Consider the following 141,386-nt stretch of genomic DNA (forward strand, 5'->3'; position numbering starts at 1 on the left):
TGGCTCTCGTCGCTGAAGGATCCTACAGGAAGGCTTGGCCGCTGGGCGTTACGACTACAGGAATACACCTTTGACGTGCTCTACAAATCTGGCCGGATGCATCAAGATGTTGACTGTTTATCCCGCTACCCTGTCGATCCTCCCGACTCCACCGAACGTGATACCGGTGACTTCGTCATGGCTATTGCAGATCTGGCCAACATACGCGCTGAACAGCAAAGTGACGACACGTTACGATCTATAATTCACCGCCTCAATTCTCGTCAGCCCGACCCATCGCTTCGTCTGTTTGAGCTTCACGACGATATTCTTTACCGTCGTAGTACCACTCCCGACGGCCCAGAGCTTCTGCTTGTTCTCCCCAAGCATCTTCGTGCTACTGTTCTCCAGGAACTCCACGATGCTCCGACCGCTGGCCATCTTGGCGTCTCCCGCACATACGATCGCGTGCGGCGCCGGTTTTTCTGGCCTGGCCTGTACCGATCTGTTCGACGCTACGTTGCTGCGTGTGACCCTTGTCAGCGACGTAAACGGCCCTCAGGGTTGCCTGCAGGCCTTCTGCATCCAATTCACATACCCCAGGAGCCATTCTACCGCGTCGGTCTCGATCTCCTCGGCCCATTTCCTTCGTCTGCTTCAGGGAACAAGTGGATCGCAGTTGCCACCGACTACGCTACGCGTTTTGCCATCACGCGAGCTTTGCCGACTAGTTGCGCCACTGACGTCGCCGATTTCCTCCTTCATGACGTCATCCTTCGTCATGGTGCTCCTCGGCAACTGCTCACAGACCGAGGCCGCTACTTCTTGTCGAAAGTTGTCGATGACCTCCTTCGTTCCTGTTCTGTGGAGCACAAGCTCACTACTGCGTACCACCCGCAGACCAACGGGCTCACCGAAAGGCTGAACCGCACCTTAACCGATATGCTGTCGATGTACGTGTCTGACGATCATCGGGACTGGGACAGCGCTTTGCCATACGTCACGTTCGCGTACAACTCCTCCCGTCACGACACCGCCGGTTTTTCGCCGTTTTACCTCCTGTATGGCCACCACCTTGCATTGCCTTTTGACACGCTCCTACCTGCTGTTCTACAACATACCACGGAGTATGCCCGCGATGCTGCCGCGCGAGCCCATCTGGCACGTCAGATAGCTCATGAGCGACTATCGGGCTCACAATTATGCCAAAAGGACCGCTACGACCGCAGCCACCGGCACCTCTGCTTTTCTCCGGGATCTCTTGTGCTTCTCTGGACTCCTTCTCGTCGCGTCGGTCTCACCGAAAAGCTTTTATCGCGTTACACCGGACCTTACAAGGTTTTACGGCAACTTAGTGACGTGACTTATGAAATCACCCCACTGAACAGTTCTTCCCCATCTACCCTGCCATCTCGTGACGTCGTGCACGTATCCCGACTGAAACCGTACTTTTCCGTCACCTCCTCGTGTAATTAGTCTGCGCCGAGACGGCGCTCAGCTCGCCGGGGCGGTTAGATGTTACGGGCCGCCTCCTTGCATTAAGGAAGAAGACGACGATCTCCGAAAACCGCTGCGCGTGTTCAGCCATCTTGGCCATCTCTGCCAACAATCCCTGTAAATAAATACTATCCCTTTTTCGTCTATTTGACGCCCCGTCACAATATCTTCGGTGCGCCCTCGTTTGTGAGAGCGATCAGGGAGTCGGGGGAATGACGAAAGAGCCATAAAGGTAACAATGATTTCGGTAACTATGCCAGCCGCCCACCACCGAGCCCAACAAGGGGACGCTACGAGACCTGAAGGAGACGCAGACGCCAGCTGTACATAGCTACTATAACCTAATATAATAGACCCAAGACTGGATAAACTACACCAGGTTAACCCTTGCTGCCGGGAAAATTGGAAGTAAAACGAAGTGAAGAGAAGACAGGAGAGATGGAAAGTGAGAGAGAAAGACGAAGGTTGGAGGGAGAGAGAGACAGGAAAAGGCAACTACCGATTTCCCCCGGGTGGGTCAGTCCGGGGGTGCCGTCTATGTGAAGCAGAGGCCAAAGAGGTGTGTTGCCTCCGCCGGGGGGCCTTAAAGGTCCACACATCCGGCATTAGCTCAACCTCCAGGATGGCCAGACATGCTGAAGAGTGTCGCGACCTTGCCCGGACCTTTACTACTAATGAACAAGAGCGCCAGAAGAGCATTCGCGTCCAGTAAACATCCTTATAGTATAAACGGTTGTCTGAGTACACCACAAAGCCAATGAAGCCTGTCTTTTGGGTGATACCTGTCATTAGTTTACGAGCTGCAGACTCCCTAAGTGACCAAAAGTAGGCCTTCAGTTCTTTGACATACGCAGTCAAATTTGACAAATTTTTGAATTTTTCGAGCTCTGCAGTCACTAAGAGCATCTGCTACTGATTGACTAAACGTTTGAGCCAACAATGAGACTCTCATAAGCTGGTTTTTCCAATTAATATGTGCGTGTCTAAGTTTGTTTGCCAAATGTAGGCCCTCTGTGTACTGGATTTCATGCAGCTTGTCGGAGCTAACACGAGAAAGATCCAGCCCTGACAGCGTTGAGTTTTCGAACTGATATTTTTATTCTCGCTCTGCACCTGCCGCGCGTTCGAATGCCAACTTCGTCTTCCTTGACGGGCGCCGCATGCTGAGGCGCTACAGGGCTCCCCCCTGTAGAGCGTGAGCCATAGGAGTCGCCCAGTGAACGTGCTTGGATGTGGGAGTCCAGACTTGAGATGGAAGCTCCGCGGACGCGAGAGCGGCAATGTATGCAGGTTTTAGTCGATCGGCAGCCACGACGTCTTCACGGCCGTTGATGTCCAGCGTGAACGTTTTAGGTGTACGATGGAGGACGCGAAATGGGCCATCATAGGCCGGTGTGAGTGGTGGCCGTATTTGGTCACGCCGAACGAAAACGTGACTGCAGTCATGCAGATCCTGGCTGACGAAGACAGATTGGGGGTGTCGGTCGGCAGGAATTACAGGAGCAAGGTCGTGAAACGTGGTGCGCAGCTCTCGAATGTACGTAGCGGCATCATGAGTGGAAGGGGGCGACGACGGCTCAAAGAATTCACCTGGAAGACGCAGAGACACGCCATAGACTAGTTCAGCTGACGAGCAGCCGAGATCCGTCTTCAATGCTGATCGGATGCCCAGAAGTACGAAGGGGAGGTGATCAAGCCAACGTTCTCTTGGCTGGTGAGCAGTGAGGGCAGCTTTCAGTTGTCGATGAAGCCGTTCGACCATGCCATTGGCTGAAGGATGGTAGGCAGTCGTGTGGATGTGTCGAATGCCCAAGATATTGGCAAGTGCGGTGAAAAGGGCCGATTGAAATTGACGACCGCGATCAGTGGTGACGACAGAAGGGCATCCAAAGCGTGATACCCAGCCGTTTGTGAAAGCCTTGGCCACTGTCGGTGCTGTAATGTCGGAAACGGGAAACGCTTCCGGCCATCTGGTGAAGCGATCCACACATGTCAGTTGGTAACAGGCCCCTTGTGATGGTGGAAGAGGGCCGACGATGTCGAGATGGACGTGGGAAAACTTTGCGTCGGGAGGCCGAAAGGGGGATGGTGCAGTGACCGTGTGACGGTGAATTTTAACACGCTGGCACTGAAGGCAGGTTCGCGCCCAGCGTCGGACGTCAGCATTGATACTTGGCCAAAGGAAACGAGATGTGACTAGCGTCTGGGTCGCACGAATACCCGGATGGCTCATGTTGTGCAATTGATCAAAAATTGCACGACGAAACGCTTTAGGCACGAAGGGCCGAGGAACACCAGTAGACGTTTCGCACGTTATTAATGAGGTAGAAAATGGAAGTAGGCACTCCGTGAAAGATAGAGACGTGGATGAAGAGCGAAGACTATGCAGCTCAGGATCGTTGCTCTGGGCAGCTGCTAGCTCTTCCATGTCTAGTGGTGGCTGGGTCGACAAGGCATCGATGCGTGAGAGTGCATCAGCGGTGGCATTTTCCGACCCGTGTACGTGTCTGAGATCCACGGTGAATTCGGAGATAAAGCATAGTTGACGGATCTCCCTTGCAGTGTAATTGCTGTGATTGCGATGGAAGGCAAACGTCAGGGGCTTGTGGTCTGTAACGACGTAAAAGTCCCGGCCCTCCAGTAAATGGCGGAAATGCTTGATGGCGAGGTACACAGCAAGGAGTTCTCGGGCAAATGTACTGTATTTTACTTCCGGTGGTTTGAGTTTTTGCGAGAAGAATCCAAGGGGCTGCCAACCTGATGCGTGCTGCTCGAGAACAGCGCCAACTGCTACACTCGATGCATCGGTAATGAGACGAATTGGGGCATCAGGAACGGGATGTATGAGCATGGTGGCGTCTGCCAGAGCCTTTTTGGCAGTGGCGAAGGCAGATGCGGCGTCGTCGGTCCATTCCAGTGGCGCAGCCGGGTCTTTTTTTATAGCTAATAGGTCGGTTAAGGGCTTTAGGAAAGTGGTACACTTAGGAAGAAAGCGGCGATGGAAGTTTAGTAGGCCCAGGAATTCTCGGAGTCGTTTCATTGATGTCGGGGGTGGAAAGTCTTGGATAGCCTTCACTTTGCTGGCGAGCGGTTGTATACCCTGTGGAGTGACAAGGTGGCCTAAGAACTCGATTGTAGCGACGCCGAAGACGCACTTATTGGGATTTATGACGAGGCCGTAATCATCCAGACGGTGAAACAGGGTGCGCAGGTGGTATTCATGCTCAGGGCCCGATGAGCTTGCTACCAGGAGGTCATCAAGGTAGGCAAATACGAAATCGAGACCTCGCGTGACCTCGTTGATAGTGCGCTGAAAAGTCTGTGCTGCGTTGCGCAGTCCAAAAGGCATCCTTACATATTCGAACAAGCCAAATGGGGTGATGATGGCCGTCTTCGGAATGTCAGCGGGTTCTACAGGAATCTGATGGTAAGCCTTCACTAAGTCAATCTTAGAGAAGATCGTGCACCCAGCCAAATTTGATGTGAAATCCTGTATGTGAGGAAGTAGGTAGCGGTCTGGTAAGGTGTGGGCATTGAGAGCGCGGTAATCCCCACATGGTCTCCAGTCGCCAGGATCTTTCTTCGGGACCATGTGGAGTGGCGATGCCCAGTTGCTGGAGGAAGGCCGCACAATGCCAAGTTCAAGCATGTGCTCAAACTCACGGCGGGCGATGGTGAGGCGTTCTCCAGAAAGTCGACGAGGCCGTGTAAAAACGGGAGGTCCAGTGGTCACAATGTGGTGAGTGACGGAATGCTTCACCGGTGACTCTCTGGTGTGCGGCTTCGTGAGGTTGGGGAAGTCAGCGAGAATTTTTGCATACGGCGAAGCAGGTGTGAGAGCTCGAAGGCTCGTTGACGAGGAAGTGCAGGGTATACCGTTGATGGATAGGCGCGTGTTGAGATCGATGAGGCGATGAGCATGCATGTCCACAGCAAGGTTGAAAAAACTGAGGAAGTCAGCTCCAAGAACAGCTTGCGAGACGTCAGCGAGGATGAAAATCCAGCGGAACGTACGGCGTAGTCCAAAGTCAAGTGTAAGAGAGCGTTGGCCGTATGTGGTAATGGCGGAGTTGTTGATCGCTTGGAGTGGGCAGGTCTGTTCGTTGCGACGGCGATCTGCACAGGAGGCCGGTATGACGCTAACCTGGGCTCCTGTGTCGACGAGGAAGCAAGCGCCAGTGATCTTATCGGAAACATAGAAAAGGCGGCATGATGTTCTACCAGGACCACTCGCCGCCGTCAGTGGCCGGTCGTCGCATTTCCCGACCAGGAGCACGGGCGAGTGCACTTGCGTGCAGAGGCCCCAAATCGGCGGTGGTACCAGCACATGGTCGAGGACGAGTCGTCCCGTGGCGCGTCGGTTGTCTGAAGTCCCGGAGAGCGTGGAGACGTCGAGAAGCGACTGTGGAACTGGAACCTGGATGCCGATCGGCGATGCGCAGGTACGCAGTCATCGAGACGTCTGACAATGGCGTCCAAACGGTTGTCGATGCTCGCGAGCGCGGGGTCTGCAGCGGTGGCCGGTGGCGACGTGGTCATGGCGTTGAGGCTATGTGCCCGCGAGTAGTCTGCCACTCGATCAGCCATTTCAGCGAGCGTGTCTACTGGGACATCTCCTGTAGCGACGAGGACCGGGACCATGCTCTGCGGTAAGCGCTGAAGGAACAACTCACGCAAAAGCTTCTCCTCTTGAGGGGCGGAGGTCCCGCCAATGAGCTGGCGCATGTGTCGCAGGAGCTGGGATGGGCGACGGTCACCGAGCTCTGTGGCCGTGATGAGCTGTTGGAGTCTGCTGTGTTCAGACTCGGACTTGCGGGAAATGATAGCTTCCTTCAACGTGTCGTAGGGATGGCTCGGGTGCGGCGAAGCTAAAATATCTGTGAAGTCTTCGGCTACGTCCGGAGGTAAGGAGGACACCAGATGCCAGTACCTGGTCTGTTGGCTGGTGATTTGCCGTAGACGGAAGTACGCCTCGACCTGCAGTAACCATGTGCAGGGGATGTTTGGCCAAAATGGTGGCAGGTTGACGTGTTGGATCGCAGCCACCGCAGCACTGTTAGGTCTGGCGTCTTCTTGGGCGTCAGGACCGGTAGGCTGGGCGGAAGAGCCGGCGGGATCCATGCGGGATGGTTGGGGTTGCGTGTTCATTATCGGGTCACCATTAACTGTCGGAGCTAACACGAGAAAGATCCAGCCCTGACAGCGTTGAGTTTTCGAACTGATATTTTTATTCTCGCTCTGCACCTGCCGCGCGTTCGAATGCCAACTTCGTCTTCCTTGACGGGCGCCGCATGCTGAGGCGCTACAAGCTCATCAATGCGTTTGCACAATATGAACTGTTTGTTCATATCGACAATAGCCTTTTTATCACACAGGGTGTGCCGCAGTAGCTTCAATATGTGATAGGGATCCAACATGGCAAAGATAGGTTTTTTTGTCACTAGATGCGGAAAAGAAGCATTCAGCTCAGTCAGGTCCATCTTGCAGCCAAGGCTGCGCAGCAAAGACAAATTCGCTGCAGCGCCATCGCAGGTCAAACTCACAATGTGTGCACCATTTTTCGTGAGCGAAGCTAGCAGCTTGCAGCACCAAATTGCGCCTCTGCTCACCACGAAGACCATCCACTAGAAATTAGCCAAGCGGCAGCTTCCATCTGCCATCCATTCACTGGCAATAAGCAATAAAAAAAAGTTGTCACAGTTTCACCTGAAAGGCGAAGCATCAATTGCGATAGCAAATTTGTAGAGAGATATACGGAGTAATGATAGTAGCTTTATCAGCTGTATAAACTTGGACATGCAGCAGCACCGGCAACACGCAGAACTGTTGTCGACGCCATCGGCGTTTTACCCGCGTTCGCACAAAATGCGTGCGGCGTTGGTGACTGTTGCCGGAGCCTCTGATATAAATAGGCACTTGGTGCCGCAGCTAAACGTCCCCTCCCTTCCCTCCCCCTCCCCCCCCCACGGCCTTTCGTGCGTCAGAAGAAGGTGCGTTTGCCCTACATATATGGTGATTGTAAAGGAGGAAAGAGACGCCTACTTCTGCAGCCCTTAAGGAAGCACGGCACAGAACGCGCGTTTGTTCTCCGCCGTGCGTTCATTCCCCGTGAAAGCGCGCGTCCCTCGCGCCCTTTCACTCGCACATACAGCGTTCGGCGGCGCGCGGCGATGATTTCATCTCCATTGACGTCATACGGAACCTCACGGCGACGGCGACGGCAGAAATCTGCTTTGGAGTGTCCATATAATTGCTATCGCAATAAAACAAATGCATATTTGGCAAGTGGAAAGCTGTCATCCTTGACATGAATGCCCATGTCACCTTATCCATGAAACTTTTCTCCATCCCACTCCCCATGTCCCCGAAAGGCCATCTCATCCACAACTACATTGCATAATGTGGAGTGGCCGTTTTGTTAATTTTGCTTTACTTCCATAGTCAATGCACTCAGTGCCTCTTTTGAAAAGCCAGCAGTTCCATCAATGAATCGATACCATTTTCGCAGTCTTTGGATGCGGGAGGCATGTGTTGACAACACTCGTACATATCGGTATGCTCTAGGGGAATAAAAATACAGTCAGTGTAAATGCCCCGAGCTCTGGCCAGTAAGCGGGGGACACTGCTGCACCAGACTTACGTGGCAGTTGACGCATGAGCAAGTCTTTTTCTTGCCCCACCAAGACTCTGAACATGGCGACATCCTCATTTCCTAGAATGCGATTGTCAGATAAATCTTCTATGACATCTTGGAGATGAGCAACCTTTTGCAAAAACCGGTGACGGGATTGTTGCAGAGTCTTGATCTTCGTCATGGTCGCAGTTTGTAATTGTGAGTAACGCCGTACTTCATGCCTCGGAAAGGCCTTTTCAGGCGTCTCTTCTGCTGGCTGTGGCTGCAAAATGTCGCACGCACAAAAAACAGGTGCATGAGCAACCAACATGACACAAATCACACACGCAGATCAAAGTAATTAATTGTTGTGGCATACATTCTTGTGGAAGCTATGAAGAATATAATGTTAAATTTTAGGTCATTACCTTGCTCACGAGGGTTTCCGTTTTCACTTTTGTGAACTTAAAAACTGTGAGGGCATAAAACTGCCATTAACACGAGCTTGTTTGTGCCAATTAACTTTGTTGGTGTATTTATTTGCAAAATACTGCAGGCCCATCTGGGCCCAGGCAGGAAAGGTAAAAGTACAAAACAACGAACACAGAAGAGGCCAATGTAGCATAGTTCAACGCGAGATGTTTTACAATAGCCTTTTAGTTAGAGTGGGCAAAATATACTGAGCTCATATTCCTACACAAAAGACCAGTTTTGTCTGCCTGTATGAGGGCTCATCGTGACCGATCGAACAAATAAAGAGCACAGAAAATTGTGGAAAACCTGTTTGTCTTCTCGTTTATTGTGTCATTTAAATGGAAAAGAGAAATTGAAAACGGATAATTGGCCGCCAATTGGTGTTTAATGCAAACCCTGAGGAAACTCATACCGCTGCGGGCGAAATGAATGTTTCAGCTTTTAATTACATGGTTGCCATGATCATAAATGTTAGCGTCCAAGTGCAGTCACTGAGTGACATTTATTATGCTTCAGCTATTAAACAGTTGTCATGAAAATAAATGCTACTTCACTTGCAGTTACCTAAGGAAACAGGTATGTAAAAATTCTAGTGGTCGAGTATTACCCTCACCATAGTATGCCTTGCTGTTTGAGGTGTCGCTGGGTTGTGCGTAGGCAGCACTGCCGAACCTTAACCCTTGACCGTCTTGGAGGGCCTCAGACTGGCAGGCTGGACAAAATACACCAAGTGCAATGATAAGGGACTGCTTACTGCAACATAGCTTGAAATTGCTGACCGTGCAAACGAAATACCAGATGCACGGTTGAAGCTAAAACCCGACTAATAGCGACACCATTGGCATCTGCAGGGGGTGCGGTATGAACAACCCCGAAAATAATCACGTATATTCTCCCAAATGCACACTCTGTGGAGGGCGTCACATCACGGCAGACAAGGCCTGCAAGCAACGCTACCAGATGCCCTACGTGGTCCGACAACGTCGTAGAAGACGACTACAAAACAAGCAAACAGTCCGGCTGACGAATTCGCTGGCTCCCCTGAAGTCAGCGCTAAGCGGAGGTTCCACGTCACGGAGTCGTTCACGTGACCGCGTCTGCACCTGCGGCGGATCACGCGGGCGCTCGGTGGAGCGCTCGACTTCTCGGAGACGCCCGGATTCGCAGACCAGATCCGGCTCCAGAGGGTGGTCTCGCTCTCGCGTCCGGACGCACACCAGCAGCAGCAGCAGCAGCAGCGGCAGTCCGAGGTCCAGCCGGGCCGACCGAGTCAGGAACTCACCGCCGCCCACACCGATGTAGGTAATGGGGGGTACATCTCCAGAGCATAATAGAGTCACACAAGTAGAAAAGAAAAATACATTACTAAAGCAGGCTCTTGACCAGCTCCGGTCTGAAGTAGCCGCACTGAAAAAAGACGATCGGAAGGCGGCAGAGGAGTGTACCAGTCAATCTGCGCAGCCACCTACCCCTGTGGTCGAGGATCCTATAGAAGTTCAAGTAGCAGAACCGGTGATTCCAATAGAAGTTCCAGTAGCAGAACCGGTGGTTAATGGTCAAACCAAAAAGAGAGCACTATCTTTGGCGGGCGGACAGCCGAAAAGCGTCCTCTCCAGCCGATTTGACAAATTCGAAAATGCAACCAACAGTCATTTAGACAAGCTTGACGCTGTATTAGACGAAGTTGCAGAAGCAATACATACCCTAGTGGCTAGGTGCGACAAGCTAGATACGGCAGTCTCGAACTTGTGCATGATGCAAGGACACCAGACAGGTGCTAACACTAACATACAACATGGCGGTACACCAAAATAACATGGACATATGGCAAAGGAACTGTAGACGCTTCCAACCAAAAAAGAATGTCCTCCAACAGTTCATTCGATCCACAGTAAAAAAGCCACACCTCATTCTACTACAGGAAACCCTCATAAACACGGTGTCGATACCCGGCTACACAACACACACATGTCAGGAGGTAGGAAAACGAGGCATCAGTGCCTTGGTAGCCAATCAGTTCACTTTTATCGTACACATTATTGGCTGTAACTCCAACAAGGTCGAACATTTGCTCATTCAAATTATTCCTGGGAGGTACCTCAAAGAGAGCATCTTCATCCTCAACATATACAGCTCGCCCAGTGATCATAAACAGAGATTTATCAACATCATCAATAAGGCAGTGAGCCGGGCCAAGGCGTGTCCGTTACTGGTGGCAGGCGACTGCAACGCCCCGCACCAAGCGTGGGCTATCCCCAGTCCCGTCTGAAAGGGGTAGACTTGTGGCAGATCACAACCAACCACAACTTCCTCCTTCTGACAGATCCGGTGTTCCCCACCAGAACCCCACAAGTGTAAGTGCTACACTACTCCCGACCTGTGCTTCGTCAGGGGCTTCAAATCGACCTCCTGAACCAATCTCAACGAGAATCTAGGAAGTGATCATAACATTCTGGTCCCAACCCTAGAGGTTGGATCCAAACCTCTACGAGAATTTGTGTTTACTGACTGGGAAGGCTTTAGAAAAATCCGGCAACCGGGCTCCCAGCTAGAGCAACACAGCACGATAGTTAACCTGGATCAATGCACCGAACAGATCAGGGCAGATATTAAAGCGGCGACTAGGAAGATACAGACAGACCTCGAAGTCGACAGGGTGGATAGTCGGCTGGCACACCTACTCGAAGCAAAAACATCGATAATCAACAGGTGGAAAATGCAAAGGCTCAATCGGCGGCTTAGAAAAAAGATCGCAGACCTTAACGGAGCCATTGAGAAGCACTGTCGATTACTATGTCAACAGCAGTGGGATGAAATATGCAATTCGGTTGACGGACAATGAGAGTTGGCGCCAAGTGGAATCTCGTCAAGCACCTGCTTGACGCAACCAATGCTAGATCCAACCAAAGTACTGGAGAGAATCGTACATGAGACCACTCGCCAAGAAAACGTGTTGAAAGCCCTGGATAACCTCGCGTATCGGTGTCTCCCACTGGGCTTGGCCAACCCGGACGACTACCCAACGTATAGGGGTGGTTCGTGCCCCGAGTTGGACGCCCCCTTCAATGTCTACGAGGTCAGGCAGGCCCTACACTGCCTCAATGCCAGGTCCGCACCAGGGCCCGATCAAATCACCAATAATGCTCTTAGAAACCTTGACGACGACTCCATAGCGTGGCTTATCGAAGAAATCAACAAGGCCTGGCAGACAGGTGAAGTCCCACGAGGTTGGAAAGAGGCTCTGGTAATCCTCATTCCGAAGCCCGGCAAAGCTCCAAACCTGTCCAACCTCAGACCGATTTCCCTTACATCCTGCGTAGGAAAGGTAGCGGAACACGTAATTCACAATCGCATTACTAAGCACGTCGAACGGAGCGGTCTCCTGCCCTACAACATGGTGGGCTTCAGCCCAGGCCTCTCGAAACAAGATGCAATGAACCTAATCAAGACTCAAATCACAGACCAAGATACGAGAGACGTGCGGCCGGGGCATTCTCGGGCTTGTCCTAGAGAAGGCCTTCGACAACATATCACACCGACATATTCTGTAATCCATCTCGGATCTTAACTTAGGACAAGCCTTTCACGGTTACGTAAGATCATTCCCGGAGAACCGCAAAGCCACGTTAAAGCTTGGAGACCACAAATCCGAAGGGTATTCACTCGGACCCAAAGGCACGCCTCAGGGGGCAGTGCTATCGCCCTTGTTGTTCAACCTAGACCTCAGGCAACTGTCGGTATTCCTGTCGGGAATCAAAAGAGTTCACCACATGATCTACGCCGATGGCATCACCATCTGATGCACCGGCAGCAGCGAAGGGGAAGTGAAACCGAGCCAACAAGAAGCAGACGACCCTACTGAAACCTCCTTCGATGGCAAAGGCCTACGATGCTCGACAACCAAGTCTGAGCTACTTCTATTGACCCTTTTCGCGGCGATCCCGTGGGCGCTGCCATATTTGATCACGTGGTGACGCGTCCATTGCTTGCCTCAACTGCCTCCGTTGCCTCCTTGTTTACAATGGAAGTGTATGACGCCGGCGCGGCTTAGAAAACCTCTGTTTTCGGAGATATCGTAGACGGTGACTAGGTGGACGACACAAAGCTTTGATCACAGCTTCAGAGAACATGCAAAAGCGCTTTCGGAGCCGATTAAGCTGTGTCCAAACGGCGCAAGCAGCGTATATGGTGCTTGTTCTAAATGCGGGGCTAAATATCTATTCCAAGCTATCCAAACATTCCGCTCATGAATTCAGTCAGGATTAGTGTGTTTTGCTCTTTGTTCTTTATTCGGTAAGTATTTTGAAGGAGCGCATGCTTGTCAGTTTCTGACTCAGTGAAGTTCCTCGGTGCGCTGCCACTATCTGATTATTTTCTGCCTAATCGCTCGCGGGTGTGCTCAGTTCCGCTAGATTTGTTCTTGCTGCGCACAAGGCTTGAAATGTAGCTGTTTTGTACAATGTAATACCTTGTAGCAAATATATATTACAGCTAGTAACTCGCTTAGTCTTGCGGACCATCACAAGACATTCAGTTTCGACCATTCGTGCGCCATCGGTGTAGTCCCTCATTTATTGTGCGCATACAGTGGGCATATATTCAAGTGTGCGCCCATTCACTTATTTTTGATACGTCGGCGATAGAGTGGGCGTAAGTTTTCCTGCCATTTGGGACAGATGTGTATAGATAACGTGCGCGAAACTTACTATGATAGGAAGCAGCGCTACTCCCTTTGTCATTGTTTAACGAGTGGTACTCACTCTTGCCGACCTTCTGGGGATGAAGCCCTTTCTTTGAAGGTTAGCGATACAAGGCTGGCGGATGAGCAAATTTCTGTATCCTCGAGGAAAGCCGTACACCACGAAGTGCCGGTAACACGTTCGGGCAGTTGCAGCAGCGGTCCGCGAACTTGGCCACACAGATTCATTCTATTCCTTAACATGCCAGCCACTATTTTTTCAGCCAACTACTGCACACGTCTTCCATCCACATGATTCAACCTAGCATGATTGGAGCACAGTGTGTTAGCGAAAACTCAATTGCATTTCCGATAGCTGATCGCACAGAAGCAAGGTAGAAGCAGTTATGGTTTCGTATTCGTGTGCGGTCTCTGAGGAGGTATGGCGCGCCGCCATGAGCGCCATCTCGTTTCTCTAAAACAAACTGCTCCGCGAAAAGGGTCAATACAGACCGGTCCGCAAATATCCTAAACCCAGGGGTTGCAAGTAGAGATGGGTCGCTCAGGAGCGAGCCGGATCTTGTGAGCGGCTCTTTTTAAAGAGCGAGTGAACGGTCGTTCAGTAAAAAGGAGCGGCGGTTCTTTTGGAGAAAGGGAGCCGGTTCTCTCGCGTTAAGAGAGCCGTGCCGATGGGATCCGTCAGAGTCGGGTATCCTGCTGGGTGCGACTTCCGCGCCATCTATTAGCGGTACGAGAAAGCAACTGCCCTCCCGCTCTTCCTCGCAAGAGTCGCCTTCACCCCCTCGCCTTCGGCTGAAGGACGAAAGAACCGCCGCTCACTTACTGAACCACCCCTCCCTCGCTCTTCAAAAGAGCGGATCAAAAGATCCGGCTCGCTCCTGAGTGCCCAGAAGCCAGCCGCTCTTTTCGCCACGGCTCCCTCGCTCTGCAAAATATCCTCAGGAGCGAGCCGCTCTTTTCGCCTCGGCTCCCTCGCTCTTCAAAAGACCCGGCTCGCTCATGAGCGGGCCGCTCTTTTGAAGACCGAGGGAGCCGTGGTTCAGTAAGTCAGCGACGATTCTTTCAGAGTGAGGAAGCCGGTTCTCTCTCCTTGAATGAGCCGTGCCGAACCGTTCAGAGCTGGGTCTTCTGCTGGGTTTCGATGTTTTATTGCGACAGCAATTATATGGACACTTCAACCGGATTTCTGCCGTCGGCGTCGCCGTAGCCGTCGTCGTCGCCGTCGCCGTGAGGTTCCGTATAGATAAAATCTTCGCCGCGCGCCGTATGCCCCAGCGGAAGCGTGCAGCGACGCGCGCTATCACGGAGAGCGAGCGCACTCAATCCCCCACGCGCAAGCAAGGAAGCGGAAAGCCAGCGCCGGAGGGAGCAGGGGGGGGGGGGGGGGGGGGGGCACTTCTCTGCCAACAACCGCGCTCGTCGCTCGTCCGCACAGTCTCTTATCTCTCCCACGCGCAAGCATGGAAGCGGGAAGCCAGCGCCGGAGGGAGCGGGAGGGGGGGGGGGGGGGAGGCGCACTTCTACGCTGCCAACAACCGCGGTCGTCGTTCGTTCGACCGCACCGTCTCTTATCTCCACACGGCTCTGACCTTTATGCGCCCTCAGTTCCCGTTGAAGCGATAGACCGCACGTACCTGCGCGGGCGAAGGTACGTTGCGCTGCCAGCGTTTTGACAGTCGTTGGCTGCAGTCATTCAGTGTGATCTATTCATGTTTGTTTGTGCGCGCTCACACCACGCTTGTTCATTCAGTTAGTAATAGTCGGGCCACATTTTCCAACGCACGCTACACATGCAATGCTGCCCAGATCGGCAGTGCAGCACTACAGGTGTGTCCCTTCGCACGCGCTGCCCTCGGGAAGCGCTTCTCATCAACACCACCGTTTCACACGCGCCTTCTCGTGGTCATCGAGTCTCTCTTCATGTCGGTCTACTTACGCCGCAGCACACCTGCTTACTTAATCAGCTCATGTTTACTACAATTCATATTGCTACCAAGGCCGCTCACCTTACTTCGTATGACATTGCTGTGTTGCTATCGCATTCATTGCTTCGCCCTTAGAGCGAAACTGTGACACTTTTTCGATTCCTGACCGACGAATGGTGGCCAGTGTGGGCCGACTCGCGCTACTGGTACTCGCTCGCAGTGTGTGGTGTGCACAGCAGTCGCCTTGGTTTTTTTGTGCGTCGTATGGTGTGGCACCCGATGCCACCGAGGGGAGAAGAAGTCTTAATTGGCAAAGGATGGTACCGTTCGTTGCCTGCTGCTGTTCGAACGATGTCGCACGACTCTCACCGATCGCACATCGTGCGCTGGTCCAATAACACTTCGAAGATGGTCTTCCGTGTCTTTAAAGGGCCCCTAAACCACCTCAGATAATTTTTGAACATTTCAAGTAAACGCGCATCGCGTTCAGAATGCCGTCAAGATCAGCGATGCCAAACGCTGCAGCGCTACGCGCTGCGGGAGCGCCACACACAAAAAAAAAAAAAAAAAAAAAAAAAAGCAATGGCGTTCTCCTCCCCTCGCCTTTCCGGTATCCCAAGCAGTCGTCACGATGTCAGCAGGGGGAATCTGGCGATGTCAACTGCGGGAACGATGTCCGTTGCTTGAACAAGAACCTACGACATCCAGTTAGGTTAGCTAGCAGGTACGCGCGCTTTCTGCTCTTCCTAGTCGTATTGCTCGTTTGTGCACCCTTGCGAATCGGTAATTACAGCCCGCAACGCAAGTGCCAAATCGCTCGCGTTCCAACACAGTCGTGCTTAGCGGTCTGATTAGCTGCGCGAGCAGTGTGTGACAGTGTTGGCCTTTCCAGACGTGCGCGCAACACAGGAGAAGCTCCGAGTCCACGTTACCGGCACGGTGACTCATCGCACGATGTTTGCCATTCGCGGGCCGCCGTTCGACAGCGGTTCTTGCTTGCGAACGGCGAGATTTTCTTGGCGTATACGTAGAGAGGATGAGACCGGGACTCATTTGTGCGGCAGATTCACCGCCGCTGATCGCTCGACGGCGCCGATATCGTCGCTAGGCCTTTTCTGGTTCCCTTCAAAGCTAAAACGGACGGCGCTTTAAAATAATAATAATAATAATAATAATAATAATAATAATAATAATAATAATAATAATAATAATATCTTTATTTATTTCCAACAGATTGGGGGAGACAGGGAAGAAAAGCTGCAAGTGCAGCTTGAAGAAACACCCTGCCCCCTACGGTCACAAGACATGGGCACGCGGAGCTGCCGCGTGTTTTTGACAATATAAAAATACACAATTTCCAAGAATGCATGAGAAGTACTAAGTGAAAAGTGAGTAATTGCGCGTAGATCAGTTACGCAACGTTTCACACATCACAGAAGAAATATATATATATATATATATATATATATATATATATATATATATATATATATATACATGTATATAATGTAAATGTATACAAGAAGCTGTACACTGAACTAATCTCCCTCCACTCCCCAAATAGCTGACCGTATAAACATGAATGTTAGTCCTGCTGATTAAGTCGAGAAAATTCGGATGGAGTAAGTGCACATATATCAATTCCAGATTTGTTGTAAGCATTTAAAAGCCTTGGTAAGTTGTTTTTTAGCATTTGTGAGCTGTAATTAGTTCTGAAACCGTGCACTGTCCAGGGTTCTGTGTTTCTTGTGAAACGTGAGGGGACGCGTTCTTCTAAACAAGATAACTTAACAAGGGATAGATCATTTTTCCTGTTCATGTGATAAAACTTCTGCAAAAGTCGACGCCTATAAGTTTCGTGCACTGTGACAATTTTAAACTTGTCAAATAAGTGTTTGGTGTGTGCATCGTACCGAACATTTGCGAGGACGCGTACTATCCTTTTCTGTAATAAAAATAATTTGTTTAAATTCGTATCAACTGTAGTGCTCCATACGAGGTGACAATAATTGATATGAGAAGCGAATAAGGCGTTATATAAGAGTACTTTAACTGATGTAGGAAAAAGGTATCGGTTTCGGCTTATTATACCTATTATCTGACTCAGTTTTTGCGTTACAAAGTTTACATGGTCATTCCATAGTAGTGATGAAGAAAAATGGACGCCTAGGATTTTGATGCTTTCTACAACTTCAATCTGAGCATTATTATACGCAATTCCATGTAGTAAAGGGGAGGTGCTTCCTTTGGGACGGAAAATTATAGCTTTAGTTTTGGTTCAATTGACACATAAACAGTTTTGCTTTGACCATGTGCTAAATGAAATACCGACGTTCACAAGCCGCAATATTTTCTTATCGTTGTTATCGCTTTTCGCAATACTTGTACACAAAGAAGAAAAATACGCTGATATTAGCGGCGCCGTCGGCTGCGATGCGAGCACTGCCGAGCCCGTCGTCTCCCGGCTGCAGCTGATGTTTTCGTTGCCGGTGGCGGAGGCGCGCAGGTTCGCGGTCGCCGATTGGGCGCCGGCGAACTGCCGTCTACTTTGGACACCTCTCGCGCGGCAGACGTTCTACGGCACTGGCGGACGGTTCGCCGTCGGTATATGTGCCGCTAGCGTGGACGTGACCGGAAGTATGCAGTGTTGTGAGGAGCGCGTTGGCGATGACGTATGTCACGTGACCTTTCGAGAAGCACTCGGCGAGGAGGGGAGACCAGCCAATGAGGAGAGTAGCGAAGGAAAGAGCGAAACGAGCGAGGGCCGTTTTTCGATCATCAAGCGCGTGTAACTCCGCTATTACGGCACCATTTCGAAAAATTCTCGCGGCTACGTGTTCGTTGTAGACTCGTGCACAACTGCAACACCACAACTAAATTTCGACCTCTGGGTGGTTTAGGGGCCCTTTAACGACAAGAGGTGAACGTACAGTTTACGTCCTGGTCTTCATTTGTGCTAATTAGGGTAGTCATGAAAATATCGCCCATGACGTCCACTTCAGTGCATTTTCTTAGCGTGTATCATTAGCACGTCAATAAAACGAGGCCAATGATCTGTTGTGTTGTCATAGAACTTCATTTTTTTTTTTTGTCCTGGTGTATCATGGCATGATCGCCAGTATCGCGCGTGCACTAAAGAGAGAAAAAAAAAACGAAAGGTATGTCCGGCAGTTTTGTGGATCTTTCGTATCATTTTTTCTTGTACTTATTTTTTACTTACTATTTTTATATTATTATTATAATATAAAGTTATATATTATATATTATATTATTTTTTTCTTACATTATTTTGTACTCCAAAATCATTGGTAGTTCCTCAAGAAGCTTCTAAGCAACATACACTTCGTCATATTCACGTAGAATAATTCGTCTTTCTCGACAGCTGAGTGCATAATAACTGGGACAACCTGTATATGTTGTTGCCGCTCCAAGCTCTCTCGAACCACGGCAATATTATCGGCGTCGCGTACATGTGATTCCACGAAATGTTATATGAGATCACAATAGGACAGTTTGCATCCAACGCGAGAGAAAGGTTTACCATTGCCATGAAGCTACCCGGATGGTGATCTCAGAAGTGGCGAATTGTTGGCTTGACGCAGTACAAGAGGCAACTGCTGCTGCGCAGGAGAAACAGAGTCTTGGCGGCTACTGGCGTCGCCCGATGCTGGTGTGATAAGGAACGCTTCTACTGGCGTTGCAAGCTTCTCACTTTGATGGTGCACGAAATGAGGCCAAAGGATGACACTACCCCAAGTCGTACGCGACAGAAGCTTTAAAAGGTTCATTGTCTTCAGGCATTTTGCCCTCAGATACTTAATATGAGGAATAAATGTAAGCTTGGAATCTAAAATAATGCCTAGAAACTTATGCTCGCTGCTCACAGAGAGCGCATCTCCTTTGATTTCTATACTGGGGACAGGCGTTATGCCTCTCTTGTTGGTAAAGAGTACGCAAGTGCTCTTCTGGGCGTTTACTTTAAAACCGTTCTCATCTGCCCATTTGGACAATCTGTTTATTCCCAGCTGCACTTGTCGTTCGCAGATGGCAATATTGCATGACTTGAAGGCTATCTGCACATCGTCGACATAAACAGAATAAAACATAGTGACTGTGTGCAGGCAACTCATTTTTACAATAAATAGTGTGCAACTAAGCACGCCCCCTTGTGGCACACCGGTCTCTTGGGTGAATGACTTTTAAAAAACGTTACCCACTCTTACGCGGAATGTGCGATTAGATAGGTGACTATCGATTGTGTTTAACATGTTGCCACGGACACCCATCGCAGAGAGATCTCGGAGAATGCCGTAGCGCCATGTCGTGTCGTAAGCTTTTTCTAGGTCGAGGAACACTGAAAGACAGAACTGCTTATGTATAAAAGCGTCTCTAATATAAGACTCAATGCGCACAAGGTGGTCTGTTGTGGACATACCTTCCCTGAAACCACATTGGAAGGGGTCTAGTAATTTGTTATTTTCAAGGAAACAGATTAAGCGCCTGTTGATCATTTTTTCAAATAGTTTGCACAGACAGCTTGTTAGCGCTATTGGCCTGTAGCTGCTGGCTAGGGACGGGTCTTTGCCTTGTTTAAGCACGGGGATGACTATGGCCTCCTTCCACGAGGGCGGGTTATACCCAGCCGACCACTAGGCATTGAAAAGAGACAAGAGTGTTTTCAGCGCTTGAGGATGCATGTGCTTAATCATTTCATACATGACACGACCGCCGCCTGGCGCCGAGTTGTTGCAGCAAGTAAGAGAAGCTTTAAGTTCAACTAGGCTGAATGGGCAGTTGTAATCTTCATTTTGTGAACATTTTCGATCAAGGGGCTTTCGCTCTGCGTGTTCTATGAACCTGAGAAATGTTTGTACGTAATGGCACGGACTGGATACATGTTCAAAGTGTTCGCCCAGACAACCTGCCTGGTCTTCCAGGCTCTCACCAAGGGTACTGACTAAGGGTAATGGGTGTACCTCCCGACCTTTTATTTTATTAACCCGATTCCACACTTTTGTCTCATCTGTGTAAGAATTTATACCGGAGATGTACTTCTCCCAACTCTCTCTTTTAGCACGTCGGCGTGTCCTTCTACCCTATGATTTTATTTGCTTAAAACTAATCAAGTTTTCGGCAGTTGGAGAGTCGCGAAGTCGTCCCCAAGCTTTGTTTTGATTTTTCCGTGCTTGTTTACATTCTTCATTCCACCACGGGATGCGACGTTTATTCGTAAGTCCGTTAGTTTGACGGATGCATTTCGTGGCAGCGTCAATTATAAAGCCTGTTATATACGCCACAGCGTCTTCTATATTAAAGGAGGCAATATCGTCCGTGCTTAAATATGTAAGTTTTGGAAACGTTCCCAGTTAGCTGTCTCCACCTTCCATCGGGGAATGTGTGCCGAGCATCCATCTTGTTTAGTTAAGTTTAATATAATTGTGAAGTGGTCGCTCCCAAAAGGGTTCTTGATAACGGACCACTCCAGGTACGGCATTAGTGTACTCGACGTGATACTTAAATCTATGGAGGAGTATGTATTATGCGCCACGCTGTAGTACGTTGGCTCTTTCTTATTGAGTATACATGCTCCTGAGGAAAAGAGAAAGTTTTCGATTAGGCGACCTCTCGCATCGCAACGAGAGTCTCCCCACAGTGTGTTGTGTGCGTTCAAATCTCCGACAACTATGTATGGAGCCGGAAGTTCATCTATGTAGTTTTGAAATTCGGTTTTATTAAGGTGATAACTGGGAGGGATGTATATAGAGCTGATAGTGTCTAGCTTGTCAAACAGCACCCCTTGGACAGCAACTGCCTCTAGGGGCGTATGAAGTTTTATTTCCCGGCAGGCAACACCTCTGTCTACTATGATAGCTACACCACCGGATGACACGACAGTGTCCTCGCGGTCTTTGCGAAAAATAGCACATTGTCTAAGGAAATTTGTTTGTGTATGTTTGTGGTGTGTAAGAATTCTTGAACACACATCACCCTGGGACTAAACATGCGGAGGAGTTCTTTAACGTCGTCAAGATTTTGAAGGAGACCTCTGACGTTCCAATGAATTATTTGAGTGCCCGTATTAAAAAGAGTTTTGTGCTGTGTGTTTAAGAAAAGAAAGTTAGCTTACAGAACTCTTTAGAGGCCCTGTAATGCGGGGTTTCTCTTTTTTGGAGCGGTCGAGAGATTCTCGCCGCTCCTTAGGCGCTGGCTGCGCCATCTGGCTAGAAGATGTGTCCATCGGCTCTTGCGGCGCGCTGGACACCCGCTCTTGAGAGCGGTTTGTTCGCGTTGAAGGCCTCGTCTCAAGAGACGAGACCCTTGAGGCCACCAGCCCGGAGGTCGATGGCCCCTTCTTCTGAGATGGCGGAGCAGCACTAGCTGCAGCCGCCGAGGGCGGATGGCGTCACGGCTGGCTCACTACGCGTGTGCCAGACAGCCGCCGAAAGCCGTTGTGGCGCAGCCCCCTGACGCACCACTTCGGCAAAGCTGGTTTTTGGCAGGTAGGATACCTGCCGACGTGCCTCTTTGAACGAAATGTTTTGTTTCACTTTAATTGTGACAATTTCCTTTTCCTTTTTCCAGGATGGGCAGGACCGCGAGTATGCGGCGTGTTGCCCATCACAGTTTACACAGTGGAGAGAGTTTTCACAAGATTCAGAAGTGTGTTCGTGTGCACTGCATTTCGCACAAGTTTGCCGACCTCGGCAGTTCTGTGAGCTGTGCCCAAATCGCTGGCACTTAAAACATCTCAGAGGATTTGGCTCGTATGGCCTTACACGAAGTTTGATGTACCCGGCCTCGATGGAGTCGGGCAGAACACTTGAATTGAAAGTGAGTATCAGGTGCTTAGTCTGGATTTCTTTTCCGTCACGCCTCATTTTAATTCGCTTAACGTTGATAACATTCTGTTCACTGAAGCCCTCCAAGAGTTCAGCTTCAGTCAGTTCCAACAAATCGTCGTCTGAGACAACGCCGCGGGTGGTGTTCATGGTGCGGTGTGGGGTTACAGTTACTTGGATGTCCCCAAAGGACACTAGATTAGGCAGCTTGTCATATTGTTTCTGATCATGGAGCTCCAAGAGGAGATCACCACTGGCCATCCTCGATGCCTTATAACCTGGCCCAAGAGCCTCAGTTAGGGATTTAGAGACTAGAAATGGAGAGATTGTTCGTACTTGTTTTCCTGCTTTTTCGGAGTGAATTACATGGAATCGTGGGAAGTTTTGTCTTTGTTGTCCAAAGAACTGGAACACGTCTTCGGTGCGCCCTCGTTTCAGACGGCGATCAGGGAGTGATGGGAAGGAACTAGCCATAAGGATATATGGATTTTTCGGCAGCAACGCCAGCCACCCACCACGGAGCCCAACAAGGGGACGCTGCAGGGCCTGTAAACACAGGTCCTGCAGACGCCAGCCGTACGTCACCACTATAGCCGAATATGAAATAACCTAGGTTGGCTACTCACACAGGGTTAACCCTCGCTGCCAAAAAGATCGGAAGTAATATAGAAGAGAGTAGAAGACAGGAAAGATGAAAAGGCGAGAGAAAGACGAAGATTGGAGAGAGAGACAGGAAAAGGCAACTACCGATTTCCCCCGGGTGGGTCAGTCCGGGGGTGCCGTCTACGTGAAGCCGAGGCCAAAGGGGTGTGTTGCCTCCGCCGAGGGGCCTTAAAGGTCCAAACACTCAGCGTTGGCTCAACCCCCAGTATCCCCTTTTCCCCGGACACGGCTAAGCCGCGCACGGTTAGACGCGGGAGGGTCCAACTCTCGTGTGCTCGGGTACGTGGTGGCGCAGCTCACCAAACGCCTGCTGACGCAGGCGCCCCTGCGGGGACACTAATTACGCTATCCCTCTTAGTAAAGTACCGTATAACGTCCGGCACATATGCGGTATATTTTCGTTCCCGCGCAAAGTACTGCATATAAACGGACTTTCAAGCGAGATTAAGCGTGACAATAGCGGCGGCGCAGGCTAGGCCCGCTATATGCGGCCCCGAGCGGTCGCAACGTTTATATGCAGCCTGTCGCTATTCTTTGGCGCGAAAAACGGAAGGTGCCCTGAAGTCTCTCGAAGCGGAGGAGGAGGTATTCAGCATTAAACGCATTCTCTCCCTGTTCGGCCCTTCCCTCTTCTCGTCTCTCACCCAGCCGCGAAACGAACGCCGCCAACGGTTTCTTTGTTTCTTTCGCTCGCCTGCTCCGTTTGCGTGAACTATTCTGTTTGCTTTCGAGAGTCTCGCGCGCTTTTTGGCGGACTTCACTCTCGCAGCCGAGGATACGTGGGATGCTTTCGCAAGATGTACACTTCGACTGATGTAAAGGGTGTTTTGAGAGGACAGTGCCGTTATGAGAACTCATGCGAGTGCGACGGCTACACGAGATCGCTCACGGACGCGGACAGCCGGGCGCGCCGTATCAAGCGGCATGGTGCGCATACTGCGGACCACGTCCCGTGAACCACGTCCGACTAGGTAAGTTGGTTTCGATCAATTGTCCTGAAACAGGATGATTACATGCTTCATTTATTGCGTTGTGCTATTTTAGGGGCGAAGCTCCTTAGGGCGTGGGTCTGTCCTTCCTCCGATGTAGTATGTAGCCACCTGTAGTTTTATGAAGTGTTCACTAGATGGCGTTCCGCTTCCACTTCCGGTTCCACTTTGCACGCGTTCGGTGCGAACGCGGGCAAAACGCCGACGGCGTCGACAACAGTTCTGCACGTTACTGGTGCTGCTGCATGTCCAAGTTTATACAGCTGATAAAACTACCTTGAGTCGACCCCATGGCTGCTTCGCACACTACTCAGGGTTCTCCTACGGGAAGATGGCGCAATTTTCTCTCTCGTTCCCGACGCGCGCTCTCTTTATCTCTCGTCCGTAGCTGTGGTTTACCCGAATGATCCCCCGGTGCTTCGCCCACTCATCATCATTCACTTCGTGGATATGCTGTGTGTTTTTTTTTTTTTTTTTTTTTGAACTGAGCACCATACGTAACGAACCTCACATAATATGTGGCTCTTGTGAACGGCTGCTGAGAAGAAACTTTAACTCGGGGGCTCTACCTAAATACATGGGAATGGAGAAATGGTTTTTTTCGTCAGCCACTGAAGCAAATTTATGAGGTTTCTGCATTGAAAGGGGAAAAAAAGCCTAGTGGCTGTCACGCTGTTTTTTTTTTTTTTTTGGCGGGCGAATTCTTTTATACCAATTATTGAAGGTCGAGTATTGTTAGAAAACGAAATCGTCTAGCTCACAGCATTGTAACTCAGCAATGACAAGAAATATCACAATTCTGTAAGTTTAATCTAATAGTACACCGAAAGCGGAGAACATTGATGTATCATACATGCCTCTCAGTTGCACCACTAATGAGTGAGAAGGACTTTTCTAAAACCTTCCTAAACATTCTAATTCATTCACGTAAAATATCAATAATCAATCTTGTCTGCTTTAGATGCTCTATATAACAGAAGCAGTTAACAGAATCATTTCTGCTTTTGGTGCAGTTTCGAAATTGTGAATCTCAGGCTCTTTCTTCTTCCTTTCTTTTTTCTTTTTAGCTTACGGAAATTTGGCAATTTTTGTGAAAAAAATCCTAGCCCTAAATGAACATAGTGCTTCCGACAGTCATTAGATAACTTGATCCCTTAAATGCAATGAGTTCCATTTAAATTGATCTAGGAGTTGGTCGTCTCCTACGAGCCTTTCTGCTTTTTACATGCATTTGAATAGGCGGCATCGGAGTTGGTCCCGAGCCACGGTCTCGCAAGGTGCTTCGAGACGTCAGACGCAGGTCATTTCAAACAGTTTCGTTCTTCGTAGCCTATTACGAAAGAGAAAAAAAGAAAAAAAAATCACTTTTAGCAAATGGACTATTAAAAAAAGTTTTTCGACATCACGCCAGGTGACAATTACATAAAAATCAGCATCTGCATATCATGAAACCAACACTTTTGTCGAGACCAAACTTAAAAGGTGATAAATTTGACATTCACCTAAAGCAACAGTTTATGTAATAGAAATACCGTAATACAAATAGAATCCCCTTTTGAAGAGTAACTTTTTTTTCTTTTTATGAGAGAGGGCTTTGGCGCAGTGAAAAATACTAGGTAAAAGCAATAAATGGATGATGACACCACCTTCAGACACCTGCATTAATGGCACGAAAAGGTCTGAAAAGTTTCCAACATCAGCCATTAGCAACACCATTTATTGCACACATCTGTCCACACAAAGTAAGACATATGTGCCTGCTAAAGTGGAATGCTGATGTTCAGTGCAATTTGTATTCACTCAGTGGCAGCTTAGACATTAAATTCCGTTGTTAAAACTCCAGAGCAGGTTGAAAAACTAGAGCTGTGGTCGACAGCCTTACATTTTTCCCTCTTCATGTATCATTTTCAGAGTATCGTTTGCTTCCTTGGTGCTATAAACAATTTTTTATTGTAGCCTTATGTATTTGATACCTATGCAGGGCCGAGTCAACCATCAACATCCGCAGCAACACTGACAGCTCAAGGAGAAGCACCTGTAAACCTCGCTTCTTGTAAGCAAGAAACCTATCAGGATATCAGCGTTTTGCTGGATCTTACAAACTATGACTCATAAGATGAATAGCATAAGTTATAGATGCCGGTTTTTGTGTACATTGATATAGTGGGCTGCGCCAAACAATTTAGCTTTACCCACATACTGGTACAAACGGCCAAACTGAAGCAATTACCTAAAACTAGGGTTGCTTGAAAGGTGTTATTTCCGAATCGAATAAGCATATTGACACGTACACATGTTTATCTTTCACTGGTGGCCGCTTTCAACATTGGCTGACAAATGTTAAACGTTATCGCTCGGCGCAGGACGCGCCTGCATTGGAAGCTTCTCGGACGTTATCGATGCTTCTATCCGTCGTCTGTGGTCACCGACGCCCATGTAATCTGATTGTATGAGCGACGCGAATTGTCTAGAACTTTCTGGAAGACACGCGGGAATCAGGGATTAATCTGGAACCTTCGATGACTCAGGTATAAAAGCCGACGCGTTTCGCCGCTGATCAGATTTTCGACGATCGCCGACTGTGTTCGCCGCTATCGTTGTGCTTTGAGTGTACCTTGCTTTTGTGGGCACAGGTTCTCCCAATAAACAACCAGTTTCGTCGTACACAGTTTTACGACTGTTTTCTTCAGCGTCACTACTACGTGACATCTGGTGGAGGTGCTAGTGCGTTCATGCAGCGAACGCCCCCGCAAAGCCGCGATCCAAGCCCGAAACCGGAGGACAACGCCAACGTCACCAAGGACCAGCGAGCTAGCCGTAGGCAGCAAGGACTTCTGCCGGAGTACGGACTTCTTCCCGAGAAGACCACAGCGATCAAGGCCAAGTCAACGACCCCAATGGCAGCCCCAGCGTCCCCCATCCTGCTGCAACAACCTCGGGAGCCCCCGACCTTCCGTGGATCATCGGCTGAAGACCCTGAAACCTGGCTGGAGACATACGAGCGGATCGCGACGTTCAACAAATGGAGCGACGACGACAAGCTACGCCATGTCTATTTTTCGTTGGATGACGCTGCTCGGACCTGGTTTGAGAACAGAGAGACCACCCTGGTTACGTGGGACCTTTTTCGTGAAAACTTCGTGAGGACCTTCACGAGTGTCGTACGAAAGGAGAGGGCAGAGGTTCTCTTAGAAACCAGGGTGCAATTGCCGAACGAGAACATCGCGATCTTCACGGAGGAGATGTCTCGCCTCTTCCGCCACGCCGACCCCGACATGTCTGAAGAAAAGAAAGTTCGGTTCTTGATGCGGGGTGTCAAAGAGCAACTATTCACCGGATTGATGCGCAACCCGCCCAAGACTGTCGCCGAATTTCTTTCCGAGGCCACAACGATCGAGAAGACGCTTGAAATGCGCGCCAGGCAATACAACCGCCGTGCCCTGACCAACTACGCCGATGCTCAAGCTCTAGGCGCCGACGACCTGCGCGAGACCATCAGAGCAGTCGTTCGCGAGGAGCTGCAGAAGCTCTTACCCAGGTCGCAGCCTCAAGTGGCATCTATCGCCGCCGTCGTCAAAGAAGAAGTTCAGCGCTCACTTGGAGTTCCTGATGTGCAGCCGCAATCGCCGCAACCCCAGCCGGAAGCGCTGACTTACGCCGCCGTTGCCCGTCGTCAAGGCCCTCCTTCACGCTCGCACCAGGGCCAAGTAACGCCGCAGTTCCGTCGCCCACCGCCGCCGCCGCAGCTAGCACGCCCGCCCGTCACCCAGCGCAGCTACCCGAGAAAGACGGACATTTGGCGCGCCCCCGACCACCGCCCGCTCTGCTATCACTGCGGGGAAGCTGGTCATGTCTACCGCCGATGCCCATACCGCGAGATGGGCCTACGAGGGTTCGCCGTCAACGCGCCGCGTCCACAGCTTGGCGAGCGGCCACGTGACATCGCCGACTACCTCGCCGGAGCCCAGTGGCAACCACGACGACCCTCACGCTCGCCGTCACCAGGACGTTACCTGTCGCCGCAGCGCCGACCATACACTGGCCCAGCCCGGGGCCGGTCCGTGAGCCCCTATCCGGGAAACTAAAGGCAGCAACCGATGGAGGTGCGGTTGCTGTACGACGCAATGCCGAAGATCCTCCGACGCCGCCGACGACGACGATTCTCGATTCATCACGACGAGATATCAGCACGCCGCCTAGCAACAGCCTTGACAACACTTCGCCGCCGAAAGAAGACCTTCCGACGCGACGTAGCAGCAGCAGAGCAAGCCGACGCAGCCGTGATCCGACGCCACGAATTAACCGCAACGCCAGACGCCGGTCTACCGATCTAGACGTGCTCATCGATGGCCATAACGTCACCGCTCTCGTCGACACTGGAGCCGACTATTCCGTCTTCAGTGGCCCGTTCGCCGCCAAGTTGAAGAAGGTGAAAACAGCCTGGCAAGGACCCGATATCCGAACAGCGGGCTGCCACCTAATAACGCCGACTGGAATCTGCACAGCGCGAGTCACGGTAAACAACCGCACTTACCCGGCGAGCTTCGTAATCCTGCAGCACTGCTCCAGGGATGTCATCCTAGGCATGGACTTCCTAAATCAACACGGTGCAGTCATCGACTTAAGGTCCAAGTCGATAACGCTTTCAACGTACAACGCGATACCACCGCATACAAGCATAACTTACCATGCCTTGAATGTGCTTGAAGAACAAGTCACCGTTCCGCCTCGCTGCAGCGTAATGATTTCCGTCGGCACCGAAGTGCCTGCAGACATGGAGGGCGTCATTGAGGGCGATCATCACTTACTGCTCGACCGTGAAATTTGCGTCGCTAGAGGCATAGCTGAGCTACGTGCAGGGAAAGCAACGGTGATGCTCACGAACTTCAGCCCCGAATACAAGCACATTAACAAAGGCACCACGGTCGCCTACATCGACGAAATAGTACAAGCCAGCAGTGCTTTCGCCTTCACGGATTCCAGTGCACCCGCAACGACGACTATAATACCTGAACCAACTTTCGACGTCAATCAGAACCTTCCCAGGCATAAGAAAGAACGACTAAAAGCTCTGCTCCTGCAATACAAGGATTGCTTCTCGTCGTCGTCAAAAGTTCGACAAACCCCTGTCGCCAAGCACCGCATCATAACCGACGAAAATTCCCGCCCATTGCGTCAGAGCCCGTACCGAGTTTCGGCGCGCGAACGCGAGGCCATAAGACGACAAGTCGACGAAATGCTACGCGACGACATCATCCAGCCGTCCAAGAGTCCGTGGGCGTCCCCCGTGGTGTTAGTGAAGAAGAAGGATGGAACCCTACGTTTCTGCGTCGATTATCGTCGCCTCAACAAGGTCACGAAGAAGGACGTATACCCCCTCCCACGGATTGACGACGCCTTGGATCGACTGTACAATGCAAAGTATTTTTCGTCGATGGACCTCAAAACCGGCTACTGGCAAATCGAAGTCGACGAGAGGGATCGGGAGAAGACGGCCTTTATTACACCAGACGGACTGTTTGAGTTCAAGGTCATGCCGTTTGGTCTTTGCTCGGCACCTGCGACTTTCCAACGCGTCATGGATACAGTACTGGCAGGCTTGAAGTGGCAGACTTGCCTCGTCTATTTGGACGACGTCGTTGTGTTTGCCTCAAGCTTCGAAGAACACCTGCGGCGCCTTGAAACAGTTCTTCAAGCAATCAAAACCTCCGGACTCACGTTAAAGCCAGAAAAGTGCCGCTTCGCGTATGAGGAGCTCTTGTTTTTGGGCCACGTCATCAACAAGTCTGGAGTGCGCCCCGACCCTCAGAAAACTGCGGCCATCTCCAACTTTCCTCTGCCCGCTGACAAGAAGGCAGTGCGTAGATTTCTTGGACTGTGCGCCTATTACAGGCGCTTCGTCAAGGATTTTTCACGGATCTCAGAGCCACTGACGTATCTCACGAAGGCCGACGTCGAGTTCAAGTGGGAGACGCCGCAAATCGAAGCATTTGAAGAACTGAAGCGACGCCTGCAATCGCCGCCCATTCTTGCGCATTTCGACGAAAACGCCGATACCGAAGTCCACACCGACGCAAGCAGCGTAGGACTCGGCGCCGTGCTTGTGCAGAGGACTGATGGACTAGAAAGGGTTGTAAGTTACGCTAGCCGGTCGCTATCGAAGGCGGAAGCAAATTATTCCACAACAGAAAAGGAGTGCCTCGCCATCATCTGGGCTACATCAAAGTTTCGTCCCTACCTCTATGGCAGGCCCTTTAAAGTTGTGAGCGACCACCACGCCTTGTGTTGGCTAGCTAACTTGAAGGATCCTTCAGGTCGCCTCGCACGATGGAGTCTGGGACTTCAAGAATTCGACATCACCGTCGTTTACAAGTCCGGGCGAAAGCACTCTGACGCCGACTGCTTGTCTCGCGCCCCCGTCGAACCGCCGCCACAGGACGACCAGGATGACGACACTTTCTTGGGACCAATCAGTGCCGACGAATTCGCCGAACAACAGCGAGCCGACCCGGAACTAAGGAGCCTTGTAGACTACCTGGAAGGCAAGACCGTCATTGTGCCGAAGGTGTTCAGGCGAGGATTGGCGTCGTTTTTCTTGCAAAACGACATTCTCCTAAAGAAGAACTTCTCGCCTCTCCGAGCCAACTACCTCCTCGTGGTACCCTCAGCATTGCGTCCAGAGGTTCTGCAAGCTCTCCATGACGACCCAACGGCTGGACATCTCGGTTTTTCACGCACTCTCGCGAGGATACAAGAAAAATACTACTGGCCTCGCCTCTCTGCCGACGTCGCCCATTACGTAAGGACATGCCGAGACTGTCAGCGACGCAAAACACCGCCGACAAGGCCAGCCGGACTTCTACAGCCAATCGAGCCACCTCGCCGACCGTTCCAGCAGATCGGGATGGACTTACTGGGGCCTTTTCCGACGTCGACGTCCGGAAATAAATGGATCGTCGTCGCTACGGACTACCTCACCCGCTACGCCGAAACAAAAGCCTTGCCCAAAGGCAGTGCCGCCGAGGTAGCCCGATTCTTCGTTGAGAACATCCTCCTGCGTCACGGTGCCCCAGAAGTCCTCATCACCGACAGAGGCACGGCCTTTACGGCAGAACTAACTCAAGCCATCCTGCGGTACAGCCAGACAAGCCATCGCCGCACCACCGCCTACCACCCGCAGACGAATGGCCTCACCGAGCGCCTAAATAAGACCATCGCCGACATGCTGGCAATGTACGTCGACGTCGAACACAAGACGTGGGATGCCATCCTTCCGTACGTGACCTTCGCATACAACACGGCCGTGCAAGAAACGACGCACATGGCGCCGTTCAACCTGGTCTACGGAAGGAACCCGGCAACGACGCTTGACGCCATGCTACCAGACGTCGCTGACGAAGAAAATCTCGACGTTGCCACTTATTTGCAGCGTGCCGAAGAAGGTCGACAGCTCGCCCGACTGCGCATCAAGAACCAGCAGAGGACCGACAGCCGACACTACAACCTTCGACGACGCTACGTCGAGTACCAGCCCGGTGACCGTGTTTGGGTCTGGACTCCGATACGCCGACGAGGACTTAGCGAGAAGCTGTTACGTCGCTATTTCGGACCATATAAGATCACCCGACGTATTGGCGCACTGGACTATGAGGTCGTGCCAGACGGCATTTCGCAATCACAGCGGCGCCGGGCACGACCTGAAGTCATCCACGTGGTGCGTCTTAAGCCTTTCTACGCCCGCTGACAAACTTAGGTACTTTGTTATTTTGCTATTGTTTTTTGTTATTTTGTTTATTACGCATGGTTTTGTTTTCGCTTTCGTGTTTGTAGCATCGGGACGATGCTTTTTAAGGGGAGGGTATTGACACGTACACATGTTTATCTTTCACTGGTGGCCGCTTTCAACATTGGCTGACAAATGTTAAACGTTATCGCTCGGCGCAGGACGCGCCTGCATTGGAAGCTTCTCGGACGTTATCGATGCTTCTATCCGTCGTCTGTGGTCACCGACGCCCATGTAATCTGATTGTATGAGCGACGCGAATTGTCTAGAACTTTCTGGAAGACACGCGGGAATCAGGGATTAATCTGGAACCTTCGATGACTCAGGTATAAAAGCCGACGCGTTTCGCCGCTGATCAGATTTTCGACGATCGCCGACTGTGTTCGCCGCTATCGTTGTGCTTTGAGTGTACCTTGCTTTTGTGGGCACAGGTTCTCCCAATAAACAACCAGTTTCGTCGTACACAGTTTTACGACTGTTTTCTTCAGCGTCACTACTACGTGACAATATTCAACAAAAATGACCCCTAAATTTTGTACAAAATGTTTTCTCATTTCTGAAGCAACATCAATGTTTGTGTATTTGCTGATACATGGGTGTACTGCCGTTCAGAATTAGCTGTTCGAATAAGGGAGGAGCTTGTAAATAATACCTCCTCTGAATTATCTGGGCAACCTGACAGTGATTGTAATGAAATAATGGAACAGTATAATAGCTACATACATTGTGTTCACTGAATAAGAAAGTGTGATACTACAGTTGTGCAATAGTGTGCAAACATTGTTAGACTAGTCAAATAACAAATTGGAACAACTTCATATATGGGCTGCTTCAAAGCAAGCCAGTCTTGTGAATGACTCAAGTTTGTTGAGCATTGAGCAGAATTTGTGTGTTTCATACGTCTGCTCAGGAACTGTATAGCAACTGTAGCTATCCTGCAGTAGCTTCACTTAGAACAGCTGTCACATCCATCATTCTCTCGCTCTTGAGGCTCCAATAAGCGTTTCACTTATACGGGGTGTTTTTTATTGTTAGAAGAATTTTTAAAGATCACCCATGACATGTAGCACACTTCTACTTCTTGAGCTAGATTACTGCGTTCTAGGTAGACATATTTCGTATAACGATGTTTTGCTAATATACATTAAAATTAATTACTTTATGGCACATATTGCAATTTTCTAATTGTAGTCTCTGACACTGAAACTCTTATCCACTTGGAAGAAATCCTGAGGATCACCAGCTAAGAGAGATATGTACTCCTAAAGTTTGCTACAAAACTTACTAGTGTTCTTGTAATTTTTCAGCTTCAGTGCACAAAAATGCAATTTGTTGAAAGTATTAGGGCAGTGTTAATGCATTTTTACTGAAAACTTTGACAGCTCTCAAAAGTGGCGCTAGTTTTAAAATTCATTCCAAGGGGATGCGTCTTGTGAAACCACTGGCTTCAGTTTGTATATTGCAATATGTGTGCTAATTAAATTAAAGAGTTAGGAAGGCTATTAGTGTAATTTTGTTAATTTGTCACTTATATATTTTGATTTTCTTAAAGCACTGTCTGCCCTGTTCAGATGAATGAGTGGGCTGCATGCCGCAGGTGGTTTTAATTATGTGAACGTCGAAGAAAACACCCAGTGTATTTGAAAGAAATATTATGCAAATGCTAATTGTGATTTCTCAAAACAAATACGAATCGAGTAGCAGGGACTATTGAATTCATGTTCGAAGTTTCGAATATTTGGACATTTCTAACTCAAACAAATGGAACGGCTTTTGTGCATACAGGTTCCAGTGTACAAAGTCTGTGCAACATTGACGAGGAGAATGAGCCAAGTTTGGCCACTACCCAGCGTGCAGAGAGACCAGGAGGTATGCCTTAAAAGATTATATTTAAAATTTTATTGAATTTATAAAACAAAATTGCATATTAATGTGAAAAGCTCATAGAACCCCATTCCAAACGAGATAATCATATTTCATCTTGCTTTCATACAACAGTTGAAGGTGTAACTTAAAATAAACCTTGCAATTTTAATCGTGGGGCAATTTATGCACTTAAGTTCTAAGGCTACTGCTGTGACTCTGGAAAGCTTTCCGCAATGTTATTCATTAAAGGAATTAGTACTTCATGCTGATGAAACAGTCCTTGCCAATTCGATGAAAGTGATTTGATGTGCCTGCCTGTATACTGACTTACTTTCACTGCTTAAAATTTATTGCTTACATTCATTTGTGAAAGATAAGTATAGCATAAACTTAGAGTGAGAGCAGTTGTGCATTGTATAAAGGATGTTAAATCAATACTTAGCATAGTAAAAAAACATTATTTAGTAAAGTGTCCTTTGTGCCCCTACACCTACCAAATGCAGGGAGAGATGGAACTGGAAACGTCGCCTTGTCACAGCAAGCGAGTGCATCGGATACAAGTACATCTGAGACACAAGTGGAAAAGGAACTGCGTTCTCTGACTGGGCAGCATATATAGTGTGGCTTCTTTTGTACTGCATTCAGCACATTTGCTAGCCACACAAAAACCTACCGAGGTGTAAATGAGATGTTTGTTTGCTCAGTGTGCAACTCTCACTTTGCTTACCTGACACACTACCAGCAGCATCATAAGGTGTGCCGAAAAAAGTGGACAGATCAAAGCAATCTGAGGCAAGAAAGTTGCAGTAATGAGGAAGAAGGTAATGTTCAGCTAACATCTGAAGATACTAGTGAAACTGGTAAGGGAGCTATAGTGTCTAAAATGCTGACAAGCCTGTACAGACGCCTTGAAGGCCATCACAGGTGCCCTAAGACGGTCATTGATGATGTAGTTCAGGAGGTGGACGACATGTTTAGTGCAGTTGGAGTTCCTGTCCACATTGATCACATCAAAAATGACCGTCTTCGGAAGAAAATCTACCAGAATGCGAGAATTTTTGTGCCCCCTATTGAAGTCGTGCTGACTGGAGGGGCAAAAGCCTGTCATAAAACTTCTTGACCTTCTACAAATCCTGCTCAAACATCCAGACATTGTTCCCCATGTAAGAAAAATGCAGCGGACGCAAGATGACTGTGTAATTCATGATTTCAGCGATGGGGCAAGGTTTAGTTCACATCCAGTGTTCCAAAAGCAAAAAGAAAATATTATCTTGCTCAGTCTGTACTATTGTGATGTTGAACTAACAAACCCAATTGGCATGAAGAGAGGTAAAAAGGGGAAACTCAGCATGTTTTATGTGACTCTCTTGAACCTTCCACCTAAAAAACGGTCCAAGTTAAGCAACATTTTCTTGCTTGGCACTGGCCTTACAGCAAGTTTAAGACAACATAGTGAACGGCTAAAGTTCTTCGATGATTTTTTGCATGCATTGAATTTGCTTGCAAGTGAAGGCATCGTGTTTGAAACAGACAAAGGCCCTGAAAGGTTCTTTGGCGCACTCATGGCAGTAACAGGGGATGCTTTGGCGACTAACTCTTTGGCAGGATTCAAGCAGTCATTTAGCCCTGCTGTTCTCCGTTGCTGTCTCACTTGCCGTGTGCCTACGGCAGAGTACGCACAGTACGCAAACCACAGCCAGTGCACTCTTCGAACAGAAGGCAGCGTCACGGCACAAATGAAGGAACTCAGTGTGAAAACCCTGCATGAAAACAAAAGTTATGTAAAGAATCTGGGATCAACAGTGAATCAGTGTTGGCATCAGTTCCTTTTTTCTCCTTGACAAAAGACGTATTATATGATCCGATGCATGTTCTGCTGGAAGGTGTTGTGCCAAAAGAAATAGCTCTTTTCCTTCGTATTGCTATCAAGGAGAAGAAATGGCTCACAAGGAAACAAATGAACAAAGCCATCTCAAATTTTCAGTTTCACCATGCAGTCTCCAGCAGCGACAGGCCACGCCTGATTGAACGAGATTTGAATCTTGTTTCTTCTACAAGCGCTTCTCTTGTTTTTATTCTCCATTTTCCACTAATTGTTGAGGAATTTATTCCAGAAGATTCGATGCACATGAAATGTCTTATTTAAGTTGCACAGATTACACAAATAATTTTGTCACCCGTTTTGACTGCAGAGGCTGTTGGAGATTTAGAGGAGCTAATTTCTAGCCACCATAAAATGTTCGTTGAGTGCTATGGAAATGAAGCAGTCTTTCCTAAAATGCACATGTTAATCCACATTGTTGAGCAAATAAAGATGCATGGGCCAGCACGTCATCACTGGACAATGTGGATGGAGGCAAAAAATGCCTTGCCAAAGTCTAAACAAATTTTCAATTTCAAAAATGTACAACTTTTCGTGAGTGATTTTCTTCAAGCTAATACATCTTATGCCCTTTGGAATGATGATGGCACACCCAAAATAGGATACGCAGATACCAGAATGCCACCTGTATATGGTACTCCTTTTGTGCTTAGCCAAAGCTTTTGTGATGCAGGATTGGCTCCTTGTGATGTGGGGCGGCGTTGACTCTTGCTTGGGCTCTGTCTGCTTCTTGTGGTACAGTGAGCCCAAGGGCCGTTGTAAGCTGCATTATTGCGGTAACATTAGATGGTGTCGGGTCACTAAGCCACTACTAAAGTGTTTTGGTAGTCCTTTAGGTATAGATTGAAGTGCCTCTTGACTGCCTGTACAGTGCCACAGTGTAGGGGATGCATTTAGGCATTCCTTGTATTCCGTCCATATTGTGCAGGCCTCTTTTCCGGCTTGTAGAGCAGGTTTTTGTGTGGGCAGACAGTACATTTGAGCTTGGCATGTGTGCATGCAACAGTGTCGTGTGTTGTCGAGCATGTTGGAAATGGAAGAATTGTTTCGTGTTCATGCCATTCCTCTATTTTTAGGTGTTGCATGTATGAGGCTATTTGTTTTAATTCTGTATGAGTGAGTACATCTGTTCACTAGTGTGGATCGAAGTCCCTGAATGTTTACATGGGATAGAGCATGTGCATTTTCATTGCCCCCAACGTTACAGTGGCTAGGTACCCTTTGAATGGTGATATCAATGTAGCATTTCATGTAGCAATTTGTTGTTTATCAATGTAGCATTTCATGGATTTAGTTGGGCAGGCTTCCTGTGAGGAAAGCTTGGCATACTGCTTGAGTGTCCCTGCTAATTATAATGTTTTACACGTGTTGTGGTGCTGTTATTGCCACTATTGCAGCTGTTGTTTGGGTAGGCAAACATGTGTGCAGGCCTTGGGTATATGCATTGGTCGCTATGTTGTATGTCACCGTGCAGCTTATTGCAGCGTTTGTACCCGGAGATGGCGTGTGTGTATTACGCTGTTCTGTTCAGGCAATCATGTTGTGCATGTGTTTGTCTTCCTCCTAGGCAGGTTTGTGGGTCCATGTTTCAAGGCATTGACATTATGCAAATGTCGGGCGTTTGTCACATTGAAGGTAGAAGTGTTATTTGAGCCATGTTGTCTTGAGGATGTATGTCCAAGATCTCTAAGCATCCTTTGACCTTGCTGATATCATTTGAATCTAGTTGTTTGGGGTTCTCTGTAGACCAACAATGAGCATAGCAACATAGCTTATAGATGTGTGGTTTCAAACTTGTGGCAAAGCAAGGAAGTAAAAGGCCTGGTGACAGACACTGAAGCCAGAGAATGCTAGGGAAAATAACTTCTTTTTTTTCATTTTAAGGGGGACAAGTACTAGCGAAAGAAAAGGAATGTGGAACGCAATGCTGCTGGTGGAAATACAACATACTTTGTCCAAATTGTCATGTCCAAATTTACAATGTGATGCTATCTCATTTTCCCTGCAGCAGCCAGCAGTCGCCATAGCTGAATTGTAGAGCATCCCATTGAAAATCCACTTCCTGATATGCCACTAGGCGCATTGCAAGGACTATTTATATTGTCTTACAAATGGCCAGTAATGGTTTAACTGTCCAAATTGTCATGCTGTGTCATCCCAGTAACACATATTCACGAATACAATACGGATAGCTTGTGAATTGTAGTAGTGACGGTCACTGATTTGATATTCATTATTTTTCTTTTTGTTGGAATTCAGTCAGAGCGTTGCATTCTATGTTCTGTATGTCTACTGCTCTTTTCTTTATTCTGATTTTGAAGTTTATACCAAGTGTTTTATGTGATCGAAATGTATTGTTTGCTTGTTGGTTCATTATAGCAGCAAATGGAGCTTGAAAAGAGGCAGGAAAGGAGAGTGGTATGATCACGAGGTGCCCTTTGATCATCGCAGTTTCCTTTCTTGTCTCACTTCTTCTCCGATACCATTTGCTGCTGTTTTATGTGACTACTGTGTTACTGACCAGCTGTACTGTCTGTATTACATATTCAAATAGCTTATTACGTGGCACAATAAAATATGTACAGAAAGCTACTTAGAATTAATGCTCCTTTATTTGGTTTGGATTGTAATCGTGATGCTGTGGTTCCATATTCCTTATAGAAGCCACTTGCAAGTGTCCAGTGGTCACAAGAAAACAAGCTGCCTGTGTTTTCTTGTGTTGTTGAACCACTTCTTCATGGAATGGACATTACTGAGAGTATTCATCGTCGTCTTTCGAAACAACTTCGTCATGAGTTGATTCATTTTCTTGAGTAAGTACAAGTGTTACATCTGTATAAATACAGAACAGGGCACTCACATGAGCATCACAAATTTTTATAAATTAAACAGCTTCCCAGTTCATGAGAAGACATGTGTAAACCGTGTCTTGCACAAGTTGCATCAAACATGCTCAATCATATCCTGTTTTCAGTGGAGGTTCTATGAGTTTCTGTTCTGAAAATTTAAGTCGGTGTTGAGTTAATTGCTACAGCTTTTACTGAAATTTCATTTCCTATTGATATTGTCACGACTAAAGAAGACAATGAAGTAAGGGACACGAGCACAAGCATGTCCCTGCACGTTATTTCTCGTCAATGGATCTAAGAAGCGGCTATTGGCAAATAGAAGTAGACGAGAGAGACCGCGAGAAAACAGCATTCGTGACACTTGATGGTCTCTATGAATTTAGGGTACTTCCCTTCGGCTTATGCTCCGCGCCGGCAACATTTCAGCGGCTAATGGACACCGTTCTATCAGGACTCAAGTGGTAAACATGCTTAGTATATCTGGACGATGTGATTGTATTCTCTGCGACATTTGACGAGCACTTGAAGCAACTTTGTGCTGTTTTTCAAGCCATACGGTCCGCTGGTCTCACGCTTAAGGCGGAAAAATGCCATTTTGGCTTCGAAGAGCTTCTTTTTCTAGGCCACGTTGTCAGTAATGAGGGAATACGACCTGATCCAGAAAAGATAACAGCCATTGAACATTTTCCTGTGCCGTCCGACAAAAAAGGCAGTGAGACGATTTCTAGGGTTATGCGCATATTACCGGCATTTTATTCAGAACTTTGCACGCATTACATCGCCGCTGACACGCCTCACCAGAGAAGACATAGCATTCGTATGGGATGAAGATCAGCAGAAAGCATTCGACAAGCTACGGCAATGCCTTCAAAACCCACCGGTCCTGGGACACTTTGACGAAGATGCCCCGACAGCGGTTCACACCGATGCCAGCAGTATCGGCTTAGGAGCTGTACTTGTACAGTGGCAAGACGGCGCTGAAAAAGTGATAGCCTATGCAAGTAGAAGCCTTTCCCGCACAGAAGAAAATTATTCAACTACAGAAAAAGAGTGCCTTGCGGTTGTTTAGGCGGTGATCAAATTTCGCCCATATTTGTACGGCCGCTCATTTGATGTTGTCAGTTACCACCACTCACTCTGTTGGTTGACGAACTTAAAAGACCCATCAGGACCATTGGCGCGTTGGAGCCTTAAACTTCAAGAATTCGACATGGCTATTGTGTACAAGTCGGGAATGCGGCATACGGACACGGACTGCCTTTCTCGCGCCCCATTCGAACCTGCAAGTGCAGACGATGACGACGCTACAGCATTTGTTGCAGTTGTCAACACGGCTACGCTCGCAGAGCAGCAACGCGAAGACCCAGAATTGGAGCCCATTATTAGCGTCCTAGAGGGTCGCACTTCTACTCTGCCAAAACGTTTTAGAAGAGGACTTTCATCATTTTGCTTACGCAATGACGTCCTCTATAAAGTGAACTTTTCTGCAAACGGAAGCCCTTACTTGCTCGTGTCCCTCACTTCGTTGTCTTCTTTAGTCGTGACAATATTGTACTCGCCAAATATCAGTCTGGGAAATGTAGACCAGGCAGGACCTGTAAATTGCTTTTTTGTGTGTGGTTTTCAGTAAAAACAACCTTATTCAAGATGAGAACACTGCAATTAGGCGATGGAAGTACTATGCACTAGAGGAGACCTTAGCAGCAACTTACCCAAATATGCTTTGGGAAAAAGGCAAAGCAAGCAAGGAAGGACGAATCAAATCACCTAAGGTAATTTAGTTTCTTCTTTACAATGCACATTTAACAAAATAACTAAAACAAATGGCCTGCTGTCACTGTTTCGCTCATAACTTAGGATACTGTGTGACTACATTAGGTAACTAGACCAATGTGACATTCTCAGTATTTTATCAATGTGATATTTTCAGTACTTTTCTTAAAATAATTACTCAAGCTAACATTGTCCTGTTAATAATGAATGTTCTTGGGTTTTTTTCAAAACAAGAATTTGCCATAACCTAGGTTATCATGGTTAGTGACTAACACCTCTTTGGCTTCTCCCTGGCATTGGGAGGTGATATTTGCATTCACATTACTGCTCTCGTGATTCACACTCCAGCTTATATGTAGCGCAAACATGTGACATATTAAAAGGGTACCTCAGTGTACTATGATAAAGCCACTACTGCCCAGTTCAGTCAAGAGACCTTGTGCCACACTTTAGCATGCCATCTGGATAGCCGGCACGCTTGAAGCTAGCCACCTGTGTCTGATTACTGCATTAAGCTCTGTGGGCACATGATCTGTCCAGTGCTGCGCGTAGGCATGATTTTAGTATGCCCCTCTTTACTAACTTCGAGGGTGCTAAATTGAATCCTATCACCGCAGAGTGTAGTGAAAGGTTTCTTGACAGAACTTAAGGGTCTGAAAATTTTTTTCAATTGAACACTTTTTTTAGTTATGTCAATGCCTAACACAAACTACATCAGTTTATTGACATGCTGTTCTGTTATTGCCTTAATTCTGCCTCATTACTGACGACTGACGAGTTGTGCTCGGTCTGTGCTCTTAATTGTGATGCCATCGTGGGCATTCCATAATCGTCATTCCACGTCATCCGATTCCCTTTATGCTATCGTCGCCATGCCTTCCGACACAGTGGACCAAGTGGTCTAATAGCCAGAGTGGCAGTTTGGGCATGTTGGTAATCCATAAGAACGCTTAAAAAGCATGAACTGGAAACGGACGAAAAGGGCGCATATATGCATACAGGCGTGGTGTGTGTATTTGTCCTTTTTTGTCCGTGTCCAGTTCACATTATTTAAATGGTTCTTATGGTATACATGCATAATGGAGCACCCGTTTACATGAGCATCACAAATTTTTATAAATTAAAAAGCTTCCTAGTTCATGAGAAGTGCGGGAACTAAGTGTGGCCACAGCTTGGGCCACTAACTTTGTGCTCGTGGTTGTGATGCTGTCATGGTGGTTGCATCATTGTCATTCCAGCTTCATCGTGCGACTGTCGTTGCGTAATCCTAGAGTCGTACTTTCGTTATGCTGTCATCATGCCGTTGTCATTGAATCACTGTTGGCCGACAGTTGTCACGCTGTTGCAGTCATCCCATTGTCCTCATACCTTTGTTAAGCAGTTGTCGTCATGCTTTTGTTGTCATACCGTCCTAGTGATGACAGTGTGGTCGAACCATTATCATTGCTCTAACTTCATTCAACTCTCGTCGTGCTGATCATGCCCTTGTCATTTTTTAAATTATTTTTTTAGTTACAAATACTGCTGTCTATATTTCAAACATGCAGGAGTGGGTACAAGGTTTTAGTACAAACAAAAGAACAAACACTAAAATTATACAAACAGATTAACAGGTAATATGGTCAATATGCTCAATAAACTGCAAAAGGCAATGTACGTAGCGAACCATTGAAGTTGTTCCAAATTTCAACTGTGAGCGGAAAAAAGGAAGTTTGAAACAGTCTATATGTGTCCTGAAAGGAACGATGTTTACTGCGTGACTATGTCGGGTTGCACATGCGCTAGGTCCTAGGAGATTTAAAAGAGAAGGGTGCCTGAATGCCGGATGATGTGTGAATGATCTTGTGAAGCAAGTGATATAAAGGTTATAAACAGGAATAACGTACCTCAGAAAGGCTGGCCAACGTTTCGATAGGAGGACCTATCTTCGTCAAAGGCGGCCTCGTCATCCTCCGCAGGTTAGTTTTAAAGGGTTAGTAGAGTGACGTCACGTCGCTGTCGATGGCGGTGGCGGCTGGCTGTAAAGGGAGAGACTGAAAAGAAAATGACCGCTGTCGTTTGACTGTCTATAGGTGTGGTTTCTAAGACGAGGGGACAAAAGCGGGAAAGCGGCACAAAAAAATGACTAGGAGGGTGTTGGGGGAGCGAGAGGTTAGAGAGCGTTCAGAGGTGTTGTAGGCGGTGTGCGCTGGGTCTTTGAACAGCTGGTCAGCCAGTCAGTATGCGAGTAACAACAGGACGAGTTGAAAGAATGACTTAATAGCGTAGCAGCAATGCGTCCGGTAATTTTGGAGGTGTTAAGATGGCGACACGGAGCCTGGAGGGGAGGGGGGTGTAGTTGGAAGGCAGCAGCTCGATCTTTCAAGGGATGTTGGCCTCAGTATTTCATCGTAGGCGTCATCACAGCGGTATACAGAAGTGGCGGGAACGTGTATGGTCGAGGCGCCGAAAAAGGTATCCTGGCGTCTAGGACTTTGAAGTGTGTCGGTGTGGATCTTTAAAAGAAAGGCAAATGGGGGGGGGGGGGGAACTAATAGGAGGGTGACAGCAAAAAAAATTATTTGAAAACAGTGAGTGGGCAGGTGTACATGGGAAAAGCGCTCGTATGGTTGATGTATGCGTAAAAACGTGAAAGAGAATAATAAATTGTTTGGTAGGGGATAGGCAGGGATGAACTGGAAATGGAGGAATAGGTGAGGTTGAGAATCGAGAATAGCTGGAGGCCTAACGTGTTTTGTGCCTCCATTAATAATAATTTCAGGTGCAAGTTACAGCTTTTAGCGATTGTGTTGCCACATTCCAAATTGATCCCCATCGGGTGCAGGCATTTAAACTTGTGTATGAGGTAGGATTCTGTATATTTCCTCTTGCGAGGTGAACAGAAAATTTTTTAGTAGTATATAGAGCCTTGCTTCATCGAATATATGGCCATGTTCATTGAAGTGGCTGGCTACTGCCATCATCATAATGTCAAAATTGTCTCATTTAATCATGCTGCTGTCATACTGACTTCATCATACTGCCTTCATCATTCTATCAACATCATTCCTTCGTGTTCATTTTATTGCTGTCACAGCATTCTCCTCATATATTTGTCACCTTGGCAAGCGAATGCCATACCAAAGTTAGTTGTTAATTGAGAACAGTGTATGCGCAAGCAACAAGTCTCAGAAAGACTACAACAGGCTATAGATATAGGTGTCTTCAGCAATACGGTGGGTCGCTATATGCTTGAATGCTAATTAAGTGCAAAACCATTGACAGTCATCATGAGATTGGTTCTGCGCAAATTTCTTGCTCTCATTGACTTCAACTATAACATTGGGTATCTGCTGGTAGCTGCCTGGAAGGTACTAGTGTTGCTGTGCATGTTCTATGTACAGCCACCTTCAGACTTGATATGAACATAGGAGACTCATCTCTAACAGTTCAACTTGAAGAAATGCTGTTTTTAAGAAGCAAGCATCAAGTGTTTCGGAAAAAATCTGCATTAAGCAATGGCATTCAAGGCAGTCTGTCCAGAAATCGCTAGCACCTACCGCAGTAGAATCAAAAACGCGCTTATGGCTTGTTCGGAATGAGTATGATGGTGGTTGTGCATTTATGTACGTCGTCTCGTAATATGCAAAATTTGCTGACGGTAGATGTCTAGTCTAACTGGTGCCAATAACCTACAACAGAGGTTTATTTGTATGCATGACAGTCAAATCACAAATGCTCTTGTTCTTTACATTTCATTTACTATTATTTCAGAGTGTGTTTGTATCAAGACTTGCGGAAGCGAGGCGGCATAGGTGGCTACGACAGGCAAGGCAAAAGGCCGCAAACAACGAATCAGTTGAGGCTTCAGTTAATGTGGTCATTGTGCAAGATGTTTATCCTGAATCTGCAGTAAAAGAGCTGGCAGTAAGTTATGTAGCAATATTTTATACGGTTTCAACAGCTAATTCTGGGAAGACTGAAGAACACACACAGCAGGGAAAGGGCAAGATTAGCCACAAATACCTGAAGGTATTCCATGAATATTTACACTCACAGTGGCATACACTGAACACTTAGGTCAGGGAGTTATGCCTTCTCTTGGCAGTTGTCTAAGCATCACCTATATTCTACATGAGATGTTCTACTCATTATCATATTCAGTGTGTACTGACCTGTAATTATTTGTTGAAAGTAACCATTTCAACAACAATGCTGAGCCTGGTAAAGTTTATTGAATTAAGTGATTCTAATTGATATTTAAAACTAGTGAAACCATCAGCTAGTATTAAAAGTGTCCAGTGCTTTTTTTTGTTTTTGCTAGGTGTCATTTTGTCTGCAAATACTGGTGAAAATACCGCGGCAGTGAAATGCAGAGCAGCTTAACACTTCTGCCAGAATCGGGCACATGTTGAAGTGAAGAGCTCCGTATTGTGTCTTGTGATACAGGCAGCTTCGTAAATCCCTTGGGTTTAACACTTGTCAATTTTTGAATAGTCATTCATCGAAAAAAAAATGACTGAAGTTAAAATGTATTTGCTTTTCTTTCTTTTTATTTTAGTCCATAGAAAACGTCCTTGGTCGAAGCGGTCCTTTTGACACTGAAAGGATTGCAGTTCTCCACAGTACATTGAGTCGGCATAAAATTGACCCTCCGCTTAGTCTACCACGCTACTTCCTCAACGAGGATATTGCAAGTATAAAAAATTCAGACAACCCACTTCACATTGAATGTTGTTAATGTGATTAGCACTGCAACAATGTAGCGACACATTGTATTGCCACATTATTTGCTTCTGTGTAGCCTACTCCTTTGATTTGATTTTCTATTACCAATATCCTCACTTATCTGTAGATCAACGCTCCTCGCAGAATGCACACTCGTCCCATTCTGTTCACTTCACCGTAGCCAACTTTTTCAATTTTCTGTTGCTGGCATTTTCTTCACATCTTGCCACTTGTTTTGCTACTCTATCAGTCGCACACAAAGATTTTGGAGGATTGGCCAAGAATGTTTACATACCTAGTGTCACATGCCCAGTTGCACATGTAAATGGCTAAAGTTGTCTATCCAGGCACATAGTCAGTGTCATGTGCTCTGTTGCATCTATGCAGTGGCCCTGTCGTCTATTTTTGCACATACCCAGTAATATATGCCCAGTTGGACATATGTAGTTTGCAAAGTTGTCTATACCAAAATTGTCTATTCAGTGGCCCAAGTCAGCATTAAAGGGGTTCGATTTGGACAACATACCGAAAAGTGTGCAAAGTGCCCAGACACTGCTAATTGTATTAATAAAGTTATGTGTGTACTTTGTAGACCCTAATGCTGAACTGCCTTTTTCAGCTTACTGTGGAGGCTCAGCTGAGATTCAAGAGGACAATTGATGAAGTCATGGATATCCTCTGCAAAGTCAGGGAAATTATAAGTGAAATGTGTAACCACCAGATGGATTATATCGACATTGATAACTACCTGCGTGGCAATCATGCCAAATCTTCACTCATAACTTCAGTAAGTCACCTAGTGCTAAAAACGTGGCACACCATTTTGTGCTCACTTTCAGTTTTCAGAAAAAAGAACTATCTTGTGTCCCATCTGTTAGCCCTCTAACAGCTCTCATGTTATAGGATGAAGTGCTCTGAAGGAATTGTGAGAACAGTTGTGCATGTGACTTGCATTTTAATAACGACAGCTAAAGCTCATAACAATCCTTTATGCGAAATTTTATTGGCAGAAAGGCAGAGAGGTCGGCCTGAGTGAAGGGCTGAAGGGCTCCTAGTCTGCTACTCCATACTGGGGAAGGCGTTGAGGAAACAACAGAGATAGAATATTGATGAAGCAGCACATTTAAAACACGCAAGTGCATGCACATGAAAATGGACATACACAGGCACTGGACTGCAACTACTGCTTTAATGCTCAAAGGCCCGTCTTTTTGTAGTGTTGCTTGAGAAATGTAAGCGCTCTGACAGCAGTGAGCCGTGAACAAGACCCAGAACAACAAATAGACAAAGATGACATTATTTAGATTCCTACTCTACATATAACCAAAGTCGAAGGCAGCAGCGCGCATTTTCATCCATAAATGAGGTACCGTCCTCCTTTCTTTTTTTTCCCCAGCATTTTGCAGATGTCCATGAGTCACCAGGACCAACGATTGTTTGGAGCACATCGACAAAGGCCATTTTTTGTGCTGAAGATGAATTGGTCTCCTTGAAGGATAATTGCATGCTCGAGAAGGCCCTTTTACTTTGCTTGACAGTGTACTACGTAGAAGATATCACTTACCCATCTGCCTTTTCCCAAACTTTGGGACTTGTACAAAGTGTGTTGTGCAAAGCAGAAAGCTTTCCTCGTTGCTGGGCTAATAGTAAGCTGCTAAAGATCCTCGACAAACTGAAGAGCATTCTCTAAGTTCTTCATGCAGCTTTCTTTCATGTTTTTACCTTTTAATATGCAAATTTTCTCATTGCTGGGCTAGCATAAGCTTCTCAGGATTTTCTGGTTCTGTTCATGTTCATGCAAATTTTTTTCAATGTTTTTTCACTATAGAATACCTGAGAAGGTACACAAGCAATGTAACCTGCGATATATCACTGCAACATTTAATTTTATTTATAGCTCATTGTGAACTTTTTCAATGACATAGAATTCCAATAATGCACAATACATTGTTTCATTTCTCATGCAGTGCTTACGAACAATTTTATTATTAGGGCAATATTATCTAGCACTTTTTTTTATGCTCAGTTGATGTGCTTTTGTGAAAACATTGTGCAATCTTATTAGCCAATTCAGCAAGAAAAGGGGCTTTCTCAAACTCTAGGCCTACTGAAACTGTCCTGTTGAGGTAGATATACTAAAACTTGTTATTATTTCTGTTATTTCTTTCTTATTATTTATTTCTCCCCTCATCCCATCATGCTACTTCAATATACCTTCACTGAAACATAGGGTAACTGATTATCAATTTAAACGAGTCACCTATTAGTGATAAAATGTAGTAGGCAAGCCATGTAGTCTGTGATATCAAACTAACAATTTATTTCACTGTGTATTCTTGTCTTGTAATTTAGCACCAAAACAGACAAAGGTACAAAGAACATTGCGAGCTCTTCGTTCTTGTCTTTCTTTAGCGCTAAATTTTTCACATCAATGAAAACCAACTTGCTCACTTTACTCTCGTTATTATTCTAGTCAGTGCCATGTTGTTATATTTGTCACGCTGCGCTTAAGGAAAGTGTTACGATTAAAGTTGGCATATAGCTAGCTCCTGTCCTTTATGCTTAGCTGATGCATCTTCAAGCAAATTTGTCACACACTCCACAAAAAAAAGTGGTGTCCTCAATGTGTACGCCTACTGAAGCACATGCTAGTTCATTATTGATTCATTCTAGTCACCTGAGAAGGCTTCAAATTCCTAAGGCATAGCAAAGCAGCAATCTGTTTTCAGTTTTTGTATTACCTGCTTAATTGTTTTTGTTTTTTAACTTTGTTATAGGACTCACCTATGCATTCATAAATTTTTTAAAGGTGTGAACGCTGGGTGTTTTCATGCTTGATTGAAAATAAACTACTTTTAATTCTAAAGGTGCTGTGTGTGTATTTTTAAAGGTGTGTACATGGGTGTTTTCATGTATGATTGAAAATAAATATTTAATTTTAAAAGTAAGTGCTGTGTGTGTTAGCTAGTGTGCAGGCTCGCTACACAAACAGAGGTAACTCACGCAGTCTGGGAAATGTCCAGTTCAATTAGGAAAAACGTTTATAGCTCTTACAACGTGTAGCAGTCACGTATGCATGTACACATGGCTTATGAGAACTCAAGATGCGCTGGCAACTTTAGAGGCATCTCCAAAAAATGTCCACACTTTTGCACTGATAAAATTGAGCATGCAATAAGCCCTCCCTCCATTCTTGATTTGATTAGCCCCCTTCCCCTGTGCCTTTTTGATGCCACCCTTAAAATGTATTGCATAGAACGGGCTGTTCTTGCTAATCATTTTTTAATGTTATCTTAATTCAAGTGCCTTTTAATAAAGTGTGTCCCAATTGAACATTGTTTAAGAATTTTGTTAAATTATCTATTTCAATATAATTGTTGCACTAATGTTTCCATGGGTCCCTTACAGCTGAGAGACAGTCTGGTTCGCTGAATTGTGGGACAAACCTGATATGGTTGGTGCACAGACATTGTGAATGGTTGCAGGAGTTCAACAAATTGAACATTGAGGGATCTTGAGGTATCAATGAAAATATGTCGGCAATGAAAATATTGAAGGAATTACCTTCACTTATGCATATCTACCTCATTACAAAGCATTGCCTAATATTGGACTGCACAATTGGTTTGTCATATTTTCTTCAGGATACACTGTTTACCTGGCATTATCCTAATTTAAATTGCACATTAAGTATATTTATTTATTTTATTTGAACATACTGCTAGCCTCACATTTGAGACTGTTGCAGGAAAGGGGCAACATTGTGGTGCTTTACTACTTACAGCGACTAACTAATCAAAGTGTGCTTGTCACTGTGACTCTGAAGCCACTAGACAACTGGCTCTAATATTTGAATACCTTATCATAATATCAACTGCTGTTTCCACATTCATGCATTGTAATGCAGTGCTAAAAGGCATACAGTGTGTTTTGGTGAAAATGGATGACATGAACTAGCGCATAAAATTTTTTGTCATATCGGACAATAATGGGAGGGAACTATAGAGTGTTAGATTATATCATGAAGAAAATCATTACATCAGCTTATATTTATGTCCACTGCAGGACGAAGGCCTCTCCCTGCGATCTCCAATTACCCCTGTCTTGCGCTAGCGTATTCCAACTTGCGCCTGCAAATTTCCTAACTTCATCAGCCCACCTAGTTTTCTGCCATCCTCGACTGCACTTCTCTTGGTATCCATTCTGTAACTCTAATGGTCCACCGGTTATCCATCCTACGCATTACATGGCCTGCCCAGCTCCACTTTTTCCGCTTAATGTCAACTAAAATATCGGCTATCCCTGTTTGTTTTCTGATCCACACCGCTCTCTTCCTGTCTCTTAACATTAGGCCTAACATTTTTCGTTTAATTGCTCTTTGTGTGGTCCATAACTTGTTCTCGAGCTTCTTTGTTAACCTCTAAGTTTCTGCCCCATATGTTAGCACCGGTAGAATGCAATGATTCTATACTTTTCTTTTCAACGACAGTGGTAATCTCCCAGTCAGGATTTGGTAATGCCTGCGCTATGCACTCCAGCCCAATTTTATTCTATAAATTTCTTATGATCACGGTCCCCTGTGAGTAATTGACCTAGATAAACCTACTCTTTTGCAGACTCTAGAAGCTGACTGGTGATCATGAATTCTTGTTCCCTTGCCAGGCTATTGAACATTATCTTTGTCTTCTGCATATTAATATTCAACCCAATTCTTACACTTTCTCGGTTAAGGACCTCAATCATTTGTTGTAATTCGTCCCCATTATTACTGAATAGTTCAATGTCTTCTGCAAATCGAAGGCTGCTGAGATATGCGCCATTGTTCGTCACTCCTAAGACTTCCCAGTCTAAGAGCTTGAATACTTCTAAGCATGTAATGAATAGCAATGGAGAGATTGTGTCTCCTTGCCTTTCTTGATAGGTAACTTTCTACTTTTCTTGTGGAGAACCAAGGTAGCTCTGGAATCCTTGTAGATTTTTGCGAAGATATTGATGTATGCCTCCTGTACTCCTTAATTACGCAATGCCTCTATGAATGCTGGTACCTCTACTGAATCAACAGCCTTTTCAGAATCTGATAGCCCATATAGAGAGGTTGATTGTACTTCACACATTTCTCGATTACCTTATTGATGACATGGATATGACCCAGAGTAAAATATCCCTTCCTGAAGCCAGCCTGTTCTCTTGGTTGGCTGAAGTCAGGTGTTGCCCTGATTCTATTGGAAATAACCTTGGTGAATATTTTACGGAGTACTGAAAGCAAGCTGATGGGTCTATAATTCTTCAATTCTTTAACATCTCCCTTCTCATGAATTAGTATAATGTTGGCGTTCTTTCATTATACTAATCCATGCAAATAGCTCCACGCAAATGGATTAAACTGTTTGCTTAGGGAAGTAAACAGGTGACTTATCAGGAGGTAGTAAGACTAGTAATAAGCCGAATGGTTAAAAATGTTGTCAAATTCATGAAATTGTGCATGCAGGTTGGTGAGACTGAAATTCATAGCACATTTAGTGATCACTGATAGGGAAACTAAAAATTTTAACCGAATACTTTGATATGTAAGCGCTGTGTCAAAATGGTAAATGCGTTACAATGAGGCACTGATGCACATGACACTGTTTATACAGAAGTTTTTGACTATTGAAAAATGTCAAATCAGTGACTGTTCCTCACTACACTATATATAATGCCAATCACTTATTCCTTTACCTGAATATCAAAGAAGTTTTGATAGAAGTTCATGACATTCAGTAGATCTCATAAAACAGCAGCTCTGAAAGTCACTCCAGAAAAAACTATTGCAGAGAAGCTCTGAGGGGTGCATTAGGTACATAGCTAAAGTGCATAGGTATCTTTCTCACGCATAATCTCTCGTGGACTAGTTACATCACTTTGATATCAGCTAACGCTTCCAGGTCATTAGGATTTCTACGTCGAAACTTAAGAGCTGCACCTTCCTCACTACGAAAACTAGCTTATTTAACTCTAGTCCGACTGCAAATTGAGTACGCCTCTTCCATATGGAATACACATAAAAAATATCTCGTCGACCTCCTGGAAGGCATCCAGAATAGATCGAGCTGTTTTATTACAAGCAACTACAGCAATCTGTCAAGTGTAACCAAAATAAAGCTCGAGCTCTCTTTGCAACCACTATCCACTCGCCATGACATCGCTCTGCTATTATTGTTTCATACATTCATTCACGCGGCTGGTCTGTCATTACCAAACCTGGAAAAAGCATCCTCAACGTCACCAACAGCTACATAATACCTTTAGTTACACCCGAGTTTATGGCAATACATACGCATTCAGTTTTTCAGCTTTGCCTCGTGCGATACGTTTATGGAACGCTCTCCCAGATGACATTGCCTCCCACTCAAAGCACAGTGTATTTCGTGATCTTAAATTCGAGCATTTTTTTGACGCTTCAGCCGTATAGCACATTTTTGCTTTCTTGTTTCGCCTGAATTCTTCTGCGTGCTTATTAAACATTTCAAGTGATCGTTTGGATTATGTAGACGTGCACATAGTGGCACTAATGCCATGTGATGTGATCACCGTAATATCACATTTTGCTTCCTGTGTTTTTTCGGCTATTTCTGTTTATTTGTGCTGCCTGCGTTTTTCCGGCTATTGCTGTTTATTTTTGTTATAATATTTCTGATATATTTACGCTGTTCGGATATTTCTCTTGTTTTACTAATGCCTTTTTTATGCTTATAGTATGACTATGTACATCCCCCCTTATCCAATGCCTTCTTGAAGGCCTGTAAGGTACTGTAAATAAATAATTTTAGATGAGTTGGTGAATTTGTTTACTGGACCACGTATGTGGGTTTAACCTAAAGTACCAGCACATTGAATTACGTTTTCTTGAGTGGCAAAGCTTAAGAAAAGCTGAAAATACAAATCCTTGCAAACGAAAAACTACAGAACTCTTCATGCTTAGTTATGAATGAGGTTAATGTTGATAGCTGACCTGTCTCTTTGTGATGAAGAAGAATCGGAATGTTTTCGAGGTTTTAGTGTTCTTGCGAATGTATTTAAGGCAGTGTTTTGAGGAAAAATGGCTATTAAAAGTGCTGCATTCAGGGAATAGAAAGATTCTGAGGGCATGATCATGAAAGTACATGGGTACGTCCAAGTACTACTCTGGCATGTATTTTGCAGAGAACATGTCAATGCAAGTGCAGTTTCTCGTAAGTGCAGTGCTTTAGTTCTTACAATGTGCCTAGTTACATGTTCTCTCCTAATTCCTTCTCTTTCAGAGAACGCAGAAGCACATTGCATTGCAGTGATTATAAGTGCTGTATCACTATTTTGCTGAATCTGTGGTAAGCAGCATAACAGGTTCCTATGCTATTTAGTCACTTAAAAAAACTTGCACTAAATACTGTCATGGGTATTCGAGGAAATGGCACAAAACGAGACGAGTAATAGCGGTAGAAAATGAAACGGCTAAGTGTCAGTCTTCTACCATTAGTCAAGTGAAGGGCACAAAACAAATAGCAGAAGACCAAAGAAACAACAAGAGGCCTAAAGTGGTCCCTCATGTACATAATTAGGGTGACCTACAATCTGAAAAAGATAGCAAGTCGGCACGGTGTCAACAGTGAACTCGGTGCCTGCATGTGCCTTCACATCAATGTGAGGGAGGTTGCCCATGAGGCAATAGAAATGCTTTTTTATGAATTATAGCAAGAAGGTGACAAACATGTGACACATCTATATTATTGAATGTGTGCGATATTCAGTATCTCAGGGAATGCTTTTATGTGATGAATGTCTTGAGCTTGCACTTGCACTGGCGGGGGAAGAGAACGTTGTATACTAGTCTTGCACTGACTCCACATAAGTTGTTAGTGGCACCTGTCCCGTCCTGACTATGTGTTGTCCCGTTTCATGCCATTTTCACGAAAATGAATGTGTACCAACTAGGTCAACAAGATGCTTTAGACCTGGCACTCCTTTAGTAGCCAATATTAGGCATATGTTTATACAACCCTGTTCACTGGTACTTGCATTCGACGGATATTTAACTCCTTTAGACATATGCAGAAATACTATATACTGAGAGTGATCATGATGAGTGGGCGAGTCGAGATAATGCCTGACCAAGCATCAGCCAGCAGCCATGCCTATTCAGAAGGGCAGGCAAAGAGAGATTCACTGTAAAATTACCATGGAGCAATGAGCTAGCAACCAAAGGAGCCAATGAAGATAAGTTTTTTTTTTGTACAGGAGCACTATTTATTGACAAGCAAGCCCAAGCAAAGAGCAACAAATGAGAAATATATAGAATGGCTAGTGCCATTATTGCAAGCTGCTAAGAAGTCAGTTGATGCAGAAGACATATAAAGGTGCCTGGGCACATCCATCTCAGAAATGAACATTATTTTACAGGTATTAGGCAGAGTGTTAGAACTGGCAAGGGTTCTTTTCCCAAGAGAGCACCAATCACCTGCAATACCTGTAATGCTAAGGACGCTGCAATGCAGCTGGTACTTCACCAGTAGTCACATATATAGGCTGTCCCAGCTAACATTAGCCAAGCTATTTAAAAAAATTATTAAAAAACTAAGATGCAAAATACGATTTTAAGATCTTTGGTGTTCGGTTGTCAGACCTCTGATGACCACACCCCTTAGGTTTTATCATTGTATCTTGCACCATGTTATTAAATGTTTTACTGTCATTAAACAGCTTGGCTAATGTTAGCTGGTACACACAATATAAAGCTATGTATATTGGAATCTAAGTGGTGTCTGCTGTGACACATTGTAGTTAAAACTTCATGAACATGTATTCTAAGTGAGTGAGTGAGTGAATGAGTGAGTGAGTGAGTGAAACAACTTTGTTCGGTCCACAATAGACGCGAGTAAACTCGACGTCACTTGGTTAGGCCCACTCAGGGACCATCAGGTCAAACCTGACGGCCCTCTCCTCTGGACTGCCAGGATTTGAGAGGTCTGATCCTGGGCCTTAATAAGCTTCATCATTTCCTCTTGGGTGAAAAGGGGACCGCCAGAGGCGCAGCCCCACAGGACATGCTCAAAGTTCGCATAACCACCACACAGGGGGCAGTCCGGCCTTGGGAACCGTTGGGGTACATTGTGTGCAGTGCCGCAGGGCTCGAGTAAGTGCTTGTTTGTAGAAGTCTGAGAGTGACTGCCTGGGCCCTGTACTGCGAGGAGCGCGGCAGAGGCAGGAGTCTTTTTGATAGATAATTATGTTTGCAGATCTTGTTGTACGAGTAGAGAGGCTCGGGTTTCCCAGGAGAGGACGCATTACCCGGCGCACGGTAAGTCAAAACTCGTGCAGCCGAGTGTGCCTCCTCGTTGGGGTTGAGCGAGGCACCCTCAATGTTTCCAAGCTGCGCAGGGAACCAGGCCAATGAGTGATGTTTGAGGTCTTTAGCGTTTTGGATATGTAGGGCCTGGGGAGCCACCATTCCCATCTGAAAGGTCCTGATGGCGGTCTTGGAGTCTGAATAAATCGTGTCATGTACACCGTCCGTCAATGCAAGGGCAATGGCAACCTGTTCTGCAACGCTGGAACTATAAGTGCGGATGGTAGCGCAGCTGATGGTTTTGGAATCACAGTCGATGACCACTAAGGAGAAGGCTTCTTCTTGAGCGTACGAAGCAGCGTCTACGAAGCATGTTCAATCCTTATCCAAGTGGGCACTGGCGAGCAGAGCTTTACCCCTGGCTCATCTTCGTCCTTCGTTGTAGGTCGGATGCATATTGCGTGGTATCCAGTGTATATAAATCTTGGATCGTACGTCGTTAGGCAGCTTCACAACGTCGGGACCGACGACCGTGGGGTTACGTCCTAGCATGCCAAGTATGACATGCCAAGTATGATTTTATCCTTGTAAGCCTGGAGATTCTTTGCAAGTGCAAAATAACACTGATGTGGCCAAGCAAAGATGAGTGAGCACTTCATAAATTGGTGTATTGACTGAGATCAACAAATTGATTTGTTCCTTTCTTATTTTAAGTTTGCTAATTTGTCATAGCCCACTCAACCATGTACAAAGAACTTGTCATCGCACATCCAGCTTTACTGCAAGTTGCATAAGAGTTTGTCATTTATTGTGAAAACTTGCAAATCAATTAACCTCATGATATCAGGCAGACTCATCTATGCAGTGACTAAACATGGACAGGTGTAGAACAAAATACCGTACATATATTGTACACAGCTGTGCAGTATACTGTCGCTGTGATGAAAATTGGAGCCTCAGAATGACTGGGCGCAGGTTAGAGAGATTTTGAAGGAACGAAAGAAAAGCGTAGTTTCCATCAGGGCCCCAAATCAAAGCTCACTTTTTGTTACGGAGCCTTATGTATGTGGATCACAATCGTAGTTCATTCCATTTCAGCTTTTGCTACTTCCTACCTTTCTATGGTCACAAAGTGTCGCTAAGCAGAAAATGTTCTCGGCCAAATGTGAGCAAATTCATATGCGCCCTTTCCACACCGGTCACACTTCGTCATTTGTCACAACCAAGGAGAACTTCAGTTGCACAAATAAACAACGGTCGTAGCGAACCAGTCCGACACAAGAACGAACTTCCACCCACCGTTCTTGATCTACAGCTGGGGACTCCGCGGCCTCGCCCGTCTGCGCGCCAGCCTCGAGCCCCGGGAAGTACTCTTTCCGCGAATGCTCCGTTTTTTCGCCTTTGACCTGCGTTTTTTCGTCTCAATAATATCTTCTACCTCTTGGGGTCAACACCCGCCCGAGTGAAACCTGGCGCATCACCCCGTTGGCTCTGTCCGGCCACTCTGCGCGGCGAGTGATATCGAACGAATAAAATCGGTTATTGTTTCTCGGCGTTTTTTGCGAGTCGAATTCACGAATCAGTTGCGAACTAGATTCTTCATGAACTCTGTACCATGGCAGCGCTCAGCTATATTACACGCACGTTCAGTACATCAAACGCGTAAGCTGAGCGGAGCACAAATATATATGTTGCAAGCAATCAAACGATATGCGCTACATTGCATTGTTTGCATGAGATTCCTTGAGAGGGCAGGCATTGGAAGACATTCATCATAACAGGGCACAGCAAGCGCGCATTACAAACATTGGAATGCTGCCAGCGTACCTGAATCGACGTGATCGATGTTTGCGAGTCTGTGGAAGACGTAAGAACTTCGCAGAGTGGAAGTGCTAGGATTTGCCAGCTTTACCGATCATCGAGATCTACATGTATTTTGCCAACCATTATCAAAAAGAGTTCGTTGCCGGCTGGTTGCTTATCAGCACGCGATTGGTTATTGCTATGTAATACCGGCACTTGGAAATGCACTCGGGGACGTGTCGTTCACCTGCACGCGTGTTGCGCATCAGGGGACGCAAACCGCCGTATGAAAGCACGCCAAAGAAATAGAAAAGGACTCCCAAGGGCGTGGCGCTTGAGTTGCCTGTCGGCATACGCAAAATCTAAAACTTACGTACTTGGGACTGCTTTTCTTATAAATCCCCCACGAATGCGGCAGCTGAAAACGCGATCCTTTCTATATATTTGTATATAAGATCAGCAACGGGTGCGAGCAGCTGGCGATACATATTTGCTTCCTGCCGAAACAGCAGCGATTTATAGTACACTCTAGACCGAGCTGTAACCGAGTCCAACGTTACTAGACAAAGTCTAACAACGCTGACCGAGCCAAACATAATCTGGACACGAGCGGGCGGCGCTATCGAGCGCGTTGTGGGGAGAGTATTAGCACCTCTCTTGCTCATTCTTGCACCGTGAATCGGAGATACAGGAGAGAGAGAAGCGGCGTTGATCAAAGGATGGCGTAAATCCACTTCCATTGCAGCGCCCCCACAGTATTTTTCGTCGTCGGGTGCCTCATTGCAAAGCATGCGCCGCCCCCAGCCGCTCGTCCCACTCAACCGTACGTACTCTAGTTTACGCCTCCGCCTATCCGTCAGAACGGCTAGCTTGCCTGTGGTTACGGGAATACCGGACTCGCTGGGCGCTGCGACAGAACTCTTGCAACGCAAGCTGCATGCTTGGATGACTTTCGCTGGGGATCGACGACCAGGCAGCTAGCGTAGTGGTTGGAGAGCCTTCGCGCGCTAGCTCCCAGAAGACCGGAAGTAAACGACAACACGTCAGATCATAACGTAAAGTCAGCGAAGGCGGAGCTTAACCCCGATCACTCGGCGACCGAGTTGAGGAGAAATAGTTGTCGCAGTTTCACCTGAAAGGCGAAACATCAATTGCGATAGCAAATTTGTAGAGAGCTATACGAGTAATGATAGTAGCTTCATCAGCTGTATAAACTTGGACATGCAGCAGCACCGGCAACACGCAGAACTGTTGTCGACGCTGTCGGCGTTTTGCCCGCGTTCACACAAAATGCGTGAGGCGTTGGTGACTGTTGCCGGAGCCTCACTTGGTGCCGCAGCTAAACGTCGCCTCCCTTCCCTCCCCCTCCCCACGGCCTTTCGCGCATTGGAAGAAGGCCCGTTTGCTCTACATATATAGTGATTGTAAAGGAGGAAAGAGACGCCTACTCCCTTAAGGGAGCACGGCGCAGAACGCGCGTTTGTTCTCCGCCATGCATTCACTCCCCGTGAAAGCGCGCGTCCCTCGCGCCCTTTAACTCGCACATACAGCGTTCGGCGCGCGGCGACGATTTCATCTCCATTGACGTCACATGGAACCTCACGGTGACGCCAGAAATCTGCTTTGGAGTGTCCATATAATTGCTATTGTAATAAAAGCATGGCTAGGGACGAGGGTAACTTGTAATCTTCCGTTGCTCTCTTAATATGAGATGCTTCCATTAAATTGTGACGCAAATGGTGTACAGTAGCTGTACCCTACGCGTCTACAAAATTTGTCCAATATGCTTCAGGGACCCTTTAAACATATCTAAGAAAATGCTACCATTTGTTGCTCAAAAGACTTTTCAAAAAAGGTGTTCATGCATTACAAGATGTTAATCAGGTGGCAGTTAGAAAATGCATTCGTATCACCAATTCTGTAAATTGATATCAACCTATCTTTTGCAGTTTGTGAGAAAAAATTGGTGTGGTTTAGCTTTGGTTAACCTTGGTTGATAGCGAAAGCTTCACTGCCCTGGCTAGGTCCATTGTCGAGCTGTGGCCGAGGTGTGGTTTCGCAATGATATACAGATATGTTTGCAATGAATACAGAGTTTATTCATCATTTTTTTTTATCCTATGAAGACACTTTGCTAATTAGTAAAGTAGTGAGACTTGATTGCAACTCGCAGCTGGGCCAAACGCTACTCGGGCAACGGCGGCAATGTCTCCTTTCAGGGCTCCATAAGACCTAAATATAGTCCGACGTAGCGTGAACGCGGGCACACACGTTATGTCACGTTGGCGAGAACAACAGTGGCTATAGTTTGACCGATGGTTCGACGTACTGGCGCCGCCAATGTAATCAGACGCGCGGCCAATGCGCTCCGACGCGCCCAGCATCTGATGATGCTCGCCCGTGTACCGATAACGTCGGACTATAAACGCGCCTTGATGCTCTCTTGTGGTTTGACCTCTAGCTCTCAAGGTGAAAACTGTTGAGTCGCCGATGGCTGCCCGAGGTAGCGTAATGAAGTTTCGCTTCAAAATGTGTCATGAAAACTTTTTTAGTGGTAGGCATTAAATTTTGATATGTTTGCTGATTCATCATCAATCATCATACCCAACTGTTCTTTTTTATTTCATTGGTCATACAGTGCTGATATTCTCCTATGCATTAGTGTTATATTGATATGCATTCGCTATAGCTAATACCAAGTAGACGACTGCCCATGCTGATAGAAATGTCGCCAAACATACAGCAAGTGCAGCCCAATTGCACCGTGCCTTATTTGGGCCAAACACTTAACTCACAAGAATGCTAAGGTAAGATACTTTGATAGTTATATAATAATAATAATGCAACATCCTTATAACCTTATAATAGGCTGTAAAGAATGTTCCACATCTGCTGCCAGGTCAGGATGGCTAACTTCCCTAAAATGCTAACCAATTCATTTTCCAAAAGCATCGACTGGCAAAGCACTTCGAAAATAACTTGGAAGATATAGCCCCACATGCAAGAATTATCTTTTCACTTCCCTTTTGATCAACATTTCATTTAAACATATTTATTTTCCTCTATGCTTCTTCCAAACTCATAGTCGGTTTCCTGTCACTCGTAACTTGAAATAGGCAGCAGAGTATTTCGAGAACAGCAATACATTTCATTGAGACATCTAATCATCAGATTTTATCCTGACTGAGCATGTTATTTCACTCATTGAGTCTTTTGAAGGAATATCTGACGTACGAACATTTATTTGTTGTACCTTCGCATGAAGGAACATCACATGCGTCTACTGTTACTTAATGATTTATTATACCATCCCTATGTAATGCCCTACAGGCCTTTAGGGTACTTGAATAAAAAAAAAACATGAACACATATCACTGTAATGCAATGCAATCATATCACTACATTTGTTCCTGCAACTTCCTAGATTAGGCAGGAACATCCTGTGAAGTCGGTTCAACATCTAAGAGCATATGGTAACACCAGAGCTAACAGTGCAACACAACACTAGGCAGCATGCGACACATGTACAATACAATACAATTTTATTTCCATCAAAAAGATGAAGAAGGCTGCGGCTAAAAATGTCCTTAAGGGCTTGACCGAAGCCCACAGCCCCCTTAGTACAATGCAATCAGCGAGAGCAGCTTGCAGAAGACACTGCTAACTGTCGAAACACATATTAATGAGATCGCCAGCCAAAAAAGTATGCGACAAAAATGCATTGATTAACACAAAAACTTATGTGCATCAAAAGTAAAAGTAAAGTAGTGATTTGTTACTACTCAAATGGAAATTATTTGTATCTACATGTGCGGCCAAATATGCCCGAATCAACGAGTTTGATTCCCTTAAATAATGAGTACTGCCTGCCGGGACCAAAGAACGAGTTCGAATTATCCAATTATCTGAATTAACAATGGTCAAATTAACGAGAGCTGAAATATAGGTAGCCCATCTACCTGTGAAATAGGTTAGAAGTCACAACTGCAGCAGTGGCTCAGTGGGTAGAAGGCCCGGCTCTGTTAATAGAGGTGCGTGGTTCGATACTTCCCCACCGGACACCCACTGGTGTTAAAATGAAGCACAAGCACTCCCCCCTTCCCCCCTCCTCCAGCCAGCAGTCCGGCTTTTCAGGGGTGTGTTCCTCCGTAGACGTTCGTAAACCGCTGTGCTCGCGGCGCAAGAACCGAGACAAATCTCAAAAAGGAGCCTGGCAGTCCCATGCTGCCAACCCGAGATGAGAACACACATAAATAACCTAGCGCCAGGTCGTTGTATGTACCTACCCATTAGAAAGACCAGTGGGTTTCCACCTACACCGAGATTCACACACAGGACCTAACACACACAAGGGAAATGCTCTAGCCTTTCACTACCACTGCTGTGCTATAGATTCCTAAATCAGGCTAGTTCAACATGGCTGCTGACCTACTCTACAGCGCCAGGGTGCTTTTTCTGTTTATGTTCACTCAAGTAATCAGCATGGTGCAGAGTAGTGGTTATTCACCTGTATGAATGTGCAGGTGCCGCGTCATGGTACTCTTCCGCGAAAATCTCCGTGTGCATGAAGAGCACTGAAATGGCTTCTCACCTGTGTGGGTGCGCAGGTGTTCGTTCAAATAGCTTTTAACTGAGAAACTCCGAGGACACGAAGGGCACAGAAATGGCTTCTCACCTGTGTGGATGCGCAGGTGCCTCTTAAAATCGCCACTATTACTAAATTTCCGAGGGCAGGAGGGACAGTGAAATGGCTTTTTGCCAGTGTGAATTTTCAGGTGTTTGTTCAAATTGGTTTTACGTGAGAAACTCCGAAGGCACGAAGGGCACTGAAATGGTGTCTCGCCTGTGTGGATGCGCAGGTGTCGTTTCAGGGAGGGTCTTTGTGAGAAGCTCTGAGGGCACAAATGGCATTTAAATGGGCGCTCACCCGTGTGAATGCGCAGGTGTTGGTCCAAAGTGTTCTTTTGTGAGAAGCTCTGAGAGCAGAAATGGCATTTAAATGGACGCTCACCCATGTGGATGCGCAGGTGCGTGTTCAAATTGGACTTCTGTGAGAAGCTCTGCGGGCACAAATGGCATTTAAATGGGCGCTCACCCGTGTGGACGCGCAGGTGCTTGTTCAAAGCGTTTTTTTGTGAGAAGCCCTGAGAGCAGAAATGGCATTTAAATGGACGCTCACCCGTGTGGATGCACAGGTGCTTGTTAAAACAGTTTTTTCGTGCGAAGCTCTGAGGGCAGAAATGACATTTAAATGGATGCTCGCCACTATGAACCCCGGTGTGTTTTTCAAGCTCTCGCAGATTATCAGATTCATAGTCACAGAGTTGACTGCTGTAGAGGCGCCCCTGACATGATTTGTCACCCTTGGTTGTTGATGGAGAAACAGAAGGCCTTGATGCTGCACAAATAAAACAAAAGTGGAAGTTATTACAAAATGGCGAAAAACAACACTGATATTGTGGCTAATGAGAAGTTTTCATTTTTATTATTTGAAAGTTATTTTTTTTATTTGAAGTCTTCAAGGTTATTTCAAAATAATAGAACATAGCATGGCTGGTGGACCTTATTGATTTGCTTAAAAAATTTGTATTCCTATACTTAAAGACCCAGCTTGTAAAATCCACCTATATTTTCACCATAAAATATTTTTCTGAATGTTGAAAAATTACAAAGTGAGAAAATGTGGAGTGTTTGAAGATTCTCACTGTTTTCTACAACCCATGAAAAACCGAGTGAAAAAGCTTTGGCCCAGGATGCTATCTGATCTTCAATAAGCACAAGAGGGTTAGTGGCCATATTTGAGACATGCAATACGTCAGTTATGATTCACTGGCACTACAGAAAATTTCTCTCTCTTTCAAGCACACAAATTTCTTTTGTATTAAATCGTGAATCTTAATACAGGAATTACGAGAATAGGTTATAGAAAGCATATTGAACACAGGAAAAAAAAACTAACTACTTGTAATAAAGTTCCCACGAGGTGGTCACTGTTGCTGACTACCATGCCAGAAGGGTTTATGCATAGAACATGCAGGGTGTTTCACTTAACTTGGGCAAACTTTAAAAATATGAAAATACCACATAGCTGGACAGAACCAAGGTAATTTTGTTAGCCGTCGCTTGGAGATACTCAAATTATTTTTTGCATTCCGCCTAATTAGATAATTAGTCTTAATGAAATATTTAATTAACTTCTCAATTATAATGAGATGAAAAGTGTCAATGAGAAAATTGTAGAGAGACATGAGAAACTCCCGATACAGCTCTGTTTTGCTCAATACGTGCTGCATAAAAGTGTTTTTCCGAACATGAAAGAAGCCCGCAAATACACGCAACCGCGCAACTGGCTGCTCGAGGCATTTTGCATATATTGACAAACTTCTGTCACGCTCGGAAAAACACTTTTATGTAGTACGTATTCAGCAACAGCAAGTTGCATCGGGAGTTCCTCATGTCGCTCTACAATTCTCTCATTGACACTTTTCATATAATTATAAAATTGAGAAGTTGCTTGTGCTTGTTTTCTTGCTGCACGTAAAGATTCATTTCAAAGACAATCTGAATCCACTCAGGCGTCCACAAAAGGCTAAAAATGCCAAATGGTGTAACACTGTTGATGTTTTCACAAGTTCCAAGTCGTGAAGAGCCAGCCAGAAAATTGCTTGTTCTTGACTGACATCATGCATTCTTCGTCCAAGAAAACCACTCGCAGACCGAGGCTTTAGTCACAGTGTCGTCCTTAAAGGCTTAACAAAGTATGACATCTTCAACTGCACTTTTGGTCAAAGGAAAACAATTAGACATGCACTCTGCAACTATTAATTAACGGTGAAAATAAACGCCTCCTTCTGCCAAGAGCAATGCGAATTAAGGGTGTATAAGTTTAAGCCAACACAACCTAAACAGGAGTATGCATAACAAGAAGGGCAACTGCAGACTATGTTAGATTCCTGTCACTTTTCTGTTGACAGCCTCATACGTAGTCTTTTTCATAAGTGGCCTCATACGTGGCATAGTTGCCGAGCACTTGGAACTTTTTATATATGCTATGCTTTGTGCAAAATAGAAAAAGCATTAAGCAAGATAATGGGAAAAAGGAAAGCAACGCCCTTGCCTCACGCTCTTACACTTTGCGGGGCCCGTCCAATATGTTTAGCAAGCCTTAGCACCAACGTGGTCTGAACCAAGTTCTTTTTGGACTTGTAACTTTGTTGCATCTTCACATGAAGGAATACCACATGAAGATGGACCCTGGAGTGCACTGCAATCTCATTAGAACTAATGACTTTGCATGCCTCCAATATAGCCGGTTAGATCTCAACATCTTGTTAAATCAAGATAGATAGCCTATAATGTGTCTATAACAGTTAAGTTCAGTGATAATATATGGGCTTTATTAGTGCTAGGGCGAGGGATAGCCAAGAGCACCATGAAATGGTATAAAGCAGTCCATGAAGCGGTAAATGACAAATGGTAAATGTAACAAGGCTGTATAGAGGCCTAACAACATTCGCGGTAATGGGTATAAAATACATAGGTATTAAAATAATGACAGTGACTAGTGATGAGGGCTGTGACCATAAAAGGTATTCTACAAGTGGTGTCATACAATAAATGTGTCACTGCCACAAGCACAACCGCCTCACTGAAACCCTTGAGTGCAGGCGCCCAAAAGCAAGTGCCTTTCAACACCACCATAGCAGGGCACCCTCTAGAGAGAGGGCATGCTACGAAGCTCTTGAGCTGATAAGGTAAAACACAAGGTCATTTAAAAATTATGGACTGCTTTCATCTCGAAGAACAGTTCTGAGCCAAGAAGCAGTGTGGGATGAAGGTGGATATGTTGTTGGTTTGCCAAAGGAAAGTGCTTTCTCCGTTCACGTTCTCCTTCTAGACACTCCCGCAAGACATGGAGGACAGTCAGCCTCTTGCCAAATCGACCACAGTTGGGAGGTTCAGCACAAGTTAAAAGATAACAATAGGTACCATATGTGTGCCCTATCCACAGTCGACAAAAGAGCACATCACATCGTTGTGATTTTGAGAGTGGCGGCCCTAAGTAGGGCCTGATTATGTGTAGCTTATTAAGTGTTGCCAATAGCTCCTTTTTTTAGGTAGGAATGGCTTCAGGTCTGTGGCAGGAACTGCTATGGACAGAATGCTAGCTTTCATTGCTATGGCTTTAACCATTTTTTTCATCTACTAGCACATTTCCCTCGATGCCTCTCTGCCCAGGCACCCAGCAACATTTTGGTTTGATATATTGTCACGTACGAGTTTGTACTGCTGTGGACAAAATGACATTGGTTGGGGAAGAAGAGGCTGAAGTGTCTCGGAACTCAGTAGACGGTGTCACCCTGGCCACAGAGCTACAACCCTCTGTATATATTGTAAATACATATATTTTCTTCCCGTAACATTTTGGTGGAGGTGCGGGGTAATCTCGCCACAAGCCGGCCCTGGATCTTCGCGGCGGGCGTCACATCGGTTCCGCTGTTATGGCTACTGACGCTGCCTCCGACGCTGACGCTGCCTCCGCCACTCAGACACCGGCGGAAGTGGTACTGTTGCGAATGGTGATGGTCCGAGCGGCCACGAAGGTTCCATGTATGATGCCGTGCCAGGTGCCAAGAGGAGGAGTTATCCAGGGAGATTAGAAAACTGTTTTATATACACTGTACATGGTATTTTACAAGAAGGGCTCCAGAATATTGAAGCCGTCTACGTGCTAACATCTTTGCATGTAGTAGCGTTTACATCTCCGAGCGTTCAACATGGTCGAGCGTGCTCTACATCGTCAAGCGTGCTCTACATGATCAAGCCTCAAGCGTCTCTCACAACACTCAAGTCCCCTGTTTTATCCCTTTCTCGTTTCCCTCTTTCACTCGACGAGGGAATACACTGTAGTTCTTTTAGCCAATCAGCATCTTGGATCAGGTGGCCATATCCCGCACGTGATGTGTCGTTGTTTCCCGCCGGGCTCCGCCTCCAATCTTGCTAGGTCGCCCCCGAACACAGGCAGCGGTTGACACCTTGGGAACCGAACGTTGATGTCGTTCCCCCGGGATTGCCAGACACTGGCCCCTTTCAAGATTCGCCTCTCCATAGCGGTCAGTTCGCGGAATCAGGGAGGGCGGTGGCTGTCTCGAAAGGGCGCCAGTTTGGCGCGTCGCAATCGACGCCGGACCTCGTCGTGGTTCGGGCGGCGCTGGTAATTCACGGAACCGCACCAAAGGGCGACGCTGCCGTTTAGCGACGCATGAGGTAGCCTGGAGACCAACTGCTAATCCCTCAGTCCCAGGTGACAATTCTCGGCCGCGAGAAAGGGCGCCAGGTTGGCGCGTCTGAGTCGGCGCAGGCCTCCTTTTTCCCGAGGGACCGCCAGACACAACAGCACCCCCGCCGCCAGATGATGCATCGGGAGGTCGAGTTGTTCCATGCAGCTCGGCCGGTTTGATGCCTGCTTCGCTCAAAGCCATGGGGCCGCTGCTTCCAGGAATGATGATCTTCCCGCCAAAGGCCTCTTCATAGGTGGGCTCTGACTGGGCTGCAGAAATGACAAGCTCCAAGCTCCAAGGAGCGACCTTTGTCAGCCACACACAATGCTGCAAGCGCCACTGAAAGCCACTCTCATCGCCAGACTTTACCAATTCCAAAAATCCGACTGCCCCCTATCTAAAGAAAACCCTGAAACACAAGGTGCTCGTTGATCCGGACAAGTACCAAAAAACTTCCGATGATGTGTCTTCGCAAATAGACACCGACTGGGTTTATGTAATGAAGCTAAGTAATTATGAATTAGAGCTTCCACAGATCAGGAACGCAAAGGGAGAACTGACCTTCAGTAATTCATAGTTCGTAACACTTAGCACAACAAAGCTACATAATCATTACATAATGCCGTAAATTCTAAATCGGCAAATAGGGAAACCATCTATCCCGTGCCCAAAGTGGCTCACAAGGCCTAACTTATTCTGCATTTTCCCCTGCGCACTTCGAAATTGTGCTGCTTTAATGCTATAAGCTCCATCTGAGCAGGTGGCCGTATTCATGTGAGATACCCTTTTGCAATATTTTGAAGAGAAAATAACTCTATCGCTAATGGCGATCGGCGCAACCTGTTCCTAACGCGCGGTCCTCTCCACGTGCGTGCGGGAACAATCATCCGACGTTTTCCAAAGTCAGCCGAAGTATACTGCCTAACAAAAATTTTTTAAAGCTCAATGTCGTTCAAAAGAAATGTCCTCCAAGAAATTAAAATTAATAAACGCAACTTAAAAAACGTTCCTCGAAAGAAAATCAAAACCAAAACACGACGCGTCATTAACTCGCGTAAAAGCTCAGGTCATCAACTTGCCCAACCTGGGCATGACCTTCTAAACTATTGCAACCCTGACACTAATAGCTGACACCAAGTGTACAGCTGTGGTCGCGTAAACACTCCCCTTTAAATCGTGGGTCTAACCCGAGCCGGAAAGGTTAACAACATAACAAAAAAATCCATATTCTGCATGCCTGTCAAATGTTCAAGGCTCAGCTAATCACCCGCAGACGGAATACAAAAGAAGAAAAAATTCTACCTGTCTTCCCTGTTTCCTTATTCTTGGGCCCAAACGCACCCCTTTCTTTCAGACGCACTCGAGGGGGTCGCGCATTCCGGGGATTTCGCAAGGTGCCGTCGCGAAGAAGGCAAAAGCCACTAATTTGCATGACACACCTTGTAGCTGCGACTTTCGAACAGCCGCTTCCAAGTACTGGGAGGGGGATGCATTGACAGACCCGCGCGCGCACTGTCCCATTATCTGCTAGGCAGTCGCCTTTCATTTCCCCCGCGAGTGATCGGCCACGGTGGCAGCATACCGGACGCTTCCTTCTGTCCCTCTGCCTACTATGCGTTGTACGAGATGCGGTTAGGCGACGTTCACCACGCCTGAATCTTCGCGAAACTCTCCTTTTCGCGACGTGCGTCACGCCGGTCCCTGACCGTAGCAAACGCCTAAGCTTGGGGTTAACCCTCCGTTGCTTTTTCGCCGTCTCTGGCTGGATCGTGACCTTAGCGCATCTACTAATGTCGCCTTGGCGCTTCGCAAGTTTGACTCTAAGCGCCTCCACCGCGTTCGCCTTTCGTATCCTGCGTTTACGCCTTTTATGTCTGGCATGCTTCGTTGGTCCTGCGGCATCGGCACACGCACTTGAAATTTCCTTGCCCTCGCGGGTTTCACAGTGCGTCTGCCTTTGTAATAGAACATGACCAGATTTGACCATTGAGCAAGCTAGCTCGTCATGAAGTCTACCTTCAGCTGGCCAAGCTCTATCACTGCCGTCGACAGCATGCCGAACTCCTTGCTGGCCTTCGAAGTCGGCCTCTGTTTCCAGAACAGCCTCGCCAAATGGCGAAACAGCTGTTTCTTCGCGCTTGTCACTGTGTCCGTTAACTACGGGCTCAACAACCCCCTCAGCGCTCTCTAAACTAGCACTATCAAGACTAGCTTTGTTACTGTCGTCTTGGCCTTCGCAGTCGGCCACAAATTCTGGGGCGGGAAAACCACCGCTCACTTCGGTGACCGAATTCACCTCGCTTCCGGCTACTAACACGTTTAACTCGTCACTGCTTGCAGCTGCCTCTGGAATCGTATCTTGGTCCTTTGACCGCTGCTCCTTAGGGGACACGCCTAGCAGTCTCTGAGTCTCCTCATGTGCTTTTGCCCTGAAAGCTCCCTTACTGGAGAAGGAACTCTCCCTGCTCCTCCTTAGAGAAAAACTCTCCTGGTTCCTCTTTGGAGAAAACACTCGCCTTTCCTTTGGCGACTTTTCTGACCTATTCGACAATAAATAGGGCAACCTATCTGGCAGGCTGGCTGAAATTGCCGCCGCCGTACACACTTGGCCTAAAGGGCCTTCCGTTTCTGGTGCGGGAAATCCGCCGCTCTCTTCGCTTTGTGTGTGTGCCACTTGCATCACACCTTTTCGAAAGCTTTCTACACTAGTCCTCTCAGTGCTAAGGTTACCCTCAACAGGCTCGGCTTTTTCATTGTCTTTTGGGCCTTCGAAGTCGGCCTGCCATGCTACACCAAAGCGCCTGAACAAAGCCCTCTTAGCCCTGTCATAGTCGCGCGCTTTCTCCTCGGATAAGCAATGCAAGAAACACGCAGCGACACTAAACGGCAGCAGTGCTCCTAATCGCTCGGCCCACGAGTCCCGGCTGACACCCTCTTCCTCACACACTCGCTCAAAACGGGCGAGGAAATTAACTATGTCCTCGTCTGTCCTGAAAGTGTGGAGCTGGCGTCGTGCTGTCTGCCATCTAAGCATCTGGCATTCCCGTTCAAGCTTTTGCATCCGAAGAGCGTGTTGTCGCGCTTCCTCCTGCATGCGCTTCTCTGTTTCTTCGCGCTCGCGCCTCTCGCACTCAGCTTTTTGCTTCCTTTCCTCAATCGTCTCCCAAGCCTCGTCAGCCTCCTCGACCGTCACCTCTTCTGCTTTCATGACGTCGAGAACCGCTTCTTTCGTTTTTGCGGAGTCGGCCGAAATGCCTAATTCCTCGCAAATTAGAAGGAGGTCCTGCACTCTAAATTTCTCCATAGCGATCTCGTTTGCCTTCAAAATTCACCCTTACTTAAAACTCCCTTTTTTTTTAAAGAAGGTGAATTCCCAAAACGGTGCCTGCCAGAAAACACAAAGCTACTCTCCTAGCAACTACCTACTTGTACTAGAGAGTTCTGGCGACATGAAGCGCAAACTCAGGCACTAAGCCCGTCCTTATCGCTACCATCAGGAGATCGCAGAATTTCTCTCTTCGTTCCTTCCTTATGAAACAATTTTCCTGGCCTCTCCGGCCTTCTCCCAACTCACTTCCTCATTCTGTAAAAGCTCCAATTGTTGACTTTTGCCTACCGCAGGGACAACCAAAATGCCCATCGGCTCACAACTTTTGAGGAGTTCCTAGATTTCAAAGTTATCCATATTTACAGTGCACCCTGTGTTTCTTCCCCACTAGTAATTTAGCCCACGAGGCACTATATTCTTGGTCTGCGAGACAAAATCACTAACAACACCAAACCATCATTATCGACTACCTGCGCTAATGAGTCTGGCGAAAAGAGAAGCAAACACGTAGCACTCACCACACCGATGTAGCCAACGCCGGCCGATCCCATAAGCTGCCAGCCACTGTTGCGAATGGTCGATTGTCCGTGGTGTCCACGAAGGTTCCATGTATGATGCCGTGCCAGGTGCCAAGAGGAAGAGATATCCAGGGAGATTAGAAAACTGTTTTATATACACTGTACATGGTATTTTACAAGAAGGGCTCCAGAATATTGGAGCCGTCTACGTGCTAACATCTTTGCATGTAGTAGCGTTTACATCTCCGAGCGTTCAACATGGTCGAGCGTGCTCTACATCGTCAAGCGTGCTCTACATGATCAAGCCTCAAGCGTCTCTCACAACACTCAAGTCCCCTGTTTTATCCCTTTCTCGTTTCCCTCTTTCACTCGACGAGGGAATACACTGTAGTTCTTTTAGCCAATCAGCATCTTGGATCAGGTGGCCATATCCCGCACGTGATGTGTCGTTGTTTCCCGCCGGGCTCCGCCTCCAATCTTGCTAGGTCGCCCCCGAACACAGGCAGCGGTTGACACCTTGGGAACCGAACGTTGATGTCGTTCCCCCGGGATTGCCAGACACTGGCCCCTTTCAAGATTCGCCTCTCCATAGCGGTCAGTTCGCGGAATCAGGGAGGGCGGTGGCTGTCTCGAAAGGGCGCCAGTTTGGCGCGTCGCAATCGACGCCGGACCTCGTCGTGGTTCGGGCGGCGCTGGTAATTCACGGAACCGCACCAAAGGGCGACGCTGCCGTTTAGCGACGCATGAGGTAGCCTGGAGACCAACTGCTAATCCCTCAGTCCCAGGTGACAATTCTCGGCCGCGAGAAAGGGCGCCAGGTTGGCGCGTCTGAGTCGGCGCAGGCCTCCTTTTTCCCGAGGGACCGCCAGACACAACAGCACCCCCGCCGCCAGATGATGCATCGGGAGGTCGAGTTGTTCCATGCAGCTCGGCCGGTTTGATGCCTGCTTCGCTCAAAGCCATGGGGCCGCTGCTTCCAGGAATGATGATCTTCCCGCCAAAGGCCTCTTCATAGGTGGGCTCTGACTGGGCTGCAGAAATGACAAGCTCCAAGCTCCAAGGAGCGACCTTTGTCAGCCACACACAATGCTGCAAGCGCCACTGAAAGCCACTCTCATCGCCAGACTTTACCAATTCCAAAAATCTGACTGCCCCCTATCTAAAGAAAACCCTGAAACACAAGGTGCTCGTTGATCCGGACAAGTACCAAAAAACTTCCGATGATGTGTCTTCGCAAATAGACACCGACTGGGTTTATGTAATGAAGCTAAGTAATTATGAATTAGAGCTTCCACAGATCAGGAACGCAAAGGGAGAACTGACCTTCAGTAATTCATAGTTCGTAACACTTAGCACAACAAAGCTACATAATCATTACATAATGCCGTAAATTCTAAATCGGCAAATAGGGAAACCATCTATCCCGTGCCCAAAGTGGCTCACAAGGCCTAACTTATTCTGCATTTTCCCCTGCGCACTTCGAAATTGTGCTGCTTTAATGCTATAAGCTCCATCTGAGCAGGTGGCCGTATTCATGTGAGATACCCTTTTGCAATATTTTGAAGAGAAAATAACTCTATCGCTAATGGCGATCGGCGCAACCTGTTCCTAACGCGCGGTCCTCTCCACGTGCGTGCGGGAACAATCATCCGACGTTTTCCAAAGTCAGCCGAAGTATACTGCCTAACAAAAATTTTTTAAAGCTCAATGTCGTTCAAAAGAAATGTCCTCCAAGAAATTAAAATTAATAAACGCAACTTAAAAAACGTTCCTCGAAAGAAAATCAAAACCAAAACACGACGCGTCATTAACTCGCGTAAAAGCTCAGGTCATCAACTTGCCCAACCTGGGCATGACCTTCTAAACTATTGCAACCCTGACACTAATAGCTGACACCAAGTGTACAGCTGTGGTCGCGTAAACACTCCCCTTTAAATCGTGGGTCTAACCCGAGCCGGAAAGGTTAACAACATAACAAAAAAATCCATATTCTGCATGCCTGTCAAATGTTCAAGGCTCAGCTAATCACCCGCAGACGGAATACAAAAGAAGAAAAAATTCTACCTGTCTTCCCTGTTTCCTTATTCTTGGGCCCAAACGCACCCCTTTCTTTCAGACGCACTCGAGGGGGTCGCGCATTCCGGGGATTTCGCAAGGTGCCGTCGCGAAGAAGGCAAAAGCCACTAATTTGCATGACACACCTTGTAGCTGCGACTTTCGAACAGCCGCTTCCAAGTACTGGGAGGGGGATGCATTGACAGACCCGCGCGCGCACTGTCCCATTATCTGCTAGGCAGTCGCCTTTCATTTCCCCCGCGAGTGATCGGCCACGGTGGCAGCATACCGGACGCTTCCTTCTGTCCCTCTGCCTACTATGCGTTGTACGAGATGCGGTTAGGCGACGTTCACCACGCCTGAATCTTCGCGAAACTCTCCTTTTCGCGACGTGCGTCACGCCGGTCCCTGACCGTAGCAAACGCCTAAGCTTGGGGTTAACCCTCCGTTGCTTTTTCGCCGTCTCTGGCTGGATCGTGACCTTAGCGCATCTACTAATGTCGCCTTGGCGCTTCGCAAGTTTGACTCTAAGCGCCTCCACCGCGTTCGCCTTTCGTATCCTGCGTTTACGCCTTTTATGTCTGGCATGCTTCGTTGGTCCTGCGGCATCGGCACACGCACTTGAAATTTCCTTGCCCTCGCGGGTTTCACAGTGCGTCTGCCTTTGTAATAGAACATGACCAGATTTGACCATTGAGCAAGCTAGCTCGTCATGAAGTCTACCTTCAGCTGGCCAAGCTCTATCACTGCCGTCGACAGCATGCCGAACTCCTTGCTGGCCTTCGAAGTCGGCCTCTGTTTCCAGAACAGCCTCGCCAAATGGCGAAACAGCTGTTTCTTCGCGCTTGTCACTGTGTCCGTTAACTACGGGCTCAACAACCCCCTCAGCGCTCTCTAAACTAGCACTATCAAGACTAGCTTTGTTACTGTCGTCTTGGCCTTCGCAGTCGGCCACAAATTCTGGGGCGGGAAAACCACCGCTCACTTCGGTGACCGAATTCACCTCGCTTCCGGCTACTAACACGTTTAACTCGTCACTGCTTGCAGCTGCCTCTGGAATCGTATCTTGGTCCTTTGACCGCTGCTCCTTAGGGGACACGCCTAGCAGTCTCTGAGTCTCCTCATGTGCTTTTGCCCTGAAAGCTCCCTTACTGGAGAAGGAACTCTCCCTGCTCCTCCTTAGAGAAAAACTCTCCTGGTTCCTCTTTGGAGAAAACACTCGCCTTTCCTTTGGCGACTTTTCTGACCTATTCGACAATAAATAGGGCAACCTATCTGGCAGGCTGGCTGAAATTGCCGCCGCCGTACACACTTGGCCTAAAGGGCCTTCCGTTTCTGGTGCGGGAAATCCGCCGCTCTCTTCGCTTTGTGTGTGTGCCACTTGCATCACACCTTTTCGAAAGCTTTCTACACTAGTCCTCTCAGTGCTAAGGTTACCCTCAACAGGCTCGGCTTTTTCATTGTCTTTTGGGCCTTCGAAGTCGGCCTGCCATGCTACACCAAAGCGCCTGAACAAAGCCCTCTTAGCCCTGTCATAGTCGCGCGCTTTCTCCTCGGATAAGCAATGCAAGAAACACGCAGCGACACTAAACGGCAGCAGTGCTCCTAATCGCTCGGCCCACGAGTCCCGGCTGACACCCTCTTCCTCACACACTCGCTCAAAACGGGCGAGGAAATTAACTATGTCCTCGTCTGTCCTGAAAGTGTGGAGCTGGCGTCGTGCTGTCTGCCATCTAAGCATCTGGCATTCCCGTTCAAGCTTTTGCATCCGAAGAGCGTGTTGTCGCGCTTCCTCCTGCATGCGCTTCTCTGTTTCTTCGCGCTCGCGCCTCTCGCACTCAGCTTTTTGCTTCCTTTCCTCAATCGTCTCCCAAGCCTCGTCAGCCTCCTCGACCGTCACCTCTTCTGCTTTCATGACGTCGAGAACCGCTTCTTTCGTTTTTGCGGAGTCGGCCGAAATGCCTAATTCCTCGCAAATTAGAAGGAGGTCCTGCACTCTAAATTTCTCCATAGCGATCTCGTTTGCCTTCAAAATTCACCCTTACTTAAAACTCCCTTTTTTTTTTAAAGAAGGTGAATTCCCAAAACGGTGCCTGCCAGAAAACACAAAGCTACTCTCCTAGCAACTACCTACTTGTACTAGAGAGTTCTGGCGACATGAAGCGCAAACTCAGGCACTAAGCCCGTCCTTATCGCTACCATCAGGAGATCGCAGAATTTCTCTCTTCGTTCCTTCCTTATGAAACAATTTTCCTGGCCTCTCCGGCCTTCTCCCAACTCACTTCCTCATTCTGTAAAAGCTCCAATTGTTGACTTTTGCCTACCGCAGGGACAACCAAAATGCCCATCGGCTCACAACTTTTGAGGAGTTCCTAGATTTCAAAGTTATCCGTATTTACAGTGCACCCTGTGTTTCTTCCCCACTAGTAATTTAGCCCACGAGGCACTATATTCTTGGTCTGCGAGACAAAATCACTAACAACACCAAACCACCATTATCGACTACCTGCGCTAATGAGTCTGGCGAAAAGAGAAGCAAACACGTAGCACTCACCACACCGATGTAGCCAACGCCGGCCGATCCCATAAGCTGCCAGCCACTGTTGCGAATGGTCGATTGTCCGTGGTGTCCACGAAGGTTCCATGTATGATGCCGTGCCAGGTGCCAAGAGGAGGAGATATCCAGGGAGATTAGAAAACTGTTTTATATACACTGTACATGGTATTTTACAAGAAGGGCTCCAGAATATTGGAGCCGTCTACGTGCTAACATCTTTGCATGTAGTAGCGTTTACATCTCCGAGCGTTCAACATGGTCGAGCGTGCTCTACATCGTCAAGCGTGCTCTACATGATCAAGCCTCAAGCGTCTCTCACAACACTCAAGTCCCCTGTTTTATCCCTTTCTCGTTTCCCTCTTTCACTCGACGAGGGAATACACTGTAGTTCTTTTAGCCAATCAGCATCTTGGATCAGGTGGCCATATCCCGCACGTGATGTGTCGTTGTTTCCCGCCGGGCTCCGCCTCCAATCTTGCTAGGTCGCCCCCGAACACAGGCAGCGGTTGACACCTTGGGAACCGAACGTTGATGTCGTTCCCCCGGGATTGCCAGACACTGGCCCCTTTCAAGATTCGCCTCTCCATAGCGGTCAGTTCGCGGAATCAGGGAGGGCGGTGGCTGTCTCGAAAGGGCGCCAGTTTGGCGCGTCGCAATCGACGCCGGACCTCGTCGTGGTTCGGGCGGCGCTGGTAATTCACGGAACCGCACCAAAGGGCGACGCTGCCGTTTAGCGACGCATGAGGTAGCCTGGAGACCAACTGCTAATCCCTCAGTCCCAGGTGACAATTCTCGGCCGCGAGAAAGGGCGCCAGGTTGGCGCGTCTGAGTCGGCGCAGGCCTCCTTTTTCCCGAGGGACCGCCAGACACAACAGCACCCCCGCCGCCAGATGATGCATCGGGAGGTCGAGTTGTTCCATGCAGCTCGGCCGGTTTGATGCCTGCTTCGCTCAAAGCCATGGGGCCGCTGCTTCCAGGAATGATGATCTTCCCGCCAAAGGCCTCTTCATAGGTGGGCTCTGACTGGGCTGCAGAAATGACAAGCTCCAAGCTCCAAGGAGCGACCTTTGTCAGCCACACACAATGCTGCAAGCGCCACTGAAAGCCACTCTCATCGCCAGACTTTACCAATTCCAAAAATCTGACTGCCCCCTATCTAAAGAAAACCCTGAAACACAAGGTGCTCGTTGATCCGGACAAGTACCAAAAAACTTCCGATGATGTGTCTTCGCAAATAGACACCGACTGGGTTTATGTAATGAAGCTAAGTAATTATGAATTAGAGCTTCCACAGATCAGGAACGCAAAGGGAGAACTGACCTTCAGTAATTCATAGTTCGTAACACTTAGCACAACAAAGCTACATAATCATTACATAATGCCGTAAATTCTAAATCGGCAAATAGGGAAACCATCTATCCCGTGCCCAAAGTGGCTCACAAGGCCTAACTTATTCTGCATTTTCCCCTGCGCACTTCGAAATTGTGCTGCTTTAATGCTATAAGCTCCATCTGAGCAGGTGGCCGTATTCATGTGAGATACCCTTTTGCAATATTTTGAAGAGAAAATAACTCTATCGCTAATGGCGATCGGCGCAACCTGTTCCTAACGCGCGGTCCTCTCCACGTGCGTGCGGGAACAATCATCCGACGTTTTCCAAAGTCAGCCGAAGTATACTGCCTAACAAAAATTTTTTAAAGCTCAATGTCGTTCAAAAGAAATGTCCTCCAAGAAATTAAAATTAATAAACGCAACTTAAAAAACGTTCCTCGAAAGAAAATCAAAACCAAAACACGACGCGTCATTAACTCGCGTAAAAGCTCAGGTCATCAACTTGCCCAACCTGGGCATGACCTTCTAAACTATTGCAACCCTGACACTAATAGCTGACACCAAGTGTACAGCTGTGGTCGCGTAAACACTCCCCTTTAAATCGTGGGTCTAACCCGAGCCGGAAAGGTTAACAACATAACAAAAAAATCCATATTCTGCATGCCTGTCAAATGTTCAAGGCTCAGCTAATCACCCGCAGACGGAATACAAAAGAAGAAAAAATTCTACCTGTCTTCCCTGTTTCCTTATTCTTGGGCCCAAACGCACCCCTTTCTTTCAGACGCACTCGAGGGGGTCGCGCATTCCGGGGATTTCGCAAGGTGCCGTCGCGAAGAAGGCAAAAGCCACTAATTTGCATGACACACCTTGTAGCTGCGACTTTCGAACAGCCGCTTCCAAGTACTGGGAGGGGGATGCATTGACAGACCCGCGCGCGCACTGTCCCATTATCTGCTAGGCAGTCGCCTTTCATTTCCCCCGCGAGTGATCGGCCACGGTGGCAGCATACCGGACGCTTCCTTCTGTCCCTCTGCCTACTATGCGTTGTACGAGATGCGGTTAGGCGACGTTCACCACGCCTGAATCTTCGCGAAACTCTCCTTTTCGCGACGTGCGTCACGCCGGTCCCTGACCGTAGCAAACGCCTAAGCTTGGGGTTAACCCTCCGTTGCTTTTTCGCCGTCTCTGGCTGGATCGTGACCTTAGCGCATCTACTAATGTCGCCTTGGCGCTTCGCAAGTTTGACTCTAAGCGCCTCCACCGCGTTCGCCTTTCGTATCCTGCGTTTACGCCTTTTATGTCTGGCATGCTTCGTTGGTCCTGCGGCATCGGCACACGCACTTGAAATTTCCTTGCCCTCGCGGGTTTCACAGTGCGTCTGCCTTTGTAATAGAACATGACCAGATTTGACCATTGAGCAAGCTAGCTCGTCATGAAGTCTACCTTCAGCTGGCCAAGCTCTATCACTGCCGTCGACAGCATGCCGAACTCCTTGCTGGCCTTCGAAGTCGGCCTCTGTTTCCAGAACAGCCTCGCCAAATGGCGAAACAGCTGTTTCTTCGCGCTTGTCACTGTGTCCGTTAACTACGGGCTCAACAACCCCCTCAGCGCTCTCTAAACTAGCACTATCAAGACTAGCTTTGTTACTGTCGTCTTGGCCTTCGCAGTCGGCCACAAATTCTGGGGCGGGAAAACCACCGCTCACTTCGGTGACCGAATTCACCTCGCTTCCGGCTACTAACACGTTTAACTCGTCACTGCTTGCAGCTGCCTCTGGAATCGTATCTTGGTCCTTTGACCGCTGCTCCTTAGGGGACACGCCTAGCAGTCTCTGAGTCTCCTCATGTGCTTTTGCCCTGAAAGCTCCCTTACTGGAGAAGGAACTCTCCCTGCTCCTCCTTAGAGAAAAACTCTCCTGGTTCCTCTTTGGAGAAAACACTCGCCTTTCCTTTGGCGACTTTTCTGACCTATTCGACAATAAATAGGGCAACCTATCTGGCAGGCTGGCTGAAATTGCCGCCGCCGTACACACTTGGCCTAAAGGGCCTTCCGTTTCTGGTGCGGGAAATCCGCCGCTCTCTTCGCTTTGTGTGTGTGCCACTTGCATCACACCTTTTCGAAAGCTTTCTACACTAGTCCTCTCAGTGCTAAGGTTACCCTCAACAGGCTCGGCTTTTTCATTGTCTTTTGGGCCTTCGAAGTCGGCCTGCCATGCTACACCAAAGCGCCTGAACAAAGCCCTCTTAGCCCTGTCATAGTCGCGCGCTTTCTCCTCGGATAAGCAATGCAAGAAACACGCAGCGACACTAAACGGCAGCAGTGCTCCTAATCGCTCGGCCCACGAGTCCCGGCTGACACCCTCTTCCTCACACACTCGCTCAAAACGGGCGAGGAAATTAACTATGTCCTCGTCTGTCCTGAAAGTGTGGAGCTGGCGTCGTGCTGTCTGCCATCTAAGCATCTGGCATTCCCGTTCAAGCTTTTGCATCCGAAGAGCGTGTTGTCGCGCTTCCTCCTGCATGCGCTTCTCTGTTTCTTCGCGCTCGCGCCTCTCGCACTCAGCTTTTTGCTTCCTTTCCTCAATCGTCTCCCAAGCCTCGTCAGCCTCCTCGACCGTCACCTCTTCTGCTTTCATGACGTCGAGAACCGCTTCTTTCGTTTTTGCGGAGTCGGCCGAAATGCCTAATTCCTCGCAAATTAGAAGGAGGTCCTGCACTCTAAATTTCTCCATAGCGATCTCGTTTGCCTTCAAAATTCACCCTTACTTAAAACTCCCTTTTTTTTTTAAAGAAGGTGAATTCCCAAAACGGTGCCTGCCAGAAAACACAAAGCTACTCTCCTAGCAACTACCTACTTGTACTAGAGAGTTCTGGCGACATGAAGCGCAAACTCAGGCACTAAGCCCGTCCTTATCGCTACCATCAGGAGATCGCAGAATTTCTCTCTTCGTTCCTTCCTTATGAAACAATTTTCCTGGCCTCTCCGGCCTTCTCCCAACTCACTTCCTCATTCTGTAAAAGCTCCAATTGTTGACTTTTGCCTACCGCAGGGACAACCAAAATGCCCATCGGCTCACAACTTTTGAGGAGTTCCTAGATTTCAAAGTTATCCGTATTTACAGTGCACCCTGTGTTTCTTCCCCACTAGTAATTTAGCCCACGAGGCACTATATTCTTGGTCTGCGAGACAAAATCACTAACAACACCAAACCACCATTATCGACTACCTGCGCTAATGAGTCTGGCGAAAAGAGAAGCAAACACGTAGCACTCACCACACCGATGTAGCCAACGCCGGCCGATCCCATAAGCTGCCAGCCACTGTTGCGAATGGTCGATTGTCCGTGGTGTCCACGAAGGTTCCATGTATGATGCCGTGCCAGGTGCCAAGAGGAGGAGATATCCAGGGAGATTAGAAAACTGTTTTATATACACTGTACATGGTATTTTACAAGAAGGGCTCCAGAATATTGGAGCCGTCTACGTGCTAACATCTTTGCATGTAGTAGCGTTTACATCTCCGAGCGTTCAACATGGTCGAGCGTGCTCTACATCGTCAAGCGTGCTCTACATGATCAAGCCTCAAGCGTCTCTCACAACACTCAAGTCCCCTGTTTTATCCCTTTCTCGTTTCCCTCTTTCACTCGACGAGGGAATACACTGTAGTTCTTTTAGCCAATCAGCATCTTGGATCAGGTGGCCATATCCCGCACGTGATGTGTCGTTGTTTCCCGCCGGGCTCCGCCTCCAATCTTGCTAGGTCGCCCCCGAACACAGGCAGCGGTTGACACCTTGGGAACCGAACGTTGATGTCGTTCCCCCGGGATTGCCAGACACTGGCCCCTTTCAAGATTCGCCTCTCCATAGCGGTCAGTTCGCGGAATCAGGGAGGGCGGTGGCTGTCTCGAAAGGGCGCCAGTTTGGCGCGTCGCAATCGACGCCGGACCTCGTCGTGGTTCGGGCGGCGCTGGTAATTCACGGAACCGCACCAAAGGGCGACGCTGCCGTTTAGCGACGCATGAGGTAGCCTGGAGACCAACTGCTAATCCCTCAGTCCCAGGTGACAATTCTCGGCCGCGAGAAAGGGCGCCAGGTTGGCGCGTCTGAGTCGGCGCAGGCCTCCTTTTTCCCGAGGGACCGCCAGACACAACAGTACTAACCCAGCTACGTCACCCGGGAATCTTCACTGGCACTGGCAAGGTCGACGTCGAAGACTGGCTGACGTCGTATGAGCGCGTCGGTAAGCACAACAAGTGGAATGCCACATATTTGCTGGCCAACCTGATCTTTCACTTGGGAGGAACCGCGAAGGTATGGTTCGAGACGCATGAAACCGAAATTACAAGCTGGGACTCCTGCAAGAAAAAGCTACGCGATTTTTCGGAAGGCCTGTGGGACGTCAAATGGAGGCCAAGCAAGAGCTAGCGTCTCGTGTCCAGACACCAACCGAATCGTACGTCGCGTATATTCAAGACGTTCTGGCTCTCTGCCGTAAAGCGGACGCGGACATGCTAGAGGCCGATAGGGTTGGACACATCTTGAAGGGCATCGCAGATGATGCGTTCAACCTCCTGCTTTGCAGGAACTGCTCAACAGTTGAATCCATCATAAAGGAATGCCGGAATTTTGAGCAAGCGAAGAGCAAACGCATCGTACAACGCTTCGACCGACTTCCCAATACGGCTGGCACTTCCTCCTGCAACGACCCTCCAGCATCACATCCGCCTGCCACGCCAAGCTTGACACAGGTCATCCGCCGCGAACTTGAGGCTATGGCTCCAAGTTCTCACTGTCCCCATACGCACGACAACATGACCATTTCGCTCATTCAAGCTGTTGTCCGCCAAGAAATTGCCAACATGGACATCCAGTCTGCCGTCCGCCCACGTCCCACCCCTACCACTCCTGTCATTGCCTCTGCTGCACCTCGCCAGTCGTTCCCGAGTCGATATCGGAACCCATCTGAGTGGCGAACACTGGATGACAGGCCGATTTGCTTTGCTTGCTCCCGGGTCGGTCACATCTCGCGTCATTGCCCTAGTAGCCGCTGGTACTCCTCGCCTCGACCATATGCTGATCGCCGCTTCGACCGAGACCCTCGGTCTCTGTCGCCCCTTTCTGAACCATACCATGCCGGCCTTCCCTCTCGGGGAAACACCACTAGCCACTCGCCCTCGCCGCAACGCCGTCAGTCCCGCTCGCCTACACCTCGACGTCCCTCGTCCCCGTCCTCGCGGGCCGCTTCTCGGGCAGCTAAGCAATGCAGCCCCCGGAGGTGAGGCTGCGTTGACGACTCGGACAGCAAAACCTCTGCTGACCCCTGCTGCTCGACCGAACCTTGTTGAAATTTTTGTTGATGCTGTACCCGTTCAAGCCCTCATCGATACTGGCGCTCAGGTGTCGGTTATGCGATCAGATCTTCGTAGCCGTCTCCGTAAAGTCCTGACACCTGCCGAGTCGCCTGCCGTCCGAGTGGCTAATGGCAGTACAACAGCCGTGATGGGAATGTGCGCCGCCCGTGTTACCATTGCCGGTCGTCCTGTGTTAGTCCTGTTCACTGTACTGGCCGAGTGTCCCCACGAAGTGATTCTTGGAATCGACTTCCTGACTGCTCATTCAGCACTTATTGACTGTGCAACCGGCACCCTTCGCCTTGAACTGCCCCATTACTTTGCCGACCCGACCGAAGACCACAAGTCCCGACTTCGTTCTGCTGAATTTGTTCGCCTGCAACCTGATGCTGCGACCTACGTCCTCATGTCGCCTTCTCCTCCACTTCGAGATGGTCCTTACGTGGTGTCCCCACTTTGCGACGTTCTCCTGGCACGCCAAATCGCACTACCAAGCTCCATTGTCACTCTTGTTAACAATCGAGCGTGGCTTCCCCTTCTGAACTTTGGTTCGTGTCTGCAAGTGCTTCCTGAGGGTGTATCTCTCGCTTTGCTGTCCCCTTTGGAAGAGTGTGGAGTAGCTGCTCTTACGCCCCAACCACGATTCGACACTGCTGCAGCTTCCGACCGTCCTACTTCAAGCAACGACAAGTTTACGCCCATGATAGCTACTGACCTACGGCCTGCTTACGCCGACGCCCTTCGCCGTATTCTGATGTCCTATGAAGACATCTTTGATTTTGGAAATCGCCCGCTAGGTCCCTTGTTCTGCTTTGGGTACCCTCCCGTCGCGTCGGCCTTTGCGAAAAACTGCTGCCACGATACGTCGGGCCATACCGAGTTCTTCGCCAAGTCACCAGCCTCACATATGAGATCTCACCTGTGCATTCAAAGTCTTCTACCACCCCAGGAACTGATATCGTGCACGTTTCGCGACTAAAGCCCTATAACTCGCACGCTGATTCGACACCCTAAGAAGCATCGAGACGATGCTTCTGCCGCCGGGGGGTTCATGTCACGTACGAGTTTGTACTGCTGTGGACAAAATGACGTTGGTTGGGGAAGAAGAGGCTGAAGTGTCTCGGAGCTCAGTAGATGGTGTCACCCTGGCCACAGAGCTACAACCCTCTGTATATATTGTAAATACATATATTTTCTTCCCGTAACAATATAGGTTGTGTATAGCAGTGCATACAGATAGTTTATTATAGGATTTTTAACAGCGGAGCTGTTTAAGCCGGAGGTTGGCCCGTATAGACGGTTTTGCTGTTTGTATAATAGCCTGTACCTGAATCGCGCGCCCAAGGAGATTTCCGGTGTGAAACTTCCGGTATTGCTTACTCAATGCACCCCGCTGTGTCGACGTGGTGTGTTTGTTTTTGCTGTAGAATTATTTCTGCTATCTTTTGTGCCTACTCCCAGAGGTGTTTAGAGTGATGTGTAGTGAGTACCTGAAGGGGCTTGACGATGTTGGGCGGAGAAGGTACAAGGAGAAACTGCAGTGGTGTGGAGAAGAGCTGCCTGATCTGCTGGACAGGGACCCGTTGCCCGATTTATTTTTTCAACTGGCGCCGAAAATCTGCCCCGTCACAGCCGCAGACATATTTATGTACCTCGTGGAATGTGTGTGCTACACGAAGGAGCACACACCTACACGAAGGAGCTACAAGAGGAGCTACACGAAGGAGCTGTTTAAATGTTAGAGGATTAGTTACGCGTACAATGCGTTTGTGAGTGGGAAAGTCAAGCAGCTCGTATCATTAAAGGCGGGTGAGCCCGAGTGGAAGCAAGCCAGACGCTGACCAAACATTACGAGTCGTGGTGCATTGTAAAAGATGATGGCACTGTTGTTAGTGCCCACTGCACTTGTCTGGCAGGGTGAGTATTCATTTCCTGTTCAACCACGCGAACTTAGGGAATGCTTGATAGCAGCTATACGGGAAGCAGGCACGACTGCAAACACATCACTCGGTTAAATTTGTGCGTGACAGCCTCTTCTAGCATGTTACCGGTAAATAAGTTTCAATCATTTCTTTGTTGCCATTAATTTCAACATATTGATAGCGAGAACATCTGTCTTCATGGTGACCGTCTAGATTGTGGAAACAGTGCTCGTTTCACCTTTTCGTTGCTTCACATAGTGCGAGCTTATCGGTCAGCCAATTCTATGAGCTTTGTCGTTGAGTTGCCTTATTGTCTTATCCTCATGGCTTTGCCGTCGCAATAACGCCCTACCTTATTAGTCACCGCTGTGGCCGGCACCTTTGCCAGACAGCCTTTTTTAGCTGTGCATGCACAGCACAATCTTCTGTCTAGCATATTTGTTCTACATTTACTACACTTCTCTCCCTTTCAGACTTGGAGAATGCTGCACACGTGTTGCTGCACTGTTATTTTACACCGAGGCTAATGTGAACTTCGTCATGGACACATTGTCACCAACTGATGCTTCATGCAAGTGGATCGAAGTGTCTCGAAAAACTGCAGTAAGCTTGTCTGTCTTGGGTGTTTACCTTCGTTGTGTCATTCCAGGTTTTATCAAGGCACTGGGAACTAACAGAAAATCTTTTGCAGGCTGCACCAGTCAGCGAAATTGAGTTATTCATACCTAAAGTTGGGGTGCCAATACCTCAACCAACACCCAGAGGTCATCAGGATGTGCCACTGTGGACAGACCAGCAACTTCACAGTTCTTTCAATTCAGTTGAAGAGCGTTAGATGTCCTCGCTTCCCGCTTCTAGCTCTTTATGAGGGCCCACAAAATGATCAGAAGCCCGTGTACACTATACAAGCAGCACGCACACATTTTCATTGTATTTATTGAGTCTGTTCTGTACCAGCATTTATATTCAGGGCTGTCCCGTATCACAAGTGTTTTCGGAAAACAGAAGCTTCTTTTAAAGCCTCAACGGCTACCCATTTCTCTTATTCCGTTTTATTTCCTTGTCAGTGAAAAGGAGATTCAGAACTAAAAGCTGAGGAATCACCTGTATAGGGGCTTTAACCAGTTACAAAGTGACAACAGCAGTACAGTCGTAAAACTACTCTTCGTCATAATGTACTGCAACACTTTGCATGCTCTTGACACAAAAGAACACACACAAACAATGATATGTAACATTACTTTATATAAAAGATACGAAGAAAAAACAATACAAAGAAAAACATGTATTTTTAATTTTACATTTAGAAATTAACTCGTGTTTAAATTATAACCACGGAATAATTCAAATATCAGCCTCACTCAGCTATGGAGTGCCGAAGCATACTGCCACCACCCTAGACAGGTGCCATCCACCTACATACAATTAATTGCGTAGACCAAGCACCTAGCACACAACATAAATAATTACAGCACCATTGAGCATAAAGAAATGCATGAAAGAAAACAATGACACAGTACATGGAAAATATCTGGCAGTACGAATAATTACGAGAGCACTTTACTTCACAAAAAATTCCTTAAAAAAAGGGGAATCATAAAACAGGTGAAGACTGTTTCACATGGCACAATGTTCATGCAGCAACACAAGAGATTTCCGTCACATTTAAAGTAATCTCTCACAGCAAAACAACTTAAGAGCCAAAAGGGGCTCTATCAGAGGATCAAAGTTTGCCATATTTAATTTATTTAGCAGTATTGGCAAAGTGGATGATAACTGAAAATCAATAGGTTGTGGATATGCGGACTGCCTAGACCTCTTTATGATGTGCCTGCTGCACAGAAACATTTCCGTGTATATATTTCACACTAGTACGATTACATCATTGTTAGACTTTGTGTATTTGTAGCGCTGTGATGTGTGGGTAAGGTCAATAACTGTGTGGGTAAGGTCAATAACTGAATAATCTATTTTTGTGCGTGTGAGCAGAGCATATAATTAAGATGCCTAACCACACAAAAATCTTAAAGACACAGAGCTGTCATGAAAACATGTCTCCAGGTATTTCCAAAGAATGAATGTGCGAGAAAATGAACTCGAGCCTTTACTGTGTTTTTATTCCAGTGTAAGGAAAATTATTGTAAGTCTATATTTGTTTCTCTGGTAACTTGAATAAAGAAATAACCACGCATGGTCAAAGAGAAAATAAACAACCACCACAACGGTTCCACCTCGTTCATTGACATGAAAATGGGTAGATGTATCCTTGAGGCTCATATAAGAAAGTTCAATTGTAGTTATAATTCACTGCTGCAGAGCAATGAAGTTACCCCGAAAAGTGGCATCAGTATGTCTTACTGCTGAACAAAAGTTAATAGCTTTACATAATATACCTTTTGTAAATACCTAACAGTACGCAGACATTGCACAGCATCATAAATGTGACTGGCATCTTTCAAAGTTTATTAACATTTCATTTGCCACTAGCTAACATTTATTTTACTTTGCAGGAAAATGCTCCAAAAACACTTCTGTTGACATCAGTTAGTGACAGCGAAGCCACAGATTCAGCTGCTGAGGACGCTCAACACTGCACAGGGCAACCAGCTAAGCGACAAAAGGAGTCTGCCACTGTGCCACTTGGCGGCATCTACAAAGATGTGGACTTGGAGATGTCCAAAGCTCTTAAGCTTAGTACTTTCCACTGTGTGGACATTGAGAAAAAAACACGTGGACAATCCAAATTAACATCATGGTGGGAGGAGTGCAAAGGGCGTGTAACAGCTTCGATCTTGCATAGAGTGGCCGCATGTAAGAGCGGTGCTGATGGACTTGTCGCTGAGATAATGGGCTATGTGAGAGCACCACGTGTGGCGAACCTTCTTTGGGGATCCGAAATGGAATTGAAAGCCAAAATAGCATTGGTGGCACATGAACGTGAGAAACACACGAGACTTGAAGCGTATTGAATGTGGTCTGCATGTAGTGGCTGAAGTGCCATTTATAGCATCCTCACCTGACGCTCTAATATCCTGCACCTGCTGTGAAAAAGCTGTACTGGAGGTCAAGTGCCCTGCATCTCTGAAAGGCAACTCGTCTACAACAAACTTTAACAGACTGGCCTAAAGCTGAGGCATGGCCATACTTTGTTTTGTTTACAGGGGAATGCTTAATAATAGAGTTTTTTTTCTTTGATGAAACATTTTGGGCAGCTGTGCTACAGAAAGCAACCACATTCTTCTTTATAACCACATATTCCCCGAAGTGCAGTCTAAGAGGATCTGCAAACAAATAGAAATTGCAAAAACAACATGCTAATGCAAAGGCACTAAATCTGGTTGTGTCGTTGAATGTTCAGTATGCAATGCTGCTTTCCATCTGAAGTGCGTAAAACTCAAGCGCACTCCCAAATCATGGGCGTATGCAAAGTGTCAGAGTGCCTTCAAAGACTGACATTTTTAATGCAATAAATGCCCAGCAATAATTGCATTAACTACATTCATCTTCTGCAGGAATACAAACCACCTATGTCACTACCATACAGCGAAGTGCAACATATAGATTGAATTAGGCACTTTTCTATTCATCCAAGTGTACTGTGATAATAAACTGTGAAACCACATTTTCTTTCAATTCAGTGCTTCTGCAAGGTCTCCCCTCCCGACTACAGCGACTGCACTTACGAGCAAAATGAACAAATGCTTGTGTACTACATTGAGACGCACATTAAAAAAATTTGGGTTGTTCAAATTAATTCGGAGCTCTCTGTTATGACATCTATTACAGGCACAGTGTTGCACTGGGACAGTAAACCCCATGAAGCAGACAACCTTCTGCATTGACAGTAATACAACACACACACACATTTCAAGTACAGAGTGTTGCAAGAAGTTACAATGCTAAAGCAGCACAAAGAAATGGATGCAAATAGAAGAGAGCAGTTATGTTCCCACATGTTGATCACATTTAATTAGGTACATAAATCACTCATGTACATCACTGTCCTCATGATCACTGATAATAGGAGGCTGAAGAAGGTTCACAAGGGAACTGCATATGACTACAAGCTTGTCGATAGTTGCGAAACCATGATCTCCTGCTCTCTTAATAAAACCAACAGTCTGAAACACTTTCAGCCTCCATATCGCCCTCTCAACATGAATTCGGCCACTTGATAGCTTTCTTGACATTGTGACCTCAGCTCCGGGTAGCTGCTCTTTGTTAGTGACGGCATTAGTAATGTTTTCCTTGTGCGCCAAACATTTCTCCGCACCGAAAGCTTCGGTCAACAAGAAATACGTCTCCTACTTTTTCTAACAGTCCCCTACTCAGCTCCTTGTCAGATGTCCGGCCACCCCAAGCTTTTGAAATGAATGTGATGGCACCCGAAGGAGATATTACAACAAGTAGTTCAATTGTATTGCGGTGCTTATAGCTAGAGAACGTCTGGCTTTGGGCAGTCATGGCTGTTGGCCTCTGTATAAGTACCTCAGTGCAGTCAATCACACCTCTGACATCGAACAATGGGTCCTGAAATGCTGCTGGTCGGTGTGCTCGCAGTAATTGTCCAGATGGCCAGACAATGAACTTCTTAAGGTTCTCTGCTAGGACATCTATCCATGAATGAAATATCACACTCACGGAGCACGGTGAAATACCGAACCGACATGCAAGGTCTTGCGTAAGCAGCCCTAGATGCAATCACATCAGAACTAGAATCAGCTGCTGCTCTGCATCAAGACTTGTTTTAGCATTCGGTTGTCATATGGACAGCACTAGCTGCAACAGAGCATTAAGCAGATCTGCAGATACAAGACCTATGCGAAATTTTACAGTCTTGTCTGATTGCATGACAAGATAGCAGACATGCTCGGAAAGCTTTTATGGAAATACTGTAATTGTAAGTAATTTGGTGAGGCTGACTATGACTGAGGAGATGCCCATTAGTTCATTCATGTATTTATTTCCTACTTCAAAACTCGTTTGCTCAGACTGAAAAGGCTAATCGTGATTGAGAAATTTGAACCGGGTAAGGCTCTATCACGATCTCATGCGTCCCAGGTGACTGAAGCAATGCGTCGCGAACTCATTACCTAAAGTTGTCAGGCCGGCTGGGTCGCGCGAACTATTTTGGTGTACTCATGAGTACACTATTGCCATAACTGAGTACGTTATTGCCATAACGATTTGGTTGGATACGATTTGGTCGCTGGGTGGTCCGATTAAAAGAGTACAATTTTGACGTTGTCTACAAGTCTGGGAAAAAGCATCAAGATGCCGACGCTCTGTCTCGCTGTCCCCTGCCATTTTCATCTTCGAGCACGTCTCTCCATTGCTCACCACTTGATGATGCGACTAAGTCTCTAATTAGGTTATTACCTCTAGCGGTTACTGGCACGTTATCTTCCAATCACGTCCCTCAGTTCGCCTCGTGTCAACGCTCTGATCCCAACTGCAACAGTATTATCCAATGCCTGTGAGGAACTACTACTGCACCAAATGCCAGATTACGTCGACAACTATGACTATTTAAGCTCGACAATAATGTGCTGTACCACTACATTTACAAATCCGACGGACACCGCTGGGCATCTGTTCTTTCAGGCTCGCTGCACACAGAAGTCCTTGAAGTCTTTCACGACGACCCATCTGCTGGCCAATTGGGTTTCCACAAAACATACCACCGCATTAGGAGCCGTTTCTTTAGGCCAGGCATGTCTACCTTTGTGGCCAAGTACGTCGCTTCTTGCCTCCAGTGTCAATGGCGGAAACGACAGACTTTGCCTTCTGCTGGCCTTTTACAGCCTATCCCATGTCCCGAGACACCTTTTGCCATCGTTGGGATAGGCCTAGTCAGCCCTCTGCGCATAACTCCGGCAGGTCATCAATGGATCGTGACAGTTGTTGATCATCTGACACGTTACGAAGAGACCGCTCCTCTACGCTCTAGTTCGGCCTCAGACATTGCTGCTGACTTCTTTCTGGATGCCTTTGTGCTGCGTCATGGTGCACCTCGGGTACTGTTGAGTGATTGCGGCAAGACTTTCATGTCAACAATGATCGAAGAAGTACTCGGAGCTTGTGGCACTGTTCCCAAGACGACATCCGCATACCACCATCGCTCTGTTAAGCCCAAACAAATGGCTTAACAGAGCAATTTCATCACACTCTAACAGATAAAATATCAATGTATAACGGGCCAAACCACGACAACTGCAACAAACTTTTACCCTTTGTGACGTTTGCTCACAACGCCGCTATCCAACAAACTACGGGGTACTCACCTTTCTACCTAGTTTACGGCCGTTCACTGACATTCACCATCGACGCCGCTTTCTTCAATGCCCCAACTAATACCTCGGCCAGTAGACCCAAACAGTTCATTGCAAGACTTGGCGAATGCCGTCAACGTGTTTGCTTCAACACAGAAGTCAGTCGGCTAAACCGCAAGCAATGTTAAGAAATCTCTTGTTACGATGTCTCCTTTCATCTTGGAGATGAAGTGTTCCTTTGGACGCCCACTCGTACACCCGGTTTGTGTGAGAAATGTATGAATCATGCTTCCTTCGACCGTACATTATTAAAGGGGCTCTAAACCACTTTTTATTGAAGTGGAGAAAGACATATGAAGTGAAAATAGGCTATTTCAGAATCACTTTGCCACAAAAAGTACTTCAATGTGTTCAGCAGAAGCAGAGTTATTGGCAATCAAACATGGCCACCGTTGTGCTCCCCTTCCTCCTCCAAACACTGCGAAGGCTACGGCGGAGACGTCACCGTGGCGCGTAGTTCAAATTTTCGATTTGGTGCTTACGCTGCGCTTAACGTAAGTCAAACATGGCTGTTCTCAGAGAGCTGCAGTGCACCAGTGGACTTGTGGCGGCACCCCGCAGCGGCTGCGGTTTAGCCGACCGCAGCGACCAATAGCAGCCGCGTATTGAAGTGTGCTTTATTACGAAATAAAGCACAGAAAAGAGCGAGGAGCATGGGGTTTTTCAAACGAGAGCGTTTGAGAAAAAGGTGACTTCGTGGTCCGCTTGCGAGCTCCACAGACCGCGTACAACAGCAGAACTTGCCAAGATGTTCACAACAGCGTATGCTACCCGCAGACTATCTTATTTCATTAAGCCCGAGGGGTGGCTCAGGGCCCCTTTATTAAACAAACATCGCCCTTGAACTATCGCGTTACTCTCGTTGAGGTTTCTTCGGACCATCGTTATCGTGGTTCGGAGATCGTTTAAGTTTTGCATCTCAAACCATTTGTTCGGCGTTTCCCTCCAGGCTAAGTCGCGGTCTGGCTGGCCGCTTGCGCGCGCGGGGAGATTAGTGTGACCATTATTTATACTCTTCATATTCTCATCTGTACATACGCATCATCACCGTTTTGCGGCCTGGTGGTGGGGCTTCTCTCTCGGGAGAATAAAGAAGAGTCTGACTGCCTAAACCTTGTCTCACAATACGTTGGATGATACGATTTTCGCATCGTACGCTTTGCTTTCCGGTTCCCGTGAATATAGTATCGAGACTCCACTGTAATGACCTTTTGTAGCTTTGTTCTCCTAATATGTTTCACAGCCACCATAACTGCATAGGCTTCATCATCAAGTGTGATATGTTCATGTTTGCTTGTGCGCACTGACACCGTGCTTGTTAATATATTTGATAAGCGAATGTTTACAAGTATGTTTACACGGACGATAAAACTACTATCCTTACATTGTATAGCTGTCAACTAATTTGCTAGAAACTGCGACGTTTTTGCACATGTAAGAATTAAAATATTAAAATAATAATAATAACAACAATCGGATTATAAAGCACGTTGTAGTGGTAGACTTCGGATTAATTTTTACCCCAGGAATTTTTTAGAAGGTACCTAAGCACAAGCGTTTTCGTATTTCGGCCCTGTTGTAATGCGGCTGTCGTGGTTGGGATCAAACTCCCGAGCTGCAAAGCTACTGCAGCGGGCACTGAAGTTTTGATTGGCGTGCAGCTGCTTCTGTAGTGTTGCCTAGACGCAACGGCACTGCACGCCCTGCGTTAGTTGTCTGCTTGACAAATTTGCACGGTGTTTAATTTTTCAAAAATAGCAGAAACGCACCATACTGTTCCTAGAACTCAAATTTATTCAGTTTGTCCGCGACCGGCTCTCCAGTAGTAGTGTTTCCTTACGCCGCCTTTTCCCTCTCTCGCCCTTCCCCCATGTAGCGAAGAGTGCAAGACTTGTTCACTCATTTCACGACTGCGTAGGTTCTACCCATTCTCCGTCTGCTCTCGCTACCTGCTCTCTACCATTCTACCTTCTCTCTGGACAGTTGCAAATTAGTACAAAGGTAAGCACTGTAGTTTCTCCAATGCTTTTGCGATGGGTCACGGATAACTGCAGCTATCAAGAGGCCATTGTGGCCCAGGGAGCTCCAGAGGGCATAGTGGTGGTACGATGAAAAGGTCCAAATGAGTTTCTCGCACCACCTCTCGTCTCGGCCCCGATCCTGCCATGTACATGGCAGGAGAGCTCCTACATGCTCTAAACCACCTCCCAAAGCGGTGTGCAGTACAGTGACAGAAGCTGAAGTGGAACAGTCGAAGGAAGAGGTAAAGAAAGCTTCACTCTAAAACTGATCCGAGTCTATTTGATGTTTTTGCTGCCAGAATACATATTTTCTTTTATTGAGGTGAAATGCAGTATCTCCTGTGTACCGTGCACTGGGTGCACTATAGAGACCCTCGTATGGTCAAAATTATTACCAAGTCCTCCACTACAGCATGCCTCATTATCAGATTGTGGCTTTGGCACACAAAACACCATAAATTATTATCGTTATATATATATTCCGAGGCATGTGGACACGAATATTTCCTTTAGCATAACTGGTACCACGACCGATTCCTCATTTTGGATCTCACTATAGCAGGAGAGTAGTCAGCCCAGATAAAGCATGACAAAAATTTTATATTTACTTCGTTATATCCGATAATTCGTTATACCCGTGCTTCTTACACCCAGATTTGACTGCATATGCAGAAACATTTATTTCCTACCGAAAATTAGCAAAGCGAGTCATTCAGACATCTGTTGCACAGTAATAAGCATTACAATGCAGTACATTGAACATGCATATTTTGTAAAGGCACGTGAACACGAATTTTTGAGATCTAATGAAATAGTGCCAGGAAGGAACCACATCGAATTAAATATATAGTATTTTTCGAGTAATAAATAGTCCCTTTCACAAGTATTTCACGTGATTTATTGATGTGTAAATGTCATGGAACGGCGAGGAACCTCAGGCGAGCGTCAAGAAGCGGCGGGCGACAAGCATCCAAAATCCAGGCAAGTGCAAGCTCGGGCCGCGTGGCTACCACCAACACTGTGGCTTGCTTGCCGACTACTTCGTCGTCGTCTTGTCTTCATTATATTGGCCCCTGGAGAATAGCACAGCCTTCCTGGTGATTTAAGGCGTTGACAGTATAGAGGGGTCATAACAGGGCTTGAGGCGACTCACATAAATGATTTCTCAACCACGAAGACGTAAATCTTAGGACGGTGTCAAAGGCGCAACGCAATAATTCACTGGAGATGTCTGAGCGAAGATACGATAGGGCCCATGATATCGGGCCAGTAATTTAGACGAAAGGCCAGGAGTACTCGGAGGAATCCAAAGCCAAACGAGGGCACCGGTTTAGAAAGTAGCGAGAGGTCGGTCAGTGTCATGCCTTAGCTTCTGGTGAACCTCGGTTGTCAATGAACGGGGCAATTATTGACAATCTTGGGCGTACCTGGCAACATCAGAAATTGGAATGTATTCAGATGAGTCAGGTGTGTAAGGAAGCATAGTGTCCAGCGTGCATAATGGCTCGCGTCCGTACAAGAAAAAGAACGGCGAGAATCCCGTGGTCACATGCGTAGCAGTGTTGTATGCATATGTGACGAATGGAAGGACGGTGTCCCAATTGGTCTGGTCCGACATGGTGTACGTTGTCAGCATATCCCCGAGAGTGTGATTAAATCGTTCAGTTAGTCTATTCATTTGCGGATGATATGCAGTTGTCATGCGATGAAGGATATTACACTGAACGAGCAAGGCTTGAATAGCATCACACAGAAAAACACGTCATCTGTCGCTCAAAAGTTCACAGGGAGCACCGTGGCGCAGTACGAAGTTGCGTAAGATGAAAAACGCAACGTCTCTTGCTGTGGGCAAAGCTGCAGTATATGCGTAACGCGTGAGGTGGTCCACGCCGAAAATTGTCCCCCTATTCTCAGAGGTGGTCGAGCAAAGCGGGCCGTATAATTAGATACCGACGCGGTAAAATGGACAGGCTGGGCAAGGGAGAGGCTGATGTATACCCGCCGGGTGTTGAGGTGGAGTCTTGCGCCGCTGACAGGCAGTGCAACCACGTATGCACTTGCACACAAATGCCAGTAGTATCGCTGACACAGGCGGTTGTAGGTCTTGAAAATGCCAGCGTGAGCACTTTGCAGGTCAGTGTGGAAAACAACGCAGATGTCCATGATTATGTGGCGGGGTGCCACTAGAAGCCACCACCGGCCATCAGATGCGTAAATCCGCTGATAGAGGAGATCGTTACGAATAGCGAAATGGGTGGCTTGGTGACGCAGAGTTCTTGAGGCAGGATAAATTGATGGGTCAGTTAGAAAGTCAAGGAGTTGACAAATCCACGTATCGTTAACTGGCGTGCAGCAAAATGGCACTTCTTTATGTTAAGTTGAAGATCAGCAGGGGTAAGGCACGGGAGAATCACACAAAGACGCACAAGCTGAGTTGGGAAATCGCGAGAAAAAACAATGATGTCGTCAAGGTAGCAGAGACAGGTATTCCACTTGTAGCCACGAAGGATGTTATCCATCATCCGTTCAAAAGTAGCTGGGGCGTTGCACAATCCAAATGGCATGACGTTAAACTCATACAGTCCGTCAGGAGTGACAAAATCCGTCTTATGGCATTGGTCCGACGACACGTCTGCGAAGTCAATAGGCGACAAGGGAGCCGAAGAAGGTGACGGAGAAGCCGTGTCAGATGCTCAACGTCAGTGCATCAACGTCCGAGTGTTTGTGTTTGCGGCCGGATCAGTACACAACACTAATGTCGTAATTTTGCAGGTGAAGCACCGAACAATCGAGGCGTCCCGAGGGATTTTTCAGCGACAAGAGCCAGCATAGAGCATGATGGTCCGTGACGTCGAAAGGGCGGCCATAAAGGTACGGACGAAACTTAGCCTAAGCCCAAATTATGACGAGGCACTCTTTCTCAGTGACAGAATAATTACACTCAGCTTCTTGAGGGTTCGACTCGCGTAAGCAACAACATATTCTTGGTATCCTGGTGTTTTCTGAGCCAATACTGCACCAAGGAAAATACCGCTGGTGTCAGTATGGATCTCCGTAGAAGCATTAGGGTCAAAGTGACGAAGTATTGGTGGCGTCGTTAGTAAGCGCTGTAGCGCCTGAAAAAAATTTGTCGCACACTGTTGACCAAGCCCTTCAGGCTGTTAGAGGCTGTCAGAAGGTTAATTGGTAAGAGGCGCGATGATGGAAGCAGTCGCGCACAAATCGACGAAAATAAGAGCACAGCCCAATGAAACTTCGAAGCGTTTTCATGGAATTGGGCTTGGGATATTCGGCTACGGCACGGAGCTTCGCAGGGCCCGGAAGAACACCCTCCTTGCAGACGACGTGACCTAGTATCGTCAACTGGCGTGCAGCAAAATGGCACTTCTTTATGTTAAGTTGAAGATCAGCAGAGGTAAGGCACGGGAGAATCACACAAGGACGCACAAGCTGAGTTGGGAAATCGCGAGAAAAAACGATATCGTCAAGGTAGCAGAGACAGGTATTCCACTTGTAGCCACGAAGGATGTTATCCATCATCTGTTCGAAAGTAGCTGGGGCTTTGCACAATCCAAATGGCATGACGTTAAACTCATACAGTCCGTCAGGAGTGACAAAATTCATCTTAGGTGTGCCAGGGTCGACCATTGGAACTTGCCAGTAACCCAAGCGCAAATTCAAAGATGAGAAATATTCCGCCCCTTGCAAACAATGGAGAGCATCATCGATGTGCGGCAACATGTATACATCTTCGAGTTATATTACTGAGGCGGCGATAGTCGACACAGAATCTGATAGATCCATCCTTTTTGCGCACAAGTACAACAGGAGAAGATCAGGGGGTCTTGGACGGCTGAATGACACCATGCTTAAGCATATCATTAACTTCTTCGTTGATAATACGTCGTTCTGCCGCTGAAACTCGGTATGGTCATTGGTGTAAGGGTGCATGACAAGCGGTCTCAATGTGGTGTGTGACGCTCATTGTGCGACCCAAGGATGATTGAGCGCAATTGAAGGAAGAGCGGAAGTCTCGAAGAAGGGCGATCACATCTAAATAGTATTCATAATGTTAGCAACTTTCTGTCATTACACTACACAGAAGGAAGCATTGTTTATAATAAGCACAAATATAGCATTAGAAAACAGATTAGCAGCCTGTTCACTTACACAGAACAATTCGGAAAGTGCAAATGATTGCTGTGTAGCCAGTAAAGTCTGAGTCTCCGAGCAGCATAGCCTGCTCTGCTAGGCAAGTTCACATGTTTCCGAATACCATGCTGCTTTGGAATTAGCATGTTATATTTCTCAAGAAAAAGTACAATTCTTTTAGCAATGAGGTTTTCAAAAGTCGCTTAGGCATGACAAGATGGTACTAAGATGCTATATTTACAATGCACTCGTATCACCAATTTTTTGTATCACCAATTTTGTGATTGAAATCACCTTATCTTCACCAATTCTGCATATATGCCTGAGAAGAATGTGTGATGAAAAATCTATTAGCGGTAGGCATAAAAATTTGATATTTACTTTTTATATGATCACTTATTCATCAATCATCCTACACAGCTGTTTTGTTTGATTTCATTGGCCTTACTGCGTTGCTTGATGCATTGATTTATTGGTATAAAAATGTGCTATATTGATAAGCAGGAATCTTGCAGGTGCATTCGTTATAGCTAATACCAAGTAGACTACTGCTCACCTTGATGGAAATGTCGGCAGAACATTCAGCACGTGCTGCCCAATTGCACCGAGCGTGATCTGGGTCTAACTCTTACATTACAAGAAGGTTAAAGTAGGTTACTTTGATAGTAATAGTAGAATAACAGCGGAACATTCTTATAACCCTAGATACTTTCAAGGATGTTCCATATGCACTGCCATGGCCATCAGCGGCATACCATCTAGCACATCCAGTCGCAAAATTGTACACATACACAAATAAGGAAAGGATGGTTTATTTGCCAATAGATGTAGTCCCACCTGCAGCAAGTTATCTTCATTTCCCTTTTGCTCGTTATTTCAATTAAACACAATTATTTTCCTCTATGCTTTCTCCGGCTTGATCATCTGTTTCCCCATCTTATGTTCGCAACTTCAAATCGGCAGCAATATATTTAGAACGCCAATATATTTGTGTGAGACATCTAATTATCAGAATTTATCCTGTGTGGGTATAATATTATATTACACACACTGAGTCTTTTGAAGGCATAACTGAGAGATGAGGATTTCAATCAATTATTCAATCAATCAGTCTTTTATTTTCTCTGAAATATTGAAGGAGACAGGACTAAAAGCTCGCAAGCTTGACAGAGGTCCTGCCCCCTTTTCAACTTGGCAGTACAGCAGACCAACAACAAAAGGTAATTTTTCCCAAACAAACATTCAAGAGACAAGAGAATAGAAAACACTGGGTAAGAGACAGTGCTAATCATTGCACTACAAAAGAAAATAGCAACAACCCTATGGGAAAGAAACAAACAATATAAAATTAATGCGCTATCATTACATTACCTTGTTCAGAAAAAATTGTCTAAGAAGAATATTTGAATGCTCTAAAGGGTCAATCATTTCTTGGTTCAACTTATTTAATAACACTGGCAGAGTGTAACAGATAGATTGTTCGATGTAATATGTTGTAGGTGTTGGAACTAACCATATTGTTACACGCGTGTTGTATTTGGTTGTTTGAACGAGGCGCACGGGCGCCATTACTCGAGAAAAGAGGAGAAAGAACGAACTGGGCACGCGCTGTGAATCCAACCGGTCAGCGCTACAACCATTTTTGTAAATATATTCTGTAAATAGTTGCTCGTCTAACTGACTTGTCCTTCGCGTAACATTATGGTTACATCCTCGCCACGGAGCTCTGTCCTCGTCACGGAGTTCCGAAGCGGCTGCACTGTCGTCTTCTCAGCCATGGGTTCCGATGGAAACACCCCGTCACCGCCTACACCTGCAGCACCAATCCACCTGTCTTGGCCCACTTTGACCCGTCTGCACCTACAGAGGTCCAAACCGATGCCAGTGATTATGGGATTGGCGTCGTCTTAGCGAACGGCAACATGGACACAGCTGTGTTATAGCCTACACTAGCCGGCTCCTGACAACTGCAGAGTGCAACTATTCGATTACCGAGCACGAATGTCTTGCTCTCGTCTGGGCTGTTTCAATGTTCCACCCATATTTATATGGCAAGCCTTTCTCAGTAATAACAGACTATCATGCGCTCTGTTGGCTTTCGTCGCTCAAGGATCCTACTGGCCGGCTCGGTCGTTGGGCCCTCCAACTACAAGAACATCCCTACATAGTCACTTTCAAGTCAGGACGCCAACACCAGGACGCAGACTGCCTCTCTCGCTACCCAGTCGAAGACCCGACCTCTACATCTGATACTGACACCGACGCCTGCGTTCTGTTTTTCCACTGCTCGATGTTGCCAACGAGCAGCACCATGACCCGTCCTTGTGTATCACCGTTGACTGCCTGGAATCGTCACTAGCTGACAGTTCCCTCCGCTTATTTATATTTCAAGATGGCGTACTCTACCGCAACAACGTTCACCCCGACGGCCCAGCATTACTCCTTGTGATCCCTAAACACATTCGCTCAGCTGTTCTCCACGAACTTCACGACCTCCGCACTGCTGGCCACCTCAGTGTGTCACGTACCTACGACTGGATCCCCGACGCTTCTTTTGGCCAGGGCTTGCTCGCTCCGTTCGAAGATACGTAGCAGCGTGTGAGAAATGCCAGCGATGCAACACACCATTGACACGCTCCCTGCTGGGTACCTTCAACCAATCGACATTCCCGTGGAGCCATTCTTTCGAGTTGGTTTAGATTTACTTGGTCCTTTTCCTCTTTCTACCTCTGGGAACAGGTGGATCGCTGTGGCCACGGATTACGCCACGCGCTACGCCATCACCCAAGCGCTTCCTACAAGCTGCACCACAGATGTCGCCGTTTTTCTTCTACGCAACTTGATTTTATTACATGGAGTTCCGCGACAACTTCTCACAGACCGTGGCCGGACTTTTCTGTCAAAGTTATCGCGAACATCCTGCAGTCCTGTGCCACGAGACACAAGCTATCCACGTCATACCATCCGCAAACAAATGGCCTCACGGAGCGTCTTAATTGCACTCTCAGAGACATGCTCGCGAATTATGTCTCTTCAGACCACAGTGACTGGGACCTCGCTCTACCGTTTGTCACGTTTGCTTATAATTCCTCGCACCCCGACAAAGCCGGTTATTCCCCATTTTTCCTTCTGTTCGGCCGAGAACCAACACTGCCCCTCGGCACAACCCTCCCTATTCACGCGGCACCGACCAGTGAATATGCACTTGACGCCATAACCCGCGCTGCCCACGCAAGGGAAATGGCCCGTGACCGCCTTCTGAACTCCCAAGAGAGTCAAAGGCGTTTGTACAATCGGCGACACCGAGACCTGCACTTCCTGCCTGGTTCTTTGGTGCTTCTAGGGTCTCCATCGCATCAGGTAGCCTGTCAAAAAAACTGCTGTCCCGCTACACAGGGCCCATACCGAGCGCTTCGTGCCGTGACTCCCGTCACCTACAAGATCGCCCCTGACAACCCCCCATCTGCTTCCCCGTCCCGTCCAGTGATATCGTGCACGTTACACGACTGAAGCAGTATCACCCTCCCAGTGATGACATTTAGACACTCCGAGACGTTGCTTCTGCCGCCGGGGATTATGCTACACACGTGCTGTATTTAGTTGTCTGAACAAGGCACGCGGGCACTATCACTCAAGGAAATAGGAGGAAGAATGAACTGGGCTCGTACTGTGAATCCAACCGCTGTTGTAATTTTATTCCGTAAATAGTTGCTCCTCCAATTGACTCGTCCTTCGCATAACAATATTTCTTTGTCTGGTCTGTGGAATATGGGTATTTTTTGCAAGCTCTGCCAGAAGACCAATCTAATTTTCATCATTTCGTGAAGAGGATTTGAAACTCATTGAAGTCTAATTGTATAAAACAGAGATGGGTAATATTTTGTATTTAAAAAAGAGGACACGTGTCGGGAAACAGTAAGGCACAACAGCAATACATCTCACAGCTTTTTAGGTGCAACTTGGACAAATAAGTGATACCCATAGTACCCTAAATGGTACTGCAATATTGCAAGAGGGAGAGAATTAGAGTTATAAACCAGCAGGTTAACTTTAACAGGAAGAATAGCATGCAGGTGTAACATAACATCGACTGCTGAAGATATTTTTGATCTGATATAATCAACGTGATCAATTCAAGTGCTTAGAAAATATGATGCCAAGGATATGACAGAAATTTCGGTGGTATGTGTTCACAAGAAGGAATACAAAATGAATGCGGCCACTGTAACGTACCGCAATCTTATCACTACAAGGGTTCCTGCAACTTCCTAGATTAGGCTGGCACCTCAAGTGAAGTGACTCAGCAGTTCGACATAAAAGAGCATACAGGGACGCTTGAGCTAACTGACCCACACAACACCATGAAGGATGCTACACACGTATGAAGATTCCTAACACAGACTCCAGTTCAACATGGCAGTTGAACTATGGTATTCTGGTGCTTTCTTTGATGTGTTTTCAAGCAACCATGCCACCGAAAGGACATGGAGCAGATGGTGCAGAGGTATGGTCGGTCATCTGTATGACTACGCGAGTGTGTCTGCATTCTGGACTTTGTCTTGAAGCTCTGAGGGCACGAAGGACACGGAAATGGCCCCTGGCCCGTATGGATGCGCAGATGTTGCTTCAAGGTGGACGTGTCGGAGAACGTCCCAGGGCATGAAGAGCACCGAAACGGCTGCTCACCCGTGTGGATGCGCAGGTGCCTGGTTAGGCAGCTCTTTTCTGTGAAAGTCCGAAGGCACAAATGGCATTCAAATGGACGCTTGCAAGTGTGGATCCTGGCATGTACTTTCATACGCCCCAGATCATTGGTCTCGTAATCACAGAGGTGACAGCGGTGGCGGCGTCCCTGGTGTGAGTTGTCGCCCTTGGCCTTTGATGGAGAAATAGAAGGCCTTGATGCTGTACAATTAAAACAAGAGTGAAATTTATTATGAAATGCCAAAGAGCAGCATAAATACTACAGGTATCGCAGTTCAATTAAAGCAAATTACAAATCTGTCAAATGCTGCAATATTTTTGTCCTGGTGAGCACTCCAGCGCAATCATCTAGCACGGCCAAAGTGGTCTTGCAAGTGCTAGAGCATCGGGCCATCTTGTCGCAGAAATCTTTGACACCGTCATAACATCTTTGGCTCAAGAAACATAAGAGCTGTCGCTTACATGGCTTTAAGTGAGTGATGTACAGCTCAATACGGTGCTGTAGTTCATCAGTGTGAAAAACGAATAAGTAGCCGTGTGTTCACTGTACATAGTCCTGGTAGCTGCACTCAACTTCTACAATTACAGTACGAGATACAGACAAACAGTCAGCACGACCTGTAGCAAAGCCCACGCTGCCCACAAACATCCCACGTGCGATTTGCGCTTGCCCGCACGTCTAACCTTCAAGATGGTGGCAAATCCCAATGTGAGTACAGCGATGTTGCATCATGCAAGAGGTCTATGCAACAGGTGCTATAGCTAGGGGAAGGCCGAGGGGTGGCTGGTTGTCTTGATTTGCGCTGTGTTTCCATGTGCCTAGTGTTAGAGGCTGCGCAATCTGAACTTCCGAAGTACCAATGAAGCAAGATGAAAGATGAAGCATGGCTGCTGCTCTTCAGCATGCCAGCATTGCGAAAGCAAGCGTTGGTGGTCATCGAGTGAGATGTGTTTGTGTTTGCCTGGGCGCACGTGACACTATGCTTATTAGTTTAATTAGTAAGAAATGTTTACTGCAATTTCTATGGACGATAAAACAATGAACCTTACCCAATGTATGCGCATCTGGCGACACTTTTGCGTGAAACTGTGTCTGATCTTGCGCTTCTCGAGATGTCTTGCCACCAGTCACTTCACTGGCAGCGCTGCTTAAGCTGCCAGGCCTAACCAGTAACACTTTATTGGGAAGTCGGCAACAAAAGTTGTGCTTTTGTGCCAGTCTACATGGCAACACCTTCCTTCGTGGCCACTAAGTTTGAGATATCACAATGCAGTTAATGGCCGAAACACCTTGCAGCATATGAAATTGCAGTCACTGCTGTTATAGATTGGTGCTCAGGGTAGATGGTGGTGCCGCTGGAATTGTGAAGTAAAGCAAAATTGGGCGTCTGAAAACTCATAATTTTTATCTATTGTTTTTCCTACCATACCAGTGTATATCTTTTGAGGAATCTGCGAACACAATGTGCTTCAGTATAACCAATACCGTGACAGATCAATTCCGATTTAATAACAGCAGGAGAATATAGTCCACTGAAATGAATAACCAACCAAATTTTATATATATTTCGTTATGTATGATAATATCATAACCGTGTCCTTTTAAAGAGGTTTGACTGTGTATGAAAAAACATTATACAGTAAAACCTCGTTATAACGAAACGAGATATAACAAACTAATGGATACAATGAAGCAATCATAATGCCCCTTGAAATTCCAATAGATGCCCATGCATTGAAAACCTCGTTTTAACAAAGCTAAAATTTCCTCGCAGTGGGTATAACGAACTTTTTTTTTCACAGCGAGCATTTACTGAGCATTTTGGTACCCATCAGGTCAATGTCTTACAGTGCACGACGTGCGCACCTCCCGTGCGCGTCTCCCGGCCTCTATTTTCCCATGGAACTCATGAACCCACCCGCTCTTCCCCTGCGCACGTGGGGCGCCGCCGATCGCAGTTTTGTTGCTGCTTGGCATCTGCATGCGCATCAAGGATATTAGCGTTTCTATTGGTTCGTTTGTGCAAGTTCCCACTGCCAGAAAGGAGATGGACGACGGCAACGGCAAACGGAAGCGCAAAACGATATCAATCGAGCAGAAGGCAGCTATGCTGAACACCGTCGAGTCTGGCGCAGAGTAGAAAAAAGTGGCCGAAGATTTTGGCATAGTGTTGAGCACGCTGTCGATGATTTTGAGCAGCAAAGAAGCTGTCACTGGTGCTGTTGCACGTGGAGTTAAAGGCGAGAGAAAGAAGCTACGATCCTGTGCTTCCGAAGCTGTAGAGAAGGTGGTCTTCAAGTTGTTTTTAGACGCAAGAGCAAGTGGCACTCCAGTGAGTGGGGCACTGTTGCAGCGGAAAGGGAGGGACTTCGCATGCATCATGGGGCATGACGATTTTGTGGCGAGTGTTGGGTGGCTGCAGCGTTTCAAGGAGCGCCACGACATGGTCGGCAGGGCCATCAGAGGGGAAGCGCAGTCTGTTGACCGCAAGCTGCAGTGGCGTGGGTGGAAAAAAACATTGAACAGCTGCTAGAAAAATACAGTGCCAAGGATTTGTTCAACGCAGATCAGACTGCCCTGTTCTACCAGATGCTGCTGCAAAAAACCTTGGCCCTCAAAGGTGAACGCTGCCAAGGCGGTAAGCAGAGCAAGGTCCGCGTGACCGTGTTGCTTTGTGTCTACATGAATGGGTCGGAAAAGATGCCGGCCCTCGTGGTCGGCAAAAGTGCATCACCACGATGCTTTGAAGGCAAAAGAAAGCTCTAAGTGAGTTATGTGTCCAACTGCAAGGCTTGGATGATGTGAGAAGTTTTCACACAATGGCTGCGGGAGTGAGACGAGCGGCTGGGCAAGCAGAATCAGAAGATATGCCTGAGCCTGGACAACAGCACGGCCCACCACACTGCCACTGTGTTCGAGAACATCGAGCTATGCTTTTTGCAGCCAAACTGCACTACCGTTGTGCAACCCTTCGAACAAGGGGTTATCATGAACTTTAAGTTGGGCTACCGCAAGCATGTGATCGACCAAATTCTGCTCAATATGAGCATGAAGCGCAAGACCACGATCGACCTGTACGTGGTGATCGAGATGCTACAGGATGCTTGAATGGCTGTATGGGCAAGCACGATCGCGAAATGCTTCCGGCATGCCTCATTTGGCGTCAGCAGCGGCGGTTACAGCGAAGGTCTCGGTGCTGCTGCCAATGAGGCTGCCGCCGGCTACCATGCCCTAGCGTCGTGGGACGCTCTCCTAGACGCTGGCGTTGTGCCCAACTGCGACACCTTCTGCACGCACGTCAGTGCCGATGCTGACGCAGTGACGACCAAAGAGCTAACAGAGGCAGAAATTGTGCGCGTGGTGACGGGGGTGGCTAATGAAGACAGTGACGAATGTGTCGACGACAGCCCGGAGCCTAATGTTGGCGAACCCGATGTATCGACGTTCACATAAGCGCCGGATGCGGCAGATCTGCTGCGCCGCTTCTTTGGGGCTCACGATGATGGCGAGGACGGACTCGAAATAGTGCTGAGCTTGAAGAAGATACGTCAAAAATCTATCAAGGACTTTTTTATGTTAAGTAAGTCACCAGCTGGTATGCTGTTGATCGATCAGTGATGAGCCATTTGGCGTGAATAAAGTAGCAATTCCTTGCTGTTCTTTTTTTTTTCTCGCTTGTTTTCTCTGTGCGACGACCGTTTTCTTTCTGCGTGGCGGGCTGCTGTGAGATTCGTTGGTGAGTACCTCCTCTCTTGCTTGCTAACTGTGGGTAGAAATGGATAGTGCCTATAATGAACTAATGGCTATAATTGAGTAATTATGACCCCCCCCCCTTTCAACTTCGTTATAATGTGGTTTTACTGTATAGGAAAGCACTCAGTTATACACAGCACTTTGTAACAGAACTGAAGTTAACAAATCAGACCACTCAGGCGTCCATAGTGTAATAACAAGCATTACAGTCCATTTATTGAATATACATACTGTGACAAGGTCTACTGAAGTCGTTGAGCGGCAGCCAGACTTGCATCGGTAGCACTGAGAGCTAGCTGGATGGACAAACTGCCCACGAGACACGAGATGGCGATAGTGCTTTCTAAAGTGCCAATCTTCTCCTGGCTCCGAGACACGCAATGGTGACGGGACTGTCTAGCGTGCCATTGTAGATTGCCATTGTGGCAATCTACGAAGATGACAATAGGGCCGGTATTTTGTAGCAATGCCTTTCCGGTAATAATGCCCTTTGGCGCTTATGGTGCTTTGTCAGTGGTCGGAGTGACGGTCCGCTTGCGTTATGAACGGGATCAGCCGGCCGTGAGCGGTGGATGATAAGACGAGCAAAATAAGTCATAAGGCATCGCTACAAAATCGCGGCCTAGGATTCACATCCATGGCAATGGTGGCCACTCGAAGCCATCAGTGGCTCGATGATGTAGTGGACGAGCAAGATTTGGCAAACAATGGGATAAGAACAATCAAATTTTGGAAGAAGTTTGCTGACGGGTGGGACCCTGAGCCACACGACAGATTCAAGCGGGAAGGTGGGAGCAGATCAGTCATCATCACGGCGAAGCTTTTGGTTGGATTGGTCAGCCGTAGTTAGTCAGCAGGCGAGCTACCAACAGCAGGCGAGCTACCAACAGCGAGCTACCAACGTAGTTAGTCAGCAGGCGAGTTAGGCCATTTGTCTGGGGGTAATCAGCAGTAATGGGCAGGCCATGTAATGCGTAGGATGGATAACCGGTGGACCATTAGGGTTACAGAATGGATACCAAGAGAATGGAAGCGCAGTCGAGGTCGGCAGAAAACCAGATGAGATGATGAAGTTAGGAAATTTGCAGGCGCAAGTTGAAATACGCTAGTGCAAGACAGGGGTATTAATTGGAGATCGCAGGGAGAGGCCTTTGTCCTGCAGTGGACATAAAATATAGGCTGATGAATAGGCGGTAGTGTTGCAATGTATAATGCTGCTTTGATGAAAGGGAGACTTAAATACTTCAGAGAACATACCTGCCAACTCTCCCGAATTGTCCGGGAGCCTCCCGAATTTTTCTCGCATCTCCCGATTGTACGGACGCGACCTCAAATCTCTCGAAAGGTGGCTGCCACTTTTTTTTTCTTTACGGCCTGTAATATAACCATGCAAAAGCAGTTGTGGGAGCAGTTCGTCACTTGCATGCACTGTGAATCGTGGTAGCGGCCGCCGGCACCACCACGAACGCGAGCAGCCGAGGGGCGCTGTCATATTAGATTTTCCGGATTGGCTCGTCTCAGGTTGGGCCGAGCGTTTATAGCAATCCAGTCGTTATATGACCGTGAGTGTGCTTGGCTTTAAGTGGCTTTGTCAGGTTGTCGAGTAAAGTGCGAATGCCGAACTACTCTTTGTTTCCCTGAGTTTAGTTGGAACAATCGATGGCACTTTAACCCTTTCAGGGTCAATGGCGTACATGTACGTCCTCCGCGAACACCTTCAAAATGGTCAATGACGTACATGTACGTTAGCGCTTGTACATTTAAAAAGCGCGCCTCTTTTATTCATTTCTTTTGTTTGGCATGTGCTGCCACTCGACGGAAACGCGTGGAATTTTTTACTTGCGCCAATGCCTCTCCGTTTTTTTTTTGAATGGCAACGGCGTGTCAGCTGTCGCTGGTGCATCCGGGTGCTTGCGTGCGCGGCCCCAGCGGCAAGTTACGGTTTTCTCCTGCGGCGGATCCCGCTTGTTGCACACGCTAAACTGATGGCTATCTGGTTTCAAATCTCTCACAGGGTGACCGTTTGTTACTCGATTATTTATCACCCACCGCGGCGCGATTACCAGGCAGGCACGTATATACACAAATGATGCTGCCGTTTTTGCGTTTCCTTTTTTGGAGAACACAAGACGAAGGCTTCTCACTTGTTTCGGTTTCCGGACATGCACACAACCGTTTTTCAGTGCACTTATCTTCTTATTCACGAATGAAGATGTTATATTTTTCACCACCAACGATTTTTTTCACCACTTTACTGTCACTCTAAAAAAATTACAAGCATATTTTTTCGAAATAGGTTCTTTCGAAGATTTTAAATCAGCAATAAAGAAAATTGACCCTGTGGGGTCGCATTTGGCAAAAAAATTCGACCCTCAAAGGGTTAAAAAGCCAAGAATAAGTACCGTATTTTCCGGTCTATAACTCGCACCTTTGTATTAGACGCACCCCCATCAAAACGGCAGTTTTTATGGAAAAAAGATGTATATAAGTCGCACCGGTGTATAAGATGCACCTGTTCGTTCGGTAACCGACTTAAAAAAATTGCAGCGACGTTTCACTCGGTGAACGCGGGTCACGCGCAAGCATATGAGTGCCCTATATTTCCACTCCAGGCGCATTTGTGCCGTCGTGGCTGCTGCGATGCTACGTATAAAGTCCAAGGGCGATAACATCATCCCCGCGCACCGTATGCTGTATGTGCGAGTGAAAGCCTGCGACGGTGAGCCGAATCACGCACAAGAGAAGAAAGCGCGAAGACGCGCTAGCGCGGAAGGTAGGGGGGGTGGGGAGCGGCTTGTACTCTGGTAGCAACTGTGTAGTTTGCGCAACGGTGCGTGCTGTATCTTGATAGCGATCTGCAGATGCGACGACTTCGGGGTCGGTTGTCCTGCCGCCGCTTGCGTTGCTGCTCCGTCCTTCTCACACGGCGCTCGGGAACTCGATCACGAAAAGAACCCGGCACCTCGATATCGCGCACAGAAGCGGGAGCAGTTAAGTGAACCAGTGCGCTTTGCGTGGCAATAACATTGAATCCGATATTGACAGCAGTTCTTCCAGAAAAATATGGACTCTGTACCACGTGCGCCGTATCGCACAGCGGCAACAATTTTTTGGGGAAAAGGTGAGAGCAGATCAGTCATCATCACGTCGAAGCTTTTGGTTGGACTGGTCAGCAGTAGTTAGTCAGCAGGCGAGCTCCCAACATTCCTTGGCATGCTTAGCAGCAGTGGGAACCGGAGCACATTCCGAAGCATTTGGATTATATGGGAAAACTGTGTCAATGGTACAGGAAGTTTCATGGCTGTAGAGAAGGAAAAAGTTGAGAGAATCCAGTTGTGGCATGTTTGGTGGTGTTGCAGGTATACATTGGGAATGGTAGAACAAGGTCTCGGTTGGAATGATCCGAGGCGACATACATGGACAGCATGTCACCAAGAATCCGGTTGAACCATTCCATCAATTTGCCTGGGGGTAATAGGCGGTAGTGTTGCGATGTATAATGCTGCTTTGATGAAAGGGAGACTTAAATACTTCAGAGAGAAACACGTGCCCTAGGTCACTAAAGAGTTCACGAGGTGCATTGTGGCGAGGAACAAAGTGATGGTGAATGAAAGAAGCGATGTCATGAGCAGTGGTCGCTGGGAGGGCAGCATTTTCCGCACACTGCATGAGGTGATCGACTGTGACTATGACCCAATGGCCGTTGGCACCTGTACACGGGAGAGGACCATATAAATCAATCCCAACGCGGTTAACCCCTTCGCTTCTGCCTGTTCCACTGCACATTTTCCTGCTTCGTTGAGCGTGTTCCGCGTTGTAAGAAAATTGCTCTAAAATCAGCTACAGAAATTAGAAAATGTCTGGTTTACTTTGTTCCCAAAATGCTTCCACGTCAGATGCACTAAAAAAAAGTAGAAAGCGAGCATAAAAAAATTTAAACGTGCAGGAACGCAGAGTGCACTTTTGCATTTCTTGCACTCAGAATGCTTCTTGGATTTTAGAACTTGGGTCTTGAAAACTAAGCATAGCATCGAATGGTTGTGCGGCACAGTTTACGATGATATGTGCTGAAAAAGATGAGCCCACCCTGAAGCCTGTACGAGTTTTTTTTTCGAGTCTGGTACTCTGGTTGCAACGGCTACTACAGAGCAGTCTGGCGAGCACAAAGCTTTCCATTGTTTTACAAAGAACTCCTGCTGGAAGTGTAGACAAGCATGTCCATTTAGTGTACGAAACCCAAAACCCCAATAAAATAGCCTGCTATGTGCTGCCATTTATGAAAAATAGCCAGAAACAGCCATTCTTTCAACGGCCGGCAAATTGCCTGGTCACTCATATTTTGGCCTTGGCCGTCCCGAAGCTGGCCAGCTGCGGTAGTGAATGGGTTAAAGAGGTGAACTGGCCATGGAAGTGGCTACTATGGTACCGCTGGATAAGGAGTCGATTTGCGATGTTGGCAATCAGGGCAAGGGGGGATGTATTTGCTGATGTAATGGCACATGCCCCGCCAGTAATATCGAAGCCGAAGGCGCTTGTAGGTCTTGAACACACCGCCACGACCACACCACGGGTCGGTGTAAAATCAAGCACAGATATTGCTATGAAGCTAGCAAATGACCACTAGAAGTCACTATTGGCCATCGCAATGGTAATTTCCGCAGTAGATAAGGCTATCGCGAAGTGTGTAATGAGGTGCTTGACGACGGAGTGCGCGAGATGCCAGTAGTCCAACAGGATTTTTCAGAAGGTTCAGAAGCATGGCTATCCATGGGTCCTCTTGTTGCTCTAAAGCCATGTCAGCAATGTCCAAAGGTAACAGAGTGGGTGTCAGGGACGAAAGGCTGCTGATGTCAGGTGGGATCAGCAAACCTGATAAAGCGCCGGCATTAGAATGCTTGCAGCCAGTGTGGTAGACAACTCTGATGTCGTATTCCTGTAGATGTAGGGCACATCGCGCCAAGCATCCAGACAGGTTTTTGAGGGACGACAACCAGCAAAAAGCATGGTGGTCTGTAACAAGGTTAGAGGGTCGACCGTAAAGGTAAGGCCGAAATTTAGCGAGATCCCACAGAATGGCTAAGCACTCATTTTCAGTCACAGAGTATTAGTTTGCTTCAGCTGTGGTGAGAGTTTGGCTGACGCATGCTACGATGTGCTCGCCAAAGCCAGGTTTTCATTGCTCTAGCACTGCAACCAGACTGCCGTCGCTGGCATCAAGTGTGAATTTCTGTAGGAGCATTCGGACTGAAGTGATGTAAAATGGTGGCAAGGTAAGTGAATGGTGTAAGGTGTCAAATGCTGTGTCACACTCTTCGGACAAAGTAGAAAAGGTCCCTGGTGCTGGCAAGAAGCTGTGTCAGGGGTGCAATGATGGTAGCAAAATTTAACACAAAACTGTGAAAATAGGAGCACAGGCCCATGAAGCTATGCAGTGCCTTAAGTGTCGTTGGCTTAGGACATTCGGCCATGGCTCAGAGTTTAGCGGGATCAAGAAGTATGCCATGTTCAGAAACAACATGGCCCAATATGGTCAATTGATTTCCACCGAAAGAACACTTCTTCAAGTTAAGCTGCAGGCTAGCTTGCGTAAGGCAGGTCAGAACTTGTTTCAGAAGTTGGATATGTATGGAACGCAGGCGCAAACACCACAATGCCATTGCCACGGAGCGGCATAGTCTCTCGAGACAGCGACACACCGATTAACGGCTGCCAAAAACGTTGTGTCCACACGGTGCGGCATACAGTTTCGAGAAAGCGACATGCCGATTAACGGGCATCGAAAAAACGTCGTGGTCCCACTATGCGGCATATAGTTTCGAGAAAGCGACACGCCGATTAATGGACCCAGGTGTGTGCGTCCATGTGGTGCAGTGCAGGGGCTCGACCTTGGAGAGAGGGGAATCTACCGTCCTTCGTTCCTGGTGAAAGGGGCGTGGCCAAGACATTTGGGAGGAGTCAGGAAATAATTAGGTGAACTCTGCATACCGGTAGTTCCACTACATAGGGAACTAGGGAAAGGAGAGGCTATTTAGGCACAGGTTTTAGGCTTTGCTAATTAGTCTAGAAGCTGAGCCTGTAATCTGCTGAGAAGAAGTCAAGGAGCTAGTGCCGTCCAGTATCGCCTAGACCGTGTAGCCACGTCGCAACTCCAAGTAACTAGTTGATGTACAAGACATCAAACCAGCGTCTGCAACGAAGCTCAAGGTAGTTCGCCTCAAGTTAGCTCAACCTGCTTGAGGGAAGTCGTCACATCTAGACTCCCGGGAAACCCAGCCCAGCAATCGCATCCACCTCGACAAGATCGGACCACTAGCATTCTTCGGGAAAGCTCTGCACAGCCGACTTTACGGTTTATGGACTTGCTGCTGCTGCCCGACCATGCGTATGACATTGTTTGTTTTCTTTTGAACTTTGTTTTAGTCAATTACTGTTAAGTGTATTCTTGTGTATTTGGTCCTCGCACTGTTTCATTTTTATATCTGCTTTTAAATTTCTCGTCGTATTTATTTGTCGTCATCATTGTGCTATATTAAGTTCAGGTGTGTTAGTTTTCTTGTGTCATTTTTTTATTATTTTTTTTGTCATTTGTGCATGGTTATCAGTCGATAAATATCTTGTTTTTTTTTTTTTGTTTACTCCCGACTCTGACTCTTTCACTGTGTTCGCTTGAGAACGGAACGAGCAACCGGCTTGTATACCCCGTCGATCGACTTCGCGCCAACGACGAACGGGGTACAGCCGTGAGAGCCGTCTAAATACCAGAGGCATGTTAGCCATTTCAGACCACGCAAAATAGTGTCCATCACTCGTTCAAATGCGGCTGGCACATCAGAAAGACTGAACGGCATGACATTAAATTTATATAAGCCATCCGCTATGGCTTATATAAATGACAAATGCAGTCTTACAGCGATCAGCCTCGGCCATGGGCACCTGTCAGCATCCAGAGCAAAGATTCAAGGAAGAAAATAATTTGGCTCCTTGTAAGTAGTCAAGTGTGTCATTTATGCTTGGTAGATGACATGGCATTGCAGAAAAGGTTGCAGTCAATGATGAGGCAAAGGGAGGAACTCGACGGCGCAGGGTCCACAGCGGCGATGCAAGTGGCAGGTGGGTCTCCATGCGTGTCGAAAAGTGCACAGCTCAGCATGACTGAGGCATGTCACAAAGACGAAGGAATAAAACCTTGACACCGACGTAGTAAAGGATGGCATGATAGTTTAAACGAAAATCCCATTCCAAGAAACACTGAGAACAAGAAATTCAAAACGCACGGCTCCTCTTCAATGACTCAGGCTGTGCAAGCTCCTAATGGCTCAATATGTTGCGTGCTAGCTGTGCATAACGAAAGACCCAAAAGCGACATTGTAACCTTTCCAAGACTGCAACAGAGGCGGGCAAGCACTACCGAAATTGCCGCATGTGTGTCTACAAGTGCTAATGTCTGTACTCCTTCCACAATCACAACAATCATGTGACGAGGAGAAATGGGAGGCCTTGGAAATTTGACTGGACACACAGTTCTCGCCTCTCGAACTGCGGTGCCTAGCTTTCCTAGGGAGAAGAGGTAGGCCGACGCCTCATGGGCTTTTTTAAAATGGAGCTGCGGTGAATTGAAACGTGAATCCGGTGAAGCGCGGCACTGAAATTCTATCGGTGGGTAGTTGAAAGTTGGTTGCCAGACGCAAGAATTAGGTGGCATCCAGTGCCGGCAGAAATGTGCCACGGGGCCCTGTAAGGCCGTAGGAGTTTGGTCAGTTGTCTGGTGCACAACATGCATCTTACAAACAGATATTGCAAAAAAAATTATATTATGGGGTTTTATGCGCCAAAACCACGATCTGATTATGAGGCACGCTGTAGTGGGGGATTCCGGAATAATTTGGACCACCTGGGGTCCTTTAACATGCTTTATGGAGCGGCGGTGAATCTAAACGTGAATCCGGTGAAGCGTGGCACTGAAATTCTATCGGTGGGTAGTTGAAAGTTGGTTGCCAGACGCAAGCATTAGGTGGCATCCGGTGCCGGCGGAAATGTGCCATGGGGCCCTGTAAGGCCGTAGGAGTTTGGTCAGTTGTCTGGTGCACAACATGCGTCTTACACACGGATATTGCAAAAAAAAATTATATTATGGGGTTTTATGTGCCAAAACCACGATCTGATTATGAGGCACGCCGTAGTGGGGGATTCCGGAATAATTTGGACCACCTGGGGTCCTTTAACATGCACCTAAATCTAAGTACAAGGGTGTTCTTGCATTTTCCCCCCATCGAAATGTGGCCGCTGTGGCTGGGATTCGACCCCGCGACCTCATGCTTAGCAGCACAACACCATAGCCACTAAGCAAATAAGGCGGGTACACAGGGATATACTGTGGCACTAACCAGGTGGGAGACCGTGGCAATTTCCGCAATAGCTACAGGGATCGATACCCTGCCCCTCCACCAAATGTGACGAGGTTCATTTTAGTCGTTGAGCAGCAGCGACAAATGCAGCAGCTCGGACGGATGAGCGAACTGGCCGCGAGACTCTTGATGGTGATTGCTCTTTCTAGTGTGCCAATCTTATGATTTCGAGACATACGATCGTAACAGGAATTCTTAGTCTGCCGCTCTTACTCCTTACAATACAGGTGAACCTTAATACAGTCGAACCCATCTATAACAATATTCAAGTGCCACGAAAATTCCATTGTTATAACCGATAATTGTTATAACCGGGCTGCATGAAAAAAATTTAAATAGGGAAATGCCAGAGCTGTTGTGAGAAAACTATAACAGTGGGGAGGCCAGTGCACCTCTCCACCACCTTCCTTCATCCGGCTGCTGATTGTGCAGACTCGTTTAACTGCTTAACTCTGCTTCCTGCGTGCTCCAATTGCATGTAACGAGCTGCGGCTGTCAGCGTTTAAGAATGGCACTGCTATAACAACTGCAAAGCGGGGTCACGGGCGTTAAGTGACATGTGAGCTCCGCCAAGGTATTGCTTTGGTGGCCTCAAAAGGTTGCCGTGGCAGTCTCTCAGCTTGAGAAATCCAGAAGAAACGCTGGGGCGAGATCGTCACAAGCATCTCGCCATGCACTTATCACGGGCTTGCCCCGAGAAAACCCCATGTTGGTCAACCTTGCTTGTTTTACGCGAAGCTTGCCAACATCCTTATCTCGCGAAGACCCCTCGCGAGAACGAAGCCCCAGGGGGACTGAATCCTATGCAGGGCCTCCTGCGAGGACAACGTTGAGGCAGCCTGTCCTACTGCGTCATTGCTGCCGTTGCTATTCGATGCGAGCACATCCGTGATGATCGCCTCATCGGTTGGAAGCACGTCGTTTTCAAATCTATAGCCTGTGCGCTTTCTTTTCACCGTCAATGCCGTGCATTGCCGATGATCAGCGGGCAGATCAGCCATCTTAAATCATCATGAGACAGTAAAACATCATCAGACAGTTAAACGAGGCTGTGAAACGGGCGAAACCCCATGGCCCGGAACGACTTTGACGCAACCAACAAGGACGAGCGACTTTATCCGCTAACAGAAATGCACAGCAAGAGCGGCCATGAGCAGTGCCCAGGGCTATCTGCTATCAGCGCAGTTGGCGTGGTCCATTCTTGTTTCGGAGGGTGGTGCAGCATAGAGCTATGGGCACAGCCCATTCGTATTTGGAGTGGTGGAAGGGTGACTGGAGAGAGGTGCGCGAGGCTGGCAATGCGGAGAAGTCAGGAAAGCAGCGCATGGCGACGTGCAGCCCAGCTCGAATTTATTTCCTTCTTTCTTTTCAAGGATTTCACATTCTTTTCTCTTTGGGCACGGACACCCAGTAGCCAGACTTCATTGTTATAATCCATAATGCGGCATGGGGGCATTGTAGTAAGTAGGTTATTTCACCATAAAAAACATACAACCAATATATTTTTAAAACTGGTATCGTTATAAGTGGGTTTGACTGTATAACAAATCGGTAAACCAGCACTTTACATCTTAATATTGAAGTTTGGTTTTACTGAAATTCAACCTATTCTGCTGATAGTATATTTGCAGATATATTTTTTTAGACGCAGAAGGAGCCTTAAGAATTTCTAATTATCGGGCAATCGTAAAAAAAAAAACTAACTTCAATTAAAAAATATTTTGTTGAATTTGAGAGCTGACGACCAAAAATACGGTTTCATGCTGTGTTGACGATATATTCACATCAGTGTTGCAAAGCAAAACCTGCAACGCATTGGCGTTCACTCTGCTGCCGCAGCTGATGTGTCGTTTGCAGTAGGACGACGTACAATATCAGCGGAATGCTCTACAGAGAGTGCAATCAATGCAGTATCCAAACCTGTTGGGCGCCGCAACGCTGCTGTGATGAGGAGCGCTGGCAGAGGGAACCGGAACATAAGGCAGAGAGCTGGGCTAGTTGGAATTTTCTCATTTCATGCATTTCCAGGGATGAAGGGGAAACAGGAAAATCGAGAAAAGGAAACATGGGAGAGGGAGTTCCGTGAGTTCTATCTGCGAGTTCCGCCGCCTGATGTGTGAGCGTATCTTTCGGGCAGACCAGCATCCTCGTTGTCTTGTTTTAGGGGCGAAGCTCCTTAGGGCGTGGATCTGTCCTTCCTCCGATGTAGTATGTAGCCACCTGTAGTTTTATGAAGTGTTCACTAGATGGCGTTCCGGTTCCGCTTCCAGTTCCGGTTCCACTTTGCGCGTGTTCGGTGTGAACGCGGGCAAAACACCAACGGCATCGACAACAGTTCTGCGCGTTGCTGGTGCTGCTGCATGTCCAAGTTTATACAGCTGATAAAACTACCTTGAGTCGACCCCATGGCTGCTTCGCATACTACTCAGGGTTCCCCTACAGGAAGATGGTGTAATTTTCTCTCTCGTTCCCGACGCGCGCTCTCTCATCTCTCGTCCGTAGCTGTGGTTTACACGAATGATCCCCCGGTGCTTCGCCCACTCATCATCATTCACTTCGTGGATATGCTGTGATTTTTTTATCATCTCTTGGTTTTCCTGTTTTACTTTAAGTTTGAAAATGCATGAAAAGGAGGGAAGCGAACGCTTTGCATCTGCACCCCACTTCAATGCATCTTTGAAATTTGAGATTAGGTGACCTCCAGCACGGCAAGCGAAGAGACGGCGCAGATGAAGTCAATGGCCTTTGCTCATGCTGCAGATTAACTGAAAGATAGGACGTGCGGCTACGTATGCACTCAGGCACGCTTACAGCCATGCGCAGCAATGGCTGGGCTGAAGAGAAGGCGCGCACCTGCCCATGTTTTTGCTGGTACGGATATTGGAGACGCAGCAGCCCAATCCTCGTACCCAGCTGGTATGTTGAAGAAAGTCATTTACATGGTCGGCATTTTTGTTATTACAAACAGGCGGATCGTGGAGTTATCTGCAGTAGGTTTCTTTTTCGTTCGGCTGCGCTCGTTTTGTTCATGAGAGCGGGTGTAATGTGAACCAGTGAGAAGAAATTTGGTACGCGACTCACTGTCTTTTGAAAGCATGGCCCGAGGAGACCAGGCCGACGCAAGATATCCAACTTCGGTGGTGTCACGCATGTGACGTAAAGCAAATGAAATGCATAGTTTTGGGTCACCTATGATGAGAGCTGTCTGTACAAACTAAATATGACGCCTTAGGTGGCTAGGGGTGAAGCTCACTTCCAGTTTCCTACCTGAGGTTCTCCCCGTATTGCTGAAAAAATTTCCGCAAATTTTTTTTTTGTTGATTATGCATATTGTTGATGTGTTTTGCAGATTTAGACAAAAAATAAACATTTTTTCTGTGTTTTGAAATGTCTCGTTATGAAAAGGTTAAGCAGGACCCAGATCATAGGTTCAATACCTCGCAGGCAACTGTGTCGAGGATTTGTTCATCATGGATTAACAGGCTGCACTTCAGGCTAGTGAAGTTGCCTCCCTGGGCACCACGGCAGGTAAGACAATGCCTGCCACATTATTTGAAAGACACTCAGCAACTAGAGCGATTTTGGATGCAACTGAAGTCAGGTGCCCAGTGCCTAGTTCACTTGCATTGCAGTCTTGTACATATGTTGCATACGAGTCAACAAACACATTTAACGGACTCGGCTGTATTATGCCCAATAGTCCAATCTTCTTTATTTCTTAATTATTCACAGCCTCTATATCACAGAGAGTATCTAATCCCCAGTGGCTTTCCCGACCTTGAATGTGATGAGGGAGACAATGTCATGGCAGATAAAATGCTCACAATTGCAGATCTTTTCGAAGAAAAAGGTGTGGGTTTAGATCTGACACCTTTGGGTTTGGGTTTAAAACTCACCCCCAACTTTCCCGGGAACCATGGCAGAATACGCAAGTCAGCCACCGTTTGATGAAGTCATGGATAAGTGGCCCGCTTACCAGGTGTGTCTAGAGGCGTTTTTCAAAGCCAAAGGTGTGTCGGATGAAAAGCAGCAGCGCTGAGCACCAGTACAGTGGACATTGTCAGTGGGCAGTTCGCACCGCAGGCGAACTGCGGTGCAATAATAAACTTTCGTACAGCCAAGTAGTTGCTTGCATGCAGCAGCAATTTTCGCCCAGTTTGAACGAGATTGCCCACTCGTACCAGTTTTTCATGTGCAACCAGTTGCCCAAGGAACCAGTCTGGGATTTCATCATGGCCATCTGTCGAATTGCAGACACCTGCAGCTTCGGCACTCTGTTTGACCGAATGCTTCAAGGGAGAACTGTCTGCGGGTTACAGAATTCGACAGTTCGTCGACATTTACTCACGAAGTCATCTCCCACATGGGTCGAGGCGGAGGAAAATGCTTTGGTTGCAGAAATGGCAGAAAAAAGTGAGAAAGCGATACCAGGTGCAGGGAAAGGACGAAGGCATCCAGGCATTGCAAAACTGGCTTCCAAGTCAGAGAGAATGAGGCACCAAGGCACTGCGCTTCAGATGTGGAGTAAGTGGCCACAGCATGGGAGCATGCAGATTCCGGTCCGCACACAATGCAACGTTTTGTCGACCAATGCTAACAGCACGGCCACAGTGCCAGAATGTGCCTTCACCGCGACCACAAGTAAATTTGGTGGCCTCCTCTGAAACAGACGACTATGACTCAGATGACTTTTTTCCGATGGGAACACTGGCTGAATTCATCAGGAATACCGACACGTCAGAACCGATGGTGTGAGCTTTTTGACTGTGGCGGAATTCCTGCAAAAATGCAGTAGAGTCAGGGCCACCTGAATTGCTCATCAAATGGCCTACCTATGAGCAGCCTCAAACGGTGTGGCCAAAGCTGCGAGATTCGGCACTGAAGCTACGCTGCTTCCTTTGGACACTTTGTAGTATGTGGACAACTTCAGCCAAATGTTTCGCTAGGAAACCACACCACTCTGTGCAATTACTCTTTTTTTTTTCGTATTCTGAGTTGATGCAGTTTACTTTTCTTGCGGAAGCTAGCCAGAAACACTCGAGTTGGATGGCTACAAACAAATTAATTAAAAAATAAATTAAGATGTTACGGAAATATTTTAGCAATATGCACTGCTCAAACCATTACCAATGATCTCCATGATATTTTCAAAATAAATAAAATATGGAAGAGATGAGATTTCAGTGCAACTGGTGCGAGGCTGCATCATGAATGCTTCACTGCACGGCGCCCTTTAACGGTGTCACTGGTGACGTGAAAAGCACGCGTTCCGTCGGTCACCACTACGCTTATAATCAGAATATATGATTAGGAGCCTTACAGGAACTCCAGGCAAGCTTCGGCCGTCATTCGACGCGCGCTTGGCCCAGCTGCAGGTCGCGAACCGACGCCCTGTAACCGCATCGTCTTCCAATGTCAATTCCTTTCTCAAGTCTGTCAAGTACGGGTGCTGGCATTGGACACCTAACCACTGAATGTGTGTCTCCCTGTGACCTTGTGCCATGCCCCTCGCTCACTTGCTGGCAAGGCCAAGCAAAAAACACCCAATTTGTTACCCGCGGAGAGAAGACAAGCGTGCACCTGCAAAAAAATGCGACCCGATTGACTTTGTTCCTTTCCTCTACGAAACAAAACTGCAGTGCCCTCTGTTGCACGCATACGTACTGGCCCTGTGCTAATCGCCTGCTGATGGCACTGCATGTGCAGCGCTAGCGGCAAGATGAGAAGACTGGGTTTAAGGTGTAAACTCAAAACACACGACTCTGTACCTTTTTCAAGATAAATGTGCTTGCTGGCAAATCTAAGCAAACAATGGTTTCTAATGCTAAAACTACGGAGCACATACTCGGGCAATCGTTGTATGGTACAGCTAAAAATGTCACAAGAGGGTTCTCTTTCATTTTTTTTTTTCATTTAAAAGCGCAAAGGGCATGTGTTTTGCATCGTACAAAGGAGATTAAACACATTTGTGAAGGTTACAGAGATGCCTACAGCTTAAGAAATTAACAGAGAAAAGCCATGTGGTATCGTGCGAAAAAGGAATGACATGGTTTGGATGAATGGCACTATAGCGCCCCACGAGATGCATATATCTGGCGCACATTTATGACAACAGAGGTAAAAAACATGGACGGAGCACTGTTGTACAATACCATCTTATTTTAGAAGTATGACATTAACAACTGCTCGCCAACAATCAATTTTTTTCAAGCACGAGTTGCAACAGAAGAAGGCTCAGCGCAAGTTTTGGCTGCGAAGCCATATGCCTTTTTCAGTTGCTGTTTGGATGGGTCTCTAAGGCTGCAAAAGTCTGCCAGCGTGTCCTCGTCAATTCATGGATTCATCAATTCAGGGCAGCAGTGAGGTTTGTTGACCAATCACCACCTGACGTCGAAGACAACTGCTGCATTTTGTTGGTCCAAAAACTCTGGCAATCGATTGCCACTCAACCCAACACAGCTTATCCTAATGCGGATGCAGGCAGACACCGCGCAGCTGCGCCCTAAGCAAGACTGCAAATGTGCCCAATGCTGTTAGAACACAAAGCATTACGAATATCCTCTAATGTACAGGAAAAATTTGCCCCACGACTGCCAGCAGATCACGCAGTAACATAGGAATAAAAAAAAATGCTCAAGAACCACAACAATGACCAATAAATTTTGGATGCCAATGGCGATCACTAGAAATAGCATTCAATGGCAACAATAAGTGAACTGAATCCGAATGCAGACGAGAATCGCACACCTGTCGTCAGCAGTAGAAGGTCATATACACATGAGCAGGTCGTACCAAGGTAGGCAGACTTGGCCATTTACCATAAACTCACACAAGCAAGCTGAAGTAAGAGAAATGTCGGTAACTGCCTACCTGAGGTGGAGCGTGACTGATCCACAGCCTCTGTAGTCTGCACGCTTCTCGACACACTCTGTGCTTCGAAGGAGCACCCGAGAGACTTGTCAGCCAGAGGCACGTAGCACTGCGTGCCAACCTCGATCTGACCTATGACCTTGGAAGGGGCCTGGCATGCCGCTATGGCCACAGTGATGCATTCACCAAGGCTCATTGCATTTGTGAGGCCTGCAGAAAATAATCAGTGATTGCAGCATTGAGAACAAGTGGCAAATACAACAATAAAAAAGATGCAGGGGCAGAATACAGTGCAGCCATGGAACTCAATATAATCATGTCGGTTCAGTACCACATAAGAGCTACAAGGGACAATCCACACCAAATATTTGAAAGCAGGGCAACCTTTGTCGGCACAATGTATACGACAGTAGAACATCTCACAGCTTTAAGTTCATTTCAGACATTTTAAAGCTATTGGTGCAGTCTCACTAATGCAAACTAATTGCAAGATGCCAAGGTCATTTTTATCATAAGCAGCCTATTTAATGTTCATCGCAGGACAAAGGGCTCTCTCAGCAGGAACACGAACAAATAGTCATCTAGCTTGCTTGATTTAATCAAGTATTACTACATCTAGTGGTGCCACTGATGAACGGAGATTCGGAGCAGCAAAATGTTAGTTTGGAGTACTCAAATACAGATTTCGGAGCACTTTGGAGCAAATATATGCCAACTGGTGGACATGCCCTGGCTCTTTCGAATACTTAAAGATGACAAGTGTTACTCCTGAAACTATTGGCTTGCTGTAAAACAACGCTGCTCTGCCTCTAAATAAATGAAAAGGGAAACTTAAGTTTGAGTCTCCCTTGAATTTAAATGAAGACAATGAACCTGTTCCTGCAGTGTGCTGTAATTAGTTTATTTCAAATTGAGTGAAGCTGCTCAGACGATGCTTTTCACATCACAGGAGTTTTTATTGACAGCTGCCCGCTTAGCCATGCTTACAGCAAGGCCTCAGTCAGAAACACTTGGCCAGACTCATTGAAGCAAGAGCACATACTTAGCAGTTGGATACACATACCAGATTCTGGACTGAGCAGACCAGCAGCAATCAGTACTTGGGGGCTATTTGTAGCCAACAAGGCAGAGACAGGCTAGATCCTGGTTGACACAACAAACTTAAGGTGTAGGCAGACGAAATCAGCAGAGGCTGTAAAGACAGCAGCGGCCCAGTGAAACAAAATTAGACACGTGCTGCACCCACAGCCAGGGATATGAGCCCCGTCACTGCCGCAAGTAGAAGCATGCTCCGCATACATCAAGGTAAAGAACTACTTTACCTGTAAAAAGGCCGAGTGTATACAGTTGGTCTAGGCAGCTCGTAATTTGTATTCTATAAACGGCGCTGACAAAGAATTAAGGCACTCGGTACCTATGTCGTTTGCCTTCTTGCTGTTTGTAGAACGCCGAATACGGATGAAAAGTTACGCGCATGATTTACGAACGAAAGCGCCAGACATGTACAGACTGGTGGATTGATTTGTGCGCTCATACATGTTTACCTCTGGAAGTGCCCGTAAGCGACAGCAGCAGTCGAGTGAGGTTTACCTACTCGTTCACAACGTACACATAACATGACACAACCGCACAGCTGACACATAAGAGCAGTTAACTTCATGCAAAGGAAAGTTATCACAAATGGAAGGTGCTCACAAGCTTTGAGGAACGAAACGAAATTCAACCTTCTTGTGAGTGACCACCGCTGAGCCTAGTGGAACAACTATGGTGTACAGGAATGGAGCAGTATGTTTACCGTATAGTAAAACAATTGAAGAACCGTGGTTGCTTCTGCGATGACACCACCAAGTAGGCGCTGCAATCTATTGGTGTGCCTTGCGCGCGAAATTTAAGTATGTTGTGCAAAACTTGCTGCATTTATAAACGAAAACGCTCCGAAACAGTATCTGAGTTTGCACGTTTCCAATCACAGATCATGCAACGTTCCTGATCGTCCGCTCAGCGTTTCGGTTACCGAAGACACGCAAACACTAGAGTGACCTAGAATACGGGAGAGCACAGAGTTAATATTGCGGGAGAGTGTCCAAAGCGCCGGCTCCGGCGAGGGCCTTTTTGTGTGAACTGCCGCGCCGCGCCGCTGCTGCTCCGGACCCGAGGGCTTTAGGCGCTCGCGAAGCGCGCGGGAAGCGAGGGTCGTCTGCTACACGCTGTAGTTTTTTGCGTTCATTTTCCACGCAAGCACTTGAACTCCACGCAAAGCACTTGAACAGAGTGGTGCTGCATGGAGCTTACCCATCTTTGAGCGTTTCTTTGTGCTTGGGCAGCAATATAATGCAAAAACTAACGTATCAAACTCATCAGCGCGGCCTAGCTCCGGTGCTAGACTTCGGGAGTGGTATTACGGTAACTGTGCGTGCGTAGAAACGCGCTAAATGAGCCCGCTCAAGGAAAGAACGTAAAAAAAAGAAACGTTATTCACATGGGTACGCGGGCAATAGCACCATGCTTGCAAGAATAAGAGTCATGAAAAAAGTAAATTACTCGCGCAGTCAAGTGACATACTTACGTGCGTGCAATGACCGCTTCGCTCACCATTACGCGCTTTTCGCTCACGGTCAGTAGTGGTTTACAGCTATATGCATATGTATTTATCCGAATATTTTTTAGCCACGACAATATTTTATTATGAACAGAGCATAGTGAGAAGGTGTAAGGGAAGCAAGAGAAAGAGCAAAGACGGCCCTAACGCCGCAATATTGTCGGCTTGTTTCGCTTCAGAGATTGCGTGCACGAACAATTCTTGCAGTACGCTATCTTTTCCATACAAACTTCGCGCATGATGTACCTTAAGGTTCACCGTGAGCCAAGCTTTTTTTTTTTTTTTTTCAAATTCAGACATTTGAAAGAAAAGCCATTCGATCCAGCCAATAGCTAAACAAATATATTAAAATGGGGGTGTTGGTCTTCAAGCAGGCCTGGACGTGGCGTTGTAGAAGGCTAATCGAAAGGCAGGTCTGGTTATTGACGAGCGCGAGCTAGAGCGTCAACAACAACCACCACTCATCGTCGTCCTCTTTTGATTGATTGATTGATTTGTAGGGTTTATTGGCGCAAGGGCCAGATGTGGCCAAAGAGCGCCAAGTCGATGATCCGTGCTTTTCAATGATATACGAGTTAAATGCGTGGAGTATATAAAAACACGGCTGTATAGAGGCCTAAAAACATTCGCTGAAAGGTTTAATATATAGATGTGGTGCAATGTGGCTGTAAAAGGGCCTCAAACTTACTCGCTCCAAAGTGCGTAAAATACAAGTATATACAAGTATATACATATTAAAATGACAGTGATTGATCGTGTCTGCGATGACAATAGACGTTTCACGACATAGTAAAATATGTAGTGACTAGCACTAGTGCCTCAGCAAAGGCCTTGAAGGCAAGGGCTGTGAGGCACGTGCTCTAGAAAATGGTTTCATTGCAGCTACGACCTCCAGGTGGAGGCCGTGCTACAAGTAGTCTGGCCAAATTACAGTTAAGGTGTCAGTTTCAGTTAAAAAGTCTAGTACGGTTTGAAAAGTAAAAAGGGGTTCGTTGCTCAGAAAGAATGCTGGGTGTCAGGGGCGTAGCCAGGAGGGGGGGGGGGGGGTTGGGGGGGTTCAACCCCCCCCCCCCCCCGAAATGTTTTGCCCCCCCCCCCCCCCCACTTACCCACCCTTTGTTCTCGTCGCTTCGCGCTGACATAATTCAAGAAACCGGTGCTACTATCACAATTTCATACCTGGGCGCTTCCGTTTGGGTTGGTAATTTACAGCGAATCATGTCTGCATATGGAAAAAACTGTCACGGTGTTTGTCTAGGCTTTGATACTCTGTGAAGTTTTGGGCGATAATGTGGCGGCCGCATTCTGAAGCAACAAACGCGCAACAAATGCGGCAGCGGCATTTTAGATGAAGGCGAAAATGCTCGAGGCCCGTTTACTTAGATTTAGGTGCACGTTAAAGACCCCGGGCCAGGTGGTCGAAATTTCCAGTATACATTTCCGCCGCTTCCCTTCAGGTGTCGGTTAGGCAGCGCTCGCGCAGGATCTTATTAAGGCTCATTTACACCGGCGACTGACAGTGGTCGCAAAGCGACCAGTCGCAAATGGTCGCAAATGGTCGCTTTTCTCGAAAAGCGACTATTTTGGGCCAGTCGCTCGCTGCTCGATTTTTCAGTCGCATGACCGTGGTCGCAAAGCTGCTCAACCAATCAGCGCGTGCCGAAAGTGATATTTGTCTTAATCCGGCGCCCTCCACGCCAAATGCCATGTCCACGCCACCATGTGCAGACTACAGGTGTCTTGTGATGCTGGGACGCAGCAGTTGCAGCAACGTGTCGAATGTACGCGGTCGCATTCGCTGGAAGCTAAACAGCAGGAAAAGAAAGCACAACACAGATCCTTTTTCCAGCTGCCGTTCGTTGGATGAGTACGCCACCCAAAGGTGAACAGCGGGTGAACTGTAATATTATGCACCGAATCCCACGCAATGCGAACTAGAAATTACAACTTGCTCTCGATAATACTCGTCATGCGCGCACAAAGTTCGGGCAGGAGGCGGCTTGCGTGGCCGGCCACTTCACGCCAGCGGAGGCACGGGCGCACCCACCAGCGTCGCGTTTTTTCGGAGGCTTCCGTGCTGCAGCGAGGGCTGACACCACGGCAGAGCACATCAGCACAGTGAGGACGTCTTCCTCTTCGCTAGCATCGAAATCCATGGCTATTGCCGGAAGGCGAAACCAGAGCGAAGTGCGCGAACTGCGTAGATCCCTAGAATTCTCGCTGAAGAACGACAACATCCGGGATTGCGACTTGCAGGTCGCGCTCAGCCGGGCTTGCCGGTGTGAACATCGGTCGCCTTCGGTCGCTTTTTGGTCACGAGTCGCAAATGGTCGCGCGACCTCCTCAAGTCGGTGTGAATGAGGTTAGTCTGCGCGCGAAACGTCTCTTGTTTGCGATTGCGCCCCTACGGAAGGCTGGTAGTTACTGTTGTGTTGCTGAATCCCAAACCAGCAATTACGGAAGGCTGGTAGTTGCTGTTCTGTTGTGGAATCCCAAACCAGCAATGTACACACGAAGGGGTTGATGCCAGCAGGGAAATTCCACCGACTCGCAACAGAATGCACGAAACAGACAGCCGACAAGCATGGATTACTGCTGTGCGCAGTACAGCGTAAGTAAACTCTTGTTGCAGGCGCTGACAGTTCTTGTCGGAGTTCACGCGTCCTGAGAAATTGATTATGTGCACTATGCACTGAACAAGACCGGAGTTCATTCCTCCATCACTAGTACACCAATCAGTCGAGATTTTGTGAGTTACAAGGCCGCTTCCTGTTTACACCGGCGTAAGTGAAGCAGAAATGAGTTGCACGCACTACTTAAAATGCGTACACATGCCATATCTATGCTGTGCGGTGAAATATTCTGTACAATTCTGAATCTGTTGACGTAAAGGCAAATGACGGTTGCATGCTCGCACACAGCGGAGGACACAGCGGCCCGTACACTTGCCGCAGGAAATGCAACCCTCTCGTATGAGGGAGCAGGGCGACGAAAGCTTCGAAAAAAAAAAAAAAAAGCATTACGCGTTTTTGCGCGTATTTAAGTTTTCTAGCGCAAAGACGCAGCGAACAAGCTATTGCTATGGGTGTAGGTATAGCCTGGTCACTCGTGCATTTTCACGTGTATAGCCGTCCTTGACTTGTTAAACGCACTTCGCCCCGACGAGGACGACGCCATCTACGCTTAACGGAGGTTAACAATTAATGATATCTTCTCCGATCGGTCTCAATGATGCGTTTTCGAAGACTGGTCCATTCAGTGGCGCGATGAGAGACCGTTGCTCCAAACGCCCACTGTACCTGTCGTACTGTATTTTACGGAGCTTACTTTACTTTTTACTTAATTTCTTCACAAGCACATGCGTGAGGGGGGCGTCCTATATCTTTGATATACATGTAGAGAGTCTGCTTAAACTACCGATATTTATTATCGATCACGTCACGTAAAGGAAAGCAGACGCTTGCCGCCCCCCCCCCCCCCCCCCCGGTCGGGCCGGTGAACCCCCCCCCCCCCCCGAAAAAGATTTCTGGCTACGCCCCTGCTGGGTGTAACGGTATGCGTTGGAGATAAGCGGAGGGGAAGTACTTTTTCCTTTCTGTCTCTATTTCAGTGCATTGGATAAGCACATAATTAACTGTCAGCCTGTTGCCACATTTGGCACATGTCGGAGGTTCGTTTCCTGTCAAGAGGTAGGAGTGAGTGGCGTAAGTAATAAGTATGTCCTATTCTTAATCTACAAAGAAGCACTTCCTTATGTATTGCTGTTCTTTCAGATGTCCAGTTCCCTAATTTTGGTTTGATAACGTGTAGCTTATTCAGTACTGCATTATCCCATTGGTCCTGCCAGTACTTCCTCAGTTTATGGCGTAAGAAGGGCTTAAGTTCTGTTGCTAGTATGGGTTTATTCATATCCTTTTCATTAAAAGCGACTGACGTTGCATTTTTGTCAGCAGCTACATTACCTTTTATGCCCCTATATATGACCAGGTACCCAACATATGACGATATTTTGGTTGTACATTAAGGCTAAGCATAGTTCTGTGTATAGTTCATTAAAAACGGGGTTCTTATGTTTTCGAAAACTAATTAAGGCTCTTACTACGCTTAATGAGTCTGTGAAGATGATGGCTTTATTTAGATTTCTTTGTCTGATGTGCTTTACAGCTGAGAGTATCGCGTACGCTTCAGCCGTGAATATACTTGTGTTGGGATTTAGAGCACCGGAGCTAGGTGGAAAAAATGGCCCAAGAGCTGCATACCCGACACCAGCAGATGATTTGGAAGCATCTGTATAAAACTCAGCACAGCAGTACTTCGCTTGGAGTTCGAGGAAATGCGATTGTATGTGTGTCTCAGGTGCATGTTTCGTTATTTTGACAAAAGAGATATCGCACTCCATGGTCTGCCATTCCCAAGGCGGTGGTAGGCGAGTGGGAGGCATTAGAATATTTTCTGGGAGGTGAATATCTGTTTCTTTTGCCATTGCTTCCAAGCGGAGGCTCAAAGGAGTTCTAATAAGTGAGCGGTTATGATAAGGTCTGGTAGCGGACAGGTCACTAACGATGGAATGACATAGATGCTCTGTGTCTGATTTTACCTTAGTGTAGTATGAAAAACCTAAGAATGTTCTGCGCAGATGTAAGGGCCATTCGTTGGACTCGACGTACAGACTTTCAACAGGGCTCGTTATAAAGGCACCTGTTGCGAGTCTTATATACCGAGGTTGTGGACTGGGTCGAGCATTTTTAGCGCACTCTGAGTTGCGGAATGGTACACCACGGCTCCGCAGTCGAGGCGTGATTGCACGAGACTCTTGTACAGGCTAAGCAAACACTTCCTGTCACTGCCCCAGGTTGTTCGAGAGAGCAGCTTGAGGAGGTTCATGGTCTTCAGGCACTTTAAGATATTTTAAGTGGGGAATAAAGTTAAGTTTTGTGTCCAGGATAACACCTAAAAATTTGTGTTCAAGGCTGACAGTAAGTCTTTCTCCATTAAGATTAATATGTGGTTCTGGTACTACACCTCTCTTGTTTGAGAACAGGACATATGTGCTTTTTTGAGGGTTCAGTCTAACACCGTTCTCGTCCGCCCACTTTGAGAATCTATTCAAGCCAAGCTGTAGCTGCCTCTCGCAAATACTAAGATTGCACGACCTGAACCCTATCTGTACATCGTCCACATAGACGTAGTAAAAGAGTGTGCGAGGTAATATGGTGTGTAGGGAGTTCATTTTAACAATAAATAGCGTACAGCTCAGTACTCCACCCTGCGGTACACCTGTCTCCTGTATGAATGGTCGAGACTGCACGTTGCCAACTCTAACACGAAATGTCCTGTCAGAGAGATAACTTTCAATTATTCTCAGCAAGTTGCCGCGAATGCCCATTGCAGAAAGATCCCGAAGGATCCCGAAGCGCCACGTAGTATCATACGCCTTCTCCATGTCAAGAAAGACTGATAATACAAGCTGTTTGTGGACAAAGGCATCCCTGATGTACGTTTCCATGCGCACAAGCTGATCTGTCGTCGATCTGCCCTCTCTGAAACCACATCGATATGGGTCTAATTTCTTGTTTATTTCTAGATAGTGGACCAGGTGCCTGTTTACCATCTTTTAAAAAAGTTTGCATAAGCAGCTCGCCAATGCTATAGGCCTAAACTATTAGCCAAAGAAGGGTCCTTATCCTGTTTGAAAATGGGAATTACGATGGCCTCTTTCCAAGCAGAGGGAATGGGGCCGGAAGACCATATAGAATTGTAGAGACAAAGAAGGGTTTTTTGTGTTTCACACGGCAAGTGTTTAAGCATTTCATACAGGATGCGGTCAGAACCTGGGGCAGATCTGTTGCAGCTGTTTAGTGCTGCCTGAAGCTCTGCCATGCAAAAAGGTCTATTGTATGTCTCGCGTCTTGTGCCTTTCCGTTCTAATGATTGTCCTTCTATTTGCCTTTTGTACCTTTGGAAAGTTTCAGAGTAGTGCGACGAGCTGGATATCTGTTCGAAATGTGCACCGAGAAAGTTCGCTTGATCTTCCATGCTGTGGCCCTGAGTATTCACCAAAGGCAGCGAGTAAGGCTGTCGACCCTTTATTCTCTTCACTCTATTCCAGACCTTTGCTTCATCAGTGTAGCAGTTAATGCCGGATACATACGTTCTCCAACTCTCTCTTCTAGCTTGTCGCCGCGTTCTCCGACCCTGGGATTTGACCTGCTTGAAATTAACTAGATTTTCTGCCGTCGGAGAATCCCGAAGTAAACCCCATGCCTTGTTCTGCTTCTTACGCGCTATTCGACAATCATTGTTCCACCACGGAACACGGCGTTTTGTGGACAATCCACTTGTTACAGGAATACATTTGGAGGAGGTGTCAAGGAGAAAAACCGTAAAATATTTAACCGCAGCGTCTATGCTTAAAGCACACATGTCGTCCCAGGATAAAGAAGCAAGATTTTTGAACTTTTCCCGGTCAGCTGAGTCAGTTTTCCAGCGAGGGAATTATAGAGAAGATTCATTAGACATTGGTGCGCATAGAACTACCGGGAAATGGTCACTCCCGTACGGGTTTTTAATAACTTTCCATTTAAAGTAAGGTAGAAGAGTAGGACATGCAATACAAAGGTCTATCGAGGAGTATGTTTTGTTTGCGAGATTATAATACGTGGGCTCTTTCCCATTAAAAAGACATGCACCTGAAGAAAAAAGGAACTGTTCAATCAAGCGACCTCTCGCATCGCAGCGTGAGTCGCCCCATAGGTTGCTGTGTGCATTTAAATCTCCAAGCACAAGATACGGTTCAGGTAGCTGATCTATTAATGTTTGGAATTCTTGTTTATGGAGCTGATAGTGCGGGGGTATGTACAAAGAGCAGATGGTAATAAGCTTGTTCAGAAGCACAGCTCGAACGGCCACTGCCTCTAGGGGCGTTTGAAGTTGTAGATGTTGACACGCTATACCTTTGTGGAGTATAATGGCTACACCACCAGATGATGCGATGCCATCATCACGATCTTTACGCAAAATAACATAATGACGAAGAAAGTTAGTGTGTATGGATTTAAGATGGGTTTCTTGTACACACAGCACTTTTGGATTGTATTGGTAAAGAAGTTCATGGATATCGTCGAGGTTCCTAAGAAGGCCTCTGACGTTCCATTGCATAATTTGTGTGTCCATACTGAAGTTAAATTGGTGCCGTGTGTATGAAGAAGAACGTGCTTTAGCTTACAGAGCCGTTTGCGCCCCTGTAATTTTGGTTTTGTCTTTTCTAGAGCGGTGCAAAGAATTTGGCCGCTCTTTAGGTGCTGGTTGCACCACCTTGCTTGGGGTAGTGTCTATAGCCTCTTGTGAAGCGCTGGACACTCGCTCTAACGAGCGATGTGTTCGTCGTGTAGCCTTCGCCTCGAGGGACGAAGCCTGTGGCCTCACCAGCCCGGAGGCCGATGGATTCTCCTTAGCCTCTGAGCTGCGATGGCTGCTGCCAGCGCTAGTAGAGGCCTCTGGTGTAGCCGATTTCGAGGGGGGCAGGGCAGCCTCAGCTGCTCCCACCATGGGGGCGGGTGGCAGTCGCCTAATACGCTGCGCGTGCCTTGCGCGACCGCCGGTGTCCGTCGTGGTGCTGCCCCCTGTTGTACCACTTCGGCAAAAAGAAGTTTTCATCGAAAATGCAGGTACAAGATGCTGTCGTGCTTCCCGGAAACTGATTTTCTCTTTGACTTTGATAGTAATTATCTCCTTTTCTTTCTTCCAGGCTACGCAAGATCTGGAATATGCAGGGTGGCTACCATCGCAGTTCGCGCAATGGGCCTCAGCAGTACATTCATCAGCAGAGTGATCTTTTGTAGCACATTTCGCACGACTTAGTCGTCCTCGGCAGCTTTGAGAGGCATGGCCAAACCTCTGACACTTGTAGCAGCGTCGTGGATTTGGAATGTAAGGTCTTACACGCAGTTTGAGGTAGCCTGTTTCTATTGCATCCGCGGGAGTGTGCTAGAGCCAAAAGTAAGTACTATGTGTTTGGTTGGTAGTTCTTTGTTGTCGCGCCTGATTTTATGCGTTCTACATTTATAACATTTTCTTCTTTCCATCCATTCAGGAGTTCTTCGTCAGTCAAATCCATGAGGTCGTCGTCTGAAACCACACCCTTGACGGTGTTCATTGTTCGGTGTGCACTAACAGATACGGTTTTATCGCCGAATGCCACCAGGTTTGTTAGTTTCTCGCACTGCATCTTGTCTTTTACTTCAATCAGAAGGTCCCCACTTGCCATCTTGGTGGCTTTGTAGCCACTTCCAATTACCTCCGTGAGACATTTTGACACCAAGAAGGCTGAAATGTTTGTCGCTTTTTTTATAAGTGTTTTCACAGTGAATCACATGATACTTAGGGAATGTGTCTCGTTTCTTCAGAAAGAATTCAAAGGTTGCATCGGTGCGCCCCCTTTTCGGGGGACGATCAGATGAGAAGGGTTTCGAGGGTCCCACAGAACGAGCTGTTTGTTCGGTATCAATGCCAGTCACCCACCACCGAGCCCAACGAGGGGACACGGCAGAGATTGTTGTGAAGCAGGCCCTGCCATGCCAACTATACATTGTTACTATAACTACATATGTTATAATCAAGGTAGATCATAGCACACAAGGTTAACCCTTGCTGCCAGGAATGTTGGAAGTAAATGGAAGAGAGAAGAAGACAGGAAAGATTGAAAGTGAGAGGGAAAGGCGAAGATTGGAGAGAGAGACAGGAAAAGGCAACTACCGATTTCCCCCGGGTGGGTCAGTCCGGAGGTGCCGTCCACGTGAAGTGGAGGCCAAAGAGGTGTGTTGCCTCCGCCGAGGGGCCATGAAGGTCTAAACACCTGGCTTCGGCTCAACCCCCAGGATCCCCTTTTCCCCGGACACGGCTAAGCCACGCACAGTTAAACGCTGGAGGGGCCAACCCCCATGTGCTCGGGTCCGTGGTATCGCAACACACCAAACGCCGGCATACGCAGACGCCCCTGCAGGGTCGTCCTCGTCTTTTCCCAGACATCGAAGCGCGGTCATTCACCTTCAGTACAATTACCCCCCGCGGAATAAGGAGCCATCCTGGCGACCTAGGGGCAAGAAAACACAGGGGGATCGTAGCACTGTTTGAGTCGGGACACGTGGACAATTTCTTGGCCGCGACGACGATGGTCAGAAGACGGTTCTAACGGCTCGATGAGGTAGTTCACCGGAGATGTTTGGTTAAGTACACGATATGGACCCTGGTACTTGGAGACCAGCTTTGTTGAAAGGCCAGGTATAGCGGACGGGACACGCAGCCAGACTATACCGAGCCAGGAGAATAGCACGTAGTCGTAGCGGATGCATCGTGATGTTGCTTCTGGCGCCACTGGTCTTGTGATGTGAACGAACGAGCAAGTTGGCGGCATTCTTCAGCGCATGTAGCTGCCTGAGATAGAGTTGTGGATTCTGAGGCATCGGGCCGGTATAAAAGAATAGTGTCCATGGTGCAAGAAGGTTCGCGCCCGTGAAGGAGAAAGAAAGGGGAGAATCCAGTTGTGCTTTGAACGGCGGTGTTGTAAGCGAAAGTAACAAAAGACAGCACTCGGTCCCAATTGGAGTGGTCTGACGTGACGTACATAGCGAGCATGTCGCCCAGGGTTCGGTTAAAACGTTCCGTCATCCCGTTTGTCTGTGGATGATAGGCACTGGTGGTGCGGTGAACGACGCGGCATTCACGAAGCAATGCTGCGATGACGTCGGAGAGGAACACACGACCACGGTCACTCAGCAACTCTCGAGGAGCTCCATGACGAAGTACGAGATTGTGAAGAATGAAAGTGGCAACGTCTTTTGCTGTGGACGACGGGAGAGGGGAAGTTTCGGCATACCATGTGAGGTGATCGACGGCAACGATTATCCAACGGTTACCGTCTGGTGTACAGGGAAGGGGACCGTAGATGTCGATGCCGACCCGGTCAAATGGTCGGGCGGGGCATGGTAGAGGTAATAAGGTGCCGGCGGCGTGTTTGAGGAGGAGTCTTGCGTCGCTGGTACGTGGAACATGATCGGACATAACGGTACATGCCACGCCAGTAGTACCGAAGCCTAATACATGAATACGTCTTCAGGAAACGTGCGTGACCACATTGTGGGTCGTCGTGGAAAGTGGAGCAGATTTCGGAGCGCAGATGGCGGGGAATGACGAGGAGCCACTTACGGCCGCCGGGAGAGTAATTCCGGCGGTACAGCACGTCTTCCCGAGTGGTGAAGTGCTCAGCCTGCCGACGCAACGTCCGAGAAGTGGGAGCAGAAGTACGGCCAGACTGAAAGTCTAGAATGGAAGCCACCCACGGGTCCTTGCGCTGCTCAGATGGCATGTTAGAGATGGCAAGAGCCGTGGTATCACATGTAGTATTTGTGAAGCAGACGGGGTCGGGAGGCAGGGGCGAACGGGAGAGGGCGTCTGCATCCGAATGTTTCCGACCAGAGCGATACACGACGCGGATGTCCTATTCCTGGAGGTGCAATGCCCATCGAGCGAGGCGACCACTTGGATCTTTCAGTGACGACAACCAGCACAGGGCGTGGTGGTCGGTCACTACGCCAAATGGGCGCCCGTACACGTAAGGACGAAATTTCTCTATGGCCCAAATTATGGCAAGACATTCTTTTTCAGTGACAGAATAGTTGCCTTCGGCTTTGTTGAGAGTTCGGCTTGCATAGGCAACGACGTACACTTCAAACCCATCTTTCCGTTGAGCAAGAATAGCGCCTAACCCGACACCGCTGGCGTCCCTGTGGATCTCAGTGGGTGCAGAGGGGTCGAAGTGTCGCAGTATAGGAGGCGGCGTAAGGAGACGGCGCAATTTGTTAAAAACGTCATCGCAAGCAAGAGACCATGCCGAAAGGTTATTACTGCCAGCGAGGAGCTTGGGCAAAGGGTAGATGATAATAGCGAAATTGCGAATAAAGCGGCGGAAATAAGAACATAGGCCGATAAAGCTGCGGAGATCTTTCATCGTACATGGTTTGGGAAACGCTGAAACGGCTATTAGTTTGGCAGGGTCGGGGAGAACACCATCCTTCGAAACAACATGCCCTAGAATCGTAAGCTTTCGAGCGGCGAAGTGGCATTTCTTCAAGTTCAGTTGTAGTCCTGCAGCTGAGAGGCAAGCGAGCACTTGTTCGAGGCGAGTTAGATGGGACGCAAAATCGGAGGAAAAGACCACAATGTCGTCTAAATAACAAAGGCAAATATGTCACTTGAGGTCTCGAAGGATCGGGTCCATCATGCGCTCGAAAGTAGCAGGCGCGTTGCAGAGGTCGAAGGGCATGACTGTGAACTCGTAGAGGCCATCGGGCCTCACAAAAGCAGTTTTTTCGCGATCGGCCTCCGACATCGGTACCTGCCAGTACCCCGAGCGCAGATCTAAGGACGAGAAGAATTCTGCTCCCTGTAGGCAGTCCAGCGCATCGTCGATGCGTGGTAGAGGGTACACATCCTTGCGCGTTATTCGATTAAGACGTCGGTAATCCACGCAGAACCTGATGGATCCGTCCTTTTTCTTCACCAGCACAACTGGAGAGGCCCAGGGACTGCTGGAGGGCTGGATTATTCCACGTTTCAGCATATCGTCTACCTGTTCATCGATGACACGCCGTTCTGCAGTCGACACACGGTATGGGCGCTGGCGCAATGGTGCTTGTTGACCGGTACCGATGCGATGAACAACTGCTGAGGTTCGACCTAAGGAAGACTGGTTGTGGTCGAAGGAGGCTCGAAAACGCTGCAGGAGTTGCACGATCTCCTTGTGCTGCGAAGGTGTGAGGGCGGAATCGACGGCATTTAAGAATATGTCGATAGGATCATCGGTGCCAGTGGCAGGAGCGACGGCACAAATCGGTAGTGATGCCTGATCTCCAAGCATTGCATCCTCGAAAAGGCAGTCAAAAGTCTCGAAGCTCCCCAGACACTCGCCGCGTAGTAGAAGTGACGGACATGCAGATACATTGCACACGTAGATAGCCGCAGAACCATTGCAGAAGTTGATGACAGCCCACGGGAGGAGGAAGTTTCGGCGACGAGCAGGAGCAGCAGATGGCGAAAACAAACCAGGTGAGTTGGTGGTGGCAGGCGAAAACACAGGCACCAGAACGACGGACAAAGGGGCGATGTGGACATCAGCCGCGGCAAACACTTTAGGGGGAGTGGGGTCGTCGAGGTCAGGGCACGGCGTCGTCAATGTGAGTTCGGCACGAGCGCAGTCCACGAGGGCTTGATGAGTAGATAGAAAATCCCATCCTAGGATTACGTCGTAGGATGATCGGGGCAGGACGAAAAACTCAACGGCATACATAACATTTTGAATAATGACACGTGCTGTGCACTGAGCGGTAGGCTTGACGTGATGCGAGGTCGCCGTACGCAGGGAAACATCGGTAAGCGGGGTGGTCACTTTTCTCAGATTGCGGCACAATTTTTCGCTAATTACAGAAACAACAGCTCCTGTGTCGACAAGTGCACGTACGGCGATACCTTCTACCAATAAATCCATTTCGTTAGGCGGCAGGGGCGTAGCCAGAAATTTTTTTCGGGGGGGGGGGGGGGGGGCAAGCTTCTGCTTTCCTCTACGTCACGTGATCGATAATAAATATCGGTCGTTTAAGCAGACTCTATATATGTATATCAAAGACATGGGACCGCCGCCCCCCCCCCCCCTCGCGTGTGCGTGTGTTTGTGAAGAAATTAGATAAAATGTAAAGTAAGGTCCGTAAATACAGTAAGTACGACAGGTACAGTGCGCGTTTGGAGCAACGGTCTCTCATCGCGCCATTGAGTGGACCAGTCTTCGAAAACGCATCATTGAGACGACCCGTGCGATCGGAGAAGACATCATTAATTGTTAATTTCTGTTAAGCGTAGATGGCGTCGTCTTCGTCGGGGCGAAGTGCGTTTCGCTAGTCAAGGACGGCTATACGCGTGAAAATGCACGTGTGACCAGGCTATACCTACTCCCATAGCAATAGCTTGTTCGCTGCGTCTTTGCGCTAGAAAACTTAAAACGCGCAAAAACGCGTAAGGCTTTTTTTTTTTTCGAAGCTTTCGTCGCCCTGCTCCCTCATACGAGAGGGTTGCATTTCCTGCGGCAAGTGCATGGGCCGCTGTGTCTTCCGCTGTGTGCGAGCGTGCAGCCGTCATTTGCCTAATATACGTCAATAGATTCAGAATTGTACAGAATATTTCACCGCACAGCATAGATATGGCATGTGTACGCATTTTAAGTAGTGCGTGCAACTCATTTCTGCTTCACTTACGCCGGTGCAAACAGGAAGCGGCCTTGTACCTCACAGAATCTCGACTGATTGGTGTACTAGTGATGCAGGAATGAACTCCGGTCTTGTTCAGTGCATAGTGCACATAATCAATTTCTCAGGACGCGTGAACTCCGACGAGAACTGTCAGCGCCTGCAACAAGAGTTTACTTACGCTGTACTGCGCACAGCAGTAATTCATGCTTATCGGCTATCTGTTTCGTGCATTCTGTTGCGAGTCGGTGGAATTTCACTGCTGTCATCAACCCCTTCGTGTGTACATTGCTGGTTTGGGATTCCACAACAAAACAGCAACTACCAGCCTTCCGTAATTGCTGGTTTGGGATTCAACAACACAACAGTAATTTCCAGCCTTCCGTAGGGGCGCAATCGCAAACAAGAGATGTTTCTCGCGCAGACTAAGCCTACGTTCACACTTGGGAAGCGGCAAGCGGGCGGAAAGGCCAAAGCAGGCGGAAAGGGCAAAGCGGCCGGAAAATTTTTTCCGCGCCTGTCCAAGTTGTTCACATTTGTTTTGCTACCGCCGCGGCCGCCGCTGCCGTTTTCGTCCAGATCCATCTCGTCTGCGTACGTTTGTCGGCGTGGTGGTGCTCATTATCGCATTATTTCGAGCGGTATGTTCATTCTTTGACCCACGTACCGTCATCAAAAGTGATCATTTTACACAACTTCGCGTGTCATCTGCGACCTTCGGTAAATTCCTCGTTGCTGTTCCGTAATTCTCCTCACACGGGCGCGGTAGCGCTGAGTCACAGGTTGGTGAGTAGGCGTGATAATATTTCTTTAATAGCTTTCATTTACAAGTTGTAATAACATTTCATCATTTCGTATTGTCGGCGCCTCCAGGACACCAAAGGGGCAGCGGGAACACCACAGCTAAAACCCGGGCTGGCCCTTGTATTGGGGCTCGCCAAAAGCCTGCGCGTCCGCGTGAGACCTACGCTCCCAATCTATCGTCGCGACGAGAAAAGCACCCCGCGACTTCTGCAACATACCGTACATGTGCGAGGAGAATTATGGAGCAACAACGAGGAATCTGCCTAACTATTATCTGCCGTGGAAGTGGACGAAGAAATGGCTTTTATACTTCTACCTACTTGTTTTCTAGAAATGGACAAAGAATAAACGGAAGACGCGGACACCTCGGAAACGGCGGTGGTGGGTTCGCCTGGCTTTGCAAAAGCGCGAGAAGTTGGGTCACGCCAAGGCTTCGTTGCCGCATCTCCGGTCGCGCGACGTTGAATACTATCGCGAGTATTGCTGACAGTACGTTTTAATGCCACTCTTGTCGTAGAGCAAGGGCTGGTTCTTGATCGCGTCGATCAGCATTACAGCCTACACTTTTGGTGCCATGTTCAATTTTACGACCTGTTGTTTACATGCTAGTGTAGCTTCCAGTGAAGCAGAACGACTTTCCGCCGCGTTTACGCTTCGCCATGGCGAAAAAAATTGGCCCGAGACCGATTTGGCTCGCAGCCTGTTTTTCTGCCTGTTTTGCCGCCTAGACGGGCGGATGTTTGCAAGATTTTGCCGCTTCCGACAGCTTCGAGACCAAGTGCGAACGTAGCCTAAGATGCTGCGCGAGCGCGGCCTAACCGGCACCTGAAGGGTAGCGGCGGAAATGTATACCGGATATTTCGACCACCTGGGGTCTTTAACGTGCACCTAAATCTAAGTAAACGGGCCTCGAGCGTTTTCGCCATCATCTAAAATCAGGCTGCCGCATGTGTTGCTTCAGAATTCGGCCGCCATATTCTCGCCCAAAACTTCACAGTGTCAAAGCCTTGACAAACACCGTGACAGTTTTTGCCATATGGAGACATGATTCGCTGTAAATTACCAACCCATACGGAAACGCCCAGGAATGAAATTGTGATAGTAGCACCGGTTTCATGAATTATGTCAGCGCGAAGCGACGAGAACAAAGCGTGGGTAAGTGGGGGGGGGGGGGGGTTGCGGAAAGAAATTCGGGTGGGGGGGGGATTGAACCCCCCCCCCCCTCCCTGGCTGCGCCCCTGTTAGGCGGGCAAAAATGAGGTCTTGGAGAGTTCGATGACGGCGCAGTTCTTGCCTCGGGAACTGCGGCTGTTAGTTTTCCTCTCGTGCGGGGCTAGGTCGGCGAAGCATCGGGGAGATAGATCAGCGACGGGGAGAAGACGACCGGCGTGACTCATGCGGGCGGCGTGTAGAAAACGGGTCGGCGACAGGAGAAGAAACTCGTGGTGAATGCTAAGCACCTTGATAGGTTGGTGAAGCCACACCGTTTTGAGAGCGGAAGCTGCGACGGTGACAGTGGCGGGCTATATGGCCCGCAGACCACATGCGAAGCATATGGGCCGGTTATCAAAGGTACGCCACGGGTTCACAAAAGATGGTCCGGTGGGCGAAGAAGGATGTAGCACCATGCGTGAGGGTGGCGGCGACGTGTAGAAGGACCCGGTGGCCCGGTAGGCGCCAGAAAGAGATGGGGCCTGTGGTCTGGCAAGAACGCCGGCGTAAGTTAGTGACGTAGTGACAGGTAACGCCCGAGGGGCAGCTGGTAGTGCCTGGGCGACTTGTGTCTCAATGACGTGTCGAAGAGGTGGCTCTAAAGATGACGGCGCTTGCTCAGGTGTGTGGGCGACAATTAAGGGAAAGTTGACGTGCAACTTCCTCGCGGATGAACTGCTTTATGTGTGGTAGCAAAACGGTGTGATCAGCAGTGGCGTCGTTGGCAAGGGTGGAAATGTCTGCTGTATCTTGAGCAGCACGGCGCGTCGACGCACGCTGCTTTCGCAGCTCGTCGTAAGTCTGGCAGAGTTGTATCACGTCGGCTACCGTCTGGGGGTTCCTAGCAACAAGCATCTGAAATGCATCGTCGTCGACTCCTTTCATGATGTGCTTTATTTTTTTCCCCTTCGGCGAGAGATGGGTCAACGCGCTTGCACAGGGAGAGAGCATCTTCGATGTAGCTTGTAAACGTCTCCTCCCTGCGTTGGACTCGACTCGACCCGCGCGAAGCCGGCGCACGGCGGGACGACCGAAGACCTCCGCGACGGCTGCCGTGAAGGTCGACCAGTTCGTGATTTCGGTTTCATGGTTTTTGAACCAGAGGCCGGCTACATTAGTGACGTAAAAGCGAACGTTCGTGAGCTTGGCGCGGTCATCCCTATTGTTACAAGAGCTCACTCGTTCGTACTCGACGATCCAATCGTCGACGTCCTGGTCGTCGGTGCCGCTAAATATAGGTGGGTCGCGTTGTCGGGGCACGCCAGCACAGTGGATTGTCGTTGGCACGGGAGCAGCTTGCGATGGGCCAGGATCAGTCATGATGAAAGCTGATGGTAGTGTCCGGCTGCGAAGTTCCAGAATGAACAGTACACAGCACCTCCACCACTTAAAATGGGGGTGTTGGTCTTCAAGCAGGCCTGGACGTGGCGTTGTAGAAGGCTAATCGAAAGGCAGGTCTCGTTACTGGCGAGCGCGAGCTAGAGCGTCAACAACAACCACCACTCATCGTCGTCGTCTTTTCCCAGACATCGAAGCGCGGTCATTCGCCTTCAGTACAATATATTTTTTTCTACATTGAAATAATAGATAGCTACTACTGGCCTAGCCATTTACTAATTTGTTATGTAAAAGTTATTAATACAATAGCCTTGTTTTAATAATCCGTGAATCCTCTCTGAAATTACCAACATGTAACTTATCGTTATATCATAGTTATTCCGTAACGTGTGATTTTTTACGTAAACTAAGAAGCATTCATGGCGCGTGACGATGTTTGTGCTTGCATTATATTGAGTGCAAAATTGTCTTGAAAATTACTGTCTTTGATGCACTACAAATATCGCTATTGATTCTACATATATCCCTAAAATAGTTAAATTCAATAACAGCAAAAAATTTAAAGTTTATGTTTTGGTGATTTGTTGCCTCTTTCGTTACGTAACTACAAGTACGTAATTATTTATCAGTAAGTATATTTGCTGTGTACAAACCAGTGAGCATACGCAATAAATATTCATAAAGTTACTTTCATGTTAAAATTCACTGAGTGTTTGCGCTCTTGCAACACAAGAAGGCGAAAGACGATTTGCACATCCGTAATCCATCATGTTCGTTTTCTGACGCTTGCTCGTAATTATGAAATGAGGCATACGCACACAATGTTGCACTGTTAGCGTTTCATTTATTTTGGTTTGTCTTGTTTTTTTCCGCGTATATTTCTCGCGCACCCTTTACCTATACACGCCGTGCTATAGCTTAGTGGCTTTGGCAGGTTGTACTGCTACGCTCGAGGACGCGGTTTCGATTCCCGGCCACGGCGGCTTACATTTCGATGGAGGCGAAATGCATAAAACACTCGTGTACATAGATTTAGGTGCACGTTAAAGAACCCCAGGTGGTCGAAATTAACGGAGCCCTCCACTGCGGCGTCTCTCATAGCCATATTGTGATTTGGGGGAAATTATCATTACTATTATTACCCTTTACATGTGCTCTCAGTTCTTCGTGATATATATGGGTAATTTCGACACGTTGAGATCGAGATTGGCATTCAACACATTTTTATCGTCACACCCACAGCATCACAGGGATTTCTGGCCATCGTCATTTGACCCCACGTCATATTGTTATCGTTAATCGTGACGTGAGTGGAAGTATGTGAAGTGTTAAGTATGCCATGACCCATAAGTAATCTTAGTCACACATTTGTGCCCTTCCACGCTGTACTTTGGTATATATACCAGGTGAACGAGACGCGAGAGTTACGCGGTTTGTATTTATTATTGCGATAGCAATTATATGGACACTTCAACCGGATTTCTGCCGTCGGCGTCGCCGTCGCCGTCGCCGTGAGGTTCCCTATAGATAAAATCTTCGCCGCGTGCCGTATGCCCGAGCGGAAGCGTGCGGGGACGCGCGCTATCACGGAGAGCGAAAGCACTCAATCTCCCGCGCGCAAGCAAGGAAGCGGGAAGCCAGCGCCGGAGGGAGCGGGGGGGGGGGGGGGGGGGGCGCACTTCCACTCTGCCAACAACCGCGCTCGTCGCTCGCTCGCACCGTCTCTTATCTCCACACGGCTCTGACCTTTATCGCTGTGCATTCGCCGCTCAGTTTCCGTTGAAGCGATAGACCGCACGTACCTTCGCCGCTGCGGCGTATCCGCTTGCTGCCAGAGTTTTGACGGTCGTTGTCTGCAGTCATTCAGTGTGATCTATTCATGTTTGTTTGTGCGCGCTCACACCACGCTTGTTCATTCAGTTGGTAATAGTCGGGCCACATTTTCCAACGCACGCTACACATGCAGTGCTGCCCGGATCGGCAGTGCAGCGCTACAGGTGTGTCCCTTCGCACGCGCTGCCCACGGGAAGCGCTTCTCATCAACACCACCGTTTCACACGCGCCTTCTCGTGGTCATCGAGTCTCTCTTCATGTCGGTCTACTTACACCGCAGCACACCTGCTTACTTAATCAGCTCATGTTTACTACAATTCATATTGCTACCAAAGCCACTCACCTTACTTCGTATGACATTGCTGTGTTGCTATCGCATTCATTGCTTCGCCCTTAGGGCGAAACTGTGACATTTTTTTGGTAACGTGGCATCGGCCAACAGACACATTCCGCTTCCCAAGAGCCAGTTAAGGATTTCGCCTTAATACAGAAACAGCAGAGCGCGGGAGGCAATCTTGTAAAACAAATCGAATGCGTGAAATAACAGAAAGGAAACGATAGGGTGTAAAAGCGTTAGCATGAGCTAGCCATATCTGCTACGTTCTCTTGGTTATTATCGCGGTCTCCAGCTTATTTTCTTCTGCAGCACGTTCACGTTGCTCATTCCCCGCATAACTAAATGAAGTAAGCGGGCGGAATGCGTTGCTCAAACAGCCGCGTAAGCGCGGACCAAGCGAGCTAGAAGGATATAGACAAAATACCCGTATTCACAGCCGGCAAACGCGTTCTCTGCTTGGTGAGTCACTGCGGTATTACTTTGCGGTGACGTGGTACTTAATATATCCCAAGTTATTGCGATGTTGGCTAATAGCAACCAAAATATCAGGCTCGTAGCAGACGCCCGCCGCCTTGGCGCGGCTTCCGCAGCGGAGAAAGCCCACGTGATGATGATGATGATTTATTGGCATCCCCTTTGAAACGGGGCGGCGACAAGTAGTCACCTAGCCTGCTTGATTTAATCAGGTATACTATACATGTTCTTTATCTAGCATTTTTGTATACCTCTCATTACTTTTCTTTTTCAAAAATTTACCTTGTACCGCTGCCTATGATTTTAAGAGATCAGGTCGTATCCATCTTTTCCCTGCTTTTTTTCCACCAGTACTCTAATCGTCTCTTGCTGATCTCTACGGCTGATCTGTTTATGTTTCCTTCCACTTTAAGCCCAAGCGCTTCTGGGAGTTGCACGTTACCTACGGTTCTCGCTGGGTGGATCCCGTCGCATTCCATTAGGATGTGCTGAGTGGTCTCTGGATCTTTACTGCAGTATACACATGTCTCATCTAGTTCCGAATATTTGTTCCGATATGTTTTCGTCCTTAGGCAACCGGCTCGAGCCTCAAATAGCAAGGCACTGCCCTTTGTGTTATCGTACAGATTTTCCCTTCTAATTTCTTTCTTCTCATTCTTGTAAATCTCTATTGTCCTTTTCGTTTCCATTCTTTGCATCCAATTCACGGTCTCTATTTCTCTCACTTTCTTTCTGATGACCCCTGGTTGTCTATTTACAGTTTCGATTATCCTGTACTTGGTTTCCAACTTCCTTGACGTCTTCCTCCATTCTGTGTCCACGCTTTTCATGTAGAGGTACTTGTGCACTTTAGCCGCCCATTTATTTTCATCCATGTTCCTGAGCCTTTCTTCAAAACTAATTTTGCTTTGTGCTTCTCTGACTTCAAAAGAGGCCCAACCCATGTCACCATGCACTGCCTCATTTGTCGTATTACCGTGTGCTCCCAAAGCCAACCGGCCTACTGATCTTTGGTTAACTTCCGAACCTGCCAATATTGTGAGCAAAATATTAATGCTTCATCTTCTTCACCTGTACATAATCATCATCACTGTGCGCGTCGTCTTCGTTCAGCGCGTGGCTCAGCCAAATAAAGGCGACGAGACAACAGCTGTGCTGCTGCCTTACAAAGTGGTGGAGATTGCTTTCGATCCTCTAGACCTCTACGACGTCGAGTTCCACTGGAGCTTCGTTCGGGTCGCCGTTTGCTCCGCCTGTCCACTGCCATGACCCAA

At 47.5% G+C, this 141,386-nt stretch overlaps 2 protein-coding genes across 5 annotated transcripts; both read right to left on the reverse strand.

Annotated features, from left to right (window-relative positions):
- Positions 1 to 59,011: 59,011 nt before the first annotated feature.
- Positions 59,012 to 119,972, reverse strand: LOC119453818 (gastrula zinc finger protein XlCGF8.2DB-like). The gene is made up of 3 exons (XM_049668554.1): positions 119,919 to 119,972; positions 118,224 to 118,433; positions 59,012 to 61,040 (listed from the first exon to the last, which is right to left on the reverse strand). Exons 2-3 carry the CDS (start codon positions 118,417 to 118,419, stop codon positions 60,142 to 60,144), a joined length of 1,095 nt encoding a protein of 364 aa, XP_049524511.1. The 5' UTR covers positions 118,420 to 118,433; positions 119,919 to 119,972; the 3' UTR covers positions 59,012 to 60,141.
- LOC125946093 (uncharacterized) lies at positions 64,435 to 78,695 on the reverse strand. 4 transcript variants are annotated; one of them, XM_049668558.1, is made up of 3 exons: positions 77,988 to 78,695; positions 74,083 to 74,409; positions 69,034 to 69,461 (listed from the first exon to the last, which is right to left on the reverse strand). In XM_049668558.1, the coding sequence occupies exons 1-3, from the start codon at positions 78,076 to 78,078 to the stop codon at positions 69,187 to 69,189; spliced, it is 693 nt and encodes a 230-aa protein (XP_049524515.1). In that variant the 5' UTR covers positions 78,079 to 78,695; the 3' UTR covers positions 69,034 to 69,186. The 4 variants fall into 4 exon arrangements, with proteins under 4 accessions (XP_049524513.1, XP_049524515.1, XP_049524514.1 ...); XM_049668556.1 differs by lacking the exons at positions 69,034 to 69,461; positions 74,083 to 74,409; positions 77,988 to 78,695 and adding exons at positions 64,435 to 65,192; positions 73,379 to 73,469; XM_049668557.1 differs by lacking the exon at positions 74,083 to 74,409 and having other exon boundaries at positions 69,047 to 69,800.
- Positions 119,973 to 141,386: the final 21,414 nt, after the last annotated feature.

The sequence above is a fragment of the Dermacentor silvarum genome, chromosome 5, assembly GCF_013339745.2.
Source record: "Dermacentor silvarum isolate Dsil-2018 chromosome 5, BIME_Dsil_1.4, whole genome shotgun sequence".
Classification (NCBI taxonomy): domain Eukaryota; kingdom Metazoa; phylum Arthropoda; class Arachnida; order Ixodida; family Ixodidae; genus Dermacentor; species Dermacentor silvarum.

Excerpts from the sequence above, each read along its gene's own strand:
- LOC119453818 (XM_049668554.1), bottom strand. The coding sequence starts at position 118,419 with ATGAGCCTTGGTGAATGCATCACTGTGGCCATAGCGGCATGCCAGGCC. Across the intron at positions 61,041-118,223 it reads TCAGTCACGCTCCACCTCAG|CATCAAGGCCTTCTGTTTCT; the intron begins GTAGGCAGTTAC and ends TTATTTGTGCAG.
- LOC125946093 (XM_049668556.1), bottom strand. The coding sequence starts at position 73,469 with ATGGAACCTTCGTGGACACCACGGACAATCGACCATTCGCAACAGTGG. Across the intron at positions 65,193-73,378 it reads GCGTTGGCTACATCGGTGTG|CCCAGTCAGAGCCCACCTAT; the intron begins GTGAGTGCTACG and ends TCATTTCTGCAG.